The sequence below is a fragment of the Taudactylus pleione genome, unplaced genomic scaffold (genome assembly GCF_031769625.1).
Source record: "Taudactylus pleione unplaced genomic scaffold, aTauple2 ptg000128l, whole genome shotgun sequence".
NCBI classification, from domain to species: Eukaryota; Metazoa; Chordata; class Amphibia; order Anura; family Myobatrachidae; genus Taudactylus; species Taudactylus pleione.
This window is the reverse complement of record NW_028284530.1, coordinates 5,243,201-5,387,379: the sequence shown is the minus strand read 5'-3', so window position 1 is coordinate 5,387,379 and position 144,179 is coordinate 5,243,201. Positions and strand designations below refer to the sequence as shown.

Here is a 144,179-nt window from a genome sequence, read left to right as displayed (position 1 = left end):
AGTTCCATTATCAGAAATGACAAATCCTGAGGAGATACAAAGCAGGGTAAGCCATTTTGCTATCATATCCCTGAGTTTTTTTCAAGAGATTGACACTGGTATTCTTCTTAGTAAAGCCAGTGATAAAGCGAGAGTAGCCTGCCTGTGAAAGAACTGGCCTTTTGTGTTAGATACTGCTCCTGAATGCAATACACCCACCCAGTGGGCTATCACAGTCATGTAATCTTTAGTTGACCAGTACCACTTGTCAACATATCTGCAGTTGAGTAGATTGTTGGTAAAATGGCATTTGGTAGGCAAATAATACATTTTTGTTTAACATCCTGGTATAGGTGAGGAATTGCTGTTCTGGTATAATAGAAATGAGATGAAATGTTGTAGCATGGACAAATGACCTTAGCTAATCAGCTAAAACCAAATGCATTGATGGCGGATATTGGACACAGATTTAATGCTAACATAGCCACCATGGCTTCAGTCATCTGCTATGCAACAGAAGGGTGGCTGTCATACTTGGTTCCTCTTGCAAATGATTTTTTCACAGTCAATTGTTACTTGAAACTACTAGTCTTCTTGTGCCCCTTCTGTGATGAAGATTCACCTCTAGCAGCAAAAGCCCAATCATGGAAGGATTCTTCTTGGGAATCATAGATAGAGTAGTCAATTTGCCTTTGCAACTTGGATGCAGGACTACCTCCGATTGCTAATGAGGAGATTAATGATGAAAGTGTTGGTGATGGAGATTGCATATGCTGGTATCTATCCATGCTGGTAGCTGATGCTGGACTGCTTGTTATTATATATGATTTTCCAGATTTTGATAAACCACTTGAATGAACTTGTTGCAAATGAAGTAACATGGAGGAGGTGCCTATATGGTTAACGGCCCTACTTCTACTTAATTTTGCATTAAAAATGGTACAGATGCCTTGACAAATGTTGTTAGGATTTGGGTAAAAATGTTAAAACATGGAAGAGGTGCTTTTTTGGTCTTTTCCAGGCATGACAACATTGAACTTCTTATCACTTGCATGAACTGCTGCCCTTGGTGGCTTAATTACTTCAACAAGCACAACTTTGTCCTCCTTCATCTTTTTCAACTTGCTCTTGTCCAACACATTCATCATCATCATTGTCAGATAATCAATTACCCCCTTATCCTGTTGCACTTGCAAAGTAGCATCCTCAATATGTCTAAACCATCTCCATCATTACTTTTACTACTACTCATCCTCACATTGGTATTAAGAAATGGTGGAAGGAGGGCTCTATAAGTTTACAGTATCAGAAATGTCAGACTTACGTTTAGCACTCGTGGACACCCTTAGCCTTTTCTTAGGAATCTGTGAAGTTTGTGAACACATAATTTGATCTTTAGCTTTAGTGTTCTTTTAGTGCATTGATTTACCCATATCAGCGGTGACACATCTAGACTCGGAGTGAGAAATGCTTGGCCCTTGCTTTTGCAATAGGTATTCTATAGCATGAAAGAGCAGTAACAGGACCACAACTCACAAATAAAGGCCATGGTCTGAGTGTGTGGTGTATGGCATGTTGGCAATCTGACACCCAGTAAGTACAGTAATATACGTTGCCTCTCAAAAACACGGAATCTTGAGATTGAGTTTTTTTTTATAACAAAAAAAATATTTTTAAATTTTTATCATTTTGGGTTACAGCTGACAGGGACACAATGACCAATAAGTACATAAATGTACACCACCTCTCAAAAACACACAATCTTGCTTTGAAACATCTAAACTGAATTATAAGAAAACATGAGAATTACTTTAAATTACAAAAAACACTTTTTTTCAACTTCTAATAATTTGGGGTACAGCTGACAGGGACACAACACACAGTAAGTACAGTAATATTTGCTGCCTCCCAAAAACACACAAATTTCCCTTGAAATATCTAAATTGAATTTCAAAACTTGAGATTTTTTTTAAACAAAAAATAAATAACTATTTTATCAACATTTATTATCCTGGTGTGCAGCTGATTATGACACAACACCCAGTAAGTACAGAAATGTATACTACCTCACAAAAACACATAATCTTCCCTTGAATTATCTCACATGAATTATAAAAGACATAATTTTTTTAAACCAGAAAAATATATATTTTTTAACTTTTATTATTTTGGTGTGTAGCGGATGGGGAAGCAACACCTAGTAAGTACGGTAATATATGCTGCCCCTCTAACACACACAATCTTGTTTTTAAATATCTAAATTGAATTATAAAAGATGAGATTTGTTTTTAAACCACAAAAATATTAAACTTTTATTATTTTGGGGTGCAGCTGACAGGGAGATAAAACCCAGCAAGTACATTAATATATGCTACCCCTGAAATATTTAAACTGGATTATAAAAGACTTGATAGTGTTTTAAACAAGATTTTTTTCCCAAAACTTTTATTATTTTGGGGAGCAGCTTACAGTCCATGTCAGCTGCACCCCAAAATAATAAAAGTTGGGAACACCCAGTAAGTACAGTAATATACACTACCTCTCAAAAACACATAAACTACCCCTTTAATATCTAAACTGAATTAAAAGACTTGATATTTATTTAAAAAAAAGAAAACACTTCTCCAGCTTTAATTATTTTGGGCTGCAGCTGGATGGGAACAAAACAACCAGTAAGTAGCATAATATATGCTGCCTCCCAAAAACGCACAATCTTCCCTTGAAATATTTAAATCAAATTATAAAAAACTTGAAGTTTTGTTTAAAACCAGAAAAAGATGTCTTCTTTGGGGTGCAGCTTATTCAGAGACAGCAGCATTTTTTGATCAGCTAAGCTTACAGTCACAGTACTGTCTCTACACCTAAAGCACAATATATACCATAATTACCAACTTTGCAGAATTCATCTCCTGGAGAGCTGCTGTTGCTGGCCAGGCTGTAGAAGTAATTAGGCTCTGCCCCTTTGCTGAAAAAGTTCACAATTCGCGGGTCCATAAGGAGGGGATGGGTCTAAATTATGCAATTTGCATCTTTTAGCCCTGCGACCTCTATGGACCTAATAATTTTCCATTAAATCTCCCCATCCTGTTTGCTAGATGCCTTCTTTAAATCCTTTTTCCACCCAGTCGAACCCCCTACAACTCTGTGTAATTATGACTGTTAAAGCACAAATACAGCCCACAATCCTCTCAATGCACTCTCCTATGTATGATGGCACCTTCTTTACACCCCTTTTAACCCACTGCAACCCCCTACAACTCTCTGTAATAGTGTACTGGTGACAGTGAAAGCATAACTACAGCCCACAACCCTGTTCATGCACTCTCTTGTGTATAATGGAGACTGAAACCATGAGGGCAGGACTTATCAATCCAAAATACGCGAGATCCAATATTGCCGTGAAAATTATGTTTTGCCTCATTTTAAGAACTGGACGGCTGGTGGACCTGAGCCAGGACTCTGATCTACTCAGCAGGGCCATAACAGTTCTTAACAGTGCTACCCACACCCTCTTTGCACATGACATCTTGATGTTGTGCATAGGGGTTGGGCTGTAAGCACCCAGAACTGCAGCAGTGCCCAGAACATCTTCAAGACACTGTAGCGTCCAAATGATGCTATGGGTGAACTGTCGCAGCGATTTTGGCTGCAGGGTATCTTTCTAGGCCCCCTGCTAGCCAGAAGCAAAGGCTGTGGTGCAGCGATGGTACCGCCCATAGAGCCCTGCGCTCTGTGTGGTGGCACCGGTCGCACACCCCTAGTTACAGCCTTGCTACTCGCAAACCCCTTGCTCCCGAATCCAAACTGCTCATCTCTACATAAAATAGAATTTGCTCTGCAGTTTTACTAATTTTCAATTTGTAAACTAGCCTTATTGCCTGTAGGGGTGACACTATAGTTACTTTGTGACATCATAAACACAGGGATTCAATTTCTGACATCACAGAGATAAGAACTACATTCATGAAAAGACAGACACAATTATTCCTGATACTTTAATCCTGGGATATTACTGCTGTATTTCAGGTAGACCTTCCTCTGGGCACTGTAAACTCGGCAGTTCAAAGTCTGAAGCAGTCACTGATACACAAAGCGATAAAATAACTTGTCCAAGGTGACATGGAGTCACTGAACTGGTTCTAAACTCAGATGGCCTTATAGTTAGATCTATGCTAATCTTAAAAGAGTAGTATTATTTTCAGTTATTTTTATATTGTATGCATATTACGTAGCAGTTTACAAAGAATATTTAATCTCCTCAGTCCCTTGCCCAGTGGGGCTTACAAACTATATTTCCTGTGTGAAAATAAAGCACACAAGAGTTTACATTATTTCAAAACTTATTTTAATTTCAATTGCTTTTTATTTGTTTTTATTTATTTATGAATGTGCTCTGCATTAAGGTATATACGGATAACTTTTAAGCAGCCGATGCCATCCGTGGCCTTGGTCATGTATAGGGTGGTCCAAATTGAGATGAATATGATGGTCTTAAAGACAGCTGGCTACACTCTGACTCTTTCAAGTTGGCTGGTCCCTCTCCTGGTACCAGACACCAAATTGATGCAGATGTCTAGACGGGATGCGGTCAATATCCCAAACGCTGGGATTCTGGCGCTCAGAATGCCAACGCCAGAATCCGGACACTAGTCAGAATACCTAAGCCGGGATCCCGACAATAAGTACTGGGGTTAGGAAGAGGGTTAGGGTTAGTCGCTAGGGGGAGGTTTAGGGTTAGGCACTAAGGGAGGAGGGTTAGGTTTAGGGTACAGGGAGGGGGAGGTTAGATTTAGGCACTGGGGGGGGAGGTTAGGGTCAGGCACCGGGGTGGGAGGGTTGGGGGAGGGTTAGAATACCTACCGACAATTGTCGGTATTCTAACCCTGTCGGGATGTAGACATCGGGATTCTGACCACCAGAATCATGAATGCTGGCATCCCGTATGTATTCCATCTAGACACACCTTGCCTCTCCTCTCTTTACCATTTATTTTCCATTTCTCTCCTCCCTCCCACTTCTTCCTTCTCCCCTCTACCTTATCTCTACCCATCTGATTCACAGTTTGGTGTAGATCAACAAAGAAATCTCTAAAAAAACATAAGAGGGGGAGAGCACTCTCAGCGTATTATACCAGATGTCAATCATAATATGAATAGCCAAATGCATCTGTTAAGAGGTAATCAAGGTTTATGTGAGTCACTTGGTTCAAACAGGAATTAAATCCCCATATTTCTCAGCTTGATGATATTTCCTGGAAAAAAATCATACAAATCACTATGATGCAGTATCATAAAAAAACCTTGTTAATTTTTGGTTCCAAAAACTCATATTAAAATATGCTCACAAGAGGTTGGTAAATGTGGGTTTACCTGATGTAATGTCAATTATCGGACAATAATGCAAACGACTGCTTTGAAGTTGACAGTCCAGAAAAGTCCTGGTTACGGATCCAACTCATTACCACAGGGTGTGTGAAAAAAGAATGAGGGAGGCCTCCCTACAGTGATGCCACCATAGTGACAAAACTAGTAGGGCCAGAAAAAGGCTTGAACAACAACAACCCTCTAATAGACATGTGATCCTGATATTGGATCCTTGGACTTCAGCGCTCCTGTAACATTGAACTTCTAATGTCCATTTAATAGAAATAGGCACAGTTATATGTTTTCATGGTTCAAGTTCAGAACATGGGGTTCACTACCATCGGCACCAGCAGCTTCCGGGGTCATCTGCATACTACCATTGGCGTACTATATGAGAGGTTCCACATCGACATTTGTGAATGGAACCAAGTGGAGCCTCGCGGAAAGTCCCCACTTCCACCACCCACACAGTCCCCGCCCCAGGCAGACAGGAGACTTGCATACTACCATCGGCGCAGTCGGCTGTTTGCATTACCATCTGAGCATGTCTGCGGTCCAGGGTTCTTTGCATGTCTCCTCGGCGGCGGCAGGGACTGTCCAGAAGGCTCCATTTGGCTCCAATCGAATCAGCAGCAGCATGTGTGAATGGAAACATATGGATCCTTCCGGAAAGTCCACGGCGATGCCGGAGAGGAGACATGCAGAGAACCCAAAAATCCGGAAGCCGACACCTCCGATGCTAGTGTGCCCCATGTTCTGTATTTGAACTGCGTTTCTTTGCTTGGTGAAATGTATGTGCAACTTGTATTGAATTAAAAGTTAATTTGTTTTTACGTAATTCATGAGTACACGCACCTTTCTCTTCTTTTCTTTTCATATATACAGCACTGTGCAAAAGTTTTAGGCAAGTGTGGAAAAAATGCTGCAAAGTAAGAATGCTTTCAAAAATAGAGGTGTTAATAGTTTATTTTTATCAATTAACAAAACGCAAAGTGAATGAACAGAAGAGAAATCAATATTTGGTGTGACCACAGTTTGCCTTCAAAACAGCATCAGATCAGTTTTTGAAGGACCTCGGCAGGGAGGTTGTTCCAAACATCTTGGAGAACTAACCACAGATCTTCTGTGGATGTAGGCTTGCTCAAATCCTTCTGTCGCTTCATGTAATCTCAACATCATCGAGCCTGTCTGGGATCAGGGCTCTGTGGGGGCCATATTATCACTTCCAGGAATCCTTGTTCTTCTTTAAGGTGACATTGGCTGTATGTTTGTGGTCATTGTCCAGCTGCAGAATAAATTTGGAGCCAATCAGACGGCTCCCTGATGTTATTGCATGATGGATAAGTACCTGCTTGTATTTCTCAGCATTGAGGACACCATGATGGCTAGTAGACCAGTATTGTTACATGTGAGAGACAGGACTAAAGGACTAAGTTGTGTTTGCAGACTAGCTGCCTACTCTAGTCAGGGGCGAAGAAGTGAGATAGTGCCTGGCATGGGGACTAGGAGGTTTGTTGTTTTCCATTTGCTTTATTCTGACAGTAAAGCTCATTTATTTTATTTATAACCTAAAAAGCTATGTGTGGACCCTGATTTATGCACCTACTCACTGCACCACTGACCTCTCTACCAAGCTACTGTAATTTCCCTGTGGTATCACAATATTATGGAGAATGCCGGCACACAGGTCTACACAACAAGATCTATGCAGAAAGTGGATTACAGCAGCTAAATGGAAATATGGATGCTCACTGCAGCTGGATGGGGAAATGCTCGTCAAGGTGGTGCCTGGAAACAACCAATGTTGAACTGTTTAAGAGAATTGTCTGCATAGCTGAGATGCACTAGTGCTGCAGTGTACACATTTGTCCTTGGAGAGGAAGAGAAATAAGTGTTACACAAATTGCTGGAATATTGTATATGAACAGAAATGTTCACAAATGTTGCAATTCCTTCTTCAGCATTGGAAGGGTTAAAGGAAAATGTGTGGTTTATTCTGCTGAAATGCTCAAGCCTATGACCTCAGTAAGTCAGGGTACTGAGAGAACAGAGATTCATTTTGAAAGGCTGTTAAAGAGACAGTGATTGATACATGCTGGTAATTGTAGTGCCACATGAAGAAAAATGTTTTGCTGTATTGAAAATACTTTTGAAAGCAAAGTGTAATATAATTAAAACAAAAGCAAGTTATTTCTGTGTATTGTGTAATGAGAATTATGGGAAATAGAAATATGTTAAAGACAGAAGGCCTGCTATAAAAGTCCAGTCTCAAGATGGAGAAGTGCAAATCCAGGACTGGAGTTTACAGTCTGAATGTATAGAAAGTGTGTTACAAGGAAGTGATTTAAATTTGTTTGAAATTCTCTGTGATAACATTTTTCAAAATGCTGGAGCTCCAAGTAATGTTCCAGAGAAAGAGGCAATTAAGTTGCCGAAGCAGAATAAAAATGTCAGTGTGTGTGGTCAGTGTATGGTGCAAAGCGTGTGGCACTTCAGCAGAATGTGGAAGATTTAAAAGAATGTGTCGAGGGACACCAGAGTGATGCAGCTCGCTCACAAGGAAAAGTGGCGGATCTAATTTTGATACTAGAAAAAAAAAGACTTTCTAGTGGTTTCCACCAAAGTAAGACTTGCAGAGTGAGAGTTAGAAAGACATTCTCTGTCTGAGAAAGTCCGTGAATGTTCTGAAAAAGGCGAGAAATGTCTCCAGATGCTGCAGAAAGAGCGTGGTGCAAAGGACATGGAGGTTGTCCATCTTGAAGCAAGCTTTAAGGAGCAAATTCAGACACTCCAGTCCAACTTGGCTGCAGTCACAGAAGTTTCAGAAGGCTTGACGGAAAGGAATATGTTGTTGGAGGAAAGTCTGCATAAAGCAGCAGAGCAAAGTGAATCTTTGAAGGTAAAACTTAACCAGGCACATGGCATGGCTTGGAAATTGCAAGAGAAAAGAGTGAGAACCTTGAGAAATGTCTGCTAAGTACACAGAACCAGTTGCAAAGATTCCAAATGGAAAGGAATACCGAAGAACTGGAGTTGCAGTGTAAATTAAACGTGGCAGAGTCTGAAATACAAATGTTGAGACTTGCTGAATTTGAAGTTGTGGAGAGCAATCTTCTGCAGTCGGAGAGCAAGTTGGAAGGTGCCATGGTGAAAATTGCCCAGCTGGAAGAGCAGCTGTCTGCGGCTCAGAAAAAGTTCCACATGGTAGTGGGAAAATCTGAAAAGCAGGGGAAACTGAATGGCATGCTAAGACTGGATTCTGGACCCAAAATGGAGTCCAATATCGCCACTGAGCCTAATGTGACAGAAGTGCATAAACACAGGCGACAATTGCTACAGCTTGATCCTGAAAAGGCTGGCATGCAGAGTGATATGCTACCGGTGCAGTGTCTTGTGTGATGAGCAGCGGATGAGCAATGAGATGCTTGAACAACATAAGATGTTCCAGAAGAGTGATCTTTGTCAGCAGCAATTTGACAATGAAGATGTCCCCATTGAATGTAACAGTGTCCAAAAACGGACAGAGGTATCAAAGCTGGAAAATTTTCTGAAAGACTGTCTTGCAAAAGGAAGTGAAGTACCTTATAGTGTCTTTCAGTGATAGCTGAGGGTGTGAAGTCCTCCCAAAGGGTAAGAGGTCCAGATTGCAAAACTGTGTCTGAAGTTGATGATAAAGAAGTCATGTATACATGACTGACATGATGATGATCACAAATCCCGTGAAGCAAAGGTACGGGATGTACAGAAGTCTATAGAGATGCTGATGGCTTCCACCTATGAGACTTGATTGTCGCCATGTAATCAGAGTGATGTAAATGTGACCCAATTACACTATTTTACAGTAAAAAGTAGAACCTGAAATAAAGTTAATACTGACAGTCTTGTGAAGACTAATACTTATGTATGTGAAACAATGCCTTCATGCAAGCAGGGTGGAACTTGCAATGCTGCTGAGTTTGTCTGTGGGAAGTGGAGTAGTCTCACATTATAAAGCTTGAAGCAAGTAGTCCAGCTAAACAGAATTTGAAAATAAAGACCTCTGTGGAGAGTGATCTTCAACCTGTGCTGGTGGAACATGTGGAAAGTTATTCATTATATTTTCAAGTCCCAAAAAGTGGATGCGCAAGAAAATGCAAGTGATACTGTATATGCCTTAATAAAATGGCAGATAGCCTTTCCTAGATAGCCATCAAAGCCATAAGATAATGTTTGTGAATCAATGGAGCAAAGATTTTAGTATTTTACATGGACATGAGAGTCCAGAATCAGAGAGTGGCACTTTGGAAGAAAATTATTTGCCGGTGAAGTATGCCAATAGTCAATATCCCTCCCTCTAGTGCCTACCCCCTAACCCTCCCCGCAACCCCGCTACTTACCTTCAAGATTCCGGCGGTTAGATTGCCAATGCCGGGACTTTGGCAAGTGTCGGGATAACGGTGACAGCATTCTGAGTGCCGGAAACCTTGCGGTCGAGATATTGACTGCATCCATATATATATTGTAACAGGGTCAAGGAACTGGTACCATCTCCTGGGGTAGATGGCAATGCACAGCAGCTGAGAAACCACACAAAGTCCTTTGGTCTGGTGCAACTGGCCTCAGCCATGTTTATTGTGCAGCCAAACAAAAATAAACTGAAACAAACACCTTGCCATCTGGCACTAACTAAACACAAAAGTGATCCTAGCTCAATAATAAAACAAGGCACAAGAAGTTTTACCAGACGTAGTTTACCTGGTCTCAGCGACCTGTTTCTCTCAGAGAGACACGAAAAGACTCTCCTTTCCCCAGGCAGTGTCTCTCATACTGATCAGCCTGACAGCCTTAAAAACACAGATACACAGCTGAAAGCCCTAATTAGCCTTCTGTGAATCTAACATTCCAAAAAGCTCCTAACACAAACATCTTCCTTTGGTTTCAAAACACATAGGTCAGGAATCTAGTGCAAATATACCTGCCTTCCAGTATGATGCCAGTGACCTTGTCACAATATATATATATATATATATTTAAAATATAGCACCAGCCGCAACAGACATGCCTCCAAAGAGATGTACTGTATATGTTTCTCCTCTGTATTAACTCACCTCTACTGTACTTGCACAACACCAGCCAGCACCTTCCCTCCACCGTTCCAGATCTCTGTATGTAAAGAACTGCAACGCGCAGATATATCTCTTTACTGTGTATATGCAGCACTTAAGAGTGCATTTTGCACTTTCATGTTGGGCTGGCTTCCAACTCTATATGAGCCCCTCATTTTAGAAAATCCTTATTAAAGCAATGTGCACATAGAACCTTGTGCAGGATAACATATATATGGAAGTATTCATATTGCTGCACCCTGTGAATGGAAACACGTGGATACAGAGGGATAGGGTCACTTTCTCCTGGATCATAAGACAAATGACAAGAATAAGCTGCAACATATGTGCCGTTAATAGAGCATTACTTTAACAAACTTATTTGTAGAATAAGTTACCAGACGTAAAACAACGAATGGAATGAGGTCAGATGAGTTAACAAACAGAGAGAGAGAGAGTGAGCCTTGTTCTACAAGAAGCACAGAACTATCACTGAGATGGTCCTCCATGTTATGCAATTTATTATGTAACCTGGGCATGGTTTACTGTGAAGCTCTCTACTATTTCCATTCACACATCCTATGTTGCCATGGCTGTGCCCATCAGCCTGTGCACAGAATAGTACACAAGTGGGCATTTGTAGGCCCGTTGAGTTATGTAATAATAATATATAGTTTACTTAATTCATGACTGTTCCCATTTACTATCTTATAAAGATACTATAATATATATTAATATAATACAAATAACAACAGTTATTTTATATAGCACACATATATTCTACAAGGCTTTGCCAATAATATTTAGTCATTCACATCAGTCCCTGACCCAGTGGAGCATATAATCTATTTTCCCTATCACATGTACTGTACACACACACATATTCAGTATATATTTACTAGGGTTAATTTTTTTGTCAGGAGCCAATTAACCTACAGTACCAGCATGTATTTGTATTGGGGGAGGAAACCAAAGTACTCAGAGGAAACCTACGCAAACACTGGGAGAATATACAAACTCCACACATAGCACCTTGGTGGGAATCTAAACCAAGACCTTAGTGCTGTGAGGTAGCAAGCTAAAGTTTGCGCCACTAAGTCGACCTGTGATGTGCAATTAGGTGATATTCTGGTACCAAGTAACCCCCTACACCACTGTTTCCTTCTAGACTAGCCTCATGTATTTTTACATAAAGTACATGAGGCTAGTCTGGCTGCAGAACAGTTTCCACAGAGCACTTAGATGCAACCGTCGGATGAGCAACAGAAAGCGGATTATGACTGCAACATTAAAATTAGATTGGTGCCCAAGATTGTTGTCATCCATCAAATTTTCCCAGAAAGGAAGTGTGTTTATACTACCTCCCTGAACAGCATGATAGCAGAGCACACAGTGAAGTGGCAGAAGAACTGCCTAGCAGGTAAGTGGGCAGCGGGGGTAGTGAAGCTAGTTAGCTACGAGAGGTTACCTAGATAGGGGGTAAATGGAGAGGTTTGAAAATGGCAATGTAAGATATATTATGGGGGCAATTAGAAAGATATAAGGAGGGCAATGTATATACAGTGACTTGCAAAAGTATTCAACACCCTTAAAAGTCAGAAGATTTGTCTTTATTACAAATAACACAATGAGATTGTCTAGACAGAACTTTTATTGCGAACCCATAGGCACTTAAAGTCAATTTTAAAACACATAGGGCCTGATTCAGAGCCGCTCGTAAGCGGCCGCTCGTTCGTTCTGAGCGATGTTCTCACATCTGCGCATGCGTATGGGTTGTAATGCGCATGCGCCAACCAGTCAGTGCGGTCGGAAATCGTGTGCTCGCAAAATAGCGAATGCCTGCTAATTTGAGTGATAGGATGAGGCATTTGTGAGTGATAACAGGGGAAGGTGCTTGAAAACGGGGAGTGGAGATCCGAACGCAGGCGTGCCAAACGGTCAAAACGGGCGTTTTAAGGGTGTGCATAATTAACAAAGCAGCGTCATCGACCACGTCACTTGGTTGTCTTTTAGCCTGAACTGCTCGCATGATTGCGGCAGGAAAATGCTACCACAAGAATAGCGAGCAGTTCATATGCTTTTCGATGTACTCGATTAATCTAATAAATAGCGGAGATGACGTATGATGCGAGCGGCCAAGGGGCGTCGTTACAAAATAGCGAGCGCATGTTTCGGACGCTCGCTCAGACATAGAGTCGTCAACAGACCGCAAAGAGCGAGCGCTCAATTTAAATATCCAGCCCCTTTTTCTGAACGAACGTCCACAAATAGCATCCGGGTCTGAATCAGGTCCATAATTATTTGCAGACTTTTTAAAACAAAAACTGAAAAATACTTATTGCATAAGTATTCAAACTGTAGAAGCTCCAAGTTCACACAGTTGAAATATATTTCCTTCAAAATTGGTTTTCAATTAGCCCCTGTCTGTAAATCACTAAATAAGGTCAGCTTTTTTGGAAAAAATACCCCTAATTCAAATAACATTGGTCATACTGTATATCTGATGGAAAGCTGTGAAAATGACGACCAAAGAGGATTCTCAGAAATGAATGATAATTTTATAGACATGCACAAGATAGAAAGACTATAAAATAATATACGAGTGCCAGAATATCTCAGTTAACACAGTTAGATCAATTATGAAGAATGGAAACTGCATGAAGCCAGCTAGGCACTGGTTAGATAAGGTCGTCCCTCAGTATTAAGTGTCAGAGCAAGAAAGAAACTTGCGAATAAAGCCACTGAAAGGCCAACTCTCACTTTGAAGGAGCTACAGAGTTCAGTGGCTGAGGGGGCTATTCATCAAATGATAAATGGCCTGGTATCCATGCGGAAACACTAGTTTCCGCATGTTTTAGTTACCGGGCCATTCATCATCAGGGGTCCGATAGGACCCCCTGATATTCAGCAAACGTTTGCAAGTTTGCTCACGAGAATTATAATCATACTGTGCTTGCTGTCCTAGCCCCGCTCCTTCCTATGGGAAGGAGTTCTGGGGAATGTGAAGAGAGATCCCTCCGCCACCTTATCACGGACTCCCCAGTGGCTGTGCACAAGCGTGACCTTGGGCCGAGAGGGAGGAGGTAAGTAACGCAGCTAAGTCTGCTGCGATACTAACCGAGGGGACAGCTGTCCCCTCACCGGAGCAATGATGAATGGCTCTGGTGTAATCTATCCCCCGCTGCGAGTCGGATACTTAAGTATCCCTTGCAGCGAGTTCAATACTTAATCATTGGAGGCCATACGGCCTCCAATGATGACTAGGCCCTGGGACTGTAGTGAAGGTGCACCAGTCAATCATATCAAGAACTCTGCATACAAGTGGCCTGTAAGGGAGGGTGGCTAGAAAGAAGCCACTACTAAAGAAAAAAATAACTTAAGTGCAAGAAAACATCAGAGTGACTCAGCTAAAATGTGGCCTCACTTCAAAATGCTATTTGCAGTCCAAACCTAACACTGCTCAGTAATCAGCAAACACATCCCAACAGTGAAGTAAGGTTATATCAGGATCATGTTGTGGGGATGTTTTCCCTCAGCGGGGACTGGGCATTTTGTTAAAATTGAAGGACAAAAGGTATAGTATAAAATACAGAGAGATTCTGCAAGGCATCCTGCTTCAGAGTGCTGGAGAACTTAAATTTGGGAGAAAACTCGCCTTTCAGCAGGACGATGATCCCTGCACAACACCAAAACACACTGGCATGGTTGAAAGACAAAAAAGTGAAAGTTCTACAATGGCCAAGCCAAAGTTCAAGTCTCAATCCAGTTGATAATCTGTGGCACTATTTGAAACTTGCAGTCCACAGTGTCATGCAACCAGCCTGGACAACCTGGGGCAAATCTGCAAGGAAGAATGGGCAAAATGTTCATATGTGTGTGCTTTTTGGCGGTGGTATACAGAGTTAAATAGCAACACCAGCAGAATTCCAGATACGGTAAACAGTCCAGGTACTTAACTAGGTATCAGGTTTATTGAAGTGTAGTAGTAGTTACTTGTATAGCCGTACTCACAGTTACACACTTTCAGTATCTGGATGGAGTGGAGCTTGAGTGGAACGTACATACATAGGATAAGCAGGGCATATATAGGATAATGTGGCAGAGCCTCTGGAGCTAAGTGGAACATGTCTGTGTCCCAGTGTAGTGATCATACACAGTGACATGATGGTGCTGCACATGCGCAAAAGACCAAACAGCGGCCATCTTGGTAAAGTAGAATGCATCAAACAAGGAGCATTCATGGAGGTAGTGCACTCCATATTTCAACAACCCCCCTAACTACAAGCTTCCCCATGTTACACAAACATTTCTCATACATTAGTTGCAGCAACCTGTAAAATGTTGAGTGTTAGACAGGCAAGAACATAGCAAAATTAAAATAATTTTAGTCCACATTTCTTTAGAAACATGACCAATCCCTTGGTAAGCACATCAGCAGGATTCTTCTCACTAGCTATGTGAACCACAGCAGCAGTTCCCTTTCCCACCAGCTCACGACTATTGTCACACTCAGAGTTGTTGCTGTCTTCCCTGTTTATGTTACTCAGATCACTCAAAGGGGTATATATACTAAAAGTCGATTTGTGGTCGTTATTTGGTAAATTTTTTAGTCGATTTTGTGTTTCAGGGTCTAAATCCCACATTTACTAACAAATTATTTTTGACATCTTTTTTTAAACTGTCAAAAAAACATCTCTAAGTGAATGTGTGATTTAGACCCTGAAACACAAAATCTAACAAAAATTGACCCAAATCGACTTTCAGTAAATATACCCCTAAATCACACATTTACTAACACCTTTTCTCTAAGTTGTGCTGTCTCTTGGAATATGACATCCCCTAACTTGACAAACTTTTTGGTTTGGATTCAAGAGTCTGTAACCTTTACTGTTTTGGCAAAATTCAAGCATGAAGCATTTCATGGAGTTTGGATCTAGCTTACATCTTCTTTCTTTGGGTATGTGTGCATAAGCCGTACACAAAAAACTCGGAGATGTCTGATAGTTGGTTTTCTCCCAGACGATGCCTCTATTGGTGTCTTATCTTTCAAGGCAACTGTGGACATTGCTTTCACCCAAAAAGACTTGTTCAGTCTGTCATCTTTCAGCATAGGTCAGGCTCTCTCCACTAAAGTACGATTTGCACGCTCACTTACACCATTCTGTTCAGGCATGTATAATAGTCAATTGATGCTCAAAACCATGCTTCTTCAGGGAAATTTTCACTTCTTTGTTGAGATATTCTCCTCCAATAATAGACCTCAAGACTTTTAGTTTGTGACTGGTTTGTTTCTCTACTAATTTCTTTCACTCTGCAATCTTGTTCATCACGTCACTCTTTTCTTTGATGAAGTAAACATGTCATCTGAGAATTTTATGAATTATTTCTATCTACTTATTGACTTAACTTCTATCAGACAACACACAGCTGTATACACCAGTTCCACGGGTGCCTCTGCTCTTCTTGCTGATTTTGGAAATGGACAACAACTTTGCTTGCTTGTAATACACACATGGACTTTTCTGTATCAGTCACTGATATTCCTGTAACCATCCCATCTAGGAGTTTCTGGACACTGTCATATTTAAGATGACTTATCTTATTGTGCCAGACTTCCACAGACTGTAGGCCAGATGCCATCATTGCATAACACTGGTGTGTGTTAAGGACTTATAATTGAAAGCACTGGGTACCTGTAGCTATCACAGTCCCTCTTTTGTTCCATGCACATGTCTTTAACTGACATTTTCCCAAGTATAATAGAATAAATGTGTTGTTCAACACTTCTTGTACAACACATGTTTCCACTGCTTTTCTATATCATCTCGGCTTGAATTGTCAACTAGGTCAACTGTAACTTTCCATAACCTTTCATGCTTTAGTTGCATTTCCATTGCAAATTTCCATGTGGTGTAATCTTCTAAACCTTTCAGCTTAATAAACCCCATTATGGATGCAGCTCCAGTATACATGCTGTGCACTGAAAACAGTTATGCAGTCTCTCTGATTTGGTTTAGAAATATTCTATTCTGACACGCCGGGATGACATTCTATACTGACACTGGGGTCTATTCATCATTACATACTGTAATTATCACTTGTGATAATTATATTTTAACTTGATGCGCGCTTAAAAGACTGTTTGGAGGCATTCATCATACCTCACTAACGAAAGTATCACTTCCGAAAAGCTGCTCTTTTTTGCAGAGTCAGCTTTTTCCCCTACACCTACAGTTTTCCCATGTATTTCCTCACTGCAGGAAATGTGAGATCCTAATGGAAATGCAATTTTGCAGGACTCGTGTCAAGGGTGTGCGACTTTTGTACAGTGGAGCTCATTCATACCCGGATGCTAAGCTGTGCTCTCATGCAGCTAAAAGTGGCCGGGTATGCAAATGCCACGACTGAACTGTCTGGTGGAAGGACACCCTCTATGCCTTAGAGAGCTACGGCAGAGCGAACGCACACCAGTATAAAGACGCTCACCTATCTTTCTTAGTACACGTCATCTCCAGGAAGTGCGTGATTAATCGGATACATCGAGAGCAATCGGAGCTACGCGCAGCGCCTGAGGTAGACCCTACTCCGCCGCAAGCACTGCGATCACTGTAGGCTGAAATACAACCAAGTGACATGTACAATGATGAGTCTTTGCTAATTATGCACACCCATAAAACCCCATTTTGACGCAGAGACACGCCTGCGTTCGCAGCACCACTCCCCCATACACAAGCATCTTCCCCTGTTACCACCCACAAATGGCGCTGTCACTCAAAATAGCGTCCAGTCTGTGTACTATGAGCGCACGATTCCCGGAAGCAGTGACTGGTTCGCGCATGCATACTTTGACACATACGCATGCGCAAACGTGCAATAATCGCCCATAGCGTGCGTTCGCAGCTTAGCGACGGGTCTGAATCAGGTCCAATATGCGACCTGGGAAAAATGCATGAAAATGGGGAAAACATCCTGGACCCCCAAAAAGTGACAACTGAGATAACAGGACCTATAGAAGACTGTTAGTGTCCATAAGGAAAATACTGGAGGTTTTTAAAAGTTGTCAAATGGCTGATTTTTGCAGTTTTTATTAATAGTGGAAAAATGATAGCAAGCAAGTGTTTTTCAGCAAAAAGTTAGACTTAGAAATAAAATAAAAAAACATATGGCAACCATTTTTGTGACAACCTTTTGTGACAACCTCTTTTTGTCTCTATCGACCTACTGCCTATCTAATTCCTGTCTATCTTTTATACTAAACCCATGCTATTTAAACCCCTACAAGTGCATGATTATTCATTGTAAGTGGTGTACCAGAGATTCTGCACCGTGGGCCTGATATTAATCACAGATTCCCGTTTATTACGAAGCTGCCCAGAACAGGTCTGCAATCCCGCACACAGTCTGGCAGAAGACTGCCAGTGATTGACAATCTGCTGCCGTTTCTGGGCAGGGAGGGGGTAGCGATGGCCTCCGTTTCCCAAAACAGAGTTATGTCGCCACCTTTAGGGGTGAGGTGAAGAGGCCAGAATCTCCATCGGCTGACGGAGATTTCCTGGCCTCTTTTGTGCTTCTGCAGCAACCGGCATTGCACAACCCTATGGGTCACTTAGCCAGGGGATGGACACGCACGGATATGATGCTGCGTCTTAGAGCACGGTCCGGATCAGTAGTGCATGAAGGAGATGTGACGCCTCTTGCTGCATTACCATATTACAGCTATCGCAGCACTAACATGTTAGCAACTGGAAAGCACCTCCATCTTCTGCTGAATCAGGTCCTGTGTCCCGACATTTTTACCTCATAATAAAAATTTTCCCGATCTTTTCACCTGCTCAGGTTTCTGAAAAATCAATGCTAGTTTGGAATTGGATTGCAAATGGAATTGGCAGTGCAAGTTTGCCGTGAGAACGGCTCACAGGACCTCACTCTATCTGAGTGTAGTTGAGTGCAGGGTTAGTAACTGCCCAAAGATAGGTGTGCCAAGCTTGTGGCATCATATTCAAAAAGACTTGAGGCTGTAATTGCTGCCAAATGTGCATCAAGAAAGTATTGAGCAAAGGTTGTGAATACTTATGTACATGTGACTTCTTAGGTTTTCATTTGCAAAAATCTCAAATCCCATACCTGTCTGAGAGCATTGTATTTTATTTTATAGTAAAATAAAACCACAATTTTGCATCTAAATATAATAGTTAATGATATAAGAAAATGCAACACACTAAATTAATACTGTTATATAGCAAGGTAACTATTTTGCAACAGAGGGCCTGATTCAGAGCCGGACGCTCTGATCAGAGTGCTCGCTCTGAATCAGGGCCCTCCTACCTAAACTTGGAGCGGCCTCCTGGCCGCTCGCATAGCTGTGGGTGGCCACCCACAGCATATGCGAGTGGCCAAAAAGATGGTCGCGATGGTCAAGACCATCACGACCATTGGGCTTGTGACGAGACCCTGCGGTAGGGTCTCGGTGACCGCAAGCCCTGGAGTGATTTTGGCTCTATCAGAGCCAAAATCACTCCCACTGACATCACTAGTGATGTCAGTGGGGCTGGACCCAGATGGTAGGCATTCCCATGGGAACGCCTCCGTCTGGCAGCCACACCCCCGGCACGCCCACCAAAGGGGGCGTGCTGTCAATCAACATCGACAGCACGCCCCCTTTGGTGCGAGACCTGGAGCGACGGCTTCCCCGTCGCTCCCAGGGTCTCACGCATGCACAAGACGGAGCTCCCTCCGTCATGCGCATGCGCACTAGGGCACCATCGACCCGCTTGCGAGCGCTCGCGAGCGTGTCTGAATCAGGCCCAGATTCCTAATACAACAATTAGGGCTTGTTCACACCTATTTTTTCTTTTTTTTTACACATTATTAAACACATGAAAAGTACATTACAGTTAGAACAAATCAGGGTCTGTTGTGCCATTCTAATCCTTATTTTAGGAGGTAAACTTGCCTCCTAAAATGTTTCGATATCATGTGCTGACATACATTACCAGTCACATAGATTGTAGTGGCAAAAACACACCTGAAAGGCGCATGGAAATGGCATGACTAAAATGCATCAATAGCAAATGCTAGCTATCCTGCGTCTTTAGCCATTTTTCCAGTACATATTTGTGAATGAGCTTATATAAACATACCTTTCCTATCATTACATTATAAAGTCACAATGCTTTAGGTGTGTTTTTGTAATATCGATCAGTATGGTTATTTGTGAGAAGAGTTTGTTTTCTTCATTTGAGCAGTGACTCAGGCTACAAATGACAATTTGTGTTTTGCTGAGTTTTATGTAATTACATGACAACCACCACATCACATGACATACAGTATGATGTAGTGACTGGAGAGAGGTTCCTCTCAGCAGGCAATCCTAAGTCACGTGACTACTGAGGACAGCCTGGCTTATACTGGTTAGAAGCAGACACCAAATCCTTCCATGTGTTCTATTTGCAGTGACATCTGAATCAGAACAACTGTGCAAAGAAACGCTCAAATATAGGAAAGCCCCTAGGAATATATATAGAAATGACGGGATGTAGTTAATTGGCCGACGCACGAGATGCCGGCGGTCTGAATCCCGACTCACGGGCAGAACACCCGGCGCCAGTATCCCGACATCAGTTGAGATGCCGACGACGGAATCCTGACAGCCGGCATCCCGAACGTGAGTATAGCGGGTTGGGTTAGCTGTCTATGCCGGGGGAGGTTTTTAGGTTTAGCCACCATCGGGGGGGGGATAAGGGTTAAGGTGCATACACACGGTCAGATATGTCAGATGAACGGCTGAACGACTGAACAATTGAACGATTTGCAAGCGATTGAACGATTTTTGACTGCATTAAAATGAATGGAAATCGTCCAAAACTGACTGCAAACACGTCAGATGTCAGATATCGTTATCTGACAAACTGGAACGCGCATCGTTCATCGTTGCACACATGTCAGATTTTTCTTTCAGATATGAACGATTGAAAGATTTTTAAAATCATTATCCTTCAGATCTGAAGAAAAATCTGACCGTATGTATGTATGCACCTTTAGGCTGTGGGGGGTCGGGGGGGGTTAGGGTTAGGTTGGGTACACACTTCAGACCCCAGATCAGACTGTTTATACAATCCTTCTGCAGAGCTGGTCGCAGATGCTATATCTAATCTATGCATACACACTTGTCCCATTTTTCAGCAGACTTCCAATCTGCATCTGCTGAAAGGATTGAATCACCGTATACACTTCTCCAATCTTTGGCAGACAGACTGCCACTCACTGGGATGAATTGGGAGAATAATTGGACAAACTAGTCTCAGGAGAGTACACACTTCTAAATTGGTCTGGTGATTGGCGATCTGATTTTTGAGCAGGTTTAAAATCTTTTCACAAGACCTGAAGACCAAAATTGTATGAAACCAGAGGTCTTGTGAGCGTACACACTCTACCAATGCCTGACAAACCAGTTAGTCTGAAGTTGGGTGGGATGAAAATTGGACAAGTGTATACCCAGCTTTAGGCTGCAGACAGGTGGGGTTAGGTTTAGGCACCACCAGGGGAGGTGGGTTGGGTTTAGGCACTAACCGGGAATGTTAGGGTGCGGGGAGGGGAGGGTTAGGATGCAGGAAGGGAGGGTTAGGGTTAGGGGGTGAAGGGTTAGTATACTTACGGAGTCCCTGTCGTGATTCTAAGTATCGGGATGCCGCTGTGTTTTGACGGCCGGCATCCCGACTACTGGCCTCCCATACCCAACCCGGAAATGAAATATAACAACTTTAAATTCTATTTTCAAGGGCTGTCCAACACAAAAACATAATCACAAGGACAACGAGCACAAAAATACTACAATGTAGATTCGGTCCTATAACTAGGTCTTCTTCATTCTATTGTTTTTTTTTAGTTTTTTTTTTATAAATAATAATAATAAATTATTTTGTTAGAACAATAACAAAAATATTATTTTTCAAGCACAAATGTGATTGCCAACAGTAATAGAATCAGATGAAAATACAAATTACAACGAGCTGTAATTACATCTACATAGGGGGCTTATATAATAGGTTGTGAGCTGCAGCCACTGCGGGAACTCCTGTGAGTCTTCCCATATTTTTAAAGCTGCAATCATTTTAAAGTCAAAACCAAGATGGTTTTGCTTTTAAAATGATTGCAGCTTTAAAATTATGGGAAAACTCACAGGAGTTCCCACAGCGGCTGCAGCTCACAACCTATTACATAAGCCCAATGGAATCTGAGATGGGAGCAAAGCTAAAAAAAGCAAGTAACTTTGTATCTGGAACAAACCAAAGTTGTAATGCAAGGAGTACAAATATATAAATTTTTTGCATGCAGGGTAAATACTAGAGATGAGCGGGTCCGGTTCCCTGAGTACCGGACTCGCCCCTCGGATCTCTCCTCCTGCCCCGGATCCCTAATCGAGGCAAAACCTCTCGATCCTCTGTCGGACACCGCCGGCACCCTGCATTGAGAACACCCCTGCACTGCCGACACAGTAAGCAAATCTGCACTGAGGATACCGCCGGCACCCCCACACTGAGGTCACTGCCATCACCGCAGCACTACCATTCCATGTACTGAGGACACCGTCAGCAACCCCCACACTGCCGACACAGCCAGCAAACCTGCACTAAAGACACCGCTGGCACCCCCGCACTGCCGACACCACCGGTTCCCTTCACTGAGGACACTGCCAGCACCACAGCGCTGCCATCCCATGTACTAAGGACACCATCAGCAACCCCGCTCTCCCGACACTGCTGTCACAGTAAGTGCACTATTGGTGTATCCAACCCACACTGTATAACACACTGTATCCGTGTTGGAAATTGGAAGCTTAACTGCCACATGTTAGCATCGCCCACTGTGTCGTTTATCTTATACCCCTTTTCCACCAAAATTCCGGGTCTGACCCGGAGTTGGAACAGAGTTCCTATACGGATCAGACCCGGAATTTAGCCGATATTCCCGAGTCAGCGCCGCTCACACCGGAGTCGGGTCTGCATAGACCCGGCTTTTCCGTCGTGAAAGTGGATGCTTGGAGATGACGTCATCTCCAAGCGCCACTGAAGCCGGACCAATCGGCCGGTTTGCAGCGCACTCCAGGTCATCGTGACCCAGAGTGCACTGTTCTCACAGCAGGGTTTCACGGGCTATGCCCGTGTTAAACCCTGCTATTTACCTGGGTTGGATTGCCGGGTCATTCGACCCGGCGATCCAACCCTCTCCCCTTTTACACCAGGGAGCTGACCGGGTTAACCCTGCAATAACTCGGGTTTTAGCTCCGGTGTAAAAGGGGTATTAGTCAGCCAGCTAGCTGGATGCAACCTTTTGGCCTTAACTAGATGAAAAAAATAATATTGTGAGGTGGTCAAAATTGACTGGAAATGTTATTGAGGTTAATAATACTGTAGGAACAAAAACAGGCCCATTTTATGTGATTTTAGCTGTTTTTATGATATTTTAAGAAAAAATCCAGATCCAAAACCAAAACCGAAAAACAAAACAACAACAACTTAATTACCTCTACTGTGTATTTAGAATGTTGTGTATCTATGCTCTCTTTTCAGCGGTGTCTCATTAGTGAGAAGCATTAATGTGCTCTCTTGAATCACATCAAATACTGTAATGTACTAATAGAATATCATAGTGGATCACTTTGTGTGTGTGCTTGCATACAATTTCTATCACCTACAGTAGATAAGGGATGCTATCACCATCTCGGCAGTTGAGATGCCGGCGCTCAAAATACCGTTGTTGGTATCCCGACAGCAGTCAGAATCCGGGTTCCAGAATTCTGACCGCCGGCATCCCGACGGTAAGTATTAGGGCTATGGGGAGGGTTACGATTAGGGTTAGAGGTTAGGCACTAGGGGGAGGATTAGGGTAAGGCTGCAGGGGGGGGGGGTTAGGATTAGGCTGCGGGAAAGGTGGCTTAGGGTTAGGGGGAGGGTTAGACCACTTACCTTCAGGCTCCGGGATTCTGACTGTCGGGATGCTGCTGTCAGTACTGTGACCACCGACATCCCAACCGCCAGAATCCCCTACCTGACCCGTAAATAACTGTAAGACGTCTTGAGGAATCTCACTGCACACTAAAAATTCTACTGCTTTCATCCCTATGGTGACTGCGTGACATTTTACAGCTTTTGCCTCCTTGTGCTTAGAGATTCGGAACAGAGGATGAGAAGGGGGCGCAATCGTGGACAAATTACAGCAAGGACGTATTCACACTAATGCTTCCCATGCAGACCACAGAGGAGATGCATATTCTTCTGTCAGAAGGCCCTATTCTTACAGTTTATTGATCCCCAGTTTATGGAGTGTGGCTTCTGTGATTTATTTGTTTTATTTATAGAGATGAGCAGTTCGTTTTTGCCGAAAACCCAACACACCCGAACTCTGAGGTTTCGAATTGAACTGAGGCCCTGATTCAGAGACTGACGCTCTGAAAGAGCGCTCGCTCTGAATCAGGGCATTTTTTTTTTGTGCGGCCTCCTGGCCGCTCGCATAGCTGTGGGTGACCACCCGCAGCTATTACGAGCGACCAGGATGATGGTCGCGATGGTCAAGACCATCGGGGCTTGAGACGAGACCCTTGTGGTAGGGTCTCGTGGCCGCAAGCCCAAGAGAGCTTCTGGCTCTAAAAGAGCCGGAAGCTCTCCCACTGACATCACTGGTGATGTCAGTGGGGCCGCCCACAAACGGCAGGCAATTGCTTGGGAACGCCTCCGTTTGTGAAGCCACCCCCCCGCCACGCCTACAAAACGGGGCGAGCTGTCGATCAACAATTGGACACCCCCATACCCCTACACACTTACCCCAGCAGGATGGGAGGGAGGGGCGATGACGCGATTCGCGCTGAATCTAGGCATTGTGAAGCAGGGGAGGGGCCGCAATGATGCGATCATGTGGTCAAGCACCTGCCCCACCCCCAATGCTGCGTCAAGTCCCAGCCACACACCCCTTATGTCGTGCAACGCCTCCCCTTCCCCGCTGTACCCCTTCGCTCAATCTATATAAACATCAGCATTTGCATACAAATCAGACGCAATAGCTGCTAAGGGGATGTAGTCAGGAAGCCAACAGTCTAAATCACGACCACTGGCTTCCCGACTGTCAATTCCCGGCAAGGTACTAAAGACAAGCATCGAAAACTCGACGTAATTAGACCTACGCCGCAAGAACGACACCCGGCATACCGAACGAAGGTAAACCAGGCGCAGACAGCCGCAGGGGGGGAGGGTAAGGTTTTAAGGCTCCCAGGGGGGAATTAGGGTTAGGCAGGGTTAGGGAGGCTTAGGATTAGGCTAGGGGAAGGGGGGGTTAGGGTTAGGCCCCCCTCGGGGGGAGGTTAGGGTTAGGCACCCCCCCGGGAGACTTAGGGTTAGGTTGCAGGGAAGGGGGGGTTAGGTTTAGACACAGAGGGGGGTTAGGGTTAGGCACTTGGTGGAGGTTAGGGTTAGGCACCCCTAAGGGAGGGTTAGGGTAGGGAGTAGGGTTAGCAGTACTTACCTTATTTAGCGTTCGAGATCTTCACCTAAGCTAGACTCCATCTGTGGGGATTTGAATCGCCGGCCATATATGGGGCCCAATTATTTGTGTGCCATTCTCTCAATCTCTGATTTACCTACCAATCTGTCTCTGTCTCCCCATGTGTTGTACTCTCCCCCATGTTTTGTGTGTCTCTGTCTCCACTATACGAGTGCCTGTCCCTATCTTCCTCCCCTTTGTGTGTTGATCTCCTATTGTCCCCCATTTCACCTGTTCCCTTCCTTTTACTCCTATCTGCCCCAACAACCCACTGTTCTCTTGCACCACACCTTCTACCCATGTCATCTTTTATTTCTACCCACGTCACAACCTTCAGTCCACTTCTACTCTCTGTGATAGGTAAAACCAGTGCTGAAGGGTGCTGCTCAGAATTGGTAGGGATATAATGAAGTAACCAAAGCCACAGAATTGAACCCAGTGGTAGCAAGTAAACACAATTTTGTTATTTAATAATTTTTGCTGACTGTCTTAACAGTAAACTCTTGGGTCTTATAAAATCAGGAGAGGTTTTTTTTGCCTCAAAGTGTTGCCACTGGCGATAATGTCGTTACTGCCAGCATAAAGATTGCCTCTGCATGGGGATGCAAATTACCAAATATGGCAGTGGTACTTGTATACCTGTTAATGCCATCTTAGGTATCTTACCACCGTTGCGGCTAAGGTTACTAGGTTAATTCTGGCTAACGTTGTCCCACCTACAGGTGATTTGGTCAAACTTATATAAGACCATTTTCAGATTTTATTTTCAGGGGCATTTTAAGTTCCCAATCTACCACTGCCCATTGGGTATGAAGCCTTAAATAGACCTTTACACATTAAATTTTTAGAACATTTTCCTGCAGTAAAATGGAATGGAATATTATATAGTTTATCCACTGCATTAGTGTTTTTGAACTTAAGTATATGCTACAGGACATTATTTATTTATTTTTTTAAATGGTCAGGGTTAGGAGCAAAATGGCCCTGGCCACAAAACAAACAATTGTTATTGTATATGCTGCATTTCACCATAAATATGATAGCTGACGATGATGGCACTGCAGTTGGCACCTCATGCAGCAGAATGGCTAGGCACACTTGGATCTGAGCTTTGTTAATGGATTTGGTGCTGCCAACCAATATTGGCGCAACCAGAGACAAGGGTGCGGAGTCTAATGCTCTGGTTGTTTCCACCAGAAACCATCACAAGGAGGTTTGGGCTTCACTGCACCTGCAATGTAGATCATGGTCCCCTACTCTGGTTACTAGCATGATAGATTGGAAGTAACAATCTCTAGGAGATGCTATAAAAACGTGATCTGGTACACTTAAGGCCTTGTATAAACCACACGGATTAGGCAAAGAGGAATCACGAACAAAGCCAAGGTCAGGAGGAGGTCAGGAGACCACGTACAGGTCACTGAGGTTATGCAGAGTGAAGTCGAGAACAAGCAGGGTCATACACATGATCAAACAGACAGCAAGCCTCAGTATGCTGGAGCAGCGCAAACATAGGACAGTCAGGTTTGAACACCGTACCACCAGTAAAAGCAGCAATCCCATGATCATAGGGATAAAGTGAAGGAAGTGCCACACAACTCAGCCCTTCCTCATCATAGCAAAAGGGAATGGCGCCAGACCACAGAGTCAGTGTGAAGCTCGCTGAAGTTGTAGAAAGAGCTGCCACACATGGAACTGGAAGGCACAAGTGTTTTGCCGAGTGCAGTGTTTCGTGACAAGATGGGTACTACAGATACTTTGTCTGTTCTTGCTTTGCCCCATATACCAAATGGATTAAATGAAGATCCACATTTAATAGCCTCTTCAAAACAGAACCACAAGTACTACCAATACCTGATGTTTTAAACATAACTAGTAAAAAACAGGAAAAAGCTATGTAAAAAACACAATGTAACAACAATACTCTTAATCTATCCACTCTGACCACTTTTGTCCATCATTGGAACATCAGTAGGACCAGAGTAAAAGATTAAATAAGTTGGCCCCTGTTCTATTTACAAAACCTATAGGGTAACTTACAACTTCATCCAGAAATACTGTTTTCCCAATAGAACAATACAAGTAAAAAATAAAATTATTTCTCTACATTACTAAAGATAAAATTATACTGTGAGAAAGTTTTAAGATAATTAGCATTTTGTGAGACAATATCAGAGCTCTTTTATGATATACTTGTACAAAGTTCCTGAAAAAACATTTGTGGCATCTCTATAAAAATAAAGTGTGAGTGAACATTGAAATGTTATAAGCAACTATGTAGGTCTTTCAGCTTTGACTAGGCTGAACATGTCAGTGGCCTCATGTATGAAATGCAGAATCATACCCATCAAGCTACATGCTTACTTGCTCGGTTTATTAAAGGTTACGGTAAATTAAACATAAGCGCCAGGGAACATTTTATTAACTTTTTCACTTTTCCTTGTACAACTGTTTGTTACATTTTATAGCTTTTTATAGTTTTTTTAATGCACCAATAAATGCCCTTCTCTATCTAAGTGCAACACTCGTAGAGGCTCAAAACGGATTCTATAGAATAGGACGTTAGTGCAGGACTGCCAGCTCAATTCTGGTGCAACCACAGCTGTCCTGGGGTCCTACTACGCCCCTCAAAGAAGCCCGGGCTCACATAATTAGTACCTCCACCCCACACACACACACCTTTGGCACCCCTCCCTACAGTATGTTATTTGGAGTCCACTGATTGAAACTCCTATTGTAAAAACTACTGTATCTTTCCTCTATCTTGCTTTGTAAACTTATGTGCTTTGTTGGCACTGTGCACCTGAATCAGAGCTGGATGCTCTGACAGAGCGCTCGCTCTGAATCAGGGCCGTCCCTCCTTCATTTTGGAGCGGCCTCCTGGCCGCTCGCATAGCTGTGGGCGTTCCCATAGGAACGCCTCCGTCTGGGCAGCCCCCGACACACCCACCAAAGGGGGCGTGCTGTCAATCACCATCGACAGCACGCCCCCTTTGGTGCGAGACCCATAATGACGAGTCCCCTTTCTCAAGACAACAAAGAAAATGTTGTTTTGAGAAAGGGGACTCGTTCCCCGAAACTTTGACGCTGATATGAAGTCACATTAAAGCTACACCGCAGTGGGTGCTTGGTTTACCTTATATTGAAGTCTCTGAGTGCCACCTTCATTCATTTCTTGTTTGCATATGCATTTGGGGAAACCATACCCCTTTGGAAGGCACCGGAGCCATTTACAGCTGAGAGGACTGGTGAGTGCCGGGTCACAGATGGATATAATATATATAATATATATTATCACAGTCAGAGGTGCCACAGCGCCCGGAGCAAGCACTTGCTTCGGCGTCCCCCCATCCCTTAGTAGGGCTAGGAAGTGCATAGGCAGGATACAATTTAAGTAACTATAGTGCATGGTTTGGTTGTCAAATTTGAAATCCCCCTCTGATCGTTCACCCTCCCTATCTTCCCCCCATCAATCTGAACACACAACCCCCCTTTACTGAACCCCCTCCCCCCTATTTGGCAGACTTAATTCCTATTCCTCCTGGGCACACTTACCATCACCCCCTGATACTGGACACACTTACCCATGCATGTACAAGTGTGCTAGGCACATTTACACCTCATTCCCCATGTATATGCTGTAGCCTACCCTTCCCCCCACTGTGGTGTGCCTACTGGACAGGCATCATTCCTTTCAGGGCCACACTCACCCTAGTCCACCCCCACTGTGCATGCACTACACCCCAGCCTCCCGCCAGGCACAGAAAGCCTCCTCTTCAGTTACCAGTCCAGCCGCTGCCTGAGAGGTGGGACAGAGCAGAAGGGAGGATGGACGGAGGCGTGATGGAGCAGAAGGGAGGATGGAAGGAGGCGGGATGGAGCAGAAGGGAGGATGGACGGAGGCGGGATGGAGCAGAAGGGAGGATGGACGGAGACGGGATGGAGCAGAAGGGAGGATGGACGGAGGCGGGACGGATAAAGTTGCCAAGTCCGCTTATAACAAGCGGAATTGGGTTTGTTTTTTCCCCAGTTGCTTGTTTTTTTTGGATGGTTGCTTGTTGCTTGTTTTTGGGCTTATTTTTTTTTAGGTAGCTTGTTTTTGGGCTTGATAGCCAGGTCCCACTACTAAGGTGAGCAATTGTTATATAGCTCCTTCACCAATCCATTTATGTTTAGCTGTCTGTCTGTATGTATATCTTCATGTATATGTAGTTATATAGATTTGGTTAACTAGAATGACTCGTTTAAATGATCAATAGAAGTTACATTTTCCCATATGCCAGTTATTTTGTTTTGACATGTTTGTTTAAATGACTTTTTTGTCCTGTACTTTACCACGGACAGAGGGCCTGATTCAACAGTGCACTCTAGTTACTTGGGAATCTGCGCAGGACCCATTCTGTACATGTGCAGAACGGGTCCTGCTATATCGCACAGCCACCTGTATGCATTTGCCTGATTGACAGGCAGAGGAGTTTGCGGGGTGGAGACGGCCTGCGTTACTGGAAACGGGGGCATGTAGCCCCCGTTTTCCAGGAGTGGCAAGGCTAGGATCTGCATCCATGGACGCAAACTTCCTGGCCTTGCAGGATGACAGAACACGGCCAGCTTCAGCTACCGCAGCCTGACCAAAGGTGCAACCATCGCGATCGATGATTGCAATGGTGATCCCAGACTGCAACCTCGGTCTCAGCCTGGGATCGCAGATACAGCAAGGAGATTTCAGGCACCTTCTGCTGCATTTGCATTTTAGGAAGGACAGAATGACAAAGCTGCTTGTGTGCGGCTTTGCAATTCCGTCCTATGCCAAATCAGGCCCCGAGTGCCCTGCGCTTTACTTCGCACAGTGGAGTCTATTCGTAGAGCAGGGAAAAGCCGTGTTTTGCAATTATTTATATGTATTTTAATAAAATGAACAATATACAATAACGTTTGTGGTTTTCATTAAATTACCCCCACCCCCGTGCCACCATGTTACGATGGGCTTATGTTTTGGGCTTTAGCGGATTGGGTTGTGCTTGTTTTGGGCTTGTTTTTCACTCGAGAGTTGCTTGTTTCTCATTTCAGAGTTGGCAACAGTGAGGATGGAGCAGAAGGGAGGAGGGACAGAGCCAGGCAAGGGAAATGGTCCACGGCGGTCAGTAGTGGCTGACGGGGAAAAATAAAATAATAAATGTGACCGGGATGGCACCCCCACCCGGAAAAGGTGCCTGGAGCATGAGCTCCATCGGCTCCGACCTCGCTATGCCTCTGATCACAGTCCAGGTGTCTGTTTGTGGTGCAGCACTCCTAAATTATCCTTTCCCAAGATCAATGGTTTCTACATGAAAAAGAAAAAGATAGGAGGCGCACAATGGTGAAGTATGTTTAAAATTAAAATCTTTACTTTTACTGCAAATAAATAAGAACCACGCACATAAAAAGTGGTGATATATACATAGGAATATCACAAATAGTGCATGAACAAGACACATCCCCAATCATCACATGAAAGTTGGCACCCCTGGCATCCATCTATATGTAATCAACAGGCGCTATACAGACCTGTGGCGTCAGTGCCTTCACCCACCACTCACACCATGTCACTGTATGCCCTGTGCACAGACTGCTATGTGTAGCCTATCCTATCTAAGTGAATGCGGGACCAATGCACCTCTCCCCCCACCCCTTACCGGCCGGGGGCATAGTGCCACACCTATCTCTTGCATTGATGATATCAAAATGTTGTTTCTGTTATTACTCCCCTTTACCATGATGGATCGAGATGAAACAAAGTGCAGATTATTTGTAGTTTTTGTACCAACTTGGAAAAAACATTCTTATTATTTCTATTATTTCAGTGTGTATAATATATATATATATATATATATATATATATATTCTAAACCTGGTTTTATAATTTTAATGAATTCCACTAAAATATAGCAGCCACTTGTCCAGTAAAACAGTAGGTCTATGGTCTTCCTAGTGCACTTTGGAACTCCTATAGAGGGAGCTCTGTACCTCTCCTTTCTCGGATGCATTAATAAAAAATCTAATGAAGGGCCCTGGGTCTCTTTGCCTCTTTATTAAAAGCCCTGTTGCCGGGTAGCACATGCCCGTAACAAGATTTGCCAGGTTTTGACAAATGTTGGATTCTCCATGCAAATTAAGGGGAAGCTTCTATACATTATTTGTTAACCAGTCCAGAAATAAATTGTTATTATTTACAATTTGCAGTCAGTAAAATTACATTTTGTAAATCCTCAAATTCTGGATAAAGCTTTCATCTGTCAGCAGAGATTTGGCAAAGCTCCTTTTCCACACTACTATTTACTTATTTGCTGTAAAGACTGATTAGCTATTATTATTATTATTATTATAATTTATTTATATGGCACCACAAGTGTTCCGCAGCGCCTTCCAAAGTACATATACAAATTGTAGACAAGCGACTTACAGAACAATACAATACCTGACCAGGGCATGGATAATATATATTGCTATATTAGTGACCGTAACACCCAGATAAGCAACAGAGCATAAGCAACCACTGGGGTTAGGTGCCCCAGTGGTGAGTAAGAAGTAGATGAAACTAAAGTAAGGAGAAGCACAAGAGGGTAGAGGGCCCTGCTCGTAAGAGCTTACTATCATGGAGTTATAAAAATCACCTATTGCCAAAATGTATCAATAACATTTTGAAGGGGTAGGTAAAGCCAAGTAAACTTTATACGATATGTTGTTCAATCAGTCGACGAACGACATATAGTATAGTGCATCTGTATGTGTGTACAGTAGATACGCCTGTGAACAACGTCGTTCACAGACATATAGCATCGGCCCTGCATACGGGAGACCCACCGACCACCCGTATACTGGCTGCAGGGACCCGCCGACACTGACATCTCAACTGAGTGGGTAAATTGAAATGCCCGCCCAGTTGTGATGTCAGCCCAGACATATTGTGCGGCCGATTGGTAAATGTGTATTGGCTTACCAATGGGACGCTTGGTCTGCGGATTCGTGGATAGGCGGACAAGTCAGCCAGGTGTGTACCAAGCTTTAGTTGCATTATGTGGTCAAAAACAAATATGATTCAAAAAAAGATTAAAAATATTTATTAAAAAAAAGAAAACAATGTAAGAAATATTGTAGATTGAAAAAAAAAAGGATTATTTATAGAGTAATGCATATTTTCAATGTTTTTCTTTTATCGCCAACATTATTAAAAAGGAATCCATAAGTTCCAGGCACCATGCTAGCCAGATGCAGGAGCTGTGGGGCAGGGACAGTGCCTCTCCCAGGGCTTTTCGCCCTGTGCGATAGCACATGTAGTACACACCTAGTTAGGGCCCTAGGTAAATTATGTTAAATATCGACTGCATAACAGTAAGGGGTAAATTTACTAAAGTGAGAGTTTTTAGAAGTGAGTTTTAGAAGTGATGTTGCCCATAGCAACCAATCAGATTCTACTTAACATTTAACTAGCACCTTCTAGAAGATAATAGCTAGAATCTTATTGGTTGCTATGGGCAACTTCTCTTCTAAAACTCACTTCTAAAAACTCTCACTTTAGTAAATTTACCACTAAGTATCACTGCAAGATGCAGTGATACCAAACAAAATATGCCACCAGTAACTGGTTTCATTATCAAATGTAGCCCTGAATCCCTAAACCTCTAGATGCAAGACTTAGCTTAGCCTCTCACAATTTACAAAGAGAAGAGTCACTGCTTTCTCCTGTTGCATCTCTTTTTCCGTTGCACACCTCTGTCCCCATATAGCTTTTTCGTCTCTATCTAACCGGAGCAATGAGTACTATACAGGCCAAATCACTATGCACATGTTTGGTTGTTAGCTGTGTATGCACAAATCCCCTTAACCCTTCACAGGCAACATAAAACTGCCAGTGAGCTGTGGCTAACTAAGGAGCTGTGGTTTTGCTGGGCCTCCTCCTGGTAAATTGCAGAGGTACATAATGATTGTTACGGCAGGGTCTTGGTAAATAGACCCCTCCCCATATACAAAAAGGCTTTTTAAAGCGATAATCTTTCACAATATTTTCCTAGAAAATAATTTGCACTCCTTTATGTAATTTGCTAGTCAATAGACTGTCATGAAACAAAATGAGAGAAACAGAGTTTTGTAAGTTTCAAAAAAACAGGGGTTAAAAACGCATTATATTGTAGTATAAAACTGCATAGATGAATACGGGACAAAACATACAGGAATCAGACCCTCTGTTGTCAGTAATGACCTTCAGACATAAACAACATATTTTAATGGACATCCCCAAAATTTAGTTTTCTTAATTTTTTTAGTCAATACAGGATAAAAGAATTTAACTTCTGAATCATTAGAGATTTTTCAGTTCACACATGCGCAGTGGACTGTCATCAAAAACTCCAAGTAAAAAAATGTTACAAAAAAATAATTCTCTATTAATTTACTTTTAGAAAAGTTGCTTTATTTAAATAAATCAAGCATTTTGATCCTGTGTACTACCCTTGTTATCACCATCCTGAGGTAGCAACAGCTAAAAGATTATTCATCATTCTTAAATAAGCTTACCAATGTGGAGCATTCGACAGAGAAACTCGACAAACAGTTTCTGTGGTGGAGTCTACGGGTGCTAAATTCGGGTCTAAACGGGTTACCTACCTATCATAAATGGGGCCCATACTAGTATGTGGTTCATTTGAACTATTAAATAGAGGATACAGTATATTGGACAAATGTATTAGGCCGTGTTTTGCAGAAGGTGGCGTGATTCCGGCAAGATAGTCACTATATTTAAAGTGGCAAAACCAACTAGCTCGCCGGAGTTATGCACTGCAAAGCACGGGCTATATTACATTTGGCCTCATGCAGGGGCATATTTATAATCGTCGCAGGGAGTGTGGTGTAGGGGGGCCCACACCGCACCCATAGTTAGTTATACTTACCTTTCCGTAGATTCCGGTGCAGAGCAGCAATAAATCACAGGGAAAATGGCGGTGGCCATTTTCCCAGTGACTCGCGCATGCCCAAAAAATATGTCCCCTGGAAAAAGGCACGAGCGCCATTTTCCCGGAGACCAGCGCATGTGCAGTAGATTCTAGCACGAAACCAGAATATACAGCACTGACAGACAGGAGGGGGCCCAAACGGAGGCTGCACATGGGCCCCCTCCTCTCTTAAAACGCCAGGGGGGCCCGCACCGCACAACCTGTACCCATATTATTTAAAACTCACCTGTCCGTGGTTCCGCGTCGGGTGTCAGAGCTGCACAGAACACCTGAAGATGGCTGCCGCAGCCATTTTTCCGGCGTTCTGCGCATGCGTAGTAGACTCTGGGACACTCTAGTGCCCAGAGTTTACTGCTTCTGCGGTGGCCGGCCGCCGGGAAGAGAGGAGGGGGCCCTGCACTGGGAATGCACACGGGCTCCCTCCTCTCTTAAAACGCCCCTGTAAAACGCCCCTGGCCCCTTGTGTATATGTGTGTGTGTATATATGTATGTATGTATGTATGTATGTATAAATACTTCATGACACACACATGATTATTTGCAAAAAGACCCATAATTTATGAAATAAGATATAAAAGATACATATAACTCACATACAGTATAGTAGGATAGCAGAAGGCCAGTAGGTGGCAGCGTGAGCCACAATGAGGGTTATATGCAATATTATTATTTATTATAAGGCAATTATACACCGGATCAGTGATTACACAAGTTGTGTTGCTGGTGGTCAGTTCATTGGACATGAGATGGTTATTAGATGCCAGATACACACACACACTGTGGAGGGTTCGGGGTGGAGAGAGGGAGGAACTCGGGAGGGAAGGGGAGTGACACGGTGCCTGACACTAGAGTACAGACAGGGCTGGATGAGACGGAAAGAGACAGTGATAGAGTAAATAGACTGCCTGACAGCATTAAGTGGGCACAACTATCACATCCCGTCGGGCACTGGCAGCGCATGGCACATTACTACTGAGCTGCAGGAGGGGTAACCAGGGGGCACCCAGTGATACTGCAGGTGAGTTATAGGGACAGCCTCATCTCATGCTGTGGCATTGAGAGACTTCAGCAGCTAAGGTGTGATGTGGTGGGATACACGTGGGGGAGAAATCACAGTATTATTTTCTTTTTAATTTACTATTAACCTACAGTATAACAGGTCACAAACTATCTCTGATTTTGGCCTGCACTCAGTACTGTTATGTCTGTTGGGTTCTTTAATGTTCCACATTGTTTTTTTTAACAATAGTTCTATTCATTATAAATGAAATATATGCTGTATACTATACAGAGAATGTATTGCTGGTCAGTATGTGCTGTACTACTGAGGACACTATACTGTTCTGTATTTGCTGTACTTGGGACATAAATCTGAAATAGTGTATGATGTGACCTAAAGAAGTCTTTTTACTAGTGGTCAGTATATGAAATAATGGTGCCTATAGACTGGTCAGTAAGTGATGTCCTGAGTGTTTGCACTGGTCAGTAAGTCATGTCCTGAGTGTTTTCTTCAGTAAGTGATGTCCTGAGTGTTTGCATTGGTCAGTAAGTGATGTCCTGAGTGTTTGCACTGGTCAGTAAGTCATGTCCTGAGTGTTTGCATTGGTCAGTAAGTGTTGTCCTGAGTGTTTGCACTGGTCAGTAAGTCATGTCCTGAGTGTTTTCTTCAGTAAGTGATGTCCTGAGTGTTTGCACTGGTCAGTAAGTCATGTCCTGAGTGTTTGCACTGGTCAGTAAGTCATGTCCTGAGTGTTTGCACTGGTCAGTAATTCATGTCCTGAGTGTTTGCATTGGTCATTAAGTGTTGTCCTGAGTGTTTGCACTGGTCAGTAAGTGATGTCCTGAGTGTTTGCATTGGTCAGTAAGTGTTGTCCTGAGTGTTTGGACTGGTCAGTAAGTGATGTCATGAGTGTTTGCATTGGTCAGTAAGTGTTGTCCTGAGTGTTTGGACTGGTCAGTAAGTGATGTCATGAGTGTTTGCATTGGTCAGTAAGTGATGTCCTGAGTGTTTGTACTGGTCAGTAAGTGATGTCCTGAGTGTTTGCACTGGTCAGTAAGTCATGTCCCGAGTGTTTGTACTGGTCAGTAAGTCAAGTCCTGAGTGTTTGCACTGGTCAGTAAGTCATGTCCTGAGTGTTGGTCAGTAAGTGATGTCCTGAGTGTTTGCACTGGTCAGTAAGTCATGTCCTGATTGTTGGTCAGTAAGTGATGTCCTGAGTGTTTGCAGTGGTCAGTAAGTCATGTCCTGAGTATTTTCATTGGTCAGTAAGTGTTGTCTGAGTGTTTGCACTGGTCAGTAAGTGATGTCCTGAGTGTTTGCACTGGTCAGTAAGTCATGTTCTGAGTGTTTGCACTGGTCAGTAAGTCATTGTCCTGAGTGTTTGCACTGGTCAGTAAGTGATATCCTGAGTATTTGCACTGGTCAGTAAGTAATGTCCTAAGTATTTGCACTGGTCAGTAAGTGATTTCCAGAGTGTTTGCACTGGTCAGTAAGTGATATCCTGAGTATTTGCACTGGTCAGTAAGTAATGTCCTAAGTATTTGCACTGGTCAGTAAGTAATGTCCTAAGTATTTGCACTGGTCAGTAAGTGATTTCCCGAGTGTTTGCACTGGTCAGTTTGCAAACTGGTCTCTTTGTGCTGTATGAAGGGCTTTATTGAGGTCACTATATATGATATACTGGTAACAGCATGCCAATTAGTATGGTATATACAGTACTGAGGTCTTTAGAATCGTCAATATGTGATATACAGTACACAGTATATACAGTACTGAGGTCTTCAGAATCGTCAATATGTGATATACAGTACACTTACATAAGACATGTGAAAGCTCCAGACTGACCTATTGGTGAAATACTGGGAATGTTTAAGAGTTTCCTAGATGTTAAACTCTATGTTTTGCAATAATTTTCTCACTTATTCAAACACTTTGCACCATAACAATACATTATAACTAGCACACTATCATTGAATAGTGTATAACAATCTAGTATATACATTAATATGTTGCACATTAACAAGCCACCATATCATAGCTTACATTGCAGCAATTCTTAGATTGTTAGCTTGCGAACTAGGTCCTAACTAAAATATTCCCATGCGTCTGCATCCTAACGTGCAAGTTTTTTTTTGGAGAATGGTGCACACTATATAAGGAAGCAGTTCTAATGATAATAGTAATAATTATATTAATAAATCCCAATACAATGCTATACCAACTCGGGCTATAAAACATTACACTATCATTCAATAAGATGATAATGCTAACTTTCTGTGCAGTGATACCTTAAAAAAAAAGTTGATTATTACATGACCCATCAGTGGTTCACACTAGAACACTTTTTTGTCACTGATCACATTCTTGACATGATTCAGCATGAAATTTTTGCTGAGTTTTCATTTGCTGGGTCACATGATATGGAGCAGATTTAGGAAGTAGGTTTTGGGGAACCCACATGTGTGTTGGTGATGTGCAGTGTAAGATATTATGCAGACACTGATACGGTCCCATCAGGGAATGCTGCAACAGTTCATAGTTTAGAAATAAGTGACTTGGTCAGCTCATGGATTTGTTATTAAAAAAAAAAAATAGATTGTAATGACCGTTTGTAAAATGTCATGATTTATTCATCTAAAGCGAATTACATTCTCGAACATGCTACTTTACTCCAGCCTTTGCTTATTTTTATTATTGTGAGTTAAGTCTCAATAGACGGTTCCTCTGTGCTTAAACAGTTGAATTTTAACTTGTGCAATTTTTGTGCCCAGTCACATAAACTGTTTCAGGATTATTAACCCCCAGTTTATTACATGCACTAAACTGGCAGTGAAAGTGTCTCGCATGCAACAGGAACCTGGAATTTTGGCACTCTCAAAATCCTTAAATTATCTTAAAGTTGTGATGTGGTTTTTGAGCAACATTCCTGTCCTCAGTGAATGATTAAGATGTTAGGCAGGTTTTTTTCCTTGAAAGTCCTGTTCGTGTTCGTTCCAGATGTATAACAAAGTGAGCAAACAGGTGGGCGTTAGCGGTGCTCCATTCAAACTGATGTCTAGAAACAGGTAGCTGGTGCATTCCCTCACTGACATATTAGTCGCCTCCAACCTAAAAATAAATAATACTCCGAGAGTCTAAATTGTGGTGTTTCTAATTCAGATATTTCTGAGTTTATTATGGAAAACACAGGTAGAAGGTACCTGCACAGAAATATTTAGTCGACTGCTAGTGGTTCCGCTTTTAAAGAAGAGTATACCATGTTTTTTAAGTATATCATATCTTCATTCATACAGATTAACTTCAGATATCCAGTAGTTTTGGTGCAGGGAAGATGCTTCCTTATATATTGTAATTAGCAGTGTTTGTATAAAACCGTAGACATTACTAAAGCTAATAACATCGTGAAGGGTTACAGTTCAAACCACAGTCCAAAAATGGTCCCTGATGCATATTCACTGGGATAGAAAGACTAAAGAAAACTCTAGTACAGTGGTTCCCAAACTGAGCGCCGTGGCTCCCTGGGGTGCCTCGGGACACTTGCAGGGGTGCCTCAGGTTGGTGGTCCAACACCAAATAAAATTATTTATGGTCAATGTAAATGTAACTTACTTTAACTTAGGGGTGCCGTGAAAACAATACTGATACTCTAGGGCACCGTGATTCAAAAAAGTTTGGGAACCACTGCACTAGTGCTTTATGCTGAATTTGGCCAGGTAGGAGAGCTGGATAATCAGTGCCTATGGTAAACCCTATGGTGCATATCCGCTACACGAGTGTAGAATGACTGTACGATTACGTTCAATCGTTCACCATCCTGTGCAGTGGATAATGTGCCCACACTGAACGATATGTCGTTCTGTGCAGGCACCCTCCCTCATCCCCGAACATGCATAACCTGTCGATATCGTCAGGTGTCAGGTTCACCTGCATGTTCAGGCGATGACAGATGCTGGCAACGACCAGCGGGAGCACAGATCGCTGGTCGTTACCGGCATATTCGCTGCATGATTAATGAACGATAACGATGTCATAATCATTCAATCGTTCATTTTTATCGTGTAGTGGATATGCTCCTGTAAGTTGAGACCTGAAGAAAATGTAAAAAATTGAACTTGTTAGGAAAATCCATTTGTAGGGTTGCATTGATCATTGCATTGTCAATGCAACTTTTGTGGACCACTTAATAGAAAATCCCTACATCTGCTTTCATCCATGTGCAGGGTTTCACTGAACATCCCTACAGGGAAAATAATTTCCTCCTGTTTATTGGAAGTCCTCTAATAGTGGATTCAGCTATGAATTTAAGTGGTCTTGCAGTGGAAGACATTCTGCTTTTAGTATCTATACCAGGCGTAGGCACTGTAGGGAACAGAACAGCAATGCTGCAGATCTTTTCTACTGTGGTCCTAAATAATCCCAAAGTTTATGTATTTGGGGGTGGAACTTTGTGGCCATTTGAATCTGACACTTGGGGGCAAATTTACTAAAGTGAGAGTTTTTAGAAGTGATGTTGCCCATAGCAACCAATCAGATTCTAGCTATTATCTTCTAAAAGGTGCTAGTTAAATGTTAAGTAGAATCTGATTGGTTGCTATGGGCAACACCTCCATTTCTGAAAACTCTCACTTTAGTAAATGGTCTCATATAGTGTGTGGAGCAAATCTAGCTAATGGAGCATACACACGGTCAGATTTGTCAGACTTGTCAGATTTGTCAGATGAACGATTGAACGATTAAACGATTTGAACGATTGAACGATTTTTGACTGCATTAAAATGAATGGAATCGTTCAAGTCTGACTGCAAACATATCAGATGTCAGAAATCGTTATCTGACCATCGAGAACGCGCATCGTTGATCGTCCATCGTTCAGGCATGTCAGATATGAACGATTTTCCTTCAGATATGAACGACTGAACGATTTTTAAATCGTTATCGTTCATATCTGAAGGAAAAATCTGACCATGTGTATGCACTATTAAGCTGCAAAATGACACCTGGGAAAACTATGGCCCTCATTCAGAGCCGTCCGCTCTGAGCAGAGCGCACGCTCTGAATGAGGGCCGGCCTCCATGAAAATGGAGCGTCCTCCTGGACGCTTGTATAGCTGTGGGTCACCACCCACAGGCTATACGAGCGTGCAGTTTGATGGCCGCGATGGTCTTGACCATCGCGACCATCGAAACTGCGAGCCGGAGCCTGTGGTTGAGGTTTTCAACCGCAAGCTCCGGAGTGATTTTGGCTCTATCAGAGCCAAAATCACTCCCACTGACATCACTAGTGAGGTCAGTGGGCCGGCTTCTGACGGGAGGCGTTCCCGTGGGAACGCCCCCGTCAGGGAGGCACGCCCCCGGCACGCCCACCAAAGGGGGCGTGCTGTCAGTCAACATCGACAGCACGCCCCCTTTGAAGAGACACTACGAGCGAAGGAAAATCCTTCGCTCGTCGCGTCTGGCGCATGCGCACGACGGAGCTCCCTCCGTCGTGCGCATGCTCAGTCCAGAACATCGACCCACTTGCGAGCGGACAGCCGCTCGCGAGTGGGTCTGAATCAGGCCCTATGTTTTTACAAGTAGTTTTCTTTTGCAAGCTGATAAAATACTGCATTTAGCACACAATAACTATGTACACTAGCTTTATGTGCACACTCTGATTTAGAATTATGATTCTTATTATCCTTTTATTTATAGTACTCAAACAGAAACGGGGTCCTCTTACCTCTTTTTGTCTGTTATTACCCAGTCTTGTTTTATTACTTTTTTTATTCCCAATTGTAAACCACAAAGGACTATGCTGGTGCTATATAAGTAAAAGTTTTTTTCCTGTTATATTCCAGCCATGTGTTGGTTTTATTAACCTAAGATCGCTCAAGCAATTTTGACCTTAAACCTGCTGTTCCACATATACTTTTTTTAAGTACGTTTGAGCATGCATTTTTCTTAGCTGACTTCTTACAAATCATCATCTCCTTTTCAAAATCTCTCTGGAGAATTGACAAGTGTGACTGTCAGTAACACTCAGACTCCCAGCATGTCATGTGAAGGCAGAGGGGGGATAAGGAGTGAGCGGTTTCTACAGTGAAAAAAGATCTCAGAGGTTAATTCCAAAGATCTCTGCTCACTACAACGTGTGGCTTATGATTGTGTTTGCCATGGTAGAGTCTGTCATTTGATTACTATTAATCATTAATAGCAGTCTGAAGAAACAAACCATGGAAAAAAAATATAATTATCAAGCTTCTTATAGTCTGCCACAGTGATTTGTGTTAAGAGAACTTGCTCTACTTACAAAGTTCTTATTTATTTTCCTATTCACTGTGACTTAATTTGTTGATTGTTATAAAACAATGCAGAATTGATTAATTATATCAAACTCTGTTAACTGCAAAAAGGAAAATACGTTTAGAAACAGAGCATTTGGATGACTGGAAAGGTTCATGGTGAAAAGCCTGATATATATTTTTGAAGGGTTGGGTTTGGGATCCCAGCGGAGTTGCTCTTCCAAACAAAAATGGACGGACAGCAGTAGAGATCAACAATATTTTCTGTTGTCACCCCTGCATGCATTGTGGGGATACAGTACTTATTTTTTCCTGCAAAATATTGTAAGTAAATAGCGCCCTCCCTGGTGTAGACAAGTCAACACTAGCAAGTTTACACACCTGTGCTCATGCATAAATGTGCCTCAAGATTTTCCCATAAGTAGTTTTCAGTCCCCCTGTTCTCTCCTCCCTCTGGGAACCGACCCATCTGAGCAGGTGTGTTACTGATAATGTATTACTACAAAACACCCACTTTCTAAAGGAACAACAGTAGAGAATCTTTCTGTAGTTGTGAAAATGAATTACATCAGAATTTCTGCATACTGTATTGCTATTCCAGGTTTTTGTTTGTATATCCATATAAACAATTCTCTCTTCTCTTTACTGACACTCAGATCAGCCCCATCCTAAATCAATACCAGACTCTACAACAAACTAATTTTATATTTACCAAGCTGACATAAATGCCTTAGTTAAATATACAGTACATTGCTTTTATCCCTGCTAGCTGCAAAAAGTGAGCAAAGTACAGTGAAAGTGAGTGTATTGGAATTGTGCAGAGGTGGACAGTTCCATCAGTAAAAACTTTGAGCGTTTTGCAGAATTATAGTCTTAGGGCTCAATACAATTAGACACGATGTACTTGCGGGGTGCGAGTCATCGCGACAATGGCCGCACTTGACGACAGCCCAAATTCGCATGAGAGTGCTTTGAGCCCCATAGGGCTCTGAGCAAAATTATATGAATTTGGGCTGCGAGGGGTTCGAGTTGCCGTACAGTTGCCTCTGTTTTAACATCGTGGCAATGACAGTTCGCAACCTTCGCAGTCAGTTGGATTGACCCCTAAGGATAGAGTTGGGAGACAAAAGTAACTTCATTCTGCTGTTTGGGGCAATTGGGCTAGAGCATAGAGTAATACAGTGGTTCCCAAACTGTGCACCGTGGCACCCTGGGGTGCCTTGGGACACTTGCAGGGGTGCCTTAGGTTGGTGGTCCATAACCAAATCAAATTATTTATGGTCAATGTAATGTAAATATGTGAATAAACTGAAGTGCAAACCTGTCCACTACTACATAACGGTGACGATGACAGGTCAGCACAATTTACTTCACTTTACTATTTTACTACATTTTTTTCTGAATTTCTCAATAACAAACTTAAACTTAGGGGTGCCGTGAAAACAATAATGATATTCTAGGGTGCCGTGATTCCAAAAAGTTTGGGAACCATTGGAGTAATACATTCAGCCAGCAAAATGCATGAAATTTCTGGGCCAAATTCTGAATGTGGTGGATATTGTTCCGAAAATTCCTATAGTTATTGAAGATAGCTGAAGTTTCTAAATACTTCCCTTCCCTTACTGAGTATTTAATGAACAGTGGAGATCCTAAAGAAGTAAGCAGGCAGTTCTTCATGTTGATGAGGGTTGATGGAGTCATAAAATAGCTCATATGATACCTAATATAAGGCAGTGTGATTTTGATTTTTGTGTATTTTGTTTTTATATTCAGTAGATTAGTAAAGCTTTAAACAGCATTGTTGTTAATTGATCCTGATGATTTCTTACAGAGGTTTTAGTACATTCCCACTGTTTGTTAGCACAGGAATATACATACAATAGTGAGATACTTTTTCCGTGTTTTTGCCTTTAGATTGTAGTTTAGAGCATTTTTTATTTGAATTAGATAAATGACATTAAATAAAATAAAACATTTAAATTAGTAATGAATATTCCTCTTATAACCAAGTTTAACTAATGGCTTCTTAAACATCCAAGATGCTTAATCACGTGAATGGATTGTGTTGAACTTGCTAATAGCCAAGTGCAGATGTGTCCACATACCTCTATCCTCCGTGCACTAAAAGTCACGTTACACACAATGCATTAGCGCCGTGCGACTCAGTAGCGCAGAGCGTCTTTTGTGTGGCTGTTTCCCTTAAAATTTGTTTTATTTTAAAAGCGATGAAAATAGGACGCACAAAAGCTTATGCTGATTAACATGACATGTGGCATGCCTATATTCTGTGTGTGACTGCGGTTATATCTGCCTGCGAAAAGCTATGTTACAGTGTCAGCGACTGTGACACTGTAATGTACCATTTTGCATGCAGATATAGTCAGCGGCTGTGACACTGTAATGTACCATTTTGCATGCAGATATAGTCAGCGGCTGTGACACTGTAATGTACCATTTTGCATGCAGATATAGTCAGCGACTGTGACACTGTAATGTACCATTTTGCATGCAGATATAGTCAGCGGCTGTGACACTGTAATGTACCATTTTGCATGCAGATATAGTCAGCGGCTGTGACACTGTAATGTACCATTTTGCATGCAGATATAGTCAGCGGCTGTGACACTGTAATGTACCATTTTGCATGCAGATATAGTCAGCGGCTGTGACACTGTAATGTACCATTTTGCATGCAGATATAGTCAGCGACTGTGACACTGTAATGTACCATTTTGCATGCAGATACATCTGCAGTCGCACAGAGAATATGGGCATAACTCATGTCATTTTAATCAGCAGAAGCTGCTTGTGTGACCTATTCGCATCGATTTGCGAATAAGACGCATTTTAAAGGAAAAATGTTGCCCGAAACGGCTCTCTGCGCTACCGCGACTAGAAAGGCTATTGTTCCATATTTAGTATTACATCAGTGCCTGTATATTAATAAAAATGTTTGTAAAACGTTACAGGCACTGTGGATCATGTGTGCTCTGCCTTTACATTGCTGGTACCTTCATGCCTGCAGTATTGTATGCAGATGAAAGACAGTAGTGCAGTAATAGGGTAATGGAATCCTTGGACCCACATCACAATAATTAATAAAACTGGGTGGGAGACACAGCTGCAGTGAGGCATATCTTATTCCGTGATTGGATGGTGATGTCACAGAGTCAGCGCATAGCACTCGTATAGTGTATGTTATAGGCTACAGAGTGATTGGATGTAACATGGGGACGTCACAGAGTGGGCGCAGCACACTTACATTGTCAATGTAGCAGGTTAGTCAGTGATTGGATGGTGATGTCACACACAGACTGTGTATAAGTCACTCACATAGTCTATGTAGCAGGTTAGTTAGTGATTGGATGGTGATGTCACACATAGACTGTGTGCAAGCCACTCACATAGTCTACAGTATGTAGCAGGTTAGTTAGTGATTGGATGGTGATGTCACACATAGACTGTGTGCAAGCCACTCACATAGTCAGTGCGGCAGGTTAATCAGTGATTGGATGGTGAAGTCACACGTAGACTGTGTGCAGGCCACTCACATAGTCAGTGCGGCAGGTTAGTCAGTGATTGGATGGTGAAGTCACACGTAGACTGTGTGCAGGCCACTCACATAGTCAGTGCCGCAGGTTAGCCAGTGATTGGATGGTGATGTCACACGTAGACTGTGTGCAGGCCACTCACATGGTCAGTGCCGCAGGTTAGCCAGTGATTGGATGGTGATGTCACACGTAGACTGTGTGCAGGCCACTCACATGGTCAGTGCCGCAGGTTAGCCAGTGATTGGATGGTGATGTTAAAGTGTAGTTCAGTGATACAGTCTATAGAAGCAGTTATAGGTGATTTCCTTGGTTGTTGGAAAAGACACATGACTTATGCTTATCTATAAAGGTAATGCATTACTATTGTTCCCGCTAGGCTGTTTTAGCGGAGCGCTGCGCCCTGCCTGATTTGAAAGCGCTAAAATGTGTCCAGCTAAAATATGTCTCATGTGGGGGAAAGTTCCAGTGAAACAATCATCGGTGAGTGAATAGATGCTGTGCGCATGCGCACAACATCTATTCACAATGCGGGGAGAGCTTGGGGACAGTCCACACTGCACGGAGAGAGCTTGGGGGCAGCTCAGCATCTCCATGAGTGCTCTACTTGCTTTACGGTGATGAAAAGGGGGCGTGTCTTAAGGCCATGTCCCATTTTAGAGTGACCACGACCCTAAGTGCCCTTCTTAGATAGCAGCCCTGGCCCCTTCCCTAGAGTGAACACTATGTTACCCCTATGTGGGATGAACATATGACCTCTAAAAAATATCATGTTGCCCGCCAATGCCTTAGATCATAATTGCATTGGTATCATATGTCAATGGTGTCCATATAAAACAGGCAATACAATCATATTAATCAAATACGTTTCCGTAAAATCATAAACAGATTGTTTTATATGTGCATGGTAAACTATTGAGTAAGGAGCATACACACGGTCAGATTTGTCAGACTTGTCAGATTTGTCAGATGAACGACTGAACAATTGAACGATTTGAACGATTTGAACGATTTTACCAAAGTTTTGAACGATTTGAACGATTTGAACGATTGAACGATTTTTGACTGCATTAAAATGAATGGAATCGTCCAAGTCTGACTGCAAACACATCAGATGTCAGAAATCGTTATCTGACCATCGGGAACGCGCATCGTTGATCGTCCATCGTTCAGGCATGTCAGATATGAACGATTTTCCTTCAGATATGAACGACTGAACGATTTTTAAATCGTTATCGTTCATATCTGAAGGAAAAATCTGATCGTGTGTATGCACCTAGTGTGTCTGTGACAAGTTTATCTTAAATTCTAACATATTGTTACATTCTTTTCAACTGCGTTTTACTTCCTGAACAAAGCTGGGCAATTTCTTTGTGTCTGAAGAAAAATTTGAGTATTACGGTAAACTACAGAATGGAAAATTCTTTTAAAGCCCAAAAATCCCGTTGTACAAGTTGATGACATGCTACTCTACATGCACACAGATAACCCCGACAGCAAATAAACTGAATGACCTTAAGTTTTTTTTCTTACATTATCAGTAACAATTAAAATCCATTTGCCTAGTAAACGAGTATCTTAATTTTACCTAAATTTATAACCCTGGGAATAGCTTATCTATATAAATAAAAATCCTAACCTGATTTTAATTAGGTCATTATGCTTCCGTGCCCATGCATGCAAGCGTGACCTAACGTGCACGCTGTGCGCCCCGTCTATCACTGTGCGCGCCATGCACATTAAGATGAATGGGAAGATCACCGGGAATGGAGGAGGGTGAGTATTAGGGATATATTTACAGGTATATTTACAGGTTTTTAGAAGTGGAGATGTTGACCATAGCAACCAATCAGATTCTAGCTATTATCTTCTAGAACAGTGTTTCCCAACTTCGGTCCTCAAGGCACACTAACAGTCCTGGTCTTAGTGATATCCATGCCTGAGCACAGGTGGTTAAATCAAAATAACTGCAGTACTAATTAACATACTTGTGCTCAATTATGGCTATCCTTAAAACCTGGACTGTTAGTGTGCCTTGAGGACCGTTGTTGGGAACCCCTGTTCTAGAAGGTGCTAGAAAAATGATAAGTAGAATCTGATTGGTTGCTATGGGCAACAACTCCACTTCTAGAAAATATATCCCTTAGAAACGGAATGGGAGGGGCGGGAAGCGGGCTGAGAGAAGGGTAGAGAAAGGGAGGAAGAGGGATAAGAGCAGGAGGGAGGGGGTTGGAAGCGTGCTGGTAAGGGTAGGCCAGGGAGCGAACACAAAAAGAATAGGCGGCACTCACGGGTCTTCGGATGACTAGAATAAATACTGACAACTATGTCACATGAGAATGTGACACAGTTGTCAGTATATATTCTTGTCGTCCGAAGACCCGTGAGTGCCGCCTATTCTTTTTGTGTACATGCATTGGTGTTTTTTCAACACCTTGAAGGGCACCGGGGCAGCTATCCTTTTATGGAAGTGGAGTGCCGGTTTCATTTGCTTATTTTACATACATATATATATATATATACATACATACACATGTGTGTGTATATATATATATATACTGTATATATACAGTTTATGTATCAGTGTCCCCGCCTTCTGTATCTCTGTAACTCCCCCTCAGTGTCCCTGTGCTCGCTTTCCCTTTAACTCCCCCTGGGGTGGGTAGTTTTTAATAAATGATGTTGGCCGGGTGAGGCACTCACTGTCTTCCACTCCCGATGTTCTGATAGCTGGTGCAAGTATTTGTCTGACTCACATGTCAATGTGTGCCGGGGGAGGGGGATATACTGTATATATAATAGATATATATTATAACGAGATGTAGTCGGCATCCCGGCGTGCGGAATTTTGGCGCGGTATTTATACCATCGGCATCCCGCAGGTAAGTATCAGAGTGTTAGGGGGAGGTTGGGGTGCGGGGTTAGGGTTAGGCACTAGGGGGAGAGTTAGGTTTAGGCACCGGGTAGGGGGTGTTAGGTTTAGGGTGCGGGGAGGGGGAAGTTAGAGTTAGGCACTAGGGGGGAGGTTAGGGTTAGACACCAGAGAGGGAGGGTTAGGGTAGGGGTTAGGAAAACACTTACCGTTCGTTCCTATGGGTGTTGGGATTCTGGCTGTTGGGATGCCGCTGTCGGTATTCTGACCAGCGGCATCCCGACAGCCAGGATTTCATACCAAACCCTATTATAACACTTGAACTACACAATAAAGTGTATACTGCACGCTTATTCTGGTTAGACATTTTGTATTGGTTCTGTAATGAAGTATTTGGAAACCCCCCTTTTAAAATCCTGCGTTTGCCACTGCTGTCAGTGGTTTATATAGTTTGCACTGTTTTCCCTCTGGTGGTATTTTCTCCCAGCGATTTTCTGTTGAGACGTGATAATTATGCCCCAATTCGCAATGCGGTAATGAAAGTTACCACATGCATTTGGGACGCCTGGACAGAAGGTCAGAAAAAAGCTCTGTCCTGAGGAAGGTCGTGAGGCAAAGTGACAGCTACAGATTGTGTCCACATACATCTTACCTCTGTGCGCTACATGTTGCGTTAGACATAACACGTGAGCACCGTGTGACTCTGTAGCGCTTAAGTATCTTTTCTTGCCACTTTTTACCTTCAAATGCATCTTTACCTTCAAATGTGTGAGCGGCTCTGACACTAATGTAGCATTTTGCATGCAGATACACCCGCAGTCACACAGAATATAGGCATGCCGTATATCATTTTAATCAGCAGAAGCTGACTGTGCATCCTATTCGCAGAAGGCTGTTTAACACGTAAGGAAGTAAGATGTATGTGGACACATCTGCACCACTATGCTTCAGGGTTTTAGCCAAGCGCACATACTGCACATGTGCACCTATTGACTTGCCCATGGTTCAGAGGGGGCCGAAAGAGATGGATCCGGATATGGCGCTAGCTGCTTAACTTCCTCAAGCTTATCTGATATCTGCTGCAGTCCCTCCTTGTTACATACAAGGGATACTTACGTTTTGTGATTTTCCCCGAAATTGGCTATTATTAACTTTAGTAACTATGGCCCTCATTCAGAGCCGTACGCTCTGAGCAGAGCGCACGCTCTGAATGAGGGCCGCCCTCCATAATTATGGAGCGTCCTCCTGGACGCTCGTATAGCTGTGGGTCACCACCCACAGCCTATACGAGCGTGCAGTTTGATGGCCGCGATGGTCTTGACCATCGCGACCATCGCCACTGCGAGCCGGAGCCTGCGGTTGAGGTTTTCAACCACAAGGCCCGGAGTGATTTTGGCTCTATCAGAGCCAAAATCACTCCCACTGACATCACTAGTGATGTCAGTGGGCCGGCTTCTGACGGTAGGCGTTCCCTTGAGAACGCCTCCGTCAGGGAGGCACGCCCCCGGCACGCCCACCAAAGGGGGCGTGCTGTCAATCAACATCGACAGCACGCCCCCTTTGATCAGACACAACGAGCGAAGGAAAGTCCTTCGTTCGTCGCGTCTGGCGCATGCGCACGACGGAGCTCCCTCCGTCGTGCGCATGCGCAGTGCACAACATCGACCCACTTGCGAGCGGACAGCCGCTTGCGAGTGAGTCTGAATCAGGCCCTATGTCCCTCTGTGAAAATCCTGTTTACAATAAAATCGGGAGAAAATAGGGAACCTTTGAAGACCTATAAAGTCCCAAAGACCGTAAAAAACTCCAAAATATATATTATTATTTTATATGATATTAAAATTTAGCTTAAACGTATTCATACCAGCTCATACATATGTGAATCGTGTGAAACTGCTCGAACATGGTCAATCGTTAAACCTGTGCTTTTTTCTAAAATTTTACTCAATTTCTTTAAACAATCTAAATTTTGGGACATTCTGGTAAAAAGTAAAAATCTGAGAACCAGTTGGACAAATTTGTCCTAGAATTGATATCCATCTGGTTCGACTATCTCTAGTTCACTGATTTGAGGCTGTTTCACATTTATTGCAGCCTATATTTATCTCCTAGTGGCCAGACTTCATATTGGGAATGCATCTGTAATACCATCACTAATATTGCTTACTGTAAAGGCCCCTACACACTACACAATAATGCTAACGATTTGGCCGATTCCAAAGTATTGCAACGACTAATCGGTCATATCGTGCAGTGTGTATGCACTACACCGTGTAGGGCGTGCTCCCGTGGGGTCGTCAGCCACATCGCCTGATCTATTGTACATACAGTAAATTCAGGCGATGCAGCTGACGATCCCATGCAGCGCTATGCGGGGGGCTGACATATCGGGCAGTCAGGCACTGGATCGTGCCTGTGGTCGTGGGTCGCATTGCTGAGTACACAGTTGTTTAGTGTTTACACAGCTTAAGAATTATTGTTGACTGCAGCAGCTTACTTATTTATGGGTTATTGGTTGGGTTTACATGGCGGTGTAATGGTTTGGTGACATGATGGAGTTCTATAGTGGAACAATGGGCCTGTATAGTGGCCCAAAGCTGTTTAACTTTATTTACATGAAAGACTGTATATGGTGGTAATTGTATATTAAGCTAACTGTTATAATGTGGGGATTGTGATTGTAAATTGTTTTACTCCATACTGTGGACCAGATGGGATACCTTTAGTATCCCGACACATGCAATGTCGGTCTTAGAATACCTGCTCCGGAATCGCAACACCTGTCAGATTCCTGGCGCCTGCATCCCAACCACCGGCATCCCGAAGGTAAGTAGCGGGGTTGGGGGAGGTTTAGGAGTTATGGTTAGGCACTAGGAGGAGTGTTAGGGTTAGTCCCTAATGGGAGGTTAGGTTCTGGCATCGGGAAGGGAGGGTTAGGGTAGGGAGAGGTGAGGGTTAGGATACCGATCAACAGGTGACGGTATCCTAACCCTGTTGGGATACCGGCGTCTGGATTTTGACCACTGGGATCTCGAGCGCCGTCATCCTGTACCCATCCCAGGCCAGACATAGCCCGGCACTACAATATATTATTGCAATACCATACAGCAGGTAGTTTATTTTTCACTGAATTATTAAGTACTCTACATTAATGATATCTATTTTAACCCTTTCTCACCGCGGAACACTAAGTTCGTACGAGGGCTCCAGTAACATTCAAATAAGAAACCTGAGGACCTCATTCAAAGCCGCTCGCAAAATGCGAGCAGCCGCTTCTATGTTCAGAGCCGGCCTCCTGGCCACTCGCTAGGCTGTGGGTGACCACCCACAGCTTTAGCGAGCGGCCAGGTTGATGGTCGCGATGGTCAAGACCATCGCGGCCATCGGGGCTTGCGACGAGACCCTTGTGGTAGGGTCTCGTCTACCGCAAGCCCCAGTGAGCTTTCGGCTCTATTAGAGCCGGAAGCTCACCACTGACATCACGAGTGATGTCAGTGGGGCCGCCCCCAAACGGCAGGCGTTCAGTCGGGAACACCTCCGTTTGGCCAGCCACCCCGCTTACAAAACGGTGCGAGCTGCCGATCACCATCGACAGCCGCCCCTTTTGTAGTGAGCCCCAGAATTTCTCTCTCGCTCCGGGGCTTGCGCACGCACAGTGCGGGCCCTGCGCGTGCGCAGGGCCTCGACATCGACCCGCTTGCGAGCGCATAGGCGCTTGCGAGCGGGTCTGAATGAGACCCTGAGTGTCATGGCAGATGATTGTTTTTTAGATATTGTGCTTATAATATATTTGAATTGTTACAGCAGAAATGCATTATTTTTGTATGATGGTTGGAGTGCATTTGTATGGTAAACTATTTTTATACCTGCAATTCAGTTTTTCTTTGTCCTGTAACTGCAGCTTTTCAGAAAAGAATTGCTGGCTGAAACTTAGCTAATAGTTGATAATTGCTGCATATGACTTGTCGCATGACATCAAATGAGGATCATTTGCTTTGCAGGGCTTAGTGTGGATTACTGTGCTTAATGCAGACAAAAACACACTCACGGACTGTATATGTAAGCGAAAATAATTCCTCTCTTTATTTATAATTCTAATTTCAGAATCGCCTACATTTTATATTCCTAGGGTACCAATAGCGTCTAACTAGAGAAGTGTCATATAATTGACCCCAACAATTGTGTCATCTAGAATATTATTAACCTTATTATTGTAAACCTTTATTTCTTTTGTGCCAATATATTAAGCATTGCTCATAGATAATGTTTAATCATTCACAATAGAGCTTACACTCTAAATGATACTTTCCTACTATCCAATAATTTCCAGGAGAGTTCCAAATTTCAGAGAGTGGTTCTCCCAGACTCCCTGGAGAGTAGGCAACCTTTCCCAATTGAAGTGGGCATGGCAGGGCCAGAACAGGACTCTATGCTGCCCTGTGCCAGCCCCACCCCCTAAACATATAACTTCACGCCTAAGGGGCAGGGCTGCTGGCTCTAGGAAGTAAAGCAGAGCTATATATATATATATATATATATTAGGGATGTGCAGGCTCGGTTCTACTCGGTTCCGTTCGGGTTTTTATATATATATATATATATATAGCTCTATATATACACAGGGGGTTTCACTCCCTATTGACCCCTTTTAAAGTAACGTAATTTAGTGAAATTTGAGCCCCACCATGTGTCTGTGTGTTGCGTGCCGATATGAACCAGTACACAGCTGAACAACGCATATTTATTGTCCAGATGTTCTGGAAAAAGCTCGATAAAGGTCAGGGGCTGGCTGGCAACTTTTAGCCTGGGGAGCAAAGCATGCAGGCGGTCCTGGCAAAGGAGTAGCGTGTAGCCAGGGTGCCCGAAAGAACGTGCGTGCTACGGCGCCCCCCCCCCTCAAGTGTTCTAGGTAGGAGGCGGGTCCATATGGGATTAATGAAAGGTAAAAATAAAGATATGGGGCAGCCCCCTGTCATAGTGCCCATATGCAGTGCCACCCTGTGCCACAGGAGGACACCCTTATGCAGGCCTCGAGTAGTGCCCCCAGTAGTGATCCCCCCAATGCAGTGCCCCTTGTGCCCCCAGTAGTAAGCCCCTTATATAGTGCCCCCAGTAGTGGTAACCCTTATGCAGTGCCCCTTAAATAGTGGCCCCAGTTGTAGTCTTCCCCCTATGCAGTACCCCCACTATTGCCCTTTATATAGAGCCCCCAGCAGTGGTCCCTCGATGCAGTGCCCCCAGTGGTAGTCCCCTCCCCCCTATGTAGTGCCCCTAGTAGTAGTCCCCTCCCCCCTATGCAATGCCCCTAGTAGTAGTCCCCTCCCCTTGTAGTGCCCCTAGTAGTAGTCCCCCCCTTGTAGTGGCCCCAGTAGTATTCCCCCCCTGTAGTGCTCCCAGTAGTCCCCCCCTTGTAGTGCTCCCAGGAGTCCCCCCCTTGTAGTGCCCCCAGTAGTATTCCCCCCCTGTAGTGCTCCCAGTAGACTCCCCCTTGTAGTGCTCCCAGGAGTCCCCCCCTTGTAGTGCCCCCAGTAGTATTCCCCCCCTGTACTGCTCCCAGTAGACCCCCCCTTGTAGTGCTCCCAGGAGTCCCCCCCTTGTAGTGCCCCCAGTAGTATTCCCCCCCTGTAGTGCTCCCAGTAGTCCCCCCTTGTAGTGCTTCCAGGAGACCCCCCCTTGTAGTGCCCCCAGTAGTCCCCCCCTGTAGTGCTCCCAGTAGTCCCCCCCTTGTACTGCTCCCAGGAGTCCCCCCCTTGTAGTGCCCCCAGTAGTCCCCCCCTTGTGTGCCCCCAGTAGTATTCCCCCCCTGTAGTGCTCCCAGTAGTCCCCCCCCTGCAGTGCTCCCAGTAGTCCCCCCCTTGTAGTGCTCCCAGGAGTCCCCCCCTTGTAGTGCCCCCAGTAGTATTCCCCCCTGTAGTGCTCCCAGTAGTCCCCCCCTTGTAGTGCTCCCAGGAGTCCCCCCAGTAGTATTCCCCCCCTGTAGTGCTCCCAGTAGTCCCCCCCTTGTAGTGCTACCAGGAGTCCCCCCCTTGTAGTGCCCCCAGTAGTATTCCCCCCCTGTAGTGCTCCCAGTAGTCCCCCCTTGTAGTGCTCCCAGGAGTCCCCTCCTTGTAGTGCCCCCAGTATTCCCCCCAGTAGTCCCCCCTTTGTAGTGCTCCCAGTAGACCCCCCTTGTAGTGCTCCCAGTAGTCCCCCCCTTGTAGTGCTCCCAGGAGTCCCCCCCTTGTAGTGCCCCCAGTAGTATTCCCCCCCTGTAGTGCTCCCAGTAGTCCCCCCTTGTAGTGCTTCCAGGAGTCCTCCCCTTGTAGTGCCTCCAGTAGTCCCCCCCTGTAGTGCTCCCAGTAGTCCCCCCCCTGTAGTGCTCCCAGTAGTCCCCCCTTGTAGTGCTCCCAGGAGTCCCCTCCTTGTAGTGCCCCCAGTATTCCCCCCAGTAGTCCCCCCTTTGTAGTGCTCCCAGTAGACCCCCCTTGTAGTGCTCCCAGTAGTCCCCCCCTTGTAGTGCTCCCAGGAGTCCCCCCCTTGTAGTGCCCCCAGTAGTATTCCCCCCCTGTAGTGCTCCCAGTAGTCCCCCCTTGTAGTGCTTCCAGGAGTCCTCCCCTTGTAGTGCCTCCAGTAGTCCCCCCCTGTAGTGCTCCCAGTAGTCCCCCCCTTGTACTGCTCCCAGGAGTCCCCCCCTTGTAGTGCCTCCAGTAGTCCCCCCCTTGTGTGCCCCCAGTAGTATTCCCCCCCTGTAGTGCTCCCAGTAGTTCCCCCCCTTGTAGTGCTCCCAGGAGGCCCCCCCTTGTAGTGCCCCCAGTAGTATTCCCCCCCTGCAGTGCTCCCAGTAGTCCCCCCCTTGTAGTGCTCCCAGGAGTCCCCCCCTTGTAGTGCCCCCAGTAGTATTCCCCCCCTGTAGTGCTCCCAGTAGTCCCCCCCTTGTAGTGCTCCCAGGAGTCCCCCCAGTAGTATTCCCCCCCTGTAGTGCTCCCAGTAGAACCCCCCTTTTAGTGCTACCAGGAGTCCCCCCCTTGTAGTGCCCCCAGTAGTATTCCCCCCCTGTAGTGCTCCCAGTAGTCCCCCCTTGTAGTGCTCCCAGGAGTCCCCTCCTTGTAGTGCCCCCAGTAGTCCCCCCTTTGTAGTGCTCCCAGTAGACCCCCCTTGTAGTGCTCCCAGTAGTCCCAGTCCCCCCCCCGCAGCAGAGACATAATAAAAAATAAAAAAAAACACTTACCTGACACCCGCTCCTGCTCCTGGTCCCGCCGCCGAGATCAGCTCCTCCGTCCGCCGCTTTGCATTATGGGAGTGACGCGTCACTCCCATTACCCACTGCGGGAGCCGGGAGATGTCCGGCTCTGGCAGTGGGAGCAGCAGCCGATGAGAGTCTGTCTGACTCTCATCAGCTGCTAAAGCAAACACACAGCTGCCGGAGCGGCGGCTGTGTGTTTGTGCTGTGTAGCGCTGACCAACTCCGTCCGGTCAGCGCTACACACGCGGTGCAGTCTGTGTCACAGTGACACAGTCTGCACCGCGGCCCACATGACGCTGCGGCCCGGGGGGCACATGGCAACCTGCCCCCTGGCCCAGCCTGCCACTGATAAAGGTTCATATCGGCACGTAAAAAACAGACACGATGAATGTGGACACCTCAGTACACCACACCACTGTCAGAAGCGGGAATACCTACTGACCCCCAGGGCGGCTCCAGCGGTGGGGCTGCAGCACAGTCCAAAATTCAAATAGGGGAACCACACCAACTGTCGCCCTCACTGGTTATAGCCTCACTGGCAGTTGGTGTGGCTCCCCTTTTTGAATTTTGGACTGCCTTGCTGACTAGAGTGCTGAATAGCTGGCCTTCACTTCGCACATGTGCAAACAGCTGGTCTGGATGCTAATGACAAACACTTTCAACACTTGCTAGGACTTCTGTTTTTGTCAAATTTCCTTAAATTACGTCAATTACTTTAAAAGTTATAAGAAAAACTTTAGGGTCAATAGGGAGTGAAACACCCTGTGCGTTTGTATATGTATATATAAAACTTTTATATATATATACTTTTATCTATGCAGAAGTGGAATTTGAACCCCAGGTCCAGGCTTCCAGCCAACTGTACAGCCATGGCCAAAAGTTTTGAGAATGACACAAGTATTGGTTTTCACAAAGTTTGCTGCTTTTTGTTAGATGTTACTATGGTATACTGAAATACAATTACAAGCATTTCATAAGTGTCAAAGGCTTTTATTGACAATTACATTAAGTTTATGCAGAGTCAATATTTGCAATGTTGACCCTTCTTTTTCAAGAACTCTGCGATTCGCCCTGGCTTGCTGTCAATCAACTTCTGGGCCACATACTGACTGATGGCCGCCCATTCTTGCCTAATCAATGCTTGGAGTTAGTCAGAATTTGTGGGTTTTTGCTTGCCCACCCGCTTCTTGAGGATTGATCACAAGTTCTCAATGGGATTAAGGTCTGGGGATTTTTATGGCCATGGACCCAAAATTTCTATGTTTTGTTCCCCGAGTCACTTAGTTATCACTTTTGCCTTTTGGCAAGGTGCTCCATTATGCTGGAAAAGGCTTTGTTCATCACCAAACTGTTCTTGGATGGTTGGGAGAAGTTGCTCTTGGAGGCTGTTTTGTTACCATATTTTAATCATGTCTGTATTCTTAGGCAAAATTGTGAGTGAGCCCACTCCCTTGGCTGAGAAGCAACCCCACACGTGAATGGTCTCAGGATGCTTTACTGTTGACATGACACAGGACTGATGGTAGCGCTAACCGTTCCTTCTCCAGACAAGCGTTTTTCCAGATGCCCCAAACAATCTGAAAGGGGATTCATCAGAGAAAATAACTTTACCTTAGTCTTCAGCAGTCCAATCCCTGTACCTTTTGCAGAATATCAGTCTTTCCCTGATGCTTTTCCTGGAGAGAAGTGGCTTCTTTGCTGCCCTTCTTGACACCAGGCCATCCTCCAAAACTCTTCGCCTCACTGTGTGTGAAGATGCACTCACACCTACCTGTTGCCATTTTTGAGCAAGCTTTGCACTGGTGGTGCCCTGATCCCACAGCTGAATCAACTTTAGGAGACGGTCCTGGCGCTTGCTGGAAGTTCTTGGGCGCCTTGAAGCCTTCTCCACAACTAATGAACCTCTCTCCTTGAAGTTCTTGATGATGCGAAAAATGGTTGGTTTAGGTGCAATCTTATTAGCAGGAATATCCTTGCCTGTGAAGCCCTTTTTGTGCAAAGCAATGATGACTGCACGTGTTTCCTTGCAGGTAACCATGGTTAACAGAGGAAGAACAATGATTTAAAGCTCCACCCTCCTTTTAAAACTTCCAGTCTGCTCCGTCGTGCGCATGCGCGAGACCCGGCGAGCGACGGGGAAGCCGTCGCTCCGGGTCTCGCACCAAAGGGGGCGTGCTGTCGATGGTGAGTGACAGCACGCCCCCTTTGGTGGGCGTGCCGGGGCGTGGCTGCTCAGACGGAGGCGTTCCCATGGGAACACCTACCGTCTGGGTCCGGCCCCACTGACATCACTAGTGATGTCAGTGGGAGTGATTTTGGCTCTGATAGAGCCAAACTCACTCCAGGGCTTGCGGCAGCGAGACCCTACCGCAGGGTCTCGTCGCAAGCCCAATGGTCGCGATGGTCTTGACCATCATCCATCATCATGGATGCTCACATAATCTGTGGGTGGTAACGCACCAAAAAAAAAAAAAAAAAACCCTGATTCAGAGCGGGCGGTTGTTCAGAGCGTCCGGCTCTGAATCAGGCCCTAAATTCATTGTCATGGCAAAGAGCAACTTTGCAATTAATTGCAATTCATCTGATCACTCTTCATGACATTCTGGAGTATATGCAAATTGCCATCATAAAAACTGAAGCAGCAGACTTTGTGAAAACCAATACATGTGTCATTCTCAAAACTTTTGCCCATGGCTGTATGTGTGACCCAACAAAGCCCAAAGACTTAAAGGAACTCTTGCCGCTGCTGGGCAATGAAGCTGACTATCCCAGTAGCTGCCCATGCAACATTTTATGGATAAATTGGGTGGAGAAAGATTTTCTGTCATCATAAGCGACTATAGAAAATCTTAGTAAATTGGCCAATATCCAGGTTGCTGAAATCCAGGTCCATAGAAGTAAATGTATAATGCTTTAGTCTGTCACACACAATCTGATAGAAGATACTGCATTATCAAAGAAGCATTTTAGCAGTGTTTTATAGCGGGTGATAAACACCTATAAAAAGTTATGAAATTGCTTCTAAACTTTTAGCGGGCATTTGTAGCCAGCAGAAATAAACTGCTTCTAAACACAGGTGTGAAACCTGCACTATTTTTCACGTTTAATCAAATATTTAATGACATTTTTACTTTCCGTAAAGCTTATAATAAAAGATTAACACAGGATTAAACTTGATGACTTTTTTTGTGTTAACAAACCACAAAGTGAATTAGTCATTAGCATCTGCCTGTATTTTAATGTCTTGTTCGTCACTTGTAAAACGCAATGGATTGTGAAACCTTCAAGGTCTCGAACACTTCTGTTTTATCGTCTGCAGAAAGCTTTTAGCAAAACTGTCCGTGGGAAGTTACATCAACCACATTACATCCACGTTGTCACTAAGGGACTTATATCATGACACAATTTTATTGCGTAGGTGGCTTTTCTGTCACAATGGGTATAAATATAATTGTATTGTAGGTCATTGAAAGAAGTTAATTATAATTAATGTGGATACACACTTTTAATTATAAGTGATGGGTCAGATTCCCTTAAAACTTTCACTAAATAGATTACTAAATCTTGGGCTCGTATTCAGTTGCTGGCGAAAAGTCCCGGACTTTTCGCATTCCGGAGATTTCGCCGTCATTGCTAGTTTTGCCTCCGGAAAAGTATCGCGCTCATCACCGCTTTTCGCCCTATTCAATTGTAAAGGACGCGAGAACGCCTCCCGGCGAAACTCAAATCTGCGAATTTGGGGGAATCAGCCTGACACCCCCCAAAAGATGCACTGACATGGGGGATCACTATGGAGACCCCCGAATAGCCCTGCTGAAGGTATTTGGGGTGCTTAAATGCTGTCAATTGGTGCTATTTAGCGTCTTTGCACAAGTGGTGAAGAATAGCATTTAGCAGTTCTTTTTGGCTAAAATAAGCAGTCCCTGCAAATTTGGGGTACATGAAAATGGGTGCAAGCATGGTTAAAAATCGCTAAAGTGAATTAAAAAAAAAAATATACACCTTCAGCAAGCACCTGCAATTAAAAAAAAACAGCTTGGGCATACTTGGGGGACCCCCTGGAGTCGATTTCGGTAGTTTTTTTAAGTTTGTCCCCCAACTTCGGATTTTTTCGCCCTAAAACAAAGTACTATTTTGGGGTGTTCTAAAGTCTTTTCCCAAAATTTTTTGATGCAGTTTACCTTTGGGGGACTCTCCCAAGGCTGCAGGGGTGTTGCACCCCAAACCCCCAATTCTGCACTTTTCTCCGCCTCCTTTCAGAGGCAAATCTTTCCCACTGGTTACAAGGCGCAGACTTTTCACACTGGTGAAAAGTCTTTGGAATTGAATACGGGGAAAAGTTCACGCCTGGCGAAATGATATCAACGGAGAGAACTTTTCGCTGGCAATTGAATACGGCCCTTTGTCTAGAAACTCAGGTATAATATGGAATAATATGGTTCCTGGTGGAGATGTGCGGTTCGGTTCTCCAGAAATCCGTCTCCACACGAATTTCGTGAATCCGGGTAAATCCGATTCGCGGTTTCAATCTGGTAAATCCGGGTTGTTGATTTGATCTTTTTGCGGTTCGAAATTCGGATTTTAATTCCGAATTTCGGGTTTTGGATTGCATAAATTACATGATTTTAGCTGTTTTTAAAACTTTTGATCTATTTTTTATTTAAAAAATCCAGATCCAAAACCAAAACACTTGAGGGTGATTTGCAAAACCAAATCCAGATCCAAAACCTTGAAGGAGATACAGATCCAAAACCAAAACACGGGGGTCGTCGCACATCCCTAGTTTCTGGGAAGATCCTATGTACTCTTTACAGATAAGACAAATACAAATATCAATAGTATGGGTATATGACAAACACCCCAGTGTGCATGTGTCAGGTGTGCTTGTCACCCTCTCTTTACATTTGGTGGGAAACTTTATTCAGCGCTGTACACATAAGTCCCTGCCCCATTGTAGCTCACAGTCTAAGGGGGAGATTTAATAAAGCTTGGCGAGAGATAAAATTGGAGATAAATAGTACCAACCAATCAGCTCCTAACTGTCATTTTGCAAACACAGCCTGTAAAGTGACAGTTAGGAGCTGATTGGTTGGTGCTATTTATCTCCAATTTTATCTCTCTCCAAGCTTTTAACCCTCTACTTACTGTCGGGATGCTGGCGGTCCGTATTCTGGCACCAGGATTCCGACTGCTGGCGGGATTCCGGCGCTGGTATTCTGAGCGCCGGGATGTCAACTTACATCCCAGCATACACATACGCATGCTATCAGTGGACCAGTATATGCTGGTATGCCACATCTCCTACTGCTTCAATTGCATTACTATGACATTTCAATCACTTACATTTTCCATCCTGCCATTTCTAAATTTCCTTTTTGACCAATTATTCTACCAGTACAGTGTGTTTTTGGAGTATTGGAGGGAGCCAGATTACCTAGATCACCCGCAGTAAATCGAGGCATACATGGTGATAGCACATACATAACACACAGGTAGGGCATTACATGGAATTGAACTCATGACCTCAGTACCATGCGTTTGAAACCATTAACCACTATACCATGTAGTGCCCAGATCTTCCAACAGACATAGGCCCGTATTCAATTTGAGGCGAAAAGTCCATATCCGCGATACTTTTTCGCCAATTACGTCATTTTCGTCTGTTTTGATTTCACCCTGTATTCAATTTGAAAGACTTTCCACCTCTGTGGAAAGTCAGTGCAATGTATTAGGTGAAAAAGTTTTGCCTATGAATAGCAGGCGGAAAAAAATGCAGAATTGTGGTTTTGGGGTGCAACGTTGCGGGAACCCCCCTGCAGCCTTCAGACAGTCCCCCAAAGGTACATTTTTTAAAACACTTAAGGACACCCCAAAAAATGACTTTGAAAAAGGGGGCAAAAAAAAATGTTGGGGTACAAAGTTAAAAACTAGCGAACTTGACTCTGGGGGGGTCCCCAAGTATGCCCCAAGTGTTTTTTTTTATTGCAGGTGTTTGCGGCAGGTGGATTTTTCACAATTTTTTCAACTTCACTTTAGCAACTTTTAAATATGCTGACCCCCATTTTCAATTACCTCAAATTTGCTGGGATAAGTTATTTTCTGGAAAAAATACTCCAGAATACCATTCTGCACCACATATAGAAAACGCTATTTAGCAGCTATTGAGCCCGTTTGAAAACACCAAATACCTTCAGCCAGGCAAATTGGGGGTAACCATAGCTAACCCCCATGTCAGAGCATCTTCTGGGGGGTGTCAGGCTGATTTCCCCATTTCTGACAGTACTTTTCGCCTGTTCAAGTTTCGCCGGGTCCTGTTTTCGTGTACTTTCAAATTGAATTGGGGGTAAAGCGGGCACACGCGCGATACTTTTCCACCTGCAAAAAAGGCGAAGTAGGCGAAAAGTCCGGGCCGCGAAAAAGTATCGCGGCTCGGCTCAAATTGAATACAGCTCATAGTAGGGAATTTCCCCTTGGTAGTATGCATTAGGGAGCATTAGAGAGAATTGAACATAGATAAAGCAAGAAAGCATAATACTAAAACAGTAAGAGATTTGTATTCATTGCTTGGTTTACTTGTAGCTGTTAGAAGGAGATTATCTATTATTCTCTTGTAAAATAATGTTTACTTATTCTGGTGATGCTAATTATTTTATACTTTGCATAGATAATGGCTATTTTTCATGTTTAAGGATTTTTTCATATCTAAAGCTGGGCATACACTATACAATTATCTGTCAGATATCTGTCCAATCTAGCTGGTTGGAATGAAAACCTGGTAATGTATGGGAGCAAATGACAGTCGATCATATGGTCTTAAACACTGGCAAATGGACAAAAAACAATTGTTCAAATTGGTTTAATTCGTGTGTTTTAGCCAATTTGTCTGAACAACCATTTTTGTCTGTTTTCCAGTACTTCTGAGTAAATGGATGATTGTCATTTGCTCCCATACATTACCAGGTTTTCATTCCAACCTGCCAGATTGGACAGGTATCTGACAGATAATTGTATAGTGTATGTCCAGCATAAGGCTGTAAAATGAGGCCAGGCACAGGCTTACTATTCATGCAGGACCCATGCCTTTATCCTGTGTCTAAGTCAAGCTAACAGCTGACTCCAGAAGAGCGAAGAGGCTGAATAAGCCGAGAGGGAATGGGTCTCATAACTACATCCCGCTTAGAGGGTATATTATATAATTAGGAAGCAGCGGCTTTTCTAATCCACCGCTTCTCATGGGGTTTGACCTAAAAATTTAAAGCAGCACTAATATTAAGTGCAAAGTTTGTGTATTTTGCATGGAATATTAGTGGCACTTTATATTTTGAGGCCACTACTTCATGAATATACCCCTAAGTCTACCTTCTGTCACACTGCACAATTTTCTGCAGGAATCCCAGTCTGTCTATCTGTGTCACCACTGGCGTCTCTCTCTGGCTCCAAACATGCCATAATATCTTCTCTTAGACAAGTTGCCTATCTGCCATTTTCTCCTGGAGGTGCCATAGATACTTTGAAGTTAAATCTAAATTAATCAGAGTTTATATTCTTCCCTTCATTCATTTCCATCCCACTGTTGGTTAAAACCAGGTGTTGTCTTACACACTGGAATGCCTTTTGATCTATCCAGGCACACTTCATACAGGAAAGTGCGTTTCCACAATTGTGAGGGAAGTAATTATTTGAAGGTTTAGTACCTACTGAAAAAATTGTGATAACTGTGCAGATGGAGCAGAGTTTATTGTTGTAAATAATGCATTGAGAACGATTCACTACTAATTATTTGCTTAAATTGCAAACAAATCACTCATTAATCGAGCTGTGAGTAGCTTGGAATATGTGAGTTATTTGCGAAATGACAACCTGCACCCTTTGGAGATAAATTTTCTACACCATCTGTATCTTTCCTGTACTGTTTAAAGTTTAGTGGAATGTGCTATGTTTGTTTTCTTATTTCTTGAAACATAATACAAATTTGTTAAAGTCGGTTAATGATTTTTTTTAGATCTCTATACCTGCAAAGCGCTTAACTTTTTGTTGCTGCAAACAATTCAAGAGTTTGCCAAACATAGCCAGCAGAAGTGTTCAGGTATCAGAAACCTGGCCACACACACTGGAGTTAATTTATAACTAAAATAAATGATTCTATAAAAAGAGAGCATGAATGCAAAGCATATTAACTCCTGACAAGAAAAATGCCTAGATAAAGTTATCTAGCTGGTTAGTGCCGTGGAGTTTATGGTTGAAGAACTGGATTCTAGGTGTGTACTGGGCAGCAAATCACAAACCAGTGAAAATGTAATAGGCCATGATCATTATCAAGTCCAATACAAGTTCACACGCAAGATGCAGGCCTGCCCTGTGCAAACAGTGTGTGTATAATCAGAGCCAGGACTCCCAGCTTCACACCTCCCTGCACAACACTTAACTCCCACTCAACTCCAAAAGAGAGAAATATATTTTTCAATCATTGGTGGTAAAAGATAGAATTAAAATGTCTTTTGTTCTTCTAACATGAAGATAGGCCAACTGCGTCTCTCCCGCTGTTATGGTACTACAAGTCGCACACCACTAATGCTGTAGTGCGTCATGTGTTTTACATGAAACTGATGACATTAATTACAATCCTATTCAATGTTTCTGTAGATGCCAGTGAGCTTGTCACAGCGGTGTGGTTCCTGTTTCTGTAAATTATACAGACATCTTGGGAGCAATTTAGTTAGCTGTGACGTTCCGTAGTAGCCTTGCGTGTTATATTCAAATGTACAAAATGGCAATTATGGTAATGATAATAATATCGCTCATGAGCAAAGATCATTACCTAAACATCACACTGAAATACAGGCTACCACAGAAGCTCATGCCTCATCCCAATCCCTGGGATGCAATCGGGAAGCCGACAGCCGGCTTCCCAACTGTCATATCCCGGCGAGGGTGAAATGCCCGGCGTCTAGATGTAGACGCCGCTCATTTCCCCAACGCCGGGAGACCGGCGCCCGGCATCCCGATCGAAGGGATGCCGGGCGCCGCGAGCGGACAGCCGCGGGGGAGAGGGTTAGGTTTAGCGCACCCAGGGGGGGACTTAGGGTTAGGCACCCCCCCGGGGGACTTAGGTTTAGGCAGCAGGGAAGGGGGGGGTTAGGGTTAGGCACTTACAGGGGGGATTAGGGTTAGGCACCCTAAGGAGGGTTAGGGTTAGGGGTGTTAGGTTAGTCTATACTTACCTTACAACGATCAGGATTTCCAGCGCTGTCGGGCTCACGCTGCCGGGATCTGTTCCAGTGTCGGGCTGGAACAGATCCCCAATCTCTGCATTGCTATTGCTACTACATATGTGGGGATACCGAGCATTAAACATAGCAGTTATTGGTGTATTCAGTAATAGTGTGCAAGAGAAACATGCAGTGTACTGTAAGTCATAGCAAGCAGTTAGATATTGGCTTAAATTAGTCTGGTTACAAGGTAGTGTTAAAAGCTTATCCAATCCCTTATAACTTCATACTGCGTTCATACCTGGTTGGTAACATTTGAATATATACCAACATCTGACTCTGCCACTGGTCGACAAATTAGCCTTGCCCCTGATCTGCCCAGCTATGGCCACTTACATTAAAACCAAATATATGTTAAGCAGGCCCCTGTTCACTACTAAAGATTGGACGGTTCCATCAAATAGTCAATTGTTCTTTGATACGCCTATACATGATAGCAGTGACTTAAGCTGGGTACACAATAGGACGATGGCCAAGCCGCCATCCTATCTGATGATTGGTAAGTGCAAACACACTTACCAATCGTTGACCCGATGTGTCGTGCCTGATGTCACAACTGGGCGGGCATTTACTCTGCAGTAAGTGTATGGGTGGTCACCTGAACAGCCGTACACACAGCTCAATGTGGCAATATATGTGGTCAGTGGTTCCGGAGTCAAAGTCCATATATATTTTTATACTTGGTGAAATAAAGTCTGATTCTGATATATTGGCAATCAGATGTGCTGCACAGCCGATACAATATGTCTGTGAACGCCGTCGTTCACAGACATATCGCTGGTACACACCCACCCGACGGTCCCAATTGAACGCCCGATACATCGGCCAGTGTGTACAACAATAATTGTTATTAAGCTGCATGTCAGCATAGGTTCTTCTGATAGAACCTCACCATCAGAGGACAAGACTACAGCTTAGCCAAGCAACTGTAATTAAGCTTGGGGATTCAGAATTACAATACACTGAACATATGCGAGATCTTCGTGTTGTCCACTTAAACTTTAGGTGTCAGCCATGATCAAATCCTTATTCTTTAATTTGAGGGATATACTGTAGCCAGAATCAAGCACTTACTTCTTACAGAAGATCACCTTACACTCATACATGCATTTGTATCATCACGCTTAGACTACTGCAATGCTCTCTACCTGGATATACCAGCAAAGGAATTGCAGTGCTTGCAGCTGGTACAAAATGCAGCAGCCAGGCTGTTTACTAATCAGACCAGTTCCTTCCAGATAACTAACACCCACTCTCCACTCCCTTCACTGGCAACCTGTAAGATGGCGAACATATGTCAAGATTGGCTTGCTGACTTTCAAAGCCCTACATGACCAAGGTCAAAGGTGCCTGAGGCAGTTTCTAAAGCCTTACACTCCCTCTTACTTACTTCAATCTGCAGATGTAGGACTATGAGCACTACCTAGAATCTACCATACCTTGTAGATCCAACACTATGGAATCCATTCTAGAAAGCATTAAAAACAGACTCAAGACTTACTGTACCTGTGTACTGAAGCATTTTATTAATGCCACTTTAGTTTCTTAAAAAAATAAATAAATAATACAAAGCAAATACTTTTCTGTAGTTTTTTATGTGCAGGGGTGCTGAGGGGGGGGGGAGCGGGTACTAATTACTGCTGACAGGTAAGAGGGAGGGGGCGCGCTGCTGTGTCCGGGGCTGCAGTAGGGGACTGCTCGCTACTGCTGAGCAATCAGGCCCAGGGACAATAGCGAGGGTCAGTACCAGTGTGAGTCGCATAGGTGGGAGTAGAGTAGGCGTTACTAAAAAGGTAGGTATACAGAGTTGTTGCAGAGTTGCACCTATTTCACATTGCCAAATGACTATTGACATTTCCTACCTTATTGTCTAGTTTCTATGTTGGTGTTTCCTCAATGATCATGAGTCAGGATGATCTCTGCACTTTAGGTCATATTTGCCTACACTCCAGGATGTTGGGGAGACTCCCATCTTTTGTGGAGCTCTTTCAGTATCAGAAGGGGGTAGACCAGCTTTCTCTACTTCACCCACCTCTCTGGGGTCCCGGAGCCCAATGTTACGATTTGCAGTACATCATCATGGTCCTGCACCCACTTCACAGCGTTGTGATTCGCAACATTCTTCAGTGGGAGCAGGGCAGCAATGACACCAACACCCCCCGACATCTCCAAGGCGGCTTGGGTAAAACATCGGCAGTATGGCATCAGTTGTATATTTTCGGAGTGAAAATTATTCTGCTACTAGTAGTGGTGCCTATGTGTGTCTTTCTGGTCATTTGGCCCATTGTTGAGTGATCAACTCTTCAGTTGCACAGAATTATGTCCAAAGGACCAAATCCCAGTAGACCACAGGCAAGCTGGCCGGCAGTTGACTGCAAACTAATGATTTTCCAATATCAAGGAAAAAGTCCAGTTGCAGTTATTCATTCCGGAATGTCGGTTAGTTGTTGCCAGACATGTGGCCATGTTGCCCCTATTTGATAATGCACAAGGAAGAAAAGAAAACTCCCTTTTTCTTGAAGGCACGCTTGATAATGTCCAACTATGGCAAATTCAGTTTTATAAGATATAGGGGCATATGTATTAAAATCGTGTAGTATAATGATTTTTTTGCCTTGAGCATCATAACGGGGATAATGGGCCTGATTCAGAGCTGAACGCTCTAACCAGAGCGCTCGCTCTGAATCAGGGCCCTCCTACCTTTTTTTGGAGCGTCCTCATGGACGCTCACATAGCTGTGGGTTACCACCCACAGCTATAGCGAGCGTCCATGATGATGGTCGCGATGGTCTTGACCATCGCGACCATCGGGCTTGCGACGGAGACCCTGCGGTAGGGTCTCGCTGCCGCAAGCCCTGGAGTGATTTTGGCTCTATCAGAGCCAAAATCACTCCCACTGACATCACTAGTGATGTCAGTGGGGCCGGCTTGGGACGGTAGGCATTCCCATGGGAACTCCTCCGTCTGGCAGGCACGCCCCCGGCACGCCCACCAAAGGGGGGCGTGCTGTCAATCAACATCGACAGCACGTCCCCTTTGGTGCGAGACCCGGAGCGATGGAGAGCCCGTCGCTCGCCGGGTCTCGCGCATGCGCATGACGGAGCTCCTTCCGTCGTGCGCATGCGCAGTGGGGGAACATCGACCCGCTTGTGAGCGCACTGCCGCTCACGAGCGGGTCTGAATGACCCCCAATGTGAGTTACATTCCCAGGAGTATCGTAGGAGTCTTTCACATTTGTGGAAGACTTATCCGGAGAATCTGACACTGCACATATGCATAGTTTCAGATTCTGGAGCCAGAAGCTGCGGGAGGGGGATCGTGAGATCTCTCTCCTGTGAGAATGTCTCTATAGGCAAAAAATGGTTCACACCATCTAAGGATGGCATAAACCAAAGAGACCAAACTCTGAAAAGTGAAGCTCGATAAAACCAGCTTGATAAATAGGCCCCATAGTATAGTACATATCAACTATATATATATATATCAGTCAGACACTATAATACTGCATCACCTATTTTAGACATTAAAGTAGCATAAAATCTGCAATAAAAATTATTTATTTTTCACTTGAGCCATATTTTTATATATGTAAAATTATTTACCTTTCCAGATTACAACGATTTCTGGTTTTCATCTCCAGGAAGCTCTTGGCTCCTGAGCTACATGTAGGTCCCATAAACTGTCTCCTTTCTCACAGAGAAAGAACATTTTAAATAGCCACTGTATCTGATGTTGTCCCCTGGCCAAAAGCCTCCATGTTACTCTTCCTGCTGTAAGTCCATTTAAGTTCCAGTTCAAGGACACCGGAGTAACTAGCAGGGTCTCCCAATGAAAATAACTCAGAACAAAATATCCAGCTGTGTGGGAAATAGAGGATAATATAAGGCTGTAAATATGTGCAAGTTGTTCACATTTCTTCAAATAAAAGAAGAAACTGTAACACTCAGGGGTGGTGGAGGCAGGAGGACGTGTCACTGTGTGATACAGCAGTCAATTAGCAATAGGCTTTGATCAGCCATGTTCAAAACACACTACAGAAAGTACATTGGTAGTCCATACATTTGGGCAGCACAGAAGGTGTAATGGTTAGCATTACTGCCTCACAGCACGGAGGTTGTGGGTTCGCTTCACCACTACGGCCCTACCTGTGTGGAGTTTGTATGTTCTCCCTGTGCTTGCCTGGGTTTCCTTCGGGTGCTTCGGTTTCCTCCCACACTCCAAAAATATACTGGTAGGTTAATTGGCCCCCAACGAAAATTAACCCTAATGTGTATGTGTGTGTGCATGTGATAGGGAATATAGGTTGTAAGCTCCACTGGGGCAGGGACTGATGTGAGTGGGCAAATATTCTCTGTAAAGCGCTGCGGAATATGTGTGCGCTATATAAATAACTGGTAATAAATAATAATAAATGCCAATATAAGGTGTTACTACTATAGATTTATACAATTATAAATTAATAGAACTTTATGTAAAATATATTGCATGTACATTTAATGGATTTGTAATACATGCCATATCTATCTATCTATCTATCTATCTATCTATCTATCTATCTATCTATCTATCTATCTATCTGTCTGTCTATTAACGTCACTATCTGGTTTGTTTCGTTATTTGTGAGTGCTGATGTTAGAATTATCCTAGTGACCTGATAGTTTCTTGACATAGAGGAAGTTCGCCATCTCCCACTGGGAGAATTACGTGGAAGCTGGATACTAAAATAAGAATAGTGAGGGAAAGGTTACATCCAAATAAACTGTACACATCGAACTTCTCATGAAGCTGGAAAACTGTATAAAAACATGTTATTGAGCGGGAGTCGCAGCAGGGAGCTTTAGTCAGGGACAACTTACTGTCTATGTACATATTGAACAACTGAGCGGAGCAAACAGAGATATTTTGCATAAAATGTGTAACGGCCTCTTGGGAAACATCGCTGTCAATCATCAGTCAGTTGCCCAGCTCCCTGAGAACAGCTGAGTGACAGCTCTGGTTCCCAGATTATCTGCAGCATTCTGATGTATCTGCCTGGACACTGTTATAGTTCATCTTCCTATTCTTGCTGATCTCATAATATACCTCTTACTACTTAGCCTGTCCTTGTATACATGACACCTTATTTTTATTGTCTTTATTTTCCGCAGCACACAGTGGGCTGTACCAGTGTTTTTGTAGGCTGAACCAATATTTACCCTGTCATTTCACTATGAGCGAGTGACACCACTGAGGCATGAGGCACAGTTGCATGTGTTCCATTATCAGTGATGCCAAAAGTCCCTAGTGATATGATAGGCTAAACAAATATTGAGTCAAACCAGAAAATGGGGTGTGGTATGTTATGCCGACAGTTGTTACGTCAACATGCATCAAGTCAACATGAGTGATCATGTTAACATTCATCATGTCTACACGGGAGACACGTCGACATGATAGAATGTCGACATAACATCCCTGATGGCCCAGCGGTCATGTACCTGGTCCTGGCGGGAGCGGCGGCTTCTGGGTCCCAGCAGTCATGTGACGTGCAGTTCTGGCACAGACGTCTGATGGAGCACAATTCTGGTGAGTATTTTCCGCTTAATTCCTACCCCTAACTCTCCCTTAGTTCCTAACCCTAGGGACGTCGACATGTTGTCTGTCGACATGGTAACTGTCGACCATGCTTTCAGTGTAGAAATGGATGAATTGTTTCATATTGGTAACTGTTGTGATGGTCTTTTGGGGAGAAACACAATGGTAGATCAGATTTGAGCAAATTCAGTCATGTCGTTCTGTAAAATTCTATACAAGAGGATTCTTATTTACTGATGTGATCATGCCTAAAGTGCCAATATTCATTGATAATATACATTTCTAATAAAAGAACATACTGGTATTTCAGGTACTGCCTCTGCAGTGTGATGTAAGCACCCCCATGGCTCAGCCAATAGGAGCTCTTATGAAGACATTCACCAGTTTGTAAATGTTTTCTGCCATTATTTCATACATTAATTAGTTATCTAGTTATTATATAGTATTATCTGAGACAATGGGCAAACCTCATACAAATTATCTTGTTTTCTGGATGTTTTATATTTAGGAGATCAAGTAAGTATTCAGTCTAGCAAAATGCTATTCAATTTGACATGATTCTCACAGCATATTTGCAAAAATTGTATATTTTCAACAAATTCTTAAATGTTTTAGATTTTTGTTACCCATTATTAAGGTTAATATTGCTGCTAGCCAACATAGGGAGGAATTCAAATCCATGCGGTAAATTACGCCTCCCGCGTTCACCAGATAGCCTTGTTAACGGATGTTAAACACGTGCGTTAACACAGGTCATCGGGCGTTTAACTCACAGGATCCGTGATAAGTTCTCGGACCTGTGAGTTAACGGGCAGTTATCACCAGATCTCAGGAGACCCGAAAACCGGTGTTCAGTTTACAGGGGCTAATTGAATCTCATTTATACTATGGTTCCATAAACAATCCTCTACACCTGAACTACTAGAGACCGAGCAGTTATCTCCTGCAGAACTGGGACATATGTATTTAACTATATCCAGCCAATTATTATTATTGACATTATTGTGTAATATAAACTATAAAGTATTTACCCTCTTTTAGGTGGATTTAACTAGGGTCATAGCACCATCTTAATTCCTAGCATTGTGTCCTCCATGTACCACCAATTTTAAATTTTGTGTTGATAGAACAACCTGTAACCAATTACATCATCAGAATGTTTACAGCAACACTGAGTGTTTCAGGAAAATATTGTGCTGACCCTGTGGGAGAGAGTGACCTGCACTGTACACTTTTCTGATCAGGTTAGTGGAAGGGTCGCAATGTTGATGTGAAGTAGCTTTTAAACTGTTGCAGGAATATTCTAGGTTCAAATGCCCCTCTATATATATAAAAAAAAATATAGTCAGATTATTATATATTTTTTAAAGAACTATGGGGCTGATTGAGAGTTGTAGGAAAACCCTATGGTTTAATTACAACTCCGATGTTTTGCAATCGCACTGCCCTCTAACCCAGCGCATGTTTAACATGCTGCGAACGTTTGGGTGCGAGGAAGGGGCGGCGACATTCAGCGTCCAAGAATACAGGGGCATGTCGGCACTTGGTAGCAGCTTCACTGGCTCCGGCAGCGTGAAATGCACGGCCATCCTGATAAACCTGCGGGTTACTCAGGTGCCTGCAGACGCAGCATCAGATCAGAGAAGCCGGCAGTGGGTGTCTTATTACTTAAGACGCTTCCTGTGGCTTTTCTTATTGTAACATAGCCACTGTTAGAGGGAGGGTTAGGGTTCGGCACTCAGGTGAGAGTTAGGGTTAGGCTGCAGTGGGAAAGGGTTAAATTTAGGCTGCAGGGGAGAGGGTTAGGTTTAGGGGTAGGGTCAGAGTTAGCCTGCTTACCGGTGTCGGCATTGTAACCCAGTCAGGATGCCGACGTCAGGATTCTGAGCGCTGGCATCCCGTACCCAACCCTGCTTAACAAGTATACAGTATTTAACTCCATGTGATTCTTATACAGTACATAAATGCTGCTTGAACTGTAGGTGATCATTTCAGGCAGCATTACATCCTTTACTGTATTTAAGAAGAATTTAAATTTGCTCCCTAAGTGCTAATTTGAAGACCATTGCAGCATTTATTTAGCAGCTCCCGTATTTATTTTGCTATAGTGTATATATAATCTATGTAACAGACTTTTCGTGAGCCCTGAGTTAGGGCTACAAGGCCCTGATTACTTGCATCTGTTGCACAAACCTTGCACAGAACTTCAGAGCTGACCTGTTATCGCAAGCTACAAATAACCCACACTCTTTTCAGTCAAACATGTGAACTTTGGACAGTGATCAATAAACCAATAAATAGCCACTTGCTGAATGCGTGTTACATGAAATGCAGCACCGCTCAGCTTCAGATACCGAGTCAGAAAATGTGTATTTTTTTTTACATGTTTTTTTTTAGAAATGCTGCTTGAATACTAAGTACCATATACAAGAATAAAGGCTAAAATTAGGGATTGACAAATGTTTCAGTATCTGTCCCTACATTAAAAAAGTTTGGTGGTACTTGTTACTTATACAGGTGTCAGAGGCGTCAACGGGTGTGGTGACACCCGGTGCGGCACTCATCTTCCCCTTGCACGCACCGTCACAGTTCAGGTTTTAAGAATATCCATGCTTGAGCATAGATGGTTAAATCAAATTACCTGAGGTGCTAATTAAATCACCTGTGCTCAAGTATGGATATCCTTAAAACCTGGACTGTAATGGCAGAGTTTGGGAAACTCTGGTCTGGGTAAAGTGCCTACAGAATCACCTGGAAAGCAGCATTACTCTTGAGTGCCAACCACAAATGGAGCCCTTATAATTAACAAGTACCAGTAGATTTAAAGAGTCCTTGGAATGTTGGTTCTGGACAACACATGACATGACTAGGTTCAAATGCTCAAGAGCAAAGAGTCTCTGGAAATGATTCTAAAATGTAAATTTTTATCTTTGAACTATTACATGTACAGTTGTTATATATTTTGGCTGCGGCGAGAGGTTAATTTACAAATGCCAGTGTTGACATTGTTTTGCGTCCCCTGCACGTATGGGCATGCAAGTCCTTACAAATGTGTTATTTATAATAAGGGGGTTTTGTTAAATATGTACGTGTGTCTGCAAATTAATGCACATCCTGTATATGCTCTGGGAACCCTACCAAGTAAAGATTTGCTACATCACTGGGCGAGGTGCCAAATAACTAAATTACAATAAGTATATTAAAGACACGGATTCATTATGTGAACAGTACGAATATATATTTAGAATCTGCACAGAATGCAAATACATCACTGTTGCTGACAAAAGCAAAATAATTTTAAACCACAATAAGAAACTGGTTCAACAGCTGTAAGGTTTTAAGACCCAGCAAAAAAGATTGCAACAAAGTATTAGAGACACAATAAGTAAGCAATTGTAGGCTATACAGGCTCACACTTCAGATGTAATACTATAGTTACTACCAATCATGAAAAAATGACATAACATACAGTACATTTGCCGTAACTTCACAAATGGCAAATCTCTTCACAGCGTGCAAGTAAAAAAAATACATATAAACAGCATTGCATTTTTGGATGTGTTTGTTGCATTTAGATCCATTAACAAATACATTTTATTAAACATGTCTGGCAAAACGTGGAAACATATACTTAAATGGTTCTTAACATTCATTGCACCGCCATTGAGATGAATGATAATATCAGATGCACTATAATGACATTAATAAAATACACTGTTTTGTAACAAACATTAGTCACATATAAAACACAAATATGTGCGGTCTCATTTGATTTTTATTTTACATCCATTTACATGTGCTTAATGTGTGGAGAATTGAAGTTAAATGCAGAATTTAACACTAGTGTGCAGTGTATGTAATTCTATAGTATACCTGTAATCAGAGCTTTTTTTCTGGAAAAACAGGTTCAAGAACTGTGGGTGGAGCTATAGAAAAACAATTATATATATATTATATATACATATACATAGTACTTAGAAAAGAAGGCACTCAAAATAGACTTAAAATAAAAATTATCTTATGGAAAATACATTTTGACCCAGGACATTACGTCATAGTTAATGAGAGGTTCAGGAACTGAGTTGCTGATGAAAAATAGCACTGCCTGTAATGCAGTTTGTGTAGGTTGCTTTATAGTATATGTCATGCAGTTTGTGTAGTTACTTTTATAGTATCTCTATCATGCAGTTTGTGTATGTAGCTCTATGCTATCCCTAGCATGCAGTTTGTGTATGTAGCTTTATAGTACACCTGCCATACAGTTAGTGTATGTAGCTTTATATTATCTCTATCATGCAGTTTGTGTATGTAGCTTTATATTATCCCTATTATGCAGTTTGTGTAGTTACCTTTATAGTATCCTTGTCATACAGTTTGTGTATGTAGCTTTATATTATCCCTATCATGCAGTTTGTGTATGTAGCGTTATATTATCCCTATCATGCAGTTTGTGTATGTAGCTTTCTATTCCTATCATGCAGTTTGTGTATGTAGGTTTATATTATCCCTATCATGCAGTTTGTGTATGTAGCTTTATATTATCCCTATCATGCAGTTTGTGTACAGTATGTAGCTCTATACTATCCTAGCATGCAGTTTTTGTATGTAGCTTTATAGTACATCTGCCATACAGTTTGTGTTTGTAGCTTTATAGTATCCCTATCATGCAGTTTTTGTATGTGGCTTTATATTATCCCTATCATGCAGTTTGTGTATGTAGCTTTATATTATCCCTATCATGCAGTTTGTATATGTAGCTTTATATTATCCCTATCATGCAGTTTGTGTATGTAGCTTTATATTATCCCTATCATGCAGTTTGTATATGTAGCTTTATATTATCCCTATCATGCAGTTTGTATATGTAGCTTTATATTATCCCTTTCATGCAGTTTGTGTATGTAGCTTTATATTATCCCTATCATGCAGTTTGTGTATGTAGCTTTATATTATCCCTATCATGCAGTTTGTGTATGTAGCTCTATACTATCCCTTGCATGCAGTTTTTGTATGTACAGTCAGGTGCATAAATATTGGGACATTGACAGAATTTTCAGATTTTGGCCTCTATTCACCACCACAATGGCTTTGAAATGAAACAAAAAAGATGTGCTTTAACTGCAGACTTTCAGATTTAATTTGAGGGTAATTACATCCAAATCAGGTGAATGGTGTAGGAATTACAACGGTTTCTATATGTGCCTCCAATTTTTTAAGAGGCCAAAAGTAATGGGACAAACTAAACAATCCTAAATCTAACTTTCACTTTTTAATACTTTGTTGCAAATCCTTTGCAGGCAATTACAGCCTGAAGTCTGGAACGCATAGACATCACCAGACGCTGGGTTTCATCCCTGGTGATGCTCTGCCAGGCCTCTACTGCAAATGTCTTCAGTTCCTTCTTGTTCTTGGGGCATTTTCCCTTCAGTTTTGTCTTCATCAAGTGAAATGCATGCTCAATCAGATTCAGGTCAGGGGATTGACTTGGCCATTGCATAACATTCCACTTTTTAGCCTTAAAAAACTCTTTGGTTGCTTTTGCAGTATGCTTCGGGTCATTGTCCATCTGCACTGTGAAGCGCCGTCCAGTGAGTTCTGAAGCATTTGACTGAATATGAGCATATAATATTGCCCAAAACACTTCAGAATTAATTCTGCTGCTTTTGTCAGCAGTCACATCATCAATAAATACAAGGGAACCAGTTCCATTGGCAGCCATACATGCCCACGCCATGACACTACCACCACCATGCTTCACTGATGAGGTGGTATGTTTTGGATCATGAGCAGTTCCTTTCCTTCTCCATACTCTTCTCTTCCCATCACTCTGGTACAAGTTGATCTTTGTCTCATCTGTCCATAGGATGTTGTTCCAGAACTGTAATGGCTTTTTTAGATGTTGTTTGGCAAACTCTAATCTGGTCTTCCTGTTTTTGTGGCTCACCAATGGTTTACATCTTGTGGTGAACCCTCTATATTCACTCTTGTGAAGTCTTCTCTTGATTGTTGACTTTGACACATATACACCTACCTCCTGGAGAGTGTTCTTGATTTGGCCAACTGTTGTGAAGGGGTTTTTCTTCACCAGGGAAATAATTCTTCTGTCATCCACCACAGTTGTTTTCCGGGTCTTTTGGTGTTGCTGAGCTCTCCGGTGCATTCTTTCTTTTTAAGAATGATCCAAACAGTTGATTTGGCCACACCTAATGTTTTTGCTATCTCTCTGATGGGTTTGTTTTGATTTTTCAGCCTAATGATGGCTTGTTTCACTAATAGTGACAGCTCTTTGGATCTCATATTGAGAGTCGACAGCAACTGTTTCCAAATGCAAATGTCACACCTAGCTTCAACTCCAGACCTTTTACCTGCTTAATTGATAATGAAATAATGAGGGAATAGCCCACACCTGTCCATGAAATAGCTTTTGAGTTGATAGTCCCATTACTTTTGGCCCCTTAAAAAGTGGGAGGCACATATAGAAACCGTTGTAATTCCTACACCGTTCACCTGATTTGGATGTAATTACCCTCAAATTAAATCTGAAAGTCTGCAGTTAAAGCACATCTTGTTTGTTTCATTTCAAAGCCATTGTGGTGGTGAATAGAAGCCAAAATATGAAAATTCTGTCAATGTCCCAATATTTATGCACCTGACTGAACCTTTATAGTACACCTGCCATACAGTTTGTGTTTGTAGCTTTATAGTTTCCCAATCATGCAGTTTTTGCATGTAGCTTTATATTATCCCTATTATGCAGTTTGTGTATGTAGCTCTATACTATCCCTATTATGCAGTTTGAGTATGTAGCTTTATAGTATCCCTATCATGCAGTTAGTGTATGTAGCTTTATAGTACACCTGTCATGCAGTTTGCATATGTAGCTTTACAGTATCCCTATCATGCAGTTAGTTTAAGTAGCTTTATAGTATCCCTATCATGCAGTTAGTGTATGTAGCTTTATACTATCCCTATCATGCAATTAGTGTATGTAGCTTTCTAGTATCCCTATCATGCAGTTAGTGCATGTAGCTTTATAGTACACCTGTCATGCAGTTTGCGTATGTAGCTTTATAGTATCTCTATCATGCAGTTTGTGTATGTGGCTTTATAGTATCCCAGTTATGCTGTTCAGGGGCCGTAACTAGGGTAGTGCGACCTGTGCCAGGGCAGGGGGCACTGTTTGGGCCTGTCAATTTTCCTATTATCATTCTCACTTGTAGCTTCCTCTTATTTTAACCACAGCATCTCCTGGCCTCCCCTATCTCTTCCCTGGTCCTTCCCCATGACTCCTTGGCCCTTTTTTCAGGTGTGTTATCTCCCTATTTAAAAAATATGGGGGGCGCCAATGCTCTTTCTGGCACAGGGCACCTAAAAGTCTAGTTACGGCTCTGATACCATTTGTGTATGTAGCTTTATAGTATCTCTAGCATGCAGTTTGTGTATGTAGTTCTATACTATCCCTATCATGCAGTTTGTGTGTGTAGCTCTATACTATTCCTATCATGTGGTTTGTGTATGTAGCTCTATACTATCCCTATCATGTAGTTAGTGTATGTAGTTTTATAGTATCCCTAACATGCAGTTTGTGTATGTAGCTCTATACTATCCTTGTCATGCAGTTTGTGTATGTAGCTTTATAGTATCCCTGTCATGTAGTTTTATAGTATCCCTGTCATGCAGTTTGTATATGTAGCTCTATACTATCCCCAGCATGTAGTTTGTATTTGTAGCTTTATAGTACATCTGCCATGCAGTTTGTGTATGTAGCTTTACAGTATCCCTATCATGCAGTTAGTGTATGTAGCTTTATAGTATGCCTGTCATGCAGTTTGCATATGTAGCTTTATAGTATCTCTATCATGCAGTTTGTGTATGTGGATTTATATTATCTCTATCATGCAGTTTGTGTATGTAGCCTTATAGTATGCATGTCATGCAGTTTGCGTATGTAGCTTTTTAGTATCTCTATCATACAGTTTGTGTATGTAGCTTTATAGTATCTCAGTTATGCTGTTTGTGTATGTGGCTTTATAGTATCGCTATCATGCACTTTGTGTACGTAGCTTTATACTATCCCTATCATGCAGTTTGTGTATGTAGCTCTATACTATCCCTATCATGCAGTTTGTGTATGTAGCTCTATACTATCCCTATCATGCAGTTTGTGTATGTAGCTCTATACTGTCCCTATCATGCAGTTTGTGTATGTAGCTCTATAATATCCCTATCATGCAGTTTGTGTATGTAGCTCTATACTATCCCTATCATGCAGTTTGTGTATGTAGCTCTATACTATCCCTATCATGCAGTTTGTGTATGTAGCTCTATACTGTCCCTATCATGCAGTTTGTGTATGTAGCTCTATACTGTCCCTATCATACAGTATGTAGCTTTATAGTATCTCTATCATGCAGTTAGTATATGTAGCTTTATTAGTATCTCTATCATGCAGCTTGTGTATGTAGCTTTATAGTATCCCTATCATGCAGTTTGTGTATGTAGCTCTATACTGTCCCTATCATACAGTTTGTGTATATAGCTCTATACTGTCCCTATCATACAGTATGTAGCTTTATAGTATCTCTATCATGCAGTTAGTGTATGTAGCTTTATTAGTATCTCTATCATGCAGTTTATGTATGTATTTATAGTATCCCTGTCATGCAGTTTGTATATGTAGCTCTATACTATCCCTATCATGCAGTTTGTGTATGTAGCTATATAGTATCTCTATCATGCAGTTAGTGTATGTAACTGTATAGTATCTCTATCATGCAGCTTGTGTATGTAGCTTTATAGTACACCTGTCATGCAGTTTATGTATGTAGCTTTATAGTATCCCTGTCATGCAGTTTGTATATGTAGCTCTATACTATCCCTATCATGAAGTTTGTGCGTGCCATTTGTGTGTGTGTAGCTCTATACTATCCCTATCATGTAATTTGTTGTGTGTAGCTCTATACTATCCCTATCATGTAATTTGTTGTATGTAGCTCTATACTTTCCCTATCATACAGTTTGTGTGTGTGTAGCTCTTTAGTGCACATGTCATGCAGTTTGAAAACTATAACTTTAATTCTACACTCTCAGTGAAGAGCAAATTGTAATGTCCTGTCTGCATATGTGCTGTACAGTACTATTAATGTTTATGAGTATTTGTATTGCCCATAAGACGGCTGACTTCATGCAGTGATGTAAACTAGGTGCATATAGACACAGGTGCATATAAACCAATATATACAGCAGTAACACGCACAGTAAATATACTTAGTGTGCTGTCTGTGTAGACATCTTAACTCTCTGCTTTCCTATGAAGACAAATAACTCTTGGTTGGTCAGCCTCCTTTTTAAAGTTATGTCATAAAGATAACACTAAAGTCACCTGGCTAGAAAAAAAAAAAAAAGACATATTAATTACCTAACTCAGAACCTACCCTAAGCGTTATCCGTATACCTACCAAGCGCAGACCCTAAGCCATGTCTTAACTCTATCCGTAACTCAAGTTATACATCTATCCCAAGTCCTAATAAACCCTTACGATGCATAATCTATAAAGTGGTTAGTTGTGATAAATTTGTATGTAACCCCCTCATGTTCTACAAATGGATATGGGGTAAACTAATATGATCTTTGCCCAGCCTTGACCAATTCTATAGAGTGTAAACTTGCGAGCAGGGCGTTCCTACCTATATATCTGTCTGTTATTACTCGTTTTTGTTCTATTAATGCTTACAATTGTAAAGCGCAACGGAATATGCTGCACTATATTAGAAACTGTTAATAAATAAATAAATAAACTCATCTTATACAGTGCTGCTATATGAGTGGTAGGGAAAAAGAGTGGTGTTCTGATAGGGAATGGGATGGGGAGTAAGGGGGGGGAGGGGGTGTTTCAGTTGAATGGATTCCACTTTAGTCTGGAATTACTATCAGGCTATAGCTGCCATCTTACCATTTCTAGCCCTCATGCTGACTCCAGCCTGGAAAGTGTAGATTGTACATTTTCTAAATTAGCTGTTTACATATTTATTCATCCTTGTCACTGGTTACTTTGGCATGATATACAGTGCATACGGAAAGTATTCACAGCGCTTAATTTTTTCCACATTTTGTTATGTTACTGCCTTATTCCAAAAATGAATAAATTCAATTTTGTCCTCAAAATTCTACACACAATACTCCATAATGACAATGTGTAAAAAGTTTTTTTGAGATTTTTGCACATTTAATAGAAAAAACAACACTAAGAAATCACATGTACATAAGTATTCACAGCCTTTGCATTGAAGCTCATGTGCATCCTGTTTCCACTGATCATCCTTGAGATGTTCCTACAGCTTAATTGGAGTCCACCTGTGGTAAATTCAGTTGATTGGACATGATTTTGAAAGACATATACCTGTCTATATAAGGTCCCACACTTGACAGTGCATGTCAGAGCACAAACCAAGCATGAAGTCAAAGGAATTGTCTGTAGACCTCAGAGACAGGGTTTTCTCGAGGCACAAATCTGGGGAAGTGTACAGAAAAATATCTGCTGCTTTGAAGGTCCCAATGAGCACAGTGGCCTCCATCATTCGTAAATAGAAGAAGTTCGGAACCACCAGGACTCTTCCTAGAGTTGGTCGGCTGTCTTAAACGAGCGATCGGGGGAGAAGGGCCCTAGTCAGGGATCTGACTAAGAACCCAATGGTCACTCGTCAGAGCTACAGCATTCCTCTGTGGAGAGAGAAGAACCTTCCAGAAGGACAACCATCTCTGCAGCAATCCACCAATCAGGCCTGTATATTAGAGTGGTCAAACGGAAGCCACTCCTTAGTAAAACGCAGATGGCAGCCCACCTGGAGTTTGCCAAAATGCACCTGAAGGCCTATCTGGTCTGATGAAACAAGGATTGAACTCTTTGGCGTGAATGCCAGGCGTTATGTTTGGAGCAAACCAGGCACCGCTCATCACCAGGCCAATACCATCCCTACAGTGAAGCATGGTGGTGGTAGCATCATGCTCTTGGGATGTTTTTCAGCTGCAGGAACTGGGAGACTAGTCAGGATAGAGGGAAAGAAGAATGCAGCAATGTACAGAGACATCCTGGATGAAAACCTGCTCCAGAGCGCTCTTGACCTCAGACTGGGGCTACGGTTCAGCTTTCAGCAGGACAATGACCCTTAGCACACAGCCAAGATGTAAAAGGAGTGGCTTCAGGACAACTCTGTGAATGTTATTGAGTGGCCCAGCCAGAGCCCAGACTTGAATCCAACTGAACATCTCTGGAGAATCTGAAAATGGCTGTGGCATCATATTCAAAAAGACTTGAGGCTGTAATTGCTGCCAAAGGTGCATCAACAAAGTATTGAGCAAAGGTTGTGAATACTTATGCACGTGTGATTTCTTTGTTTTGTTTTTTCTAAATTTGCAAAAATCTCTAAAAATACTTTTTACACATTGTCATTATGGGGTATTATGCGTAGCATTTTGAGGACAAAAATGAATTTATTTCATTTTGGAATAAGGCTGTAAGATAACAAAATGTGGCAAAAGTGAAGCAATGTGAATACTTTCCGGATGCACTGTATGCTTAAATAATGGATCCTCTGTCTTAAAAGCAGACTGGTACCTTACTATCAATTGTGCTATTTTAATGTGCAGTCACTGGTATGGTTGGAACTGCAATGTGTCTTGACACTATTCCTTTGTTACATTACAGTAATTAAATATAGTAATGTTTTCATTTAATTAATAGTAATACTCCCTCTTCTGTGGCTGCTCCTCTCACCCTGTCAGTCGCTCCTGTACTGTGATTGCAGGAAGGAGCACAGGATCCTAGTGTCACTGTCCACTCCTGCAATCAGTTACTGTAGAGCGGAGGAGGAGGGTGGGAATGGTTTGTTGGGGGCCAGGATGTGGGGTGAGAACTTATACTTTTCAGCTTGTTTCCTTACACACAATAACCTAGATTAGAACTATAAATACATACAATGTACAAATAGTTTCTAAATGTGTATATATATATATATACACTGTATATTCACAAAATCTCTGAAATTTGTAGCTGCCCTTACAAGGTTAAGGTCAATAGTTTGTTTCAGGTATTCATTAGTCCCACACTTCCTGTCGGGCTGCACTTTTGTCTGTTGTACTATGCATTAGATGTCATATTAACCACAAAAGGAAGGCAATGTAATGAAGGAGGTGGTCTCTTTGCCAAGTAATAAGTAGTATTTAGTTACATTACCAAACACAGCTACAGTATGTAACAATAGAGCTGAATCCCAAGAGTGTAGCTGCAGATGAACTTAGGGTATACTTGTTCTGGGTTTTTAAGATCTCTGGAGAGTAGGAAACTCTCCTGCATCCGACTTCCTCTGCAGTGGATGGGATGCGTGACCCCGTCTACTGCTGCAAAAATGCTGTGTACTGGATACTGAGGCATCATAGGTGGGGCCATGGTGACAATGATTTACAGCAACCACCCCCTGTGCAGTTGCTCCTGTGACCTTCTCCTGGATCTCTCACAGTAGGAATGGCCATCGCAAGATTCCCATCAAAAATGGCATTGTTGCGCCATCGGAACATGCCTTCCAGTGACATGTAGCCATCGCAAGGTACTTTAACCATTCAATGACTTAACCATTGGTGGTTATTTGGTGCATGTGAGATTCTCGGCATCTGCAGCTGAATTGACGTAAAGCACCATCGGATGAGCATCGGAAACAAGCATGCAATGGTAGCAACCATTGAAATCCCGGCATCAAATGGAAAAACCATTTCCATCTGATCGGGACCACCAATGGTTGCCAACCATCAGTTCTGAAGGACATCTGTGGGCGTCCCACAGATTCAGCAACCTTGACCTAGGATGAAGAACACACGCTGTACTAATTAAACTGAATTAAAGGTGTTTGGCATTGACACAACACATGGGCAAAAGTATTAAGAAAATCAAGCGTATACATCTATGCAAGCTTCATAGCCAAAATCTGGACAGGTTGGGATGTATGAGACGATAATACTGGTACATAAAGTATCTTTTTACAGTACTGTCAAAAGTAGCAAGCCTTACTTTTGGAAGGGAGAAAAGCCAAAGAGATAGTGCTCCATGGTGTCAGAGGACGTTTGAAAGAAAGGGCCAATGACAGGCTTGTGGTTCTCTGACTCAAACACACTCCTTATATCTCCTGGCTGGAACGGTAAAAGGTACAGGAGGTCCAAGGTAAAAAAAAAAAAGAATCAGCTAAATGGAGCAGCTCCAGGGGGAAGACACCTTAGTAAAATATTGCAGCTTTTAATTGTAATCTGTGTCCTATTCTTGTCATAGGGCCTGATTCAGTAAGGATCGCTATTGTGATTACGCACGCAGTTGGATGATTGTTGCGTAGTGCGCATGCATATGTACCGCAATGCACGTGCGCGAAGGCTCCACTGCGATCGCAGAGACTACACAGAGTGATTGACAGGAAGTGAGTGTTTGGGGGTGGTGACGGGAGGCTGGTCGGCGAAACGCAGGCGTGCCAGTGCGTTTGAACTCCGTTACATGGGCGTGCATAAATTAGCCACTGCGATGGCATACGCAGCTTGAGCTGTCACTGTGTGTAATGAAGTTAGCAATGTCTGAGTAAGGTCAGCGCTGCTGTATTTCTGCGTGAGGGACCGATGGTATTCTATGTTACCGATGTTTGTGAAGGATTGCAAAGTATTACGGATGTGAGATAGGGGTAGTGGGAGGCAGTGGGCGCCTCTATGCTGGCAGTGTGACATTAGCATATTTTCGCAGCAGACCTGCGTGCGATTATGTAGCTGCGATCGCAAGAGCGATCCTTACTGAATCAGGCCCATAGTTCCAATTCCAGACCACAGTGACCACTATAGTCTAGTCAGTGATCTCAGAAAACTTTGTGATGTTAGAAAAGGGCAATGTTTGTATTTTTTTTATAGAATTGAATTATTTCATGTTTCATCAAGTTAGATTTCATGTGCCCTACAATCTGTTTAGCAGGTACAGACTACTGAAAGGCACATAAGCTGGGTACACACTAGACGATTTTTTTAAATGATTTACCGATTTCTGACAGATAACGACAAATCGAACAGTGTGTCCGCACTATGGCCCTGATTCAGAGCCGGACGCTCTTTCAGAGCGCTCGCTCTGAATCAGGGCGTTTTTTTGTTGTTGTTTTTTTATGGACCCGGCCTCCTGGCCTCTTGTTAAGCTGTGGGTGACCACCCACAGCTTTTGCGAGCGGCCAGGTGATGGTCGCGATGGTGGTAGGCCTTGTGGTAGGGTCTCGTTCCCGCAAGTCCCAGTGAGCTTCCTGCTCTAAATAGAGCAGGAAGCTCAACTACTGACATCAGGAACGACTCCGTTTGTGTAGCCACCACCCCTGCCCGTCTCCAAAACGGGACGAGCTGTCAATCACAGTCGACAGCCGCCCCGTTTCGGTGTCAGACCCGTAGCAACGGAGCGCCCGTCGCTGGCTGGGTCTCGCGCATGTGCAGGGGGCAAACATCGACCCGCTTGCGAGCGGGTCTGAATCAGCCCCTATGCGCATTCCAGCAGGATCGTCCATCGCATCTTCAGATCTGCCGTACGTGTTGCTCAATCTGAAGATATGACTGGCAACCCCATGCATTAGGATGTGGCGGGGAAACGTATAACATACCGTGCGGTCGTTCACCAAATCGTGTGGCGTGTACAGACATGATATGTTGTTCTGTCGCATCTGCCACCGGCTTGGCACACAGGTCGTCTAGCTTAACAGTTATACAAAAGAAAACTCCAACTAATGTATGGGATCTTTAACATCCAAATGCGTCGGTTGACAGTGTAATGCTTCAACTTGGCTTTTTAATTATACATTTTTAGATAAGAAGCCCCTTCCTGTGACGGCATTTACAGTATTTGTTTTTAATAGGGCAAAGGTCATCAATAATCATAACTGGATCATTAAATCTCACAAGCGCCTGGATTACTCAGACGAATGAATCCTGGTTCTAGTCACACTGCTTGTTATGACAGATACCAGTGGTCAGATGGTCTAAAATTAGATTTGTTGGATTTCCAAGGAGGACAGAGGTTGAGATGGAGACAGCTCGTTATCAGCTAATTGTGTCATTAATGTTCAGTAATGGTGTCTGAATAAATACTAAAATATTCCACTTTTGTTCAGAAATAAAATGAAGTGAATGTCAGTTTGAGTGAGTCATCCCATTATGGCGCAAGTTGTTTCTTCTCAAGAATTGTTGAAATATTCCTTATAACATTCTGAATCCTACGTCAGAATTCCCAGAGTGCTCTTATGGCAAGTGGAAGCGTTAAATAGATATCTATGTAATTCAGTTTAATTTGGGGCAGAATTCCGACATATGATGGATAGACAAAAATATATGACAAAAAAAAAGTTGCATTGTGAATTACATTTTTTCAAAATTCACAATTGTTTAAAATGTATGAATGATCTTACCTCTGAACCTTCGAATATTTGTAGGCCATCGACCCGCGCAAGAGACTAGTAATAGAGAGGCGATTCTCCGAAAACAGCAGTTTTCAGAGAACTTACTGCATTTTTAGATTTGATACATCTCATCCTCAAGCTATTTAAAAATATATATATTTATATATTACTGGTAGGAGTTAAGTCCTGTCGCCGGTGTATCAAGCATTGGAAAGAGATAAACTGGAGAAGTTGCCCAAAGCAACTAGTGAGCTTCTAACTGTCATTTATCTGGCACAGTCTTTTGGAATGGCAGCTAGAAACTGATTGGTTGCTTTGGGCATCTCTCTCCAATGCTTGATACATCTCTTCCAAAATATTTGAAGATATTGGTAAATGTATTATTCAGGACTGGTCTTTTGTCATAATTAATGTGTGTGATACCTACTGCCAGTGCCACCTCACCACACTGTTCCAGAGAGAAACACAGATGATCTCTATTGGACAGTGGAGACTGTTGAGCGGATAGATGGAAACTCCTGTTACAATTTTCCAACCAAGAGTGACAATACTGTTTTTGGTCTATATTGCTTTTATGTCAAGCGATAAGTTCAAGGGAATTCTCTCCTAACCAGTCTTTCTCTCTACCCAACTAGCCTTTGACTTAGAAAGCCTAAACCAAAAGCAGTCTCAGGTAGAGTCATAGGGCAAAATTTACTAAATCCCGGCGGTTTGGTGGTGGTTTCACGGCGGGTTCTAAACCCTGGGGGTTTGACGGCAGTTTCTAAATGACTGCCCTGTTCTATTCTATTCTAAAATATGTTTTGATGGCGGTTTTGTAGTGGTTTTGGCCTTTGTAAATCTGCAGATAGCAAAACCGCTGCCAAACCGCCGGGGTTTAGATCCCGCCGCTTAGTAAATTTTGCCCATAATGTCTGCAAAACAGAACCAACTAGTTGCATCGCATTGCGACTTATACACATTTTTTGCAAAAATGGGACGCCAGATACTAGCAGAGTCTCAGGGGACCTGGCGCGCTGAGAGGGGCTTTTCAGCACGACTGCAGCAAAGATGTATAAGGACACATCTGTATATAATATAATGTTTTCCCCAGTGTGCTAAATCCTGTTGTATCTTATTGAGTAAAGGTGGGTAATATGCTCTATGTAATTGATCATAATATTTAGTTGCATTGATGCCATGTTACTTTATTGAAGGCTTTTTCTATAGATCCATACAGCAAGCAACAGTATGTATTTATCATTTCAGTGTATTGCAGTGCAGTCTGTATTTTCCATATGTACTGTAGTTAAATGCTTGTATTTGTGCTTTATAATTCATGTCAGATTTTATCCTAGTCTTTGACTGTGTTGCATCATTGCTGTGAGCAATTGTGAGCAAGGCCCTGATGTTTGGTTCTAACTCGTATGATAAGTGTGTAATCCGCTGTGACATTCTGTTTAAGTGGCTTCTACACATGGAGATCACAATGGAACATTCAGACTTCTGTAAGATGTATCAAGTACAACCAGTCCATATCTGCACATAATTGCCATCATTGCTGTCATTGTTTATTTTTCCAGGCGGTTGGCGTCCGCAATTGTGCCACGGCAGACCAAGATGTGAGGCAGGAAGGCAGCTTTTGCAGCAGTGCATGATTGGCATATTAGGAGGTTTCTTTGCAGACTGATGTGTCCCATCCATGCAGGACAGATGTGCACAAGGTCTGCATATACCTTTCAATTAGCAGTGAGGTCGGGCAAATGTGGGATGCAGTCTCAACATTTACTATATGTACAGATCAGGCCTTTGAAGTAAAATAGGTAATTCTGTGTGGAAATCTAAATGCTGTCACAGCGCTAAATCGAGTACAACTGCGCTGAATGAAACATGGAGCTTTGCAATGCTCTGCTGTTTTCGAATGCAATTGATCCACATTGTCTGCTAATCTAATGTATAAAATGAGATGTAAACATCTTATTGGTTTATATGAGTTACAGTGCACTTGCACTTCTGCACCTGTATTAGTGAATGGCCCTTACCTGTGCTAGCCTACACAAGAACAAAATGCCTTGAATCATGCTAATGACATATACATGCCTCACAACTCAATCAGCATAGGAGGAAGGAGCACAGGAGCTGTAGAACTGTTTAGAAAGGTGTGCCACTTTCTGCTTCATAAGGGGATGAGTGGGTGTTGGCAACTGTAAGTAAATTTACTCACAGTCATTGTTTCAAAATTAATGGAAAACTCCATCATACCTGTAATTAATATTTGCCCAATTAAAGTTGCAATAACGCAGCTTTTTACTGCCTCCCGGGAGTTCCAGGGCCATTGTTGTCTGGGCTATGTGGATAGGCAGCACAGATGGTGTAGTGCTTAGCGTTACTGCCTCACAGCACTGAGGTCGTGGGTTCGATTCCCACCACGGCCCTAACTGTGTGGAGTTTGTATATTCTCCCTGTGCTTGCGTGGGTTTCCTGCGGGTACATTGGTTTCCTCCCACACGCCAAATATATACTGGTAGGTTAATTGGCTTCAAACATAAAAATTATCCCTAGTGTGTGCATGTGATAGGGAACATAGGCCCTGATTCAGACCCACTCGCGAGCGGCTGTCCACTCGCAAGTGGGTCGATGTTCTGCACTGAGCATGCGCACGATGGAGGGAGCTCCGTCGTGCGCATGCGCCAGACGCGACGAGCGAAGGACTTTCCTTCGCTCGTTGTGTCTGATCAAAGGGGGCGTGCTGTCGATGTTGATTGACAGCACGCCCCCTTTGGTGGGCGTGCCGGGGGCGTGCCTCCCTGACGGGGGCATTCCTAAGGGAACGTGGGAGTGATTTTGGCTCTGATAGAGCCAAAATCACTCCGGGCCTTGCGGTTGAAAACCTCAACCGCAGGCTCCGGCTCGCAGTTTCGATGGTCGCGATGGTCAAGACCATCGCGGCCATCAGACTGCATGCTCGTATAGGCTGTGGGTGGTGACCCACAGCTATACGAGTGTCCAGGAGGACGCTCCATAGTTATGGAGGCCGGCCCTCATTCAGAGCCGTACGCTCTGAGCATAGATTGTAAGCTCAACTGGGGGAATGGGTATGAAATACCGCCGGATGCAGCCGGCGGTTCGATTCCTGGCAGTGACAGCCCGACAGGAGCAGAGATCGAAGCAGCGGAAGCCCGACAGCACTAGAAATCCTGATCGTGGATAGGTAAGTATACACTAACCTAACCCTCCTTAGGGGTGCCTAACCCTAACTTCCCCCCCAAGTGCCTAACCCTAATCCCCCCTCTAAGTGCCTAACCCTAACCACCCCCTTCCCCGCTGCCTAAACCTAAGTCCCCCGGGGGGGTGCCTAACCCTAAGTCCCCCCCTGGGGGTGCCTAGGTGCCTAACCCTAACCCTCCCGGGGGGGTGCCTAACCCTTAGTCCCCCCGGGAGCCCTAAACCTAACCCTCCCCCCCGCGGCTGTCCGCTCGCGGCGCCCGGCATCAGTATGATCATGATGCCGGACGCCGGTCTCCCAGCGTCGGGGAAATGCGGGCGTCTACATCTAGACGCCCGGCATTTCACCCTTGCCGGGAAATGACAGTCGGGAAGCCGGCTGCCGGTATTTAGGCATTCGGCTTCCCGATTGCTTCCCCCACTGGGGCAGGGACTGATGTGACTTTCCATAGCCATTTTAAGGAGGGCGATGAAAATGTTTTACACTTTAGCTGATAATTTTAATGTATTTTGTTTTTCTTATTTTGACCCCAGAAATACTTATTTTTATTGGTGTTTATGAACCTCAGTAAGATTTGTCGGGTGGGACATTATGAAGAGTAAAGAGGACTACTCCACAAGGTGTCACATCAATATATCTTGTAGAGTAACGGTCACACATAACTAACGCTCACACATACTGTCTTTGGAGATTTATCAAAACTTCTAAACACCTTCTAAAGAGAACAGTTGAGGTGTTGGCATAGTAACCGATAGCTCCTAGCTATCACTTGTACTAAATAAATGACAGATAGAAGCTGGTTGCTATGGGCAACACCTCCACTTGTCCTCCTTGATTTGATAAATCTCTCCCTCAATCATGTTGATCATGTTGGCAAAGTAAAAACATTTACCCTCTTGACACTGCTGTGCAATAAATAATCACACTGATAATCTTGTGTTCTTTTTTGTTATGTATAAATTTCTGCATGGTAACCTTTTTGGGCCATTTGTACGATAGATGTTGCTACTGTTTTTGGGCATACCTCAAAAAAGTCCCATTTTTGGTTTGACAGTTCCGATTTCACAGTGAAACAGGGGAGTATCCTTGAGGTTTGAGGCTGCTTCATAATATAAGTTGTTGTTTGGATGGACTAGCTGGGTGAATTGCATATAAACTATTTATTCTAGTACAGTGTTATGTTTTTTTTTAATATATATACAGTATAAGCCTGAGTCTGAGTTGGACAAATTATGCCAATGTTCACAGAGTTGAGCAATTTTCCAGCTACTGCGCGTGTGTGTGAAGATCCCATAAAACTTGTATTGCCCATGAGTTACACATTGTGTGTACGCACAGCACTGCAGTTGCAATTGAGATGTGTGGTATGGGAAATGTACTGTAAGTGTGCTGGGCGTTTCTGGTTGGTGACTGGGAGGTGGCTATTCAGAGGCATGGAGATGGTCTGTCTTATGGGCAAGTTATGGTAGTGTCGCAGGAAAGTTGCTGAAACTGCTTCCGTATACAGACGCTTAGGGGTCTATTTACTAAGCCGTGAATGAAGAAAAAGTGCCAACCATCCAGCTCCTGTCATTTTTCAAACACAGGCTGTGACATGGCAGTTAGGAGCTGATTGGCTGGAACTTTACCTGCATCCAAGGCTTAGTAAATAGACCCCTTAATCACTCACATAGGAGGCCATACCTAGATGGAAAATCTATACCTACCATAGGGGGCGGATGCAATTTTCGATAGTTCGACCACATCAAGTGGGATTACAGCGTTGATAGATTCTCAAAGTGGGCGTCTCAGACCTTGCACAGTCAGACGTACGCTTGTACACCAGGGGAAGGGCTGATACCAGCAATAGCGTAAAGTCGCAGACGTGGCTACAGGAAAATACACTAAAGCAGTCACAGGTGCGTGCGACTCTGAGGCAAGGCCTGTAGTTTAATAAAAATAGCTTTTAGAGAAATTGATCAAAATGTCATTACAAATATCCTGATATGTTTGTATAAAGACCCCTACACACTACACAATATTTTTAATGATTTTGACCGATTGCGACACATCAGAACGACAAATCGTTAAAAATGTGTAGTGTGTATGCACTACATTGTGTAGTGCGCGCTTCCGTGTGGCCGTCAGCCTCATCGCCTGATGTTATGTACATGCAGTAAGATCAGGCGATGCGTCTGACGTTCCCATACAGCGTTATGCAGGGAGGGCGGCATATCGGACAGTCTGGCAGCGGATTGCCCGGACCGCCTGCTATGTCGGCCAGACGGCGCTGGGATCATCGGCGACATCGCTGGGTTCAAAATTGTTTAGTGTGTACCCAGTTTCACACCCAGTCAAATAGACTATTATTTTTTTATAAGGTTAATTTTTCTGTACTTTATGAAAGTTTAATCAGGTGACAGATATATTACGTAGTATAAATCTAGTGTAATAACATGACACATTTCAATTAAGAGGAAGGAAGTAGCGCTCTATTAATAAAGTTGTAGACTGTGTCGTCACCTCTCCCTCACCCTTTACAAACATATTTCTTTGGTACATCCTCAATGCTTCTCACACTCTTGCATCATACTGTATTTAACTTGCAAAAGGCATTAATCAAGAATTAAGTGGTAAGTATGTAATACAGAATTGTGATGTTTGTATCGATAGATAGATAGATAGATAGATAGATAGATAGATAGACAGTATATAAAGATGAAATTAGGTAAATATGTTAATATTATTACTAATATGTAACTAAATTATTCTAAGTATGCTAATTTACTGTAAATAATGCTAATATAATATTTTTCTACATGAAACTTATAAGTGGTAAGGACTGTGGCTACAGCTTAACAAATGAGTAGGAGCATTGCTGGGAAAATGACACTGAATGACTGACGTTCTTATTGTTATATTCTCATTGAGATTGTCTCATTTTTATCTGACTTTTTGTTGTTATGTGGAATTTTCATTTGAGGTATTATATGGCATGCTTTATACAAGGTAAATGTTATAATAACAAGTCATGACAGGCCAATCAAATATATTGTAGTTCTGCAATATCTGAACTCCCAAGTAGCTGCTTTATTTATATGGTAAGAAGGCCACTTATCATTAAATACATGCGGCTTATTCTATATATCTATATATATATATATATATATATCTACATATATATATATATATATGTATTTTATTATAGGAATACTAGCAAATATTTAGTGTCCCCTGAATGTATTATGGCAGGATCTCCAATATCTGCTGCGGTCCCTCCATTTCTGCCACCATTGCAACGGGTTCCGGACTGTAGATAGACAGTAATTAGATAGACAATGTATAGATAGACAACAGATGTTAGACAGTCAATAGGTCAACAGGGACAAAAGGTCGACACACTAAAGGTTGGCATGTAAGAAGGTCGACTGTGTCAAATGTCGACACAAAAATGGTCGACACATGATTTTTGTTTTTTAGGGTTAGGCACTAGAAGGGACGGTTAGGGTCAGGCACCTACCCTGACAGTTAGGGTTAGGCACCGGGAGGGAGGGTTAGGGTGAGGCCCCAAGGGGAGGTTTAGGGTTAAGATTAGGGTTACAAAACAAAAAAAATTAATGTGTCGTCCATTTTTGCGTCGACCCTTTGACCCTGTCGACCATTTGTACACGTTGGCCTTCTTACACTGCGACCTTTAGTGTGTCGACCTTTTGTCCCTGTCGACCTTTCGCCCCCTGTCGACCTATTGCCTGCCTAACATCTGGTGTCTACTTAGACATTGTCTATCTAATTACTGTCTATCTCTTATACCACACCCCACCGCAACCCCGTAGGTTTCTATGGGGGATGCAGTGCTATCAGATTTACCAAGTTCCAGAGTGCAAAGCATTCCGGAACATGCTCCCTGCAACATGTAGCCTATGGGCTACATATCACAAACATATCACAAACCTAGCCAGGAGAGGGTTCCATAGGAACCCTCCCCGGCAATGGCCGCCGTGCATGTGTGATCAGTAGACTGTACATGCACAGGATCCATCCCCGGCACAGGAGTGAAGAGGCAGATGACACGATCACTTTCAGTTCACTCCCAGCACGTCGCAGGGACAGGCTCCTTTTGGAGGCCCTGTCGCTGCGAGTGCTTTTTTATCAATCCCAGCGCTATGATCGCATCCTGCAATGTGATGATGGGAGCAAATATCATACCCAGATTGCATTGCAAGTGCAATTATTAATAATTAGGGCCCAAGATGAGAACGAATAGCAGATCAAAATAGCTGCAAGATTCTGTGGGAATCTCAGGCGATAATACGGGTCACCTGGGCAGGAAAACCTCACTTGTTTATTGTTCTTTAGAGGCATGAGCAAAATCCAAACCCAGATTTCCTCTTGTATGAATGCGATATTTGTGCAGCTGCAGAACACGCCAGAACCTTTAGCTTAGTTGAATCTTACCCATAGACATTAGTCCCGAAAACTTAGCAGCATTTAGTCCAGTCTGGTAATAAAATATGTAAACTGTCTTTCAGGAAAAAGGAACAACCATGGTGGACACAGAAATGCCATTTTGGGGCATGAATTTTGGCATTAGCTCAGTGGACCTGTCTGGCATCGAGGACCACTCCAATGGTTTTGACATTAAGCCATTTGCCACAGTGGACTTTACCAGTATTTCTACACCACATTATGAAGAAATCCTTGAAGATAAGACTTTCCTGTGCCGAAATGACCAGATGGAAGCTGAATATAAGTATGATCTGAAACTACAAGACTGCCAAAGTACGCTGACTCATTCCTTGCTCATCACTGCGCCCATATTACAATGTATCTGTCCAATAAAACAGGGTAGTCTATACAGAAACAGTTGTTACTTTACAGTTTTAGTCACAAAATCAATAAGTTGTAATTGCTGTAACCTCACAGAGGTGCAGACAAAAATAAGCAAAGTTTTCCAACCGTAATAACTGGGAATTGTCCTTAGCCGCACTTTGCCCGTAGAATGTTGTAGCTAATTGAATCAGCCCCTAAAGCTGGGTACACACTGGAGTGATATGATATGGCTCGATATGTCGTTTCCGACTGAAGGAATGAATATCGGGCGGATAGTTCAGTGTGCACAGCCAATCTGCGCGCTCCTGCAGTCATTACCGATATCTTCCGGTTGGCCGCGCTGCACGGCCAACCAGACAATATCGCATGCAGCGCCGTGCAAGGTAATGAAGGATGGAATGAGGGAACATTCCGTCCTTCATTACGTCAGTCTGATGTGTACCGTGGATATGATATGTCGGCCCATCGGCCGCCATATAATCCAGATACACATCACTCCAGTGTGTACCTAGCTTTAGTCTTATGATATGGATGACATTTACAGCTTTACATGAGTAATTTTATCAGATAAGGTGGTATAATTTCCAATATCATTCAGTCAATAATGACTCTGGCTATTTGGTGTATACAATGATCTATGCTAATCCTGGATACTTTTTAGGTCACATATGATTGACTGAAAAACCACCATATTAGGCCATATCCAGTCTACCCAAAGCATGCCACTATCTTGTTGAACCAATGTCATTTCAGATGTCAGTATGTCACACATTTTCGTAAGCCAAAAACTTATGGTGCGTACACACGGTCAGATATAACATAGACGATAAGAACGATCATATCGTTATCGTTCTTATCGTCCTGTTTTTGGGCCCTTCCAACCCCCAAACGATGGTTGATACTCGGGAACGGATTGTTGATATCGACCACGAGCTTGAAGGCCAGCCAATCGTCAATCGCGGGTCATTATAGTTGTTTAGGGGGTTGGTGCATGTGCTGGATGTTCGATATCGAACATCCAGCACATGCAGGACGATCAGACGATATCTGATCGTTGTCTGATCACTCCGTGTGTACGGAGCTTAAGACCTGTAAAAATCAGGATTATGGCAGCTATGCTATAAGGGGTCTTCACACTCTCCCATTTATTTACCAATAATTCCTTGTTTATTTAATAAATACGTGACCAATTCTTATACCAGCTATACAGGTGCCTGCTGTATAATAATAACAATTCTGTAATATGCAAGTGATACTGCTGTATGTATACATTGCTGCAAATACTATCTTTAAAATACAAAGTGACATTACTACGTGTAAACTCCAGCTAATAGTATCAGTATAATACACAAGTGACAATACTACATATATAAACTCCAGCAAATATTATCTGTATGATACACGTGACATTACTAAATGTATAAACTCCAGCAAATATTATCTATATAATAAACAAGTGACATTACTACATGTATACACTCCTGAAAGTAATATCTATATAATACACAAGTGACATTACTACTTGTATACACTCCTGAAAGTAATATCTATATACCGTAATACACAAGTGACATTACTACATGTATAATAAACTCCAACAAATATTATTTGTATAGTACAAAAGGGACTTTACTATATGTATAAACTCTCGCAGGTGATATCTGTATAAAACACAAGTGACATTACTACATGTATAAACTCCAGCAAATTTCCTTTTATAGTACAAAAGGTCATTACTACATGTATAAACTCTCGCAGGTGATATCTGTATAATACAGATATGGCATTACTAAATGTATAAACTCTTGTAAATAATAACTGTATAAAGACAGCGTTCTTATGTGATCATAATCAGTAACTTCTGTTGTCATAACTTAAGTTTCATTAGGAATTGTTAAGAATAATCTATTATATATATATATATATATATATATATATAAAATATATAAGTGTATTTTAAAGAATAATATACATTCCTAATGTAAATTTTTAAGGATATTAGAAGGCACCTGTCTAGAACCTAGTTTTCTTTTACATGGTCACGGAACTGTTCAAGGACTTCTAATGTCTATATAAATTACAGTAGAGAGTGATGCCTAATGATGTACACTTGTGTATGGTAAGTAGGGATGTGCAGGCTCGCATAGGTTCGAGTTTGCACGCTGAGTTCGGATTTTTCCCTCCAAAAAAACGTAACTCAGAACGAGGCAAAACGTCATCTTGCATGGACAAACATCATCATTCCTGGACTTTGTCCGGGAATGATGATGTTTGTCCATGCAAGATGACGGAGGGAAAAATCCGAACTCAGTGTGCAAACTCGAACCTATCCGAGCCTGCACATCCCTAATTGTAAGGTATGATATGGCATTGCATACAATACAATACAATACAGTAGACTTTGCTGATAATGAAAGTAACATTTCTGTGTGCCTCATGCCTCAATGACATTACTAGTTCCTAATGAACAGACATTGATTTAGTCCGCAAAATGGCTGCGACAGCTGTTGGCAACAGAGCCACATTTAGCAAACAATGAATGCTTCTTAGATTTTTTTTATCTTTATACTGAATATGACCATTCTCACAAACAAAAAGTGAAATTGCTTGTTAAAGTTTTATTTTATATTCTTTTTTTTTTCTTAACCTAGACACAATAAAAATGGAGCCTCCTTCTCCGCCTTACTACTCAGACAAGACTCAGTCATTCAATAAATCTCAGGATGAGGCATGCAATTCCTATATTGCCATAGAATGTCGAGTGTGTGGAGACAAGGCCTCGGGGTTCCACTACGGGGTCCACGCGTGTGAGGGCTGTAAGGTAACTTACATGTGCTTCACTCAAATAGTTGTCGATTGCATTATACTCTTTATAGTAAACTTGTCATTCGTTGTGTGGAAAACAGTTAAACAGTGCCGCATATTCAGAATACGCAACAACTAACACTAGCACATTTGTGAATTCAGTGGTTAGATTAACTTTAACTGAATCTTATAAACATGCTGGCAGAGTTACCAGTTAACCCAATAGATTATTTAATAACGTTGTGTCATGTGCAGGGTTGTACTGTAACCCGTAGCTAGCGATCAGATGTTAGTTTTTGATCTCTCTCGTGGCGCAGTATTGGTTGCATCATTTGGATTAGAACCTAGTTCTGCAGGTTTATATTAATAGGCCTCACAGAGTTGTGCTTTGGACTAGGTAGGTTAGGGAAAGCATTTGCCAAAGGGGGCCCAGTGTTTCAAAAACTTGTGTATTGTATTTTGTATTAATATTAGCCATTGTGCCCTTAACGTTTAAAAGTCATCCACTACAATATTCTTGCAACATATTTTTACAAAGGACAATTACAGTAAACAGTGCATATCAATACACAATCTCATTAGAGAAATTAGTGTTTTGCCTCAACCAATTGTAATTTATCTAAATGAATCGAAATGATTTTGTATTTTTTGGTTTCTTCATTACTTATAGTTTATCATTCATTAATGTGCTATATCATTTTGCTCCCTAGAATACTACCGGCAGTCACCTAGTTGTATGTCTTCCCACAACAATGATAATACTAGTGTGACCTCAGCTTGATGACCTTTTGTCATTCACATTAATTGCTTATTATAAACACTAGAGGTAGGTTTTCTGCACATTTTATTGCAGCAGATGATTTTTCAGCATTGGTCAAGAGAGAATAGATATAATATACACTTATGCTAGACATATTACACAATAATGCCAACTGATTACTTCCTCCTATTCCCACCTCCAAGATTTTGCTCGTGCTGCTCCCTACCTATGGAACTCTCTCCCTCTCCCTATCAGACTCTCCACCTCTCTACAAATCTTCAAACGGGCTCTCAAGACTCACTACTTCATCAAAGCCTTCCAGCTTTCATCCTAACCTGCTGCTCCATGCTTCTGCCTCACTGTCTACCCCAACTGTGTCACCCCTGTCTGTCTGCCCCTACCCTTTAGAATGTAAGCTTTCACGAGCAGGGCCCTCTTCCACATGTGCTTTTCATTCCCTCACTCATAAGATCGTCTACTGCAAACTGATGCCCTGCTGCTTTTTTGAGTGTTATGATCACTATTGCAGCAATGTTTATAAACGATGTCCTTGTCCTGCATTGTTTTGTACTGTAAGTCACTGTTTTCTTGTTTGCTCATTTCCTTATGTACTTTGTGAGGCACTGTGGAACCCTTGTGGCGCCATATATATAAAGGATAATAATAATAATAATAATAATGCACATGACTGTAAATTTACAAAACATCATAAAATATTCAAGTGATGATGTTCACAGTCTGCCGGAGATTTAAAAGACAGTGGGTGATGTCACACACTGTGTCTGTGGACCTACTATACTTGGAGTCTAATGGGTGTCTGGAATTCACCAGGGTCCCCCACAACGTTGGCGATATTCATCATGGCAAGGTATCCACAAGTCACGGCACCCAGGAATGACTTTTCTTTGTATAAAGAAGCCAACACAATGGACCTGAAGATGGGACCAGTTTAAATATGTGGATGGAGTGCTTTAACCAGAAGCAAGGCATCTATATCAGAGCCCAGGATCTTTCTTCAGGACAATATCTCTTCCAGCCAAAAAACAAATGTAGTGCTACATTTTAGGTTTATTCTACAAGTTACTATACTTCACACTGTTAACAATCAACTGGCTGGTGACTAATTGCTTTCATTCAAGAAAAACTTCCACCACCAAAAGTTTAGGAAGGGAATCAATGTTGGGAATGTATACAGTGGGCGGCAGTTTCAAGTGGAGAGAATATTTATTAACACATTTCAATACCTTCTATGGGCCATTGAACCAAATAAGGTAGTATGGTAGAGGACAGTTTGAGATTGATGCTTTTAATGAAGAGCTGTACTTTATCTTCCGGACATAGCAGAGGCACTGGACGACATTCATTCTCAGCATATGTGTTGTGATAAGCTGAAACCTCAGTAAGGCATCTGTATTTTTCTTTACAAGAAATAGAGAAAATAACAGCGCTCAACTATAATGAGTACATTTAATCATTTAATAAGGCATACAAGATACCAATATGCATATAGTTAAAAATGTTCAAAAGAGCATAAAATCAGTCCAATCCACCAGTCACATAGATCTCATTAGATGCTAGGAGGCTTAGATGATAGTCCAATAGTATTGATCCAGTGGTACTGAGCATGAGCAATTTTAAAGGTCAGTCCAGACTTATAATTACCAAATCCAGTGTCCGCTTAGATTTAGGGGTCCTAATTAGCAGTGCTTATGGGCTTCCGCAAGAAATGGTCCCCGGGCAGAGGTTTCGGCAGTCCGTTCTGTATAGCTAGATGGCACGTTGCTTTGACCAAGTATCAGCACTCCTGTGGTGGATGGGTATTGTGAAAAAGCAGCCAATCCTGACGCGTTTCGCTGTGTAGTACCCACAGCTTTTTCAAAGGTGGTGACATGGCTGCTGAAAGGGCTTTTTATATGGTATATTCAAGATGGCTCCTAATTGCCATCTGTTGTTAATTAACAAGCGATTTATAAAAGGAAACTTTCCTGTAACCAAGCATTCACATAAAGAGTATAGTCAGGAGGAGACAGACTTACCTAAATCATATAGTCTCTATATGGAGTCAGACAAACAGTCCGATCATAGCAGTTAATATCGCTATTCTCCCTCCGCCGCGCGGTGTAAACAAACCCCACGTGGAGGATGGGGGAGTAGCTAAGGTAACCAATAAACATAGCTGGTAATAGGTCCAATAGCGCTCACGTGACACGACTCAATGTCACGTAACGTGACAATGTGCTGACGTGTATAATAGAGTCACGTGATACGGGAGGATCAGCGTCACTCCTCTTTCCCATTTCCCCTCCGCCGTACCGTGCATGTAAATTCCACACGGGGGAGGGACAAAGCGATACTCAGGTGACCAGTGAATGTGTAGTGGAACAGAGTAGCGCTCACGTTACAAAACTCATTATCACATGACAAACATAGCGCTACAGTGTACCAACATATTAGACATATAAAAGTTTGTAGAAAAGAAGAAGGGACACAGCGTAAACAGTCTCAAATGTTACATCTCGAAGACATAAAAGTCTTCATCTCAAAGAAAAACAATAATATAAATTGCCATAATACATAAATAATACAAATTTGTATTTTTGTTTTATTTGTATTATTTATGTATTATGGCAATTTATATTATTGTTTTTCTTTGAGATGAAGACTTTTATGTCTTTGAGATGTAACATTTGAGACTGTTTACGCTGTGTCCCTTCTTCTTTTCTGCAAACTTTTATATGTCTAATATGTTGGTACACTGTAGCGCTATGTTTGTCATGTGATAATGAGTTTTGTCACGTGAGCGCTACTCTGTTCCACTGGCAGGAGAGGTGCCTGGAATGAAGGCGACAGAACAATCAAGGGGAATGTGATGGCCAAGATTCAGCATTGAACCTGTTGGCAAGTTCTGGATATTCTGAACGGAGAGCGGGTTGATGATAGTAGAGTGACTTGGTGAAGGGATGGAGTAGGTTTTATATTTTCAAAACATGTACTGTACTGTACATAACATAAAGAATACAAGATGTAACTGGACGGCTAGGTGGTGACCAGGAGATGTTGGACCTTAAAGAACCATCAAAGATTTTTCTATGTCATATAAGATGGAGGCCTGAAGACTGAGAGCAAGGCACAGTCAGTGCTTTCTGGTATCAGCAAACATGATCCCGATGTGCAGCTGCACATCCAAGTACGTAATAGGGATAAGAAGATGAGAGCACGTGCTTATATAGCAGCAGCAAATTTGACATCCCTGCAGGTAACACCTATGAGGGGTGTAGTAGGTATTACCGCCGGACACATGTCCGGCGGTTCAAATCCCGACAGCAGCTGCCCGGCAAGGGTGAAAATCCCGATCGTCCCTAAGGTAAGTATCGCTAACCTAATCCCCCCTCCCCTAACTCTAACCCTCCCTTAGGGGTTCCTAACCCTAACCTCCCCCCCAAGTGCATAACCCTAACCCCCCCTCTAAGTGCCTAAACCTAACCCCCCCCCTTCCCCACCGCCTAAACCTAGGTTCCCCGGGGGGTGTCTAACCCTAACCACCCCCGGGGGTGCCTAATCCCCCCTTCCCCTAGCCTAAACCTAACCCTCCTGGGGGGGAGGTGTTGGTGACTAACCCTAAGTCCCCCCGGGAGCCCTAAACCTAACCCTCCTCATCGTGACTGTCCGCGGCCGGCAAACGGCATCACTTTGATCGGGATGCCGGGCGTCGATCTTCCGGCATCTGGTTAATGACAGGCGTCTAGATTTAGACGTCTGTCATTAGTACCACGCCGGGATTAGAACGTCTGGAAGCCGGCGGTCGGGATTTAGACCGTCGGCTTCCAAACTACATCCCCCTATGAGAGCTGGAAGGTACAATGATTTAGAACAGGTTGATTTGAGGGCCTGTAGGATGGCTAATCCTTGTCTCACTACACATAGAACAGACAAGCATCAAAAGCAACAGAAGCATAATACATTAGCCTGTCATCCCCCCCCCCTCCCATTGTTTCCAGTGCAATACATTGTGATGTGGTTTTTGGCCAATAAACCATAGGTAAATAAGTGATACAATATGCTTAGCAGTGACTCTTCACAAGTGTTTATTGTGTGATTCAGAGATGGACGCTAATGCTGTGAGTTTCTACGCAGCAGCTGTGCGAAAATATACAAATGTCTCAGCTGCCGGGATTTGTATTGCGACGCCCACTGACAGTTTCACAAAGTGACCACGTGCAAAGACTCAGAAATGCGTCGCAGATAAGTCAATAATATGCCTGAGTAACCGTATGGTCGCACAGAATGGCAGCAGGAACTGAAACGCCGCAGCCATTTGTACTGCGTACAGGATCGCAGTAGTAGACTGAGAGTTCCCGAAACCTCTGACCCCCTTACCTCCCCCAAATGCTCCCTGACTGTTAATCACATTGCTGGCAAATAGTCGCTGCGACCGCCGACGGTAATGAAAGTTGACGCATGCGCAGTGCGGCTCTGCTGCATAACCACTGATAATCGCTCAACTGCATAAACATTGGAATTGCGTCCATCTTGTGACTGAGATGACATTAATAGCAGTGACCCAATGTTTGCTACTCTTTATTGCTCTATATGTTATATATGGTAGGGTGCATTAACTTATACTGTATACTACTGCTAATTAATAATCTAATTATTTATTATGCTTTAATACTATTTGTACTGTTTCTTATCTGTTATATTTTATTAAATTTGTTGTTTATGTAGCCAGATTAAATGATTAATTTTGCACATAATATTAGCTATAATGGGCCCCAATTCTGTCCTAAATTGCATAAGAAATTGAATTTAGTTGTGAATATAATTCAGAATTATGTCACCATCTCTGCAGGGATTTTTTAGGAGAACCATCAGGTTGAAATTAATATATGAACGATGTGAACTGAACTGTCGCATTCACAAGAAGAGTCGAAATAAATGTCAGTACTGCAGGTTCCAGAAGTGTCTGTCTGTCGGGATGTCTCACAATGGTGAGTGAACTTGATGCATTTTACACATAGCAATCATGTTGACTCTCCCTGAATAAAAATGGACAGACACATTTTTTATTGCTGTGTTATCATTTGTGCAATCTTGTTATTCATTTGTCTGTCCATTTTCCCACTGTTTTCACATTGTACAGCGCCATATTTCCTCTATCGGCGACTTTTATTTTTTGGGCGGAACCCTGCTTCCTATGTCCTAATTAGTCTCCATACCAATTTGGGTGTCATTCTGATTGTTATATCAGGCTACAGACGGCTCTGAATAGGGGAATTTTAATTAAATAACAAACATTTTGTTGGATAGAGTATAAGAATAGCATATACATTTGCGTACACAGCATCTGACTACCAGAAACTGAGCCCAAATATAAGCATTGTGAGCCGACCAGAAAATTCATGGGTTAAACAACTTCATCAAAAAATTTCAAAGAAAGCAAGGTAATTTGCTAATGTTATACTGTAAGCTTCGTTTTTTTAAGATAAACATATTTTGAACATACCTGAAGCTCGCCGGATGCGACTGGATAGCTTACTTTGACTGTAAGCTCTTTGGGTTCAGAACTTTGACTATAGTGTATCACTTCCGACATTTGTGGGATTACTTCTATAGATTGCAATCTGGTGATTCACCACAACAGTTGAATCTCCAGATCAGAGAGCAATGTGTGAAGGGCCCCTCCAGGGTTGATCAATGATGTATCGATGGGGGCCATTGTTTGATCTAGTTTCCTGCAAAACTATGATCAAATCACATAGAATCAGATTTTGTTTTCATACAGAGATAATTTTGCAAGCCACAAACAGTTTAAGGGTTGGCCAAATTGAACAACAAAAAGCTGACCATGTGTGTGCAGCTTAATACCACTGTATGTAGCGTATATAGCACTAATATACAGAAAATGGAGCAATGACCGACATTGTAATTCAGCAGACTAATATGAGAAATGACAAGAACTGAGGACCTCATTCAGAGTCGGTCGTTGCGGCCGCACGGTCGTACGGGAAAAGGGGCCGGATATGCAAATGATGGACTCGCATGTTGCGTCCCTAAGTTCGGATCGTTAGCTGCCCGACCAAGGGGAGGAAGCGGCCGGAAGATAAAAAATACGCCCCCTTCTCGAACGCATTACACGTCATCTCCGGCCATATAAGGATTAATCGAGACCATCGGGAACCAGCGGAACTGGTCGTGGAGCTTAAGGTTGACCATACCCTCTCTTAAGCTCTACGATCATGTCAGTGTAAAAACCACCCATATCACATGTGCCATGACACTACTTTGTTAATTATGCACTCCCATAAAACGCCGTTCGCATAATTTGGCACGCCTGCGTTCGGATCTCCACTCCCTCGTTTTCAAGCACCTTCCCCTGTTACCACCCACAAACGCCTCAATCTGTCACTCAAACTACCGACCTGGCTGTGTTCAAGGAGAGAGAAATTTCTGATCGTAGCGGCTAGTTTGCGCACGCGCATTGCGAACTTTACGCATGCGCAGTTTAGCGAACATCGGCGGCGTACGACCGTGCGGCCGCAACGACCGACTCTGAATGAGGTCCTGACTGCTTTTATTTGAAAGAGGGGGTTGTCATTTCAGTGTACTAGATCACAGGTTCTCAAACTCGGTCCTCAGGACCCTAAACAGTGCATGTTTTCCAGATCTCCTCCCAGAATTACAAGTGTAATAATTAGCTCTACCTGTGGGTCTTTTAAAATGTGTCAGTGAGTAATGAATACACCTGTGCACCTGCTGGGTGACCTGAAAAATGTGAACTGTGTGGGGTCCTGAGGACCGAGTTTGAGAACCACTGTACTAGATAGTTGTGTAGTAGAAGCACTTTCCAGACTTATAAATATGTCACATACTAATCATCACATATCCTTACTCAAAATACTTGTAAAGCTTTACTTTGTGCATACACATGTCATTAATCTAACTTTAGGATGATTCTTCATAACGGTTTGCACAATCTAATGTAAAAAGAGAGAATTTTGAAAAAAGGGAAGACTGGCAACTTTGGACCCTGGGGGGGAAAACAGACAAAACACAAGTACAAGCCCAGACTTTTCAAACAGCACGCTTCATCTGGCAATTATTCAATGCAGAGCCTGAGTATATACCTTACAGATATTTGTAGGATCAATTTACTATACAGAGGGCATTCTAGTGACTGATACGCAATAGAGACAGCATTCTAGTAACCACTATACAAAGCACAGTGCAGGCTGCACAGTGGAGGCCGAATGATGCAAAACCCAAATATCTGTGACTTAACAATGCAAACCCCAAATATCTGGTGGCTTCACAATGAAGCCACCTCACCTCTCCAATTTCTGCTAATCAGATCCCAGATATAGGCTGACGACACAGTGCAGATCATGTGACCTTGTGCTGTCACTCAGCATGTTGGAGATGAAGCCTTATTTAAAGCAATCATACTTAGTATATGTCTCCCAATACACTAGTTGGTGGCCAGGGCTAGCCATTCAATCAGTGTGTCACAACCTTCCAACACTGAGTGGTGATTGGCTGGCGCTATTCGCCATCAGCGTGCTGGGCTGGCCCTGACTGACAAGGAGAGACTGGCCTGGGTTTAAGAAAATAGACAGATTTCTTCACAATTATGGAAATGATGGCAGTGATCAATGATAAATCTGTAAAAAGTTAGATCAACCATTGTGTGGACTGAACCAGTATTTATGAAGTACAGACAAAATTACTATGATGTGAGACTGGGTGAATTGAGGCACTGAATATTGGTTCATTGTACACAATGGCTGCCACCACTGTGTGTGTTTGAGAGGCCCAGTTTATAAAAGTTACTGCTTAGACAAAGCTATCCTGACAACCCAAAATATTGAAAACTATTTACACTTCAGTAGTAGCGCTGCTAAAGTTCAACTTTATATAAATGTATGTAAAGCATTCTACTATCATTATGAGGCAATAAATGTTTGTCAGGACACTGTATATCAGTCCAAGCTGTTTAGTAAAAATTTTGCGTATTTGTTTATTTTTTTCATTTTTTTTAATAAATGTGGCTGTTACGTAAACCTTCTACTTTGACCTTTTAATTCTACATGTGCTGAGAATTTTCTGTCTTGTTAGTTTAATTCTTTCTGGAGAGACACTGGTTTCACCTCCACCGTCAAACATACAAAAAACAGCATATGTCCGTGACAATAAATGTTAAGATGTAAAACACGACTATTATGAAAGAGCCCGCACTAGTAAGTCCTGCTCAGGAGAGGAGGAGTCCTTCTGGAATTACCTCATTCCTTCAAATTTCTCTGAATAGACTGACAAGTAGGGGAACTGGCTGATCGGGTTGAGTGGACAATGCTTTTAAAACATGCATGTGAAAAAAAAGTGAAAACAAACACGTTTTGGGCCTAGCAAGCTGATATTAATATTTCCCTTCAGGCCTGCAGACTAGAGGACTAAAATTAGCAAATTCCGTGTCCCATGAGAAAAGTGTCAAGTCATGATTTAGTAAGCCAATCTTAATACAAAATTAATTTATTTAAGCAATTAAAAAATTAATAGTTTCAATAAAGTTATGCAGCAGACTATTACCATTTTGTCCCTTTGTTTGGAAAAAAATAGGATTGTGGGTGGGATGTACTGTACATACTAGGCATCGCATCTGCGATGCAGTACATACTGCGGTTGATTACCATGGTATCTACTTAGAATATCGCAAAGGACAGCTCTCCCTATAAGATAGAGGGACCTCCTGGTTTAACACCCAGAGGCGCAGAAGGCCGTGAGCTACAGGGGGAGATGGGAGGGGTCCGATTGGATTCCTCTCAGGGAGAGCGTCCCAAATAGAAGCCCATAGGCTTCTATTGGGTAACGCCACCTGAAGATAGCATTACCCACCGTGAAGAAGATGGTTTACCACATTGTTCTCTCTAGTATATCCCGCCCTGTTTGTCTTATGAGTTTTATTTTCAATCAGATACAGACATTGCCTTGGAACTGCCTTCATTCTACATTTGGTGGTCCTAGATGGGACTGTGCAATTCCGCAAAGATAAAATAAAATCACTTCATATTTCTGTAAACTTAAACGTTTGGTAAATGCCTGTAATTTCTTGCATCCTTTTTGTTCTCAGAGGGGTGATAGTTGTTTTTATTTTATTTTGTCACACTTGTACATACTGGCTGCTTTTGCCTGTGGCCAACAAATGCTGGACAGCTTTATATTTACACTGCAATATAGTTTTGAGTTTGGACACGCCCCTCTCACATCTAAATCTCTCTGCACATTTTACATCTGCCCTACCTGCAATGCATCATGGTTTTGCAAAGGTGCAAAGTTATGCGGACCATACATCTATGTCCCGGATTCCACGTTCGGAATTGGTATGATTCACTGCCAACCGCATGGCCGGTGGTTCAAATCCCGGCAGCGGCAGCCCGACAGAGGAGGAAATCCCGATCGTCCCCAGGTAAGTATAAACTAACCTAATTTTACCCCCTAACCCTCCTTTAGGGTGCCTAACCTCCCCCTCCTGTGCCTAACCCTAATCCCCCCTCTAAGTGTCTAAACCTAACCCCCCCTTCCCCACCGCCTAAACCTAAGTCCCCCAGGGGTGTGCCTAACCCTAACATCCCCCCGGGGGTGCCTAACCCTCCCTCCCCCTAGCCTAGCCCTAACCTCCCGGGGGGGTGCCTAAACATAACCCTCCCTCCCCCTAGCCTGACCCTCTCTCCCTCCCCCTAGCCTAACCCTAACCTCCCGGGGGGGTGCCTAACCCTAACCTCCCGGGGGGGTGCCTAACCCTAACCTCCCGGGGGGGTGCCTAACCCTAACCATCCCTCCCCATAGCCTAACCCTAACCTCCCGGGGGGGTGCCTAACCTTAAGTTCCCCTCGGGAGCCCTAAACCTAACACTCCCCTCCCTCGGCTGTCCACGCCCAGCGCCCGTCATCCCTTCGATCAGGATGCCGGGCGCTGGTCTCCCGGCGTCGGTAAAATGACAGGCGTCTAGATTTAGACGCCTGTCATTTAACCCTCGCCTGGATTAAGTAGTCTGGAAGCCGGCGGTCGGCATTCGATCCGCCAGCTTCATAAACGTATACCCCCTGTTCTGCCATTCAGATATGCCAATCTAAATGGCTGATCCGCAGATATCGATGATCTGCGATCTGTCAGCAGATCGTGGAAAAACTGCATGTTAAAAATCCTTGTCTCGCCAATCCCGTTCCTATTTTGGTTGTGAACGTTGAATTGATGATTTCCAACATGTTGAGTTTCAACGCCGAACCCCAGCACAACTGGGAGTTGGGACAAAACATCGCTGATGTTTGTGCTCCATTACTCCTTTATTAAATTGCTCCCAAATTAGAATCAGCTTAATAATCTTCACCTCCTGAAGCTTTAAGTGCTGCAATACAAAATCAAATTTTTGTATGTGAGTGCAAAACGGGGTGCGTTCCTGTACCTAGCCCTCATACATTCCCAGTTCACCAATTTAGATACACTAAGCCATCTTTATTTCATCTTCTTTTCAATATAAAGTATATAATATAGAATTAGCAGTCAGATATTTAAAATGAATAATCATAACTATAGGTTGAATATAAAAGTTTTTTTTTAGTTTTCAAAAGTTAAGCCAATAAGAAGGGCTTTCCCAAAATGATACTATGGGCCCTATTTATCAATATTATTTTTACTAAAATAATGTGAAAACGGGTGTTTTGAAGCCCTCTTCACATTATTTTAGTATCACATAAATGTATTAAAGAACTTTTGGAGTAGTTTTCGTGGAAAACTACTCCAAGCCCTTAAATTTGCATATTTTTAGTAAGCAGATCGCATTTCCCATACTTTTTGTAACGGGGAAATGTGATCTTCAAATTTACCATAGTTCAATTGTTAAAAATACCAGGGGAAGCCCCCTTCACACAGACTCTGCTCTGACAGGCGCAGAAGAAGTGTTCGGAGAGGTTTTGCTTGGACAGAGCTTTCTCTCAGGCTGTGTCCCTGCATACAATATTTCATATATCCTTGCCTTGTATTCAAATATTGTATTGTGAAGCCTGGCAAATTTATTACATCACATCCGCGTCTGAGATGCGGATTGTGATAAATGTATGGGAGGTACACAAGAAGCTGACGGTCGAAATGCCGACCGCCGGCTTCCCGACTTGGAAATCCCGGCAAGGGACTAATGATAGACGTCGAAATCCCAACACCTATCATTATCCAACTGCCGAAATCCCGACGCCTGGCATACCGAACGAAGGTAAGCTGGGCGTCGTGAGTGGACAGCCACAGGGGGTGGGTTAGGTTTAGGGACTCCAGGGGGGGACTTAGGGTTAGGCTAGGGGAAGGGGGGGTTAGGGATAGGCATCCCGGGGGGAGGTTAGGTTCAGGCACCCCCCGGGAGGGTTAGGTTTATGGTGCGGGGAGAGGGGGTTAGGTTTAGGCACCCCTGGGGGGAAGTTAGGGTTAGGCACCCCTAAGGGAGGGTTAGGGGTAGGGGGGGAGAGGGGAGGGTTAGGTAGCTTACTTACCTCCGTCGGTATCCGTGATCTTCGGCATGCTGGTGTTGGGATTACAACCGCCGGGCTCGTGTCCAGCGGTAAATCGTATCACACCCAAATGTATGTGTTAAACAAGACCACCAATCCAATTTATGCAAACATAAGATCTTTTTAATATTTTTTAAAATATAAGTACTGCAACATCTACAATCCTCCTTCAGATATATTTTCATCAAAGGAGAATATATATATATTTTCAGAAGCAAATCTGTTGGCTCATTTATCACTGTGATAAGCTTTGATGTCAGATAATAAATTACCTTTCAATTGAGTCTTAAAGAACCTGTTTTGTGTACAATTGTCTTTTACTAACTGAGTGAAAACCAATGAATTGCGCTGTACAGTTGTTTGGACAGTAATTTGTCATTGCTGCACAGTAAATACTGTGGTCATTTAACCACAAGAGGTTGCTGAACTTTTAAGTAAATTGCAACAATTGTATTTTCATGTTTTAAACAATCTGAATGCACTGCCAGGTTATATAACTTAAAAAGGACTTGAGAAATCCACAGATGATGGATCTGCTTTACACTGTCACTCTACATAATAATCTTTACCTAAATAGGTCTGTTTAATAAGTGTGTGCAGAAATATTTATGCATTACACAACCCTGTAGATTGGGAGAATATTTATATATACAAATCCATACAATTACATAAAGCAGAAGGTAAAGATGACCCTGGCAAAATGAGCTTACACTCTAAGGTGTCAATTAAATTAGCCGCGATGGGGGCAGATTGCCATTGCAGCGGTGTGGAAACGCCAACAAGGGCACTTCCTCTGACCCTCCTCGCGGTCCATCTCGTCCCGGACTAGCAGATTTCTGTATGCAACCCTACGGGGCAGCAAGCAGATGTCAGCAAGTCCGGAGCTACCATAAGTGCGGCTTATAGCCAACTTTAATCGCACGGACTCACTGGGGAAAGTGAATTGAATGGACCCCATTCAGGTGAGGAACCCTTGATACATGGGGTAGCAGAATAACTACTGTAGCATGTGGTGGGGAAAGTGCATGTGCAGTAGTTGCTGTAAGGCAGCTGCATGATCAGACGCCTATAATAAGCAGCCATTGGCAACGGCCATTTTGCACAGCTAACTGAGGTGTGGTACGGATGGGAAGAGGAGAGATAGTGGAAGGTGGAGATACAGTATGTAAGATGCATCAGTTATAATAGAAATCTTATTGCAGTAAGCTATTGTCAGGGCCAGAAGGGCCGAAAGCCTTAGGACCGGCTCGAGGAGGGGGGATGGTAGAGTCCCCCGCCCTCCACCCAACGGCTCTGGAATCATTAAGATATCACGGAGACGGAAGGGGAGGAGGCGTGTATAGGCCGGCGGTGGCTGTGCTGGGCCGGGTAGAGACGGGCGTGCCACGAGGCCAGCCCCCTTGCATTAATCACGCCCCCCTTCACACGTGAGTGCAGGGCGGACTGCCAGGGCTGATATACAGCTCCAGTCCATCCCTGGAACCATAAACTTCCTTCACCATTTACATTAACTGAGGCAGGTAAAAAAAAATGGCAGATAACCAGCACCGTTATCGCCAAGGCCACGAAAACACATAAATAAATATTTATTTTTTTCGGGTGGAAAAACAGGAACCAATTGAACTGGAGGTTAAATAAAAAAATGGAAAATACTCAATTTTTTCGCACCAAAAAAAATATTGGGTCTAATTGAATTCACCCATATAATTGTATCAGCAAATGTGTATGATTTTATATATTTAACAGAAGCCCCTTGTATAAAAATTTTATTAGATTAGAAACTAGTATGCCCGTGGCGAACATTTCTCCAATTTGAACCCAGAACATAAGTACAGAAAATGCTTCGCTATATAATGGCTACATCATATGTTAATATGACGGAATCGGATAATAAAAGATGTGTGTGAAACATAACCGGCTAAGCCACGCCCTTTTATGGTTATGGGGGATTTTTTTTATTGTAACATTTCGCCAATTTGTAAGTTCGATGATATATTTGTCCATGGACTCTGAAGTAAAATGGACCATTTCCAGGAGGTATTGCAAGCTGAGCCCCTATAGATGCAAATGATAATGCACTGTTACTCCGCCTCACCGTCTCCCAGCCTCCCGCCAATCAGCGGCTGCCAGCAACTGTCATGGAAAGCAGAGAAAAGAGGCGTTGCTTTCGAGGCACAAACCTGGTGCTGATTGGCTGAGAGTTACGAGCCTGGAATCGACGTGTTGGAGAAAGTAGGTGAGGGAAGAGCGCCCCCTACAGCAGCAGCCTCACGTGTTGTGCCGCCCGCGCGCCCTCCCTTATTATGTAATAGCTACGTCACGCAGCCAGATGGTCAATCAGGAGCCGAACTGGGAAGAACATAAACATTGTCCACACATGGCTAGGGCGCTGGGTCCATGCGTGAGAACAGCAGCCGGCGGTGGTTACCCCGCATCCCCCGGGTCACTGTGCCGGCTCTGTGTTCTGGTAGTTTTCTTGATATTTTCAGGTTAGCTATACCAAGCATTAATTATGGTTTTTGTTAATTTTTTTTTCATCAAATTTTATACAGTTTTATTCCAAATTCTGTAATTTATTGCTGCTTGAAATCCGTCGCAAAACAATCACATTAATATCTTAATTAGTCTTTGAGATATTCAAATTCAAATAGCGTTCCGGACAAAGGGACTAAGCAAATTATATCTATAAGATATCTTCATATTCAAAAGCTGTTTTATATGTTTGCTCACTTCAAAACAAATTATAATATAGTCATAAACTACGGTTTTTAAGATAACTATATTATAAATCACATACTGTGAATACTTAGGTGTAATATATTCATTTAATTCTGTATACTTTTGCTTGTATATGTCCATCTACCTCTATCAATAAAACCAGCTTAGAGAAAATATGTTCATATTATATCTCTGTCTTGTGTAAGTATTTATATAGTACACTGAGAAAATGCTGATTGATTATTTTTTTCAAGCAAACAAAATAGGCGTGGACCCTTGATAAATCATTTCTCAATTATGAATATTTGCTGTTTGCTTTTAATACTCATTTATCACTGGGGAAATCAGCAGACTCCTAATCACTGTGACCAGTCCAGAAAGAATGTGCTGATAAATTCAGAGCCTATTGACTGTTAATCTGTTTGCTGGAAAATCATTTCAGATCAGTATTCAGAATGCTTTGCTACATAAATACAGATTCATTTGTCCAAATAACTATGAAAAATCCACCAAATGCCATTGGAAGAAGATTGCTTTCAGCGGCGGTACCTACGTTTTTCTGGCAGGGGGACTGCCCATACAGCAGCCTGGTCAGCGCCCCGGCCGGCTGTTGTTGTCTTCGGCTTCTGCCAGGTGCATTGCACATGCACAATGCATCTGGCAGGTTCCGCAACCACTACATGCGCAGAAGCAACAGTTTCTAGGCATTGCAGCGCTTAGAAGCCGGATAGGGCTCACAGCAAGGCAAAGGAGTGGCTTTCCATTGACTAGCGCTCTCTCTGCTAATCGTTGTCTGGACTGGCAGTCCCAAGGGGGGAGAAGATACGTCCCCTGGTACTTCCTGTCTGGTTGTGATTAGCAGATAGCGCTTCTAAAGGTGGGTACACACTGGAAAGATATATATGCAGATCAGCAGATGATGGTTGAATGAACAACTATCACTGACTCTGGCCGTGCCTGGGTGGAGGATGCAATGCGGCCTCTCTGGCAAGTGTACAGGCGGGCGCCTGACTGCCCGTATACACAGCAAGATGCCCTAATATATCTGCCATCAGCTGTGCTGCACAGTCGACGCGATATGTCTGTGAACGACATTGACGCTGGCCGACGGGCACACGATATATCGGCCATTCAATTGAATGGTTGCTCCGAGCAGTTCCACAGGCTGCAGAGTGCCTATCCAGAGCTCCCCTTGGATGCTTCGGGCGGCTCTGCTGTAGCACTAATGGCTGCAGGCTGCCATTCCAGGAACCCTCAAGCCAGATGCAGATGTGATGGGACAGCGATGATGCCGCCCACAGGGGCCTGTACGATAGCACCTCTTGCACACCCCTAGTTCTGGCCCTGTGCACCCAAAAGCAAAATACTTGCCCTAGTGACGAAGAAATCACCAATCATCATCAGCCTTTGCAAACAGCTCATCATAAGTGCTTCCCTAGACCTGGATTTCCCACATGAAGCAGCCTAAGCTGATTTAAAAAAAATAATAATAAAAATATGATAAAAAATGAAAATCTATTTTTTTTTAATTCAACCTTAATTAGAGCAGCTGGGATATTGGAGCAGATATTTTCTGTGCAGGGTGATCGGGTTGAGATGTACAGGATGCATATCTCATTATAAGAGAGATAACATTGTTTTCCCACTAGGTGGCTCCTATTAAGCAGGTTGGCAATTTCAGTTCCAGTTTAAATGCTGGACATTACTTCAATACATTGTTTGTAAAAGGTTTGACGTACTGTTGTCATATGAAGCAAATTAGCATTTTACAAAGGTGAGCGTAAAGCTGGGAGCACACTATACAATCTGTCGTACGATATATCGTTCCAATGTGGATCGCAACAAAATATTGTACAAATCGTATAGTGTCTACACCCGAATTGACATTCATTGCTTCAGATGGGACAATGCAATGAACGACGCCGTGCTGTTACATGCAGCATGTAACGATACATTGTGCCATCATACACTGGATCGTGCAGTGTATATTGTTACATATCAACGTTCCATCGCTGGGTACACACATCGTATATTGTTTACCCATCTGTAGTCTAGAGATATATCACCTACAATAATGGCAGATTGTTATTAACTAGCTGGGATACCCGGCACTGCCCGGGTTGAAGAATGGACCTTGAAGTTCATCTGCAGCCTTCATTTATCAGTGCAGAACAGAAATCATTGCCGAGCAGAAATCAGCTGACCAACATTGGAGACCATGGCATATGAAACTGTGGGCCTGATTCAGAGCCGGACGCTCTGACAAGAGCGCTCGCTCTGAATCAGGGCCGTCCTAGCTCAAATTGGAGCGGCCTTCTGGCTGCTCGCATAGCTGTGGGTTACCAAAAAGATGGTCGCGATGGTCAAGACCATCGCGACCATCGGGCTTGCGATGAGACCCTTGTGGTAGGGTCTCATCTGCCACAAGCCCGGAGTGATTTTTGCTCTATCAGAGCCAAAATCACTCCCACTGACATCACTAGTGATGTCAGTGGGGCCGGACCCAGACGGTAGGCGTTCCCATGGGAACGCCTCCGTCTGGGCAGACACGCCCCTGGCACGCCCACCAAAGGGGGCGTGCTGTCAATCACCATCGACAGCACGCCCCCTTTGGTGCGAGACCATAACGACGGCTACCCCGTTGTTCGGGTCTCGCGCATGCGCACGACGGAGACACCTCCGTCATACGCATTTGGGAAACACCGACCCGCTTGCGAGCGCTCAGTGAATGAGACCCAGTGCTTGGAGGAAATGAGTAACTGTCAGTGCAGGTGTAGTGTGGCAGTTGATCCTCCAACTCATTGCTCTTCTGTTGGAGCTCTGCCTGCCCCCCACTGGTACATATTAGCCTGTGCCCTCAGATCAGTTTAGTTTTAGGCACTGGAAGACATCCTGAGCGAACTTGCTTAAGCAAAAAATTTAAATCAGAGACTCCATGGCCTACTTGGTGGACACCATGTAAACCTCCATTGCCCTAACAAACTTCAAACATAGCCAAAAACCTAATCCTGGTCAAACTACACCACCATGCCAAATTTGGTGGAGCTAGGTGCAAAACTCTGGCCGTGCATAAAGGACAAGCAGACAGACAGACACACTTTCTCGCTTATTATATACCGTACATATGCTGATAATTTCATGTTTACTGCATTCCAAAACATGGTTATCACAGATTAATATACTGAAGCAGAATCGCACTAATATGAATTTAGACAAATTATTTCAAATTAGGCAATTTTTTTTTAGAATTGTGTTTATACTTTTAAAACCATTATCTAATCGATAAAACAGACTGTACCTGCCATCTTACTTGTTTAACATTCCTGCTAAAGCTGTATTTGAATATATTTAGATAGTTATATAGGAGATTATTTCCTGGATTAAAATCTGTTGTAAATACTAGTACAAGAGGCTTCTCTGGCAGCAGTCCTAAACTGTATGAAAATAATCTTGTTTTCCATTGCGGGTATTGCAAAATTAAAAACATTGTCAAATGACAAATAAATCATAAGATACTTCTAGAAAGCACATCTTTTTCAGGCTGGCATCTCATGTTGTCATTAATGTTTCCTGTTTTCCAACTGGGCCCTGTGGCAATCATTGTTTAGTATTACTCTAGGTTGAAATATTTCATTTTATGTGAACTACAGAGTTGGTTATTCCTGTTTTAGCTGGAAGCCTCGTTGAAAGTTGAGGTGTTGGTTGAATACAACAAAAGGTTAAAGGTCAAACACTTTTTGTAGATGGGTTGTGTCTCCTTTTTGTGTAAAAAGAATCTGCATACTCGCATATATGAATACTCCTTTTGTGGGAGCAGACTAGTAGGGGAGATTAAAGTGGAGAGTGGTAAAGTACCAACCAATCAGCTTCTGTAATTTTACAGGCTGTGTTTGAAAAATGACAGTTAGGAGCTGATTGGTTGGTACTTTATCCCTGCGACACCTGCGCTTTTGCCTCCACTCTCCAAACGGTGGCCGACTGTCAATCACTCTGTGTGAAATTAGTGGCTGCAAGCAACTACGGTAATGGACTTTGACTCATGCGAAAACATCAGTATAGTGTACATCACTGAATCAGGCCCTCAATACGTGAAATTAGGGCTTTTTGTTCCACTGCGATTCAGTAAAATTAAAGCAAAGCATTTTAAAGTAAGCAAAAAGTTGTTGTGGGAGATATAATCTTATATATAAAAATAATTGGTCTGTTTGTCTGTTCAGTTATGCATTCGGACACCCCTGCACCAACGCGAGGTGGTCCAGTTGCATCTTGGCCAGGTTTTAGGGGGTTTAGGGTCCCGGTCGGACCTCCCGTTGGTGTACGCCGGGCAGAATTTTGACTCGGGGAGCCTGTTCTGAGCCTTCCACTCTATGGATTTGGATGAAAACTTTACAGAGCGGTAACATTGGATCCCAGAAGACATACTAGGGGGTTGAGATCTCGTTCAGACCTCCTGTTGGTGTACGCTGGGCAGAATTTTGACCCGGGGAGCCTGTTCTGGGCCTTCCACTGGATAGATTTGGATGAAAACTTCACAGAGGGGTGGCAATTGGTCTGGAATGCCTAACTTAATAACTTGAAGATTAGATCCCAGTCGGACATCCCGTTAGTGTACACTGGGCAGAACTTTGACCCGGGGAGCCTGTTCTGGGCCTTCCACTTAATGGATTTGGATGAAAACTTCACAGAGGGGTGGCAATTGGTCTGGGATGCCTGGCAAGTAGTGCCCTGGGATGCCTAACTTAATAACTTGAAGATTAGGTCCCGGTTGTGTACGCTGGGCAGAACTTTGACTTGGAGAGCCTGTTCTGGGCCTACCACTAGATGGATGAAAACTTCACAGAGGGGTGGCAATTGGTCTGGGATGCCTAACTTAATACCTTCAAAAATTAAACCAGGTGACGCCAGGTACTTCAGCTGGTATAATATATATTTGAAATTACCATTTTCCCACCAGAAAATTGATACATTTTAAGAGATTTGCTCTGATATAAATATATTTAATCAGTAATGTTTGCAGTCATTACTTTGTGTTAATGATATTCTGAAATGGTGCTAACTTTCATTTGTTTTTTCAAAAAGTATATTTGTAAAGAATATTTATGCTTCATTTATAAAAGGTTCAAGGTGGACTGCATTAGCCAGGGCTTAATGCACTTTTATCATGTAAAAGGTAACCCCACTGATACATATTTCACATTATTCATCTGACAGATTTCATGATTGTAAAATATTTACCTACAGTTTAGGTTCCACAGATTTTCTTATAAGTTCAACTGTTTCTTCGTTTGTGTAATTCACAACTCCCTCCTCCACCCCCACTGTCCAAGCTACTGTCTAACTTGATTTGCTACGGCCGCCTCCCTAGATCACGGGTACTGATGTAAATAATTCTGTTTTCTGCATTTTACCCATCAAGTCTTACATATTCTGACTGTCAGTATTTTAACCTATATTGAACTCATGTCATAAACTTACTTTTGAATAACAGTCTTCGATAATATGTGTGTTTGTAGACTGGCTGGAGGTCACTGCATATGACCATATGTGACTTTTCTTTTTAAACAGCACTGAGGACGGTTTTTCTCCCCCTGCTAAATCAATTCGCCATCATTATCTTCATTGTGGAAGCATTTACTATCCTGCCTGTAGAAACACCTAACAGCTCTCAGCATCTATTATAGGTGTTTTATGCTGTTGTGCTGGACTACAGCTATTGCCAACTTTTGTATCGATACATTTAATAGTTACACAGTGTTATAATCATTTCAAAGTACAATATTAGATTGATTTTTTAGTGTTATATGTATTTATTTTTTTATTGATTTTATGTGGCATCCTTAGTGGATATTAAATATTTATTGTGTATTTATGTACATTCATTATCGCATTATTACTTTTCCAATCATCTATTTGATTTAATATAGAGTCAGCCCAGATTTTGCTTTTTTCGGTTTCTCCAAATTATTAACATACACAGAGGTTGATTATCTGCTGCAGTTCTATTTTTCTTATATATGATTTACAGTGATTAGCTAGAAGCGCCAGAATTGTGTTTTTTCAAAATTTATTGTAAAGTCCTTACCTGCAGATGTTATTCAGATTCTTTTTTTGAAGATGTTGCTGTTCAGGACCTTTTTGGAAGATATAATCCAAAGTTCATATCAGTAGTCATTATCCAAAGTCGCCTAAATAAAGCAGGAACTAACACAGGGTATCAATGTAGGACAAAATGTCACCACAAAATGGCTGCTAGTAGCTGGGCATCCTTTATACAGGGCTGTGACCTGTATTGTGACATCACAATGCATGCAGGCAGCAGCTAGAGATGGCTGTAGCTTAGATCAGCTCTGGGCCCAGATGCCCTACAGCAGCAATCTGGTGAGAATAGCACTCAGGAGATGGCAGTGAGAGGGTTGGGCCACAGAGGAAGGCGCAAAGATGCTCTCTGTATTGTATGGCTGTAAAGTTGCCTGTTTGCTAGCACCACTTATGTTTGTATTGGGGTACCTACAGTTTAAATTTGAATGAGGCCACTCAAAAATTTTTCCAGGGCCACTTTAAGTTCCCAATCCGCCGCTGTTCCTACATGTACACAATTTTGTCTCCGATCTTTTCAGTTCTGATGGGCTCCTGATACTTTTGCATACTTGGGAAATTAGTACATTCTTTATACAGTATGGGCGGGATGTACTAAAGGTTTAAAATGCGGTAAACCCCCCGAAAATGCAGTTTTCCAGGATTTTATCGCATTCCCCGAATGTACTAAACTGCTTCGCCACGTTAGGTAACGCCACCTTCAGGTGGTGTTTCCCAATAGAATCCTATGGGCTTCTTATCGGGACGCTCCTGGTTGGGAGACATCCGATCGGATCCCTCCCATGAGCCCCCGCGGCTTTCTGCGCTTGCGCAGAAGGGCGCCAGAGGGACCTCTGGGTGTTAAACCCAGAGGTCCCTCTGCCCGGCAGAATCGCAAAGGACGGCTCTTATCGGGAGAGCTGTCCCTTTCGAAATGCTTGGTACATACCGCGGTAATGAACCACGGTATGTACACGAAGTCAGGGAGGATGTACCGCATCACAGAAGCGATGCTTAGTACATCCCACCCTATGTAAGATAACTGTTTTAGATTAGTTATAGCACTTTTAGTGCTATAACTGATGAACTCACAGGTTTTATCTGGACAAAAGTATATACATATGTTAGGAATTCCTCTGTCTGCCACTTGTCCCAACTGTCCCAGTTTTGTTAGGACTGTTATAATTCGCAGACCCTCGCCAGGTGGAGAGCACTTTGGAAATATGAAGGCCAGGCCCACAATAGGAAGAGAATGCAGTTGAACAGATCAGAGGTGGAGCATAGGTGACTTGGGTGGGGGTTATTTTTTCGGATTTTGTACTTTATGTACTTGGCAGGTAGCAGGTTGGAGGGGATCTCTCCCTCTAGTTCCCCAGGGCAGCTGTTGTTACCTTAATATCACGACCAAGGCAAGAACTGATAATTAGTGTCCAGGCATTGCTTCCTGGTCAGGTTGCACAAGGGGAAAATGACTTACCATGATAATAAATATCTGGGTATGGTCCCTCACCTCCCTATTATCTAGGTTTATTTCAGGCAGAGAATTGTCCATTTAAAGGTGAATTTATTTAGAATGATAAAACCAGTCATTGAAATTAATTTGCAGTTTTATGTATGAAAAAAATTTTGAAATTTTCTGTTATCAGCTGACTGGCGTCATCATAAAATTTAAAGACAGAATTCATCAAAGCTCTCATTAAAACATGCTTCTTGTTTATTGCACGCGATATTGCCCAAAATAACTCACCTTCCAGTGAAGTTATTGCATGCTTTATGACCCCACACTCTTGTTTTATCACAGTTTGGTGACTCTCTCCATAATGTTAATAATAATCTCTGCCTCAATAACACAAACATAAAATCTGTTTTCAGCTATCAGGTTTGGACGGATGCCCCAGGCTGAGAAGGAGAAGCTCTTGGCCGAGATTTCCAGTGACATCGACCATCTAAATCCAGAGTGCGCTGATCAACGGGTCCTGGCCAAGCACTTATATGACTCGTACCTCAAGTCATTCCCTTTAACGAAAGCCAAGGCGAGAGCCATTTTGACAGGAAGGACAACAGACAAATCGGTGAGTGGGAGTTATGTGTGTCAATGATTTACTGAGGTTGTTCTCTCTTCTATTGTATTCAGAGCACAAGATGTGTCCGGATTCAAGGAAGGTCATTTTCCTGCCATAAAAAAGCTCAAAGGAGTCCATAAGACTTGGCATATTGCTGGTTTAAGTTTCACTATACTATAGTTTTTCTACTGGCATCTAAGGCAGTTTACATTAAGGCCCAAGCTTATTTGGGGTTCCGTCCCAGTCCTTTGTAATCCCCACCCATGTGTTTTGTTATCATTTCCATACTGTTTAGTTAGCTCTAGCAAACCTTACGAATTTTGGTCATACATATGTGTCCTCGCACATCTTTGCTGTAGTCGCACCAAACAGCCCCTCGACTCTGCGTCTTTTTCCTTTTTGCATCTTTTTTTTGCCGAAAATAAATATAAGTCGCAGTGCAATGCAACTAGGATGCACCAGAAGACTGTGCTGATTAATTGTATGTGACTCTTATAAATCTGTGTGTGACTTAGTTTCTGAATCGGCATGCGTAGTGCTACGATGCAAAAAAATACTCCCGAGTTACGCAGGACCTAGCAGCTCGCTAACCCAGTCATATCGCGCTGCATGGCGTATTGAGGCTAGATGAACAAGGACACAAAGGAATAACAGGGGGAGCGCACACAAGCTTTAAGAACAATTGGATTCCAGTGGAAATACCTCCACTAGTGTGGATACAATAGAATTAATAAGAATTACAATCTGAATCAACCAATGGTAAAAATACATCTTACTTAATAAACTGTATAGCATATATTAAAATTTATAGATAAAAATCATAGTCCCCTGATACCACTGTGTCGGTCAAACATATAAGCTTATATGGAAAAAATAAAAAATGTTTTCAATAAAAAATCAAAAAGAAAGAAAAAATATATATTTAAAATGTTATGTATCCCAATACGATGAATGGACAAAACAGAGCAATCTGAGACAATGAAACAATTTGTAATGTTACAAAATGTATTCTATCTCAATAAAATAACTAAAAAAGCTGAAAAATATAAGTAAATAATATTGGTAAATACTCGCAGTTAGTAACTTCTGTGCTAAATACACCAGTATATAGTTTCTCAATAATGGATGAACTATTCCGGGAATTAAGACCGTCCGGTGTTTAGTTAAATCGTGTGGATTTGAAAGCAGTAGAGAACATGCACTAACAAATGCTGCGGCAACAACTTACAGACTTGAGCGGTGTGTCGAGATCCTATGGCGGTGTCCGTATGTTGTTATGCCGACTCACACCCAGATACCTGTATGATCTGTTTCAGCTCTTTTTCACGTAGCAGGAACTTGTGGAAATATTGGAGATATACTCGGCGGCCGCCTCAAACCCTGAGTTAGTTTCCTTCAGGGTAGGTATCTGCCAGTTTCCAGTGCGCTTCACAGCATGTTGGGACAGCGTGGCTGGATAATAAGATGATGCAGGCTAGCGTGCTTGTTTGTTTCTCATTGTATTGCGCAATGGTTGACCGTGGTTCAGGAGAATAAATAACTCCTAGCAACTGCTGACGCGTTTCTCGACCTCAATAGCTGGTTGTTTCATCAGGGAGTAAAAATGCTGTAAATGGACTTTATCTGCTGCTGGACCCAAATGGGAAGTATCAGCATCTATTTCCAAACCACATACACTATGTAGACAAAAGTGATTGGACACTGACAGCAAATAGATCAACAAGATTTTATTGACGTCAGTACTTTGTAGGTCCACCAAGTGTAGTGATTACTGCAGACACCCTTTTTGGCAAACTGTCCACAAGTTCCCGGACAACAGCAGGCGGTATGTTTTGCCATTACGCCTTAAGTACAGTGACCAACTGTGACACTGAAGAAGGTTGAGTGAGTTTAGACACATACAGTATTAAGGTGGAGACTTATCACAATAAATATCTTATATCTCAATTTGTGTATATATTGTGACACTGGTATCGTCAAGACACCACTCGCAATATATTTCTGGTTAGGATGGAAAACAATAAGGTCAATTTATTTAGGACTTATGCATAGATGATGTCGGTGATTCCACATTTTGATGGCATTTGAACACACTCAATGACATATTATATCTCCCGTACATTGTGCATTTTAGTTTGCATCCTCATAGGGGTGTGTATTATGCACAAATTGAGAATACCCTGGCGATCCACACCTCTAATATAACACAGCAACTCTCTGTTATATCGGACAGCATGTCTAACATCTATCGCCACACCCACAGGGAGCATAAGTCTTATTACGTTTTATTAAGCCTGATTGACAGTTGTCAAATGCAAGTCTTCCTCCACCTAAAGCTGGGTACACACTATATGATATATTGTGCACTCTTGTTACTTTCGAGCAATCTGTGCGACCATCGTATAATGTGTACACCCAATCTTTCGTTTTAAAACGTTGTTCATCGTATTGTTCCATCGGATGTTCTGCATGTCAGATGGGACTTTTCCACGGACGACACGGTGTTGTTACATGAATCACGTAACGATATATTATACAGCGGATCGTGAAGTGAGTACGGCCATGCGATATATCATTACATTGCGTCGCTGGGTCGCACCATCGTTTAGGTGTGTACCCAGATTAAGCCTAACAGACCAATCGTATTAGCCAGTATAGTCTAAAACAGGGGTCTTCATCCTTTAAGATGGTGTGGGCCACATTAAAAAATTCAGCGAAGCCCGAGGGCCACTAAGCTATACTGCGGTATTTAGACTCTAAATTTTAGAGGATTCTAACACCTTTTCCAGACTAATAAGGCCATAATGAAGCCTTCAAAAGATCATTTTATTATATTAATGAACAAAACATGGTCTATTTACCTTTTTTTTACAATAATATGTTCATGTCAGTGCAAAACTTGGTATTGCTTTTGCTTGGCCAGCTTGTCGATGTTGGCATCAAAATATTATAATCAAAACCAGTGATAAATAAATAAGGCTTCGATTATTTATTTATTTATTAACAGTTTCTTATATAGCGCAACAAATTCCGTCGCACTTTACAATTTGAATTAACATTGTACTGGGTTGTAAAAGACATACATACATAAAAGACATTTATAAGAGGGCCCTGCTCGCAAGCTTACAATCTATAGGGAAATAAGTGTTGATATACAAGGATAGGTGCTACATATTGCAAATTGGTCCAGCCCGATTGCAGATGTTCTTGGTGGGCTGTATAATCCAATCACACTGGAAAGTTGGCCTAGGGTTAGGATGATGTTAAATTGAAGACAGAGAAGATGTGATAGGTGTTTACTATAAGAAGAGAGTTAGATAGGGAGCTATAAAAGGTTAGGTGGGCGGTCCTGGAATCTGATAAGCTTGTCTGAGGAGGTGAGTTTTCAGAGAACGCTTGAATGTTTGGAAACTAGTGGAAAGTCTTATTGTGTGTGGGAGGGCATTCCACAGGGTGGGTGCAGCCCGAAAAAAGTCCTGTAACCGTGCATGGGAACAAGTAATGCGCTGGGATGAGAGACGCAGATCTTGTGCAGAGCGGAGATGTCGGGTTGGAAGATATTTTGAGATAAGTGAAGAGATGTATGTAGGTGTGGTTTGGTTAATAGCTTTATGTGTGAGTGTAAGTATTTTAAATTGGATACGGTAGAAGACCGGGAGCCAATGGAGGGACTGACAGAGTGGATCAGCAGACACTGAACGTTTGGTGAGAAAGATCAACCTCGCAGCTGCATTCAAAATGGATTGTAGTGGGGAGAGCCTGTTTTTGGGAAGACCAGTAAGGAGACTATTGCAATAGTCAATGCGGGAAATTATGAGTGCGTGTATTAAAGTTTTTGCAGTGTCTTGTGTAAGATATGGTCGAATTTTGGCTATGTTTTTTAGAAGTATGTAACAGGATTTAGAGACAGATTGAATGTGGGGAACAAAAGACAATTCAGAGTCAAGGATGACACCTAGGCAGCGAGCTTGTGTGGTGGGGTTGATTGTCAAGTTGTCAACAGTAATAGAGATACCAGGTTGGTAACTACTATTGGCCGGTGGAAATTAAATCTACTTCATACTATCGTATAATCTTAGTTATTAGGGATATAATATTTGGGGGAAATGTATCAAATCTTCTAAAGAGTTGAGAAGTGGACAAGTGGAGAAGTTACCCACAGCATCCATACAGTTTTAGCTGTCATTTTATAGAATGTACTTGATAAATAAATGAGCTGATTGATTGGAATGCAGTCAGGATACCGGCGGGCACTATCCCGCTCGTCGATATTCCGACACTTACATCCCGACATGGGACTAAAGATAGGCGTCGAAATCCCGATGCCTATCATTAGCCCCATTACGGAATCCCAACACCCGGCATACTGAACGTAGGCGGGGGGGGTAAGAGGGTTAGGTTTAGGTAGGGACCCCCAGGGGGACTTGGGGTTAGGCACTGGCCTGGGAGGGTTAGAGTAGGGGAAAGGGGGGTTAAGCTTAGGCACCACTAGGGGGGTTAGGTTTAGGGTGCGGGGAGGGAGGGTTAGATTTAGACACTAACGGGGGAGATTAGGGTTAGGCATAGGGGCGGAGGTTAGAGTTAGGCACCCCTAAGGGATGGTAAGGGGGGAGAGAGGGGAAGGTTAGGGTCCTTACCTTCAGCTGTCGGGATTTCGACCTGCCGGGCTGCCGCTCTCGGTATTTGGCATTACATACCTATTCCGATTGATTGCTATGGCCAACTTTTCAACTCTTAAGATTTGATACATTTCCCCCTTTAGTTTTCAAAACAGTTCACCAACAAGTCTCCTAAAAGATATTCAAATGGCAAGGGACTACCTAGCTGTATGTATGAGAAGGAAAAACCATCAAAGCAGAATGGTCAGTTGTATGGATACAATGTAACTGTAATTAGGGACTACTTTAATGCAGTGTTGCAGAGTTTGCTGCTGGAAACAGATTGTCAGCATACACAGCAATGGTAACATTATAAAATAATAGAAGTCAGAATAACTACATTTCATCATAAGTGTTACAGAAATTAGTTCTGCCAAAACAAGGGGTATGTGGATGTATTACATATAATTTTTGGTCTTTTTCTTTCAGCCAGTGGTGATCTATGATATGAACTCACTGATGATGGGAGAGGATCAGATCAAGTGCCAGTACTCCGTGACCCCTTATCTGGAGCAAAACAAGGAAGTTGCCATCCGTATTTTCCAGAGATGTCAGTCTCGCTCAGTAGAAGCTGTACGGGAGATCACTGAATTTGCCAAAAACATTCCAGGATTTGTCAGCCTTGACCTAAATGACCAAGTAACTCTCCTGAAGTACGGGGTCCATGAGATCATATTTACAATGCTGGCCTCTCTCATGAATAAAGACGGTGTTCTCATTGCTGAGGGACAAGGTTTTATGACCCGGGAGTTTCTCAAGAGTTTGAGGAAGCCATTTTGTGAATTTATGGAGCCCAAGTTTGAATTTGCCATAAGGTTTAATGCATTAGAATTGGACGACAGTGATCTTGCCATCTTTGTAGCTGTTATCATACTTAGTGGAGGTAAGATATGGTCTGTGACATAACAGAATGACAGTTGGGACCCTACACTATGTAGTTATCCATAAATACAGAATAAAATTGTGTACTGAGAATTATATCCTAAAAAAACAGGAGATGCAGTACCATACCGCTGTAAGTACATGCACAGTAGGCAATGAATGCAGTGAATCTATATAATAATAATAGAGAAAGTGTGTGTGTCTGCCTGTTTGTCCTTTATGCACGGCCAGAATTTTGGACCTAGCTCCACCAAATTTAGCATGGTGGTGTAGTTTGACCTGGATTAGGTTTTTCCCTTGGTTTGAACTTCGTCAGGGCCAACACTGTCACACAATCCCAAAAAAGGGACACTCTTAAATTACACAGGTTCTGGGGCTGAGGGGCTGGCTTCATACACACACTGTCACACTCTGGCAGGCTCATGAGCAGCTCAGCACTTGATAAAGTCAGATTGTGACAGATAGCATAATCAATCCACAATCTTTGATCCTGGCAAATCTTAGCATATAGAGATGACAAACAGCACGAGATTGATCGCAGCCACGCAGTGCCACTGCAGACGGGCCCCCTTCTGTCCGGGAATGTGACTCCAGTCCTGGGATTACCCCCCTGAAGGCAGCCCTTCTAGACATGGTCTATAAAGTTGGTTTGTAGCATGATTTCAGGGGGTGAATCAGCTGTGGATGCAGTCACAGTGATCACGCAGATCCTCGATTATCAGGAATCTGCTCATGCGCCCAAACCATACTGTACATGTGCAGTATGGGTCTGCAATACCACATGTACTCTGGCAGCAGACTGTCAGTGATTGACAGTCTGCTGCCTTTACTGGGTGGGGAGCGGGCAGTGACGGCCTCGTTTCCTAAAACGGAGGTGAGTCGCCGCCGTTGGGGAGTGGAAAGGCCAGGATCTCTGGGTCTGATTCAGAGCCGGACGCTATTTGCGCTCGCTCGTCCAGAAAAAAGGGCAGGCTATTTAAATTGACCGTTCGCTCTTTGTGGTCTGTTCACGCCTCTAAGTCTGAACAAGCGAACAAAACATGCAGACGTTTTTTTGGAAAAAATGCCCCCTGGCCACTCGCATCATACGTCATCTCTGCTATTTATTAGATTAATCGAGTACATCGAAAGGCGAATGAACTGCTCGCTATTCTTGTGGTTGCATTTTCCAACCGCAATCATGCGAGCAGTTCTGGCTAAAAGACACCCAACTGACGTGGTCGATGACGCTGCTTTGTTAATTATGCACACCCATTAAACGCCCTTTTTGACCGTTTGGCACGCCTGCGTTCGGATCTCCACTCCCCGTTTTCAAGCACCTTCCCCTGTTACCACCCACAAACGCCTCATCCTGTCACTCAAATTAGCAGGCATTCGCTATATTGCGAGCACACGATTTTCGACCACACTGACTGGTTCGCGCATGCGTACTAAAACCCATGCGCATGCGCAGATGTGCGAGCATCGCTCGGAACGAACGAGCAGCCGCTTACGAGCGGCTCTGAATGAAGCCCTCTGTCCTGGCCTCTTTTACTCATCTGCGGAGGTCGGCCTGCTTGCCCCCATGGTCATTCAGCCAGCCCGAAGGGATCCAAGATGATCCAATGCTGCGACCTTGGCTACAGCTGGGATCAGTAATGCATTCAGGAGGCGCATTATCATATTACAGCTATCGCAGCTGCTAACATGTTAGAGCAGCTGCATAGCATATCTGACCACAGCTGAATCACCCCCTCTGTTCTGCAGTGATATCTGAAACCCAAGTGATTTTGGAAGCTACAGTATACTGATTTCTGTTCTGTAAGTCAGTCTGCTCCTGATATACCCCATTCCAAATGGTATGAGAATACGCCTGCCTGCACTGTCATTTACTCCTAATCTGCATAGTTATCCAGGTTATAGACGAGGACAATGTAAAAAATAAAGGCTGCAGGTGTACTTCAGGGTCCAGTCTTCAACCCAGGCAACACCGGGTGTCCCAGCTAGTCTTTAATAAATAAATATATATATATATATATATATATATACACACACACAGAGTTGAAGCGGCTCTCAGGGACAAATAGAAGACGTGTAGGATACCAAGTATATGCTTTAGTAACCTACACGTCTTCTATTTGTTCCTGAGTGCCGCCTCAGCTCTGCATATGCATTATGCTTTGAGCTGCGTTTTTAGTGCATCTAAGAGGGCAACGGGGAGCAATATTCTGCAAGGTGACAAAAGTGAGTGGCAGACATTTTTTGGATTAGATGTGTTTCTGGGTGTGTACTGAGTATCTCATATAGATGCAAAGCATTTTGGAAGGTCCATTCACTGCACTTAGGGGTCTATTTAATAACAGTCCACTTAATGTGGAGTTATTGTTGCTCCTGCTTCACCTGCTAGCGCTGCGAAGTAGGATCTGGCTACCGCAGGTATTACTAAAAATAGACCAGCCGAGGAGGGTGAACGTTGAGTCACCCCCTCAGTGGTGTAGGCGGCACAGTAAGAGACACTGGATTCGCCATCACCAGGTCTCCGTGCAGCAGGAAGCAGAGAGTGTTTTTTTTTTTGTCAACAAACTTTATTAACAAACGGCCAACCTGACACAGCTCAAGTCCTGCTTGTCCAGTGAGGAAAAGCAGATACCCGCAGCTACAGGAGGCGATATCAGCGCTAGAGAAGTCACCTGACGGAAAGTGTCCGAAAAGAGGGCGGGGCTCCAGGAAAGGGGAGGAGCCTCGGGAAACCAGGGCAGAGCCACACTGCTTCCCCCATTTACGTCACTATGGGGGCATGCCCAGCACTCTCCGAGATACTGGGCAGCCCACAGGCTCTCCGTATACGCACGGCATCTGTTCTCCTGCACACTCGCTGCTCTGCATAGCAACTTCCAACTTCCCCCCCACAGTGGGACAGTCACAGAAAAATGGGACTGTCCCGCTGGATGTGGGACAGTTGGGAGGTATGCTATGGTAGCATTAAGTGCCCCAGGTGCAGTGTGATATTGTAGCCTGCACTTAGCAGAGAAAATCCTTTTAGCACATACTGAGAAGCGGTATGTACAGGGACTTTCTCTGTCTTTAGCGTTTTTCCCCCTTTTCTCCCCTTAGTAAATAGACCCCTTAGTAACGAACTTCCATACCTCCACCCTAGGAGCCTGTTCTAAGAACATATCTAATACAGGATGCAAAAACTACAAAAGTTCTCTGATTACATGTCAACAACTTAACACTGTCAATAATGGAAAAAGACTAAACACACTTTATACTGTCTCCGATCCCTCCCCATATCACCAGAAAAGTTCTGAGTTACGAGAGGCCACCAGTTCTAGCCCTGTTATAATAAACCCTCATTGTCAATCATTCCAGTTTAATAATTAAAGAACACAATATCCACTGCAGATACAAAACTGCCAGTAGCAAGTTGTATTACAGTACTGTACCTCTTAAAGCACCAATCAGAACTTTTCTGTAAACATATTTTTATGACCATAATACTGTAGCTATACATCTCTTCAGCAGGATTGGCAAATTAGCTTTTATGGAAGAATAGCCTCCAGTATCTGATGAAGAATGAGTTATATTTTCTCCTCTTGTGCTTTAGGGTCATCTCTGGCCTTAAACAGGGTATCATGGCATCATTCCCAGCTAAACTCAGTAACGTGCAGATTTTATGAGATTCAATATCAATGTTGGGCAGAGACAGAGAATTGGTTAACGTGTAACTGCCTTGTAAATGCCAGATTAAAGCAATGTCATTTGAGGATAAGTTTACTGGGTTTATTTATCGGCAGGTGTAGAATATATAATTGCAGCAGGTTCTAACCAGACTTCTATCATCTGAAGTAGATGGTGAAATAAATGTATGTTTTCAAATAATAGTATATCATAAAATACTCCCATTTCTAGATGCACCACAATCATTCATGCAATGCTTGGCACAAATAATGGGATTTATTTAAAAATATTGTGTATAATAAATAAAACACACTTTTGAATGGCTGCATAAGATTATGTGCAAGGAATAAACAGCCATTTAATAAAACCTGGGATACCGCTTTTCCACCGAAATCCCAGGCCTGACATGGGATTTGGACCACGGTTCCAAGCCGAGTCAGACCCGGGATTTATACCATTCCTACTGAGGCGCAGTATCCCGGGTCGGCGCCGTTCATACAGCACGCAGGTACACTACCGGTGCTTGGAGATGATGTCATTACCAAGCGCCGGAAACTCCAGCTCTCCCCTGAATGCCAGACTGGAGCGGACCGACAACCAGAGGAGTGGGTCCATCTGGGAGAGGGGGGGGGGTTGTCCTTTCAGGTGGCTGTCTGATGTCACAGCTGTCACCGGGGAGACAGTCTGGGAGAGATTACAGCCTCCCTGTATGAAGCGGGGATGGGGTAAAAACCAGAATGGACCGGACCATACAGGCAGCCTGTACTTTCTTCCTCCCCGGTGACAGCTGTCACAGACACCTTCCGAGTTCACCCAATCACCATGCTGTAAACTAGGGATGTGCAGGCTCGGATAGGTTCGAGTTTGCACGCTGAGTTCGGATTTTTCCCTCCAAAAAAACGGAACTCAGAACGAGGCAAAACGTCATCTTGCATGGACAAACATCATCATTCCTGGACAAAAGTCCAGGAATGATGATGTTTGTCCATGCAAGATGACGTTTTGCCTCTTTCTGAGTTCCGTTTTTTTGGAGGGAAAAATCCGAAACTCAACGTGCAAACTCGAACCTATCCGAGCCTGCACATCCCTACTGTAAACGAGTCCCAGGTTGGGAGACCTGGGTTACCCATTTACAGTGAGCCTGACCCGGGTTTTATTCGTATAAAACCCTGCACGAGATTCGAGAAGAAATGCCAGGTTAATTGACCTGGGATTTTTTCCAAAGAGTCTTTTTCACTAAGCTGCGACCCGGGTTGACACGGCAATAATCCGTGTTTTTGCGGCAGCGGAAAGTGGTATACCTCTCCAGCTGTTGCTATAGTTGCAGTACAACTAACATGCTTTGCTAACATTTAAATGAGAGGTATTTGTGTTTCATAAAGAGCCCAGCTTTTGTGGTCTTCCTCCATAGAAAACCAATTTAACCAGAATTTACTTGTGTTCATTTGATGCGATCCACAACTATACAGTGTTAGGGCTCAATCCAATTAGGTGTGAATTACTCACGGCTCAAGTAAATGTCGTACTTACTGTTCCACCGGACTCGCACATTTTTGTTTGCAGCCCCATGATATACAGCGATAGAAAATCCTTTGTTGTCACTGCATATTATTTAAACAGACCTTTTATTGTGGTAGTGTCCAAGTGGCTGAGGCCCCATCTTACAGCTAAATGAGATACTTACAAAAAGGGGCTCCATATGCAGCCAGTGAACACTGTCCATTTTCATAGTAACACTAATGCTGGGCATACATTGTCAGACCGATGGGCATGTTGGAAGATTTCACATGTACCACTGACCGATCATCACTGATCTGCCACGACAATACTCTATGCAATTATCGTCCAGATCTAAATGCATAATGTATGCCCTACATTAGACAGCACTGCTTTAGGGTGGCAACTAGTTTATTGGATGTAAATACATTTTATTATACCACAGATCTCAGTCCATTTAGCATAATGGGCACAATTCTATTCAACGCAATGTAAATAGCGCTGGGAGTGAGCTCCCGGAGCTATTCAATACACCGCGCTGCCAAGTCCGACTAATGACTTCTTCTCTCATCCCTCCGGGGATGAGAGCAGAAATCTGACAAAAGTCCCGGCGAAGCTGTTTTCTGCCCTTCGCGCCTGGAAAATAACCTCGCACCGGGAAGTTAGGTCGGGGAATGCCCGTTATCGCGCCTAAACACTCTGTTTAAGGTGCGAGAACGAGTCTTCCCCGACCTAACATCGCGATGAATTGAATAGCTCCGGGAGCTATCTCCCGGCGCTATTTACATCGTGTTGAATAGAATCGTGCCCAATGATTGCTAGTATAATATTACACTTATTGTCTTTACAGCATAATATAAAGATTCTCCTATGTTACAACTAGAATAGCAATGTTGTAATTAACTTAGCAGTTTTGAATGTCCCCTATTTGCCACTTACAGTGTTAGGTAATGTGGATGTTTTTATGCTGGAGAAGTTATTACATTACATATGTAAAAGTTCCAAATATTGATATCTTTATGCTATCAGTACGGACTTATTGCACTTCATGTATCTCAGTACTAAAAGAAATCTGCAATTAATTAATTGTGTTTCTTTAATTAATATTTACTGTTTAGATCGACCAGGATTGTTGAATGTGAAGCCCATAGAAGATATTCAGGACACTTTGCTACAAGCTCTGGAGCTGCAACTCAAGTTGAACCACCCGGACTCCTCCCAGCTCTTTGCTAAACTTCTCCAAAAGATGACAGACCTTAGGCAAGTTGTAACAGAGCATGTCCAGTTATTGCAGATTATAAGGAAAACGGAGGTGGAGATGAACCTCCATCCACTCCTGCAAGAGATTTACAAGGATCTGTACTGAATCGCCACCCATATCTGCAAGACATTTACAAGGTCTTGTACTGAATGACCACTCACAAATGCAAGAGATCTACAAAGTCTCACATCTGTAGGACAGCAACGGGGACTTATACTGAATCTCTACCAATATTGGTTAGCGATATACAATGACTTGTACTGAATGTTCTCCAACATCCAAGAGACTTGTCCTGATCCATCAACTGTATCTTCAAGATATCTACCACAACTTGTACATCTACAACAAGTTGCACTGAAACTCCAGCCAGATCTGCAAGAGCTCTACAGTGACTTGTACTGGAACTCCACCATGCCTGCAAGAGAGATACGGGAACCTGTACTGAACTAACCTCTTATAATTATGTATTTTTACAATTTGCACTATTTTCATGAGGGAAAAAAAAGTAAACCGCAGCAACATTTACTGTGACAAAGCCTTAAAAGACACAAAGCTTTCATATAACTGGTCTATTTTATGCAGCTGGTTTATAAAGCACATGTACAATTACTTTTAATATAAAATTGTCTTAAAAAATGTGTGTTGCTTACTGCTATGTGAAATATACCTTACCGAACGTTCTAGATGCACCGTGCAGACTGCTTTGTGCTGTTATATTTCCACCACTCCTGACTTTGCCATTTTTTTTTGTTTAGTAAAGAATGACATTGGGCCTGATTCAGAGCCACTCGTAAGCGGCCGCTCATTCGTTCCGAGCGATGTTTGCCCAACTGCGCATGCGTACGGATCGTTATACGCATGCGCGAACCAGTCAGTGCGGTCGAAATTCATGTGCTCGCAAAATAGCGAATGCCTGATAATTTGAGTGACAGGAGTAGGCGTATGTGGGGGGGTAACAGGGGAAGGTGCTCGAAGATGGGGAGTGGAGATCCGAACGCAGGCGTGCTTAAAGGTCAAAACGGGCGTTTTAAGGGTGTGCATAATTAAAACAGCAGCGTCATTGACCACGTCACTGGGTTATTTTATAGCCAGAACTGCTCGCAAAATTGTGGTAGCAAAAACCAACCCCAAGAATAGTGAGCAGTTCATACCCTGGTCGATGTACTCGATTAATCTAATAAATAGCGGACATGACATAGGATGCGAGTGGCCAGGGGGCGTATTTTTTCAAAAAACGACCGCTAGTTTTGTTCGCTCGTTCAGACCTAGAGGAGTGAACAGACCGCAAAGAGCGAACGGTTCATTTGAATAGCCACCCCTTGTTTTAGAACGAACGACCGCAAATAGCGAGTGGCTCTGAATGAGGGCCATAGTCCGTCATTATGATCAGCCCAAAGACATTAAATAACTCTTCCCCATTGATGAAGTGTAAATGGCATTAGCTGAACAACTGTGGGTCTGATTCAGGCTTCTCCGATGGTGGCTTGACTGCGCAGGGGCTGCAGTGAGTATGTGCCTCGATGCCACTGAGACCCCAGTCGCAGTGCTCCAGACGTCGCAGCCTGATTGACAGGTTGTGGTCGTTTGAGGGCGGGAAAGGGCGGCATCTCGCCTCCGTTTTGTGGGAGTGCCGAGGCCAGGGTCTGCGTTTTCTGATACAGATTTCCTGTCGCCCATTCTAAGTAAGCTTAGACGTACTCAGATAGGCGATGGCTGCAGGTATAGCGACCGATGGTCGCAATAGTGATCTGAAGCTGCGTACTCGTACGCAGCGTTCGGATCTGCGATGCCGAAAGAAGGCGTCTTTTTTCTTTAGACTCCCCCTGTGGTATTCGCTTATTTTAGCATCTCTGCGGCGATGCTATTGGTGTACAGGCCCAATGTGACAAAGCTTGCCACATTGCAATAATGCCCCCAATTATTTTTCCCACTTGGGACCTGGATGGCATCAGGAAAATGACACTTCAACAAAACCTCTTTACCACCATTTAACTCAAGGTTATTTATTTTCTCATGTTGGCATGTACAGCATTGGCAAGCACTGGTATTACATAATTCATGGTAACAAATGTCATTTTTTATCCCTCTATATAACATTGTGTTTGGTTACCATGCAATGTCAAGTCTAAGATCCGCACTGTGATGCAATGAAGTCACCGACCATCGGTCTGCTTTATTTAGTTGCCAATGTTTAAGTACAAACTCCAAAGACACATTTCCTAGATAATGTAAACGCTACCCTAGCATACAGTGACATGAACATTTTAAATAATCCTAATGCAAACTGATTTATATTATATATATTCACATATGACATATCATACCTCACATAATAACGGGTAGGTAGACTGTGGCACTCCAGCTTCTGTAAAACTACAAATTCCAGCATGCCCTTCCACTAGTGCTATTTTCCAGCAGAACTCAGGAGCTGATTCAGACACGCTCGCTAGGATGCGAACACTCATAGCTGGCCGATAGTTGCAATCTGCGCATGCGTATGCATCGCAATGCGTGTACGCGAACCAGTGCGAACGCTCGGGAAGCAATCGCTCGCTGTGCATAGACAGCCCAGCAGAGTGAGCAGAGCAGAGTGAGTGACAGGAGAAGCCGTTTGTGGGTGGTGACAGGGGCAGTCCACTAGAAATGGGGGAGTGGAGGTTTCAACGCAGTTTCAGAGGCGTGCATAATGAAAAGGCAGCGTAATAGTACACGTCACTTGTTTGTATTTACACTGAAGTGATCGTAGTGCTTGCGGCAGGGTATAGTCAATCTCAAGTGCTGCGATCGCATCCGATGGTCCCCGATGTACCAATGTTTTCAAGCTCTTCCAGGAGATGACGTGCGCATGTGAGCGTCTTAGGAATGGCTGGTGGGCATCTGAATACACAAAGTGATCGCACGCCAAGACATAGTGGGCGTGTTAATGCCTTACCATGCAATCGCCTACCTTGCTGGGCGTGCGCTGGATTTGCATACGTAGGGTGCGAGCGAACGCATCTAGCGAGCGGGTCTCAATGAGCTCCTCAGTTCCCGAACCTCTCATTAACTATGACGTAATGTCCTGGGTCAAATTTTATTTTCCATAAGATAAATTTTATTTCATAGGCCCTTTTGAGTGCCTTCTTTTCTAAATGCTGTATGTACAGTGCATCCGGAAAGTATTCACAACGCTTCACTTTTTCCACATTTTATTATGTTACATACAGCCTTATTCCAAAATGGAATAAATTCATTTTTGTCCTCAAAATTCTACACACAATACCCCATAATGACAACATGTAAAAAGTTTTTTTGCGATTTTTGCAAATTTAATTAAACAAAAAAAATAAAAATTTTGAAATCACATGTACTTCAGTATTCACAGCCTTTGCTCAATACTTTGTTGATGCACCTTTGGCAGCAATTACAGCCTCAAGTCTTTTTGAATAAGATGCCACAGGCTTGGCACACCTATCTTTGGGCAGTTTCGCCCATTCCTCTTTGCAGCACCTCTCAAGCTCCATCAGGTTGGATGGGAAGCGTCGGTGCACAGCCATTTTCAGATGTCTCCAGAGATGTTCAATTGGATTCAAGTCTGGGCTCTGGCTGGGCCACTCAATAACATTCAGAGAGTTGTCCTGCAGCCACTCCTTTGATATCTTGGCTGTGTGCTTAGGGTCGTTGTCCTTCTGAAAGTTGAACCGTCACCCCAGTCTGAGGTCAAGAGTGCTCTGGAGCAGGTTTTCATCCAGGATGTCTCCATACATTGCTGCATTCATCTTTCCCTCTATCCTGACTACTCTCCCAGTTCCTGTCGCTGAAAAACATCCCCACAGCATGATGCTGCCACCACCATGCTTCACTGTAGGGATGGTATTGGCCTGGTGATGAGCGATGCCTGGTTTGCTCCAAACATAATGCCTGGCATTCACGCCAAAGTGTTCAATCTTTGTCTCATCAGACCAGAGAGTCCTTCAGGTGCATTTTGGCAAACTCCAGGTGGGCTGCCATGTGCTTTTTACTAAGGAGTGGCTTCAGTCTGGCCACTCTAATATACAGGCCTGATTGGTGGATTGCTGCAGAGATGTCTATCCTTCTGGAAGGTTCTCCTCTCTCCACAAAGGAATGCTGTAGCTCTGACAGTGACCATCGGGTTCTTGGTCACCTCCCTAACTAGGGCCCTTCTCCCCCGATCGCTCAGTTTAGACGGTCGGTAAACTCTAGGAAGAGTCCTGGTGGTTCTGAACTTCTTCCATTTATGAATGATGGAGGCCGCTGTGCTCATTGGGACCTTCAAAGCAGCAGATATTTTTCTGTACCCTTCCCCAGATTTGTGCCTCGAGACAATCCTGTCTCGGAGGTCTGCAGACAATTCCTTGGACTTCATGCTTGGTTTGTGCTGTGACATGCACTGTCAAGTGTGGGACCTTATATAAACAGGTGTATGCCTTTCAAAATCATGTGCAATCAACTGAATTTACCAAGGTGGGCTCCAATTAAGCTGTAGGAACATCTCAAGGATGATCAGTGGAAACAGGATGCACCTGAGCTCAATTTTGAGCTTCATGGCAAAGGCTGTGAATACTTATGTACATGTGATTTCTTAGTGTGTTTTTTTTTTTATTATTAAATGTGCAAAAATCTCAAAAAAAACTTTTTACACATTGTCATTATGGGGTATTGTGTGTACAACAGTGAGGCCAAAAATTAATTTATTCCATTTTGGAATAAGACTGTAACATAACAAAATGTGGAAAAAGTGAAGCGTTGTGAATACTTTCCGGATGCACTGTATGTACTGTACACATAATATATTTATATATATATATATATATATATATATAAAGTTAATATGGTTCTGCACTCACGCCATCATATAGCTCATCCACTTGGGTGCTCACTTTTTTGGACCAAGTCCAATAGTCAATATATAGAGATATACCACACGTTTAAAATGTGCAGTCACAAGGGCACTCACCAGATTAGTGAAAGAACAATTTCATTTATTTTTCATCCATGTTAAAACAGGCAAATCCGGGTTGCATGCAATAAAGGGCTGACGTTTCAGTCTAGGTATAGACCATTTTCAAGGCTTGCAATCCATCAACACAACAAGGAATAGTATAAGATAATCCACCAATCGGCTAATAACTGTACTCCTCACACAACCCTTCACTAATGCCTCTGGCCAGGTCCCAGCTATTAATACCCCTCCTCCAAGTCCTCATGGCTAGACCAAAAGACTGGACTACAGTCAGTGCTAACATGTAAAAAAGAGATATGTACTGACATTAGACTAGGCTGCACCACAACACACTGGGCTCCATGACCACCATTCCACAGCATACCTGTATCCTGTGCAGGCTCAAAGCGCGCCATTCGCGCGCCCGTGACGTCACCTCCCAGCGACCCCTGTCCGGATCACCAGGCTCAGACGTCAGCGTCTGCACCATCTAAATGATCACGTGGGTCGCGGCCCGCCGCGCATGCGCAGTGGTGATGCATCCCATCTCTGGAGCGCACACCACAGAGCATGTGCCCTGTAGCCAATCGTCCCACATGATGCACACTCAATAGGACATGCCAGAGGTGACATGACACATAGGTCCATCACTGGGCCATAGAGCCAAGCCCACACTTAAAGGCAAACCCATTGTATAATTCTATAATAACGTGCATGCTAGGTGGCCTAACCTCCCATCACTGGGAGACAGACCCCCCCATGTACGCTATAATATACCATTCCAAAACATAGTGTGGACAAAGCTCTCCAGTAGGTATATGGTACCTGGTCCATGTCTGTAACCAATCTCTCCATATATTCAACAATTAAGGGTAATCAAAGTCTGGGGACCCGGCACACGTGACATATGTCAAAGTTATTATACATAACATCACATAAGATTAGAACTCAATTCTTAAAGGACATAGATTAACCATCAATCATGGTTTATAATTGATCACTCTCTGTAATTTAATTCATTAGCCTAATGTTATTATTCTACTATCAAAGCAGCCCTATCCAGAACAACATAATATGAAATCATTATTTATGCATATGCTTAAAAATGCCTCCATTTAAATATTCACTATTTCCAAACTACAAGATCATATACAAAGCAGTTTATGTAGATATCAATAATGTCTCATCGCACTACTAGCAATTGATGTAAACACATTTTTATGGCAGAAAAACCGAAAGAGGGTTAAGTTCATTAAGTTCCCTGGGTGATACAGTATCCAGGCGACTGATCCATCCACTCTCTCTTTGGTGCAGTTTCCTAATACGGTCACCCCCTCGTATTAATGGAGGTACCCAGTCAATTATCCGGCACTTAAGTGATGAGATTTGATGGTCTTTCTCAATAAAGTGTCGAGCTACAGGCTTATCACTAGGACTGTCCGAATCGAGGCCCTATGGTTCGCCATTCTCTCTCTAAATGTACGTGATGTTAAGCCCACGTAGTAAAGTCTACATGGGCACACCAAAATGTACACAACATGATCCATCAGACAATGTAAACGGTATCTGTTTTTAATCTCTTTCCCTGTGTGGGGATGCGGGAAAGAAAGTCCTTGTAGCAGACTTCTACATGTGATACAATTACCACAACTCACACATCCCGGCTTCTTTTGCAATAGCCAATCCACGCCTTTAGGTAGTTCAGGACTCATCATTGGTCTAAGTAGTAACTGCTTCAAATTGGGGTTCCTTTTGAACGCCATCACTGGTGGTGGGATCCCTTTCATTCTTAATGCAGAATCAGTGGTTAATATGGGTCATCTGGTGTTCAATGTCCTCTTTGTTACATTGGCCCTGTTATTGAATTTGGTGAAAAAGATCAATTGTCCACCCTTTACAGCTCCTGTTGTTCCAGGTGACTTAAATGTTGTTTTCGCCTGTTCCAAACTATTTTGTACCGCTTTCCGTGTGTATCCATGTTCGATGAACCTCTCACTCATCTCCATCAGTTGTGTATCTGCAATCCCACTTTCTGAATTATTTCGGAGTACTCTGAGGAATTGTGATTTGGGGAGACTATTTTTCAGCGCTGGCTGGTGAAAACTACGTGCATGTAGGATGGTGTTTCGATGCGTTTGTTTCCTATACAAGGTTGATGATAATTTACCTCCAGATTTAGAAATAGTGACATCCAAAAAATTTATTTCTGTCATATCAACTGCTGATGTAAATTTCACCGGATGTTCTAGCGCATTAAGGGTCTCAACCATGTTATTAAAGGTCTGCACACCTCCACTCCATAACAAAAACACATTGTCTATAAAACGCTTAAAGAAGATGATATTAGACCCAAACCTAGGCATGATGTACTTCTCCTCATATGCCGCCATATATAGGTTTGCATATGAGGGTGCCAGGTTGGATTCCATCGCCGTGCCCAGACGTTGCATGTAATAAACCTTGTTATGCATGAAGTAGTTATTATCCAATACCACTTCAGTCAAGTCAAGGATATATTCAACTGGAATACTGGTATGTGGTTTTCTGACTAAAGCTTCACGTAATGCTTTCAACCCCTCACTATGTGGTATAATTGTATAAAGTGAACACATGTCCATAGTGGCAAGCAGGACATTGTCACCAGGGTAATCAATTAACCCCAATTTAGCTAAAAAGTCACTAGTGTCCTCAATGTAGCTGGTAGTTTGAGCTACCAAAGGTTGTAGTATCCGATCTATAAATCTCGCAATTGGCTGTAGCAATGATCCCCGAGCCGAGATGATAGGTCTCCCTGGTGGTCCGGTGAGTGCCTTGTGTATCTTTGGTAGCGTGTACATTATAGGACTAATTGGATGATCGACAGTTAAAAATTGGTAAACAGTTTCTTCCAGCCAGCCATTCAACAGACCCACTGACAGCAATTGATCAATCTTATTCTTAATTTTTTTAACAGGATCCGAAGGTAGTTTCTCATAGGTGTCATTTTCAGATAGTTGTCTAATAATCTCTTGGTCATAATCGACCCAGTCCTGGACCACTACTGCCCCGCCTTTATCGGCTGGTCTGATTACCAATTTTTCTTATGTATATATAGGGAACAATGCTGCAGCACTCACTGGTCTTGTAAAGAAAGAATGACTCCAACTCAGGGAACATTCTTTCAACGTTTCAGTCTTGTGGACTTTTATCAAGAGTTCTTGATAAAAGTCCACAAGACTGAAACGTTGAATGAACGTTCCCTGAGTTGGAGTCATTCTTTCTTTACAAGACCCATGAGTGCAGCAGCATTGTTCCCTATACATTAAGTATCCATATACTTCTGATGGCACCTGGGCGCTTTATGGTTTATGTGGAGTGCTAGCCGCCTTTTGTTTTGTATATATATATATATAATTGTATTCTATAGCTCTACCCCAAGTTCCTGAACCTATTTTCCAGACAAATAGCCCTGCCTGCCACAGTGTTAACATGCCCTAACAGCAAAACGATGGCAGTGCATGCTGGTAGTTCACAGCAGCCAGGGCACCATAGGTTGCCTACACCTGTAATAGTTATTGGAACTGGTACTAAGAAATTAATCCGTGATACAAAAAAAGAAGTGATACTGTGCAGTATTACTGAGAATTACTGCTAGGCTGAACAAGAAGTCTCTTACTACAGCTTATGTTTATATTGGAGAGATCGACAAAGAAATGTTAGAATGCATAGCCCATGCTGAAGAGATTACAAAAGTATAGTAACAGTCTTGCTAAAGAATACCTTTGCATTACAGGATCCTTTATAGTATAAGTTTTTACCAATATTGATATTACTAATATTCGACACCACCAAAATTGGAACTAAGCATTAAACCATAGCTTTAATTTTTCGCACAAAAAACTATGAGCAGCTGATTGCAAATATATTTACAGAAGCTGTAGTGAATGTTAAGACACAACATTAAGTATTACGGGGTATGTTCTGTATCCAGTTTGCATGCGGTAGCCAACACTTGAAATCCACACTGCATCTAAACTGAATCACACCTGTACATTGATGAACAGAACATTGTACATGGAACAGTAAATAAAAAATGTTTAATTGTGCTGTACATGACTACCGCCCTGGTGGCTATGCGGCTGCTACAGGGCCTGACAGTGAGGGGGTCTGGCGATGTATGCCCACTGGCACTGGAAGTCTCCTCTGCTCCCAAACATTCATTGTCAGCAGTGTACATTCATTTCTCTAATTACAGCAACCCACTGCAAAGTCCCCTCTTTCCCTTTCATAAGGCCTAAGTATTATTTATTTCTCTGTTGCTTTATTCATGCAGACACCCTAATACGTTTTCTGCATTTCACGTTATTCAATTGTAATTAGAAGTTAATGTCTTGGAGACACTGCAGAACTGACTTTAATGCAAAATAACAATATGTCAGAAAATTACTGTGTGTGAATTAGACGCCATCAATGGTTATCAGACATGCTGCCTATAATAAAACAGTAAAATGTGGATACATTCACAAGCCCCTGCAAATAAACATTACAAACAAACCTGCATAACATCTAAAACAGATAAAAAGACATACCAATATGCTGTATACATAAGATAGGTTTTGTTACTGGTGGCGGATATGAGGAATCTGTTCCTCTACAAGAATTATAGGTTCCATTACTGCATCCACATCACAGGGCCTGATCCTGCCAATCCCCAAATCACTCTGGCTGACATGTCCTACCCATGGATTAATAGAATTAATAAATAATGTTGTGTGAAGTCTTTTAAACTCTCCTGGCAAGATTGTAATCAAGCAAGTTACTTCAACATCCAAGACTGTCCTTAGAGTTTATAGTACCCTATGATGTTCTGTGTGACTGAACACCGCATTAATAATAAACTGGCTTGTCTCACTTATTGGCACTTATGACGTTGAAAGAGGATGAAATAGCCAATGTATAAGTCTGACCCCAGGTTTCATTCTTATCCTTTGAATGAACGGCAGGTTTATTTGATGTTTCAGCAGCACATGTTGCGCACAGCATCCGTTTTAATACACTGACTGTGTGGTAACCTTGACACCAGAATCACACAGAAAACATGTTGTAGGGCAAAGTCCGTAGTATGTACACGAGGATTGTGCTTTAAAATAAATTGCCGGTGGAGAATGGGGCTTTTATTCTTATGATTCCTGTGATTTTGTCATGTTCAGCTATAGAGAACTTCATCCTGAAGGGCTGCCTTGAGAAGCTGCTGAATGTTCCTCCCGAGTTCATTTATTCCACAATAATGTTCGTATCACTCATTTTATAATAAAAATATTATAGATCTGTGTAGGAACAGAAGCTACATACTCAATGCAGTGCATAGCTTTCCACAATTCCTTATAGTCGTCCTAATGTAATACCCTGCGAGGTATTACGTCTGACTGTGCAGACCACAACTCTCAGCAGTCTCTGCAGTTGCTGAAGAGGTGAGGAGCTTGTCACATGACCAGTGTCAGGTGGTAAGGCCAGTGACAGTTACAGGGGAAGGACAGTTGGTGGCTGAGCTGAGGTCATGGACCTGGAGAGTAATGCTGTGAGGAGGCAGATGGAGGACGGCCCACAGGGACTGATACAGAGACTTTAGGCTGGCCTCCCCTTCATTGTGCTACAGAATCAGCAGACAGCCCCTGAGGAAGCACTGGGAGTGACTGGAGGAAATCACATCTAAATACCAAAACCTTATTTCACCACATGACTCTGGCAGGCACAATTAATGACTAAGCATCAAAATACCAGGTTAATATACCAGGATATAAAACAGAAATGAATTACAAGAAAATACATATATATGCATATATATAACTAAGAGGGTGCAGATCACCAAGTATTGCTCTTCAGGATATTGTACCAAGGAGATAGACTTTTACATGAGATATAGAACTGTAGCTGTTCTGGTACTAGCTACAAAGTACAGACTGACTTAATGTGTATCCACAGTGATATCTATTGTTTATGTTATTATAGCTATGCTTAGGACTGTTTGCTATTATGATATTAGCTTATAGATATTAACCTACTGCTACCAATTTAGTAAGGGTGGAGCATGAGTTAGTTTAATCACCATTAAGGGTATTACAATAAGGAAGAGTAAAGGTAGTGAACGATACTGAATGTTATTAAACACTGAATTATATGTTTTAACCTTGATTTTGTTAGGGATTTTGATGCTGGTAATCTCCAAAGCAGTATCAGTAGTAGGCCATACTTTTATACTGTGCTGGATAAATATATTTTAGAGTGTAATGTATTATTGCTAGTTATATGCATGGGAAGATCCAGAACTGTCAAAGAGTTCCAGCTAAATAAAGTGAGCATTATTTTATTTACTGTCAATTGTTGTGTTGGGATTGGGGACCAGCTGCCTCTCTGCTGTGACGTGGGATGGAAGAAGCAGCAGGAACCACTGGAATGGTGTGAAAACCAATACTAAAGATTTTCAATCACCTTAGGGGTGTGTCACACTAAGGCATTTATTATACAGAGAGGAATGGGCATAGATTAGAGAATACAGTAGAGATAAAATGGAGAAGATATCCATAGCAACCAATCAGCTTCTAGCTATTATTCATCTAGCACAGCCTATAAAAAGACAGTTAAAAACTTACTGGCTGCTGAAAGCAACTTCTCCACTTTATCTCTTGCAAAGAACCCTGCTGCGCCGACCACGGACCAAAGCTTCAGGTAGACGCACAGCGGACCAGCAGGACCAGGTGAGCCGCGTGCTGCGTCCCTGGCGAGAAGCCCGAACTACTCCAAACGGACAGAAAACAGAAGTCCCCACAAACCAGGTACTCTGCACGTGTGACCCACATCACCAAGTGCCAGCATCCACTGTAAAAGATTTGCTTTAAACAGGAAGCCACCAAGAAGGACTTATACAGGTTGGGACGCCACCTGTCACTTCTTATCAGTGTCTGAAATCTTCCATACCACTATCTGTTACATTACTGTATCCCACTGTGTGTAACCATAAAGAGTGTTTGTGCTGCAATAACCATATCGCAGCATACCATTGTATGTATTGTAAAGCTGATTTACATCTACAGTATGTTTTATAGGAATCGATATGAAATACCGCCGGCCGCAGCGGAAGCCCGACAGCGCTGGAAATCCTGATCGTCCTAAGGTAAGTACTGACTAACCTAACCCCCCTAACCCTAACCCTCCTTAGGGGTGCCTAACCCTAACCTCCCCCCCAAGTGCCTAACCCTAATCCCCCCTCTAAGTGCCTAACCCTAACCCCCCCCCCTTCCCCGCTGCCTAACACTAAGTCCCCGGGGGGTTGCCTAACCCTAACCCACCCTCCCCCTAGCCCAACCCTAACCCTCCTGGGGGAGTGCCTAAGTCCCCCCTGGGGGTGCCTAACCCTAACTCTCCCTCCCCCTAGCCTAACCCTAACCCTCCTGGGGGGGTGCCTAACCCTAAATCCCCCCCAGGTGCCCTAAACCTACCCCCCCCGCGCGCTGTCCGTTCGCGGCGCCCGGCATCCCTTCGGTCGGGATGACAGGCGCCTGTCTCCCGGCGTCGGGGAAATGTCAGGCGTCTACATCTAGACGCCCGGCATTTCGTCCCTCGCCGGGATATGACATTGTATACCGTTTTATACCCTATTAAACATATGATATATCGCTCATTGGAGCTCAATTCATATAGTACCTTATTCTATTTATGGTAATATTTATCCACACACCACTAGGGGTTAAATAATCAATTTCCATTAACCACTTGACACCATACTACACCACAAGGGGAAGCACAATAGATAATACACTATTACTATTATCCCCCAAGAGGGCTGGCACCCTCCTATCTAAGTGCTGCAAACCCCGACCATTAAACTCCAGTGCGCAGGAATACCAAACTTTTGCTTAGAGAATTAGAATGGACAGACTGGCAGTATGGAAATCACTGAATATTGGAATCAAAGACTATTACATAATTTTTTGGACACATGAAAGTATAATAAGTGATCGCCTGAAACCACAAATGCAATTTCAGATCATTTCATGTCACAATGTTCCCTGGAAAGTGAAGTTTCGTTACACCTCTGATAAGTACTTCTGTTGATTCTGACATAAAATATCTTTATGGTAACTATGGTTTATGAGAAATAT

General features: G+C 43.0%; 1 protein-coding gene across 2 annotated transcripts; it reads left to right on the top strand.

Annotated features, from left to right (window-relative positions):
* Positions 1-34,812: 34,812 nt before the first annotated feature.
* PPARG (peroxisome proliferator activated receptor gamma) lies at positions 34,813-131,698 on the top strand. Of its 2 annotated transcripts, none has more exons than XM_088472765.1 (7): positions 34,813-34,963; positions 92,874-93,123; positions 95,826-95,995; positions 101,589-101,727; positions 118,951-119,150; positions 124,229-124,682; positions 130,957-131,698. In XM_088472765.1, the coding sequence occupies exons 2-7, from the start codon at positions 92,889-92,891 to the stop codon at positions 131,202-131,204; spliced, it is 1,446 nt and encodes a 481-aa protein (XP_088328891.1). In that variant the 5' UTR covers positions 34,813-34,963; positions 92,874-92,888; the 3' UTR covers positions 131,205-131,698. The 2 variants fall into 2 exon arrangements, with proteins under 2 accessions (XP_088328891.1, XP_088328892.1); XM_088472766.1 differs by lacking the exon at positions 34,813-34,963 and adding an exon at positions 72,511-72,626.
* Positions 131,699-144,179: the final 12,481 nt, after the last annotated feature.

Coding starts and splice junctions, on each gene's coding strand:
- PPARG (XM_088472765.1), top strand. CDS start 92,889: ATGGTGGACACAGAAATGCCATTTTGGGGCATGAATTTTGGCATTAGC. Junction 93,124..95,825: donor GAAACTACAAGACTGCCAAA/GTACGCTGACTC, acceptor TTCTTAACCTAG/ACACAATAAAAATGGAGCCT. Junction 101,728..118,950: donor TGTCGGGATGTCTCACAATG/GTGAGTGAACTT, acceptor ATCTGTTTTCAG/CTATCAGGTTTGGACGGATG.